This window comes from Carica papaya, chromosome 6 (genome assembly GCF_054855325.1).
Source record: "Carica papaya isolate Zhongbai chromosome 6, ASM5485532v1, whole genome shotgun sequence".
Classification (NCBI taxonomy): domain Eukaryota; kingdom Viridiplantae; phylum Streptophyta; class Magnoliopsida; order Brassicales; family Caricaceae; genus Carica; species Carica papaya.
This window is the reverse complement of record NC_142314.1, coordinates 7021952-7140473: the sequence shown is the minus strand read 5'-3', so window position 1 is coordinate 7140473 and position 118522 is coordinate 7021952. Positions and strand designations below refer to the sequence as shown.

The window sequence follows — 118522 nt, the reverse complement described above, 5'->3', positions numbered from 1 at the left end:
CATTAGGCCACGCACACACACAAGTATCATAATCTCACGTCACCAATATCGGCGAGTCACACTCTCTACTCCACCTCTTGACCTCATTAGGCCACGCACACATACAAGTACTATCATCACACGTTGCCAACATCGGTGACTTCTACTCTCTCATCTCCCTCTCAACCTTATTAGGCCACGCACACACCCAAATACCCTTGCGTGCATACGCCGGCAAGGATCCCTCGCCCACCTCCAAATTTACAGCACCTATACCACATATTTTCCTCCACACGCCCACACTACACCTCACTGACACGCCCCTACTCTCCCATCATAAACCACATGTTACCATCTACTCTTGTGCCATCCTAATCCCAAGCAACTGCACTCTCCACCCCCTCCAAACTTACCTCCCCCTACTGTTATGTTACACCTCCTCCCTCATCCGAACCTCATCACCCCCCGATTCCTATATCCTAGTCCCCTCCATCATACAATCCGGTACTCTTCTCTCACTCACTGCCCTCACGCCCCGCTTCCCTTATACTTCTGCCTCCTCCCGCTTCCTTTATACTTCTGCCTCCCTAGGGCGGTTTGAAGCCTCTCGACTCACTCCGTCTCAATCCCTACACTCACCCCTTCCACTGGATGCTCACCGAATACGTCCCCTTCCACTCGTGACTCCCTTCGCACCTCCACTCACGCACACAACTCTTCTTTTCATCTCATATTTCCCCCCACACTCACTAGATTTCTCACTCACTCTTCCTCTTAGTGGTGCTCCCTCTGTGCTCCTCGCACAACCTCCATTATCCCTCACGGGTTCCCCGTACGCCCCAAACATCGTCATCCTCTCGCCTCCCACGGCCTCTTCCGCGAACGTGCAGAATAATCCCACACTCTACCGCCTACCTCCACCTCTCAGCTCCATCGCACCCCCCTACGGACTCCGCAACCTGCTAACAGTTCACAACTCACACCACACCAAAGCAACTGAAATTTTAACCGTACCTCTCGTTTCCATATTCCTTCCTCCTACCGGTATCGTCGTCCATCCGCGACCTTCTTCCCTCTCCCTTCTCGCTCCCCTCTGCTCCGACTCTCTTCTCTCTCTTTCTGGAACCTTCCTTCCCCTCTTCTTTTCCTCTTTCCCGCTCTCTTCCTTCTCTCATTTTTTTTTCCTTTTCTCTTCTCCCTTTCCCGACCTCTATTTATACCCTACCAGCTTACTCAAAACGACATCATTTTCCTTCATCCCAAAACATCGTCGTTTTTCCACTTTCAAAACGACGTCGTTTTTCTCCCTCTTTAAAACGGCGTCGTTTCCTACCTATATTATTATTATTATTATTATTATTTTAGTCACTACACTAATAAGGTGAAACATCGTCGTTTCACTTCAGGAAGATTTGAGCTTGAAAGAAGAATGGATCAGTTTAGAAATAAATGTTTGAGATAGATTTTAACATGGAGAAATAAGGAAAGCAATAGAAATTTTTTTTTTTTTTTAACAAAAAAAAATTATTTATATTTTTACATGTATGTATATATATATATATATGTATATTTAATACGCATGCTTACATATAGTATATATACTGTATACACAGCGTATTTGCACAGTGTATATCTTGACATATTTTTCTCATCCACATGGTGTATATAGATACTGCATCTATGTATACACAATAACAAAAGTGTTTTTACGTTTATAAATTTAAAGATGTCATGGGACATCAACGCGCCCATGGCCTAATGGATAAGGCGTCTGACTTCTAATCAGGCGATTGTGGGTTCGAGTCCCACTGGGCGTGCTTTTTCCTTTTTTGTTTCAAATAGTATTATATATTTAAATAAACATAAATTAATACACACGTGTGTACTAAAAGTATTAGTTTATCTATAAAAAATTAATTTTTAATTTCACGAGAAAAATACAATAAAAAGCGTGAAAGGTAGATTCGCCCTATATTTAAATCCGATGGACGTGTACGTTGCCGAAGATATTTTCTTCTCTCTCATAACGCATGAAGATCTTTTTTACAATACACGCCTGTCCTCCCCATTCTTCTGCAATCCTCAGATCTACCGTTGCATTCTCCGTTTCCTTCATTTTTTATGCGCTGATTCTCTGCATTTCTTTCGCTCGATTATTTCATGGCTATAGATGTCTATGAGACCTTTCATGGCGGTCGCAGGCCTTTCACGTATACGAGCCTAATGTGATTTCAACTCTGTACTTTACATTTGCGATAGGCTTCGTTGGTTGATCATCCTGCCTGGAAATCTCCAAGATGTTGCACAATAGTCCTTTAGAAAAGTCCTTCTCTGGTTTGTCTCCTTTCGCCGAACTGCAATTACGCGTATTCTGTGCGGATGCGTTGTGTTAAGTACGTATAGACATCTACTGCACACGCACACGACACGCACACGCACACGCACAAAACGACCTCTATTTTTGCACTGAGTGCACACGTATGCATAATGCACATACATCTTTGCATTTATGTACTAAATTATCATTCCATTTTTGGTTGCGTTTCCATTTTTTTAATCAATTGTCATGTGCGTTTTGGTATTTCCTCCTTTTACTTCATCATTACTGTAAAAGCAAAACAGTACATGCATTGGAAAATTTATTTATTATTTGTGATTTTGTTTCTTTGTGTTTGCGTGTTTGTTTTCTCTTTTGTTGGTGGCTTATCTTTGCGATAGTGAATTTGAATTGTTAGGGAAAAAGGTTACTAAGTTTATTCGAAGCTACTATGTTGAGACATATCGTGGTCATACTCCTGGCATCAGGGCTCCTCTTATTTGGTAGAGGAGTCTTATCTTGTGAGGAATTAGAGCCATAAGTACAACAAATAAATGCCAATTTAGTTTTCTTGCTAGACACAATTTCCGTTTGCGTTGCCTTTTGTTTATAACAAGGGATCACTTGACTTAATTCACGCCCAACCGTGGTATCGTATAGCTTTTTCAATCATGGTAATGGGACATGGGATTCCAGCTTTGTGGAGTATTGGCTGATTTTGAGGTTAATTGCATCATATGATTTGTTTTCTTAAAATAGTTGATTCCTAAACCCCGATGTAGCTGCAATAATGATTACAGAACTTAATTTATGGTGCCTTCTTGCACTTGCAGATAAATGCTATATCTTAGTTGTAAATATATGGCTGTATGGCTTAGAACACAACAGTACTTATGTCATAGAGTTGGGCATGTGTTCTTGGCCTTTTATTTTTGCATAGGTGGTGTAGCTTGGTAATGCAGAAAAGAAAGGCCAGCAATGGAAGTATTCCAAGGGTAAATGCAATATCAAGAAGATACAAATGTACCTAGAATACAAAAATTAGTGGCAAATAACGTAATGCATTATGAAGAGATCGAAGACCTAGAATACAACTGGACCTATGTTATAGGGTAAGGCATTGTGTTATTTGCCATTTCTTTTTGCATTGGTGATTTAGCTTGGTAATGCAGAAAAGGAAGGCCTAGAATGGAAGCATTCTAATTTTAAGAGATACTTGTGTAATTTGATCCTTATGTCTATTAATGATATTTAATTTATTTAAAAATTATAAAAATATGTTTATTATTAGTTCGAGTTTAATTTCTTATTTATTTAGGACACTGTTCAGCATTCTAGACACAATAGGATATCTAGAAAGCCTTATATTTGAGAATTACTTTATAGTTAGGAGGCTACTGTGGTTGTTATTCAAATCTTATTGAGAAATTAAGTTGCATATTGAGATCCAGGATCTCTTGTTTTTTCTTCTCTTGCTTAATTTTTCCCGTAATCTTTCAAGCTTTTTGCCCCACATCAATTAGTATTAGAGGCTAACTTCGATTCATCGGCATGTCGTTCTTATCCAAGTTTTTAATTAAATGGTTTCACATTTAAAATTTAGTTGGCAGGATGAGGTAATCAAATTTTAAGGAGATCTTACTTCTTGAAAAGTTCACAAGGCTTAGATTTTGTCTAGAAAAATTGGATCTATAATTATGAAACACTAATTATACAGATATTCAAACAATTTTTCAAGTATATGGGCCCCCGTAAAAGGATTTTTTCTCATTATGGAAACAATTATGATTATTTACGGAAAGTGATTACATCTCTCTAGAGTTGCTCCCTCCACTTAAGTAGTGTTTTGGATGGTCAAGGAAAAATCTCGCCATTGCTCATAAGTAACTTGAAGGAATTGAACATTGTGCCATTAATCTTAAGCATTTGTGACGCAGGCAATAAAATTGTGCTGTTTATCTTAAGCATTTTCAAAGAGATATCTCATCTTACAAAGCTAGATGACATTATTAATACTATCTAAACAATGAGAGCAAAGTATTAAAGAAATTTGTAGATGGGATAACTAAAGAAAAGGAATTGTAAAAGATGCTAAAATTTTTAGTAAATAAATTGAGTCACCTAGTGGTGGACTCCTGATTCAGTAGTAAGTGATGATATCACCTTGGTTAAGGAAAATGATATTCTAGCTTATTCAAACATAGGAAGATGAAAGAGGCTCTAGTTGAAGAGATTAAACAAAAAAGTTATTGGATGTTAATATAGATAAGTCGCTGATATTCCTTTAATGGATTTTTTCTTGCTTACTTGTTCCATATTCTTTTGGAATTCATGATCTTAGCAATAAAATTTACATTTCACAATTCCCATTTACTTGGAAGGCATTTGGAAGTTTTGCCTTTCTTTTGTTTCAACATTTCAAAATTTGGGATTGGGATTATCATAAATAGGGAAGAATGATGGTGAACGATAATAACTCAGAATGGAAGTGTTCTAATATCAAAAATATTTCTATAATTATGATCTTATATATACACTTATGGATATTTAGGTGGTGTTTGACCTAACTTATTTTTTTCCTCAGCAAAAGCTTATAAGCTTCCTAAGGATGTTCTAATCTTTTCTTCGTAGATAAATAAGATTATAGAAGTTAGATAACTTACAAGTTTTGTCCTATAAGCTCTTGCAATAACATTTTTAGAGAACTGTTGGCCCCCAACTGTTACTAGAGCATTTAGAAGCTCCATAGGAAAACAATTCTGTTGACCAAACACAATTTATGAAATTCTACTTTACATCTCTTACAAATCAAAATATCCTATCATCTTTTTCTATATATTCTATCACTCTTCTGCATTGGAACAAGCTATCCTTTTAATTAATAAATAGTTGATATTTTTATAGTTTTATGTTGTCAAATAGTATATATTTCTTAGATTATTATTGACATAATAATTAAGTCAAATAAAATAAGTATTAGCATAAAATAAAAATTGATTTAAAAATTATTTTACTCATATTTTATATTAATTTGTCTAAAAAATATGACAATCGAATTTATGATAAAAAAACTGCTTTTCTGTTGTATTTGTTTAAAAGCAACCAAATTGTTTTTTTGTTTGTCATTTTGATAAAATTCATAGCAATGTTTACTAAACATCTGAATAAACTGGTATAACTTAAGCTTGTGTTTACCAAATACTTTTAACAGCCCATTTGAAAAAGATCACGCTAACTTGTAATTGTTAAGGTGCTTAGTAGAGGTGAGACAAACACCCTCAATTTATCTAGTGGAGCAATAAACCTTTGGTTGAGACTCATTTCTGGCAGGTATTGAGGCATTGGAGAAGGAGATTTCCAAGTTGGCTTATCTGAAGAAGAGAGGGAGAGAAGTCTTGCCAAACTAGACCTCTCTAATCCTTTAATTATAGAACAGATTTAGTTGATGCGTAAACTGAGAGCCAGATGGATTAAAGAAGAAGATTGCGATACAAGGTTTTTCATTGGCTTGCAAATTTTCATTGAAGTGCTAACTTATCTCTAGTGAAAGCTAGGTAATTTGTATTGACAGAGAAGTGAAAGAAAAAGTCAAGAGTTATTGCAAACACCTCAACTCATATGGTTGCCTGGCAGCTCAATCTAGATGGATTTCAAATTTTTTGAACTTTCTCAGGAGGAGAGGAGTTATGTAGAAAGAGAGTTCTGTGAGGATGAAATTTCACTGCCCTGTCTAAATGTTGTGATAGGAAAGCTTTCAAGGCTCTGATGATTTTATCTTCAGCAGTATTCGAATTTGAATAGAGGTGATAATATCAAACTGTTTGTGGAAAATTTTTCTCTTATCTAAATGGCGCCTTTTGACTGTCATCTCTAAGGTTCAAGACCCAAGCTATCTAAACCATAGGCCTATCTTTGATTGGCTCACTCTCATAGTGTCTACCTTCTCTAATCTCCCCATTTACTTCATACCTCTGTGTCCTGTGCCTAGCTGTGAGGATGATAGGCCTGAGCAGATCCAATGATGTTTCCTCAAAGGATATTTGGATGAGCACAGGAGCTTCTGTCTTGTCAACTAGAATTTGCTTCACAAACCCATATCAGCATGGGGGATGCTGAATAAGGTCTCCTTTCCTAGTCAACAAGGTTCTTCAGGCTAAATGGATTAGTAGAGACTGGCCAGATTTAGTTGACTTTATTAATTCCAATGTCGACAATGGGCGTAGGGTGAAGTTTTTGGAGGATATACATACGATGAAGGGAAGAACCATTAAGGGCCTCTTTTTCCTGCCATCTAAAATCTTGGAATTGACAAAAAGGCCAGAGTCAGGAACTATTGCTTGTTTGTGAAATCCTGGTACAAAAAATTGATGCAGCAAGATGAGTCAGCACAAATGACTGATGGTGAAAGTAATTTTTTCTGTTCAAACAGACCTGGAAGGCTAAGGTGCCTCCTTGGGTTTCTCTTTTCGCTTGGGAAGCTAGCAGGGAGTGTATATTAACAATTGATAAATTAAAAAGAAGGGGTCTCACTTTGGTTAATGCTTGCTACCTATGCAAACAGGCTGAAGAGCCTTGCTGCCACCTTCTGCTTCACTGTCCTGCTACTTATCCACTGTGGTGTGGGGTGTACAGATGCCTAGGGATCAGCTGGGTTATGTCGGGATCAGTAAGGGAGGAGATTCGGGCTTGAGAGAGTTTGAAAAGCTGCTGTTTTTTGGCAGACATTATTCCTCTTAGTATTTTGTGGGTTGTATGGAAAGTTAGGAATTGTAGAGCTTTTGAAGGAATAGAGGATACAAAGGGTTTTGTCGTACTGAAAAATAGATGGCTTAGGACCCTAGAATTTTTGCTTTCAGGTCATCCTCTGATTATGGTCCAAATGTTTAGGAACACTTTCTGTTTGGAGGATTAAGCTGTAAATAATTGTTCATAATCTGCACCATTTGGTGCTTATAGCAATACATATTATACTTTTATTTAAAAAAAAAAAAATTACTTGTTTGTGATGATTACTACTTGAAACATTGTTCCCTCTTGCAACCTCAATGATGGGTATACAAGAGATGGCCAATTTGCTCGCTGCTTTAGACTTATCCTTCCTTGTCCTTGTTAATGAGAATGAAGCTATATGGGATTTGTCTAAGAGTGGTTCCTTTACTGTTGAATCCTGTTACCATCCACTCCTTAATCATGGCGAACCACAGATAGTTGGAAACGAATATGAAAATTTAAGCATCTGCTCATGCTGCCTTCTTGCATGGGAAGCCGTTTTGGTGCCATATCCTCAGCATGCATATCTTGCAAAAAAAGAGGCTTTATCCTTTTCGAAAAGTGGCCTCTCTGAACATTAGGTAATGACTCCATAAACCATCTTCTTTTAGGGTGATGTGATGGGAGAAGTCTACAGGATTTGACTCTCGGTTTAACAGGGATCTTATGGGTAATGAGTGGATCTATTTAGACGGAACTATTGGCTTTGAGATGGGTTCTTTGCCCATAAAGGCAAGGATTGATTCCTTATCCTCATCTCCCATGTCGTTTTCTGGTCCATTTGGAAAGAAAGAAACAGTGGAGTGTTTGAGGCTATTGGACATAATTCAGCTACATTCAGGGATCATTAGGGATATCCTTGATATCTTAGCTTTCCTTGTATAAATTTTGTTTTCTTTTATGATGCATGTGAAGTGCACATTCTTGATATCTTAGCTTGCCTTGTATAAATTTTGTTTTCTTTTATGATGCATGTGAAGTGCACATTCTTGGTACCTTTGTTTATAATATATTCATTTTTACGCTAAAAAAATATTTAATTTACTTAGAACTACTAAGTATAAGCTTACCATTAGTATAAGTTTATTATTTCTTATTTGGTTATGATTCTAGCATTTTTCTATTTAGTTTCTAGACATAAAAGGATATCTTGAAATTGTTTTATTATCTGAGTGCTATTTTGTTGTTAATGAGCATAAGATTGTTATTCATCGGTTATTGAGAAATTGAATTGATTATTGAGACTTGAGATTGTCAGCAAAGCCGTTTGCCATGTCATGTTTCCCCACCAGGCCTTACCATTCCGACTTTTCCTACTGGGCCTATATAGTTCTGATATTTTGCTGCAGACTTTACTGTTTATAAGCTGCTTGCTTGTGAAATGTTTTCTTTCCTTTGACTTGAAAGTCCATTCCAGTGTAACAACAATTATTTCACTGTAAATACCTGTGAAGTGAGTTGGTTGGGGAAACAGCAAGAAGGGTTTTGTGGACATTGGTGGATCTTAAAGGTCAAATTTCTGTACCTTGAAAGTGGGATCTTAAGAAACTGGTTTGTTACTTTTGGCAGCTATTTGAGCATGACTGTTATTAATGTGCGTACAGATTCAGAATATCTAACCAAAGATTGTTTTAATCTTGTGAGTAGCAGATTCGTGTCAACATCTATAGTGTATTATTTGATGTTATATTTGTAGAGTTCCTGCTCATTTAGGAGAAATAATTCTTTTCCTGGTTTTTCCCCTTGCGTTCATACTAAATAGTGTGTGTGCTGAAGCTGATAATTAATTGTAAGATAATAATTTTTCACTATCTTTTTAAAAAATAATCAATTTAATAAATACAAGAAAACGAGCTTTTTATTTTAACCAACCTATACCAAAATATAAGCTATTTTATGATAAAGTAACAAAAAGTGTTTTTTTAATAGATTCTTGGATTATTATATGGTTCTTAACTTTTGTCTTAATTCTACAGTTACAATCTGAAGTATTTTCTTTGCAGATCTTTCTTATTTCACTTAGCACTACCCTCAGCAGAAAAAAAAAATTAAAATACAAGAGCAGTGAGCAGTATTGTGCATGTTAATTGAAGGTCTATCCAAGAAATATTACTTATATACCTTGTTGCATTGATTAGTGAGTTTGTTTGTGCTTTACACTTTACAATACTGCCAATCAAACAGGTCAGCTTCTGAAACAATGAAACTGGAGATCCTTTTCTGAAACAATGTTTTCTTTCCTATCTATTTCTTCTTCCTTTCATTAGATCGAAGAACTTATGCTTCCACTTCTAAAAGTTGATTATTTATTCCAAGATATCATTCCCCATAAAACACAACTAAATTGTGCAGTTGCACAAAATAATTCAATAGACTGATTGAACAAAATCGAAGAGCACCTAGACTAATACCCAGGGCATTAATGTCCATTATTTCAAATTTACACACTGAGATGATTGGTTCACCTCACAGGAATTCAAATAATCTCATACCAAATCTAATATGTTTTGCTATTGTATTTTATCTAGCAGCGGAAGTTTGAGAGCTCACTGGTAGAAGTTGATTGTTCTGAATGTGTCAAATTTGTTGCTGGCTGTAATTGCCTGATGCTCATCTATGCAGTTAATACAGTACTTGGCTAGTGCAGTTGTAGTCTGTTTCAGGAATTGAAAGTTGTTAGGATTGTCAAATAATGTGCTGGTTCCTTATAAACATTTTTATAACTTTTGAGCATTACAAAGTTGAAATTTACCCCAGCTTCATTGGTTGTGGTGGTGTTTCATTTTTATGGGGCTGGGGCTGACTTAATTGGAGATGAACAGGAGCATGCATGTCATATCTGTTGCCGAGAGTGTATGGAGAGTAGGCGCCTTTGTTTGCTTCGTTCACATTAGTTGTTGCATAAACCTGAGGCCCAAAGATTCAGTTAGGTATAACTCATAATATAAATCTGTGATCTAAACCTATAAGGCGAGTTCCACAGGACATGTTAGCTAGTATCATCTTATGTTTGGATTCTGGTGCATTACTTTTTGATGTATGAAAAAAATGTTGCCCTTGAGTTTCTTTAGCTGAGTACCTTTTTTTTTAGTTCAGTATTCTCTTGACGGATGAGAGCTACCTTCTTATACAGCTCTAGGTTCTCTTGATGAATGCGATATCCCTGCAATATATTAAACAAAGCTGGTTATTTTATGGATGTTATCCTCGAAAACAGAATCTATTTGCAGCAAGTAATGCTAGAAAACCTTCTGGTTTAGTTCTTTGATTTCCTCAGTTAGAATTTGGTCCTGCAGCAAAAAATAAACTGCATCAAGGAACCATTCGCATGCTGTATATCAGGATAATCTTGAACGACTTGAATTGCAAGGATGGGATTGTAAAGGTGTATGCTACCTTCTTCATGCGAACACCCTTCAAACTCATCTCCAATTGGTTTTCCAGATTTTGTAGATCTTTAATGCTCAGACCCGAAAGTTCTTCTCCCATCAATTGCCTTTGTACATTAAAATGAAAGTACTGATTATGCTATCAAGCATTTCATGTCTAACCATATTTTTCCTATATTAGGTCATGTTATATGCTTTTGCACTGGGAAAGGCATTGTTGATTTCATTTGTGTTTACCTGCTGATCTGTCAAGTTGGTAAAACTATTGGTTTATTTATCATATGACAGTGCAGCTCCTGCAATTAAGTACTCAGAGATAGCTAACAACAGGCCATTCATAACCTTGTACAGTATAAAAACTTTGTATAATTGGATGTAATATGTGAATTTTGCAGGTTAAATGGAAAATTTGGTATAATAAATTTAAGTTTTCTTATCATTGTTTGTAATCTATAAAGGGGAAGAAATGACAGAAGGGAGGGGATGCTATGGAGAACACTGTTAAGAAGATCTTTTTGTGGTTTAAAGCAAGTTTTTCATGTGAGTTTGTTACAAAGACTGTTGAGTAGCCAGAATTTGTGCTGATTTAATAGAAATGACAACAAATTGAGGTTGAGATAATACAAGAGGTAGCAGTCAGGTAGGAAGTGAAGAATTTCCGTGGATTAAGTTTTGATCATTGAGATTAATCTTCTTTTAATCTAGTTGGATAACATGCTAACATTAATGGATGCTACCTTGTGATGATTCCTATAATATGTAGTTAGGCAGCTTAGTAGGGTGTAATATATTGGAGTACCCTCTTATTTAAGAGGTGCTGCTGGGAGTATCCTCCTATCTCTTCTTTCTGGATCCTGTTATAGGAAAGGGTTTCAACATTTACAGGGTTGGAAATGGTTTTTTTTTTTTGAAATATAAAGTGGTAATCGGTTTTATTTTCTTCTTCTTCTTCTTCTTTTTTTGTTGGGGGGGGTGTTGTGGTGAGGGTGGTTCCACTAATATATTTGGGAAGATCATGAGAGACTTTTGGGCTATTGTAGGTGATGATGCTGGGGATCATCTACTTAAACAGGAAGTAAGTTGTCTTCCTAGTAAGTAGGGAGATTAGGTGTTGGGATCTAGTACCCAAGCACCTTTCGTTGATGATCCCTGTTGGAACTTGTTGGACTTGGTTCCTGTTGGAATTTGGTACAGTGTGCCCTAGATACTGAAGATTAAGTTTGGACTGCACCGAAACAATTGGGTTAACCAAGCTGGGAGATCTACTACCTAAAGGAGCCTTTGAAAATCTATTGCACAGGTATATGATTCTTTATGTCCTTTACTTAGGTTGAGGATTGGGGATGGAATTCATTTCCTTGGGAAGATCATAGATGGGGGAAGAACCCCTCATTTTGAGATTTCCTCGCCTTTATATGCTTTCCACAACACATAATGTCCCTATCACTGCCTTGAATCACCTTGATGAGCACATTTTTTGGAACCTTTTTCTTTTCGAAATCCCCACAGTTCTGAATCATTGGAATCGATGTCTTTGATTAGTTAGTTGGATTCTTTTCTTCCCAGTTCTGCTCCTAATACAAAGTATGGTCCATTGACTCTTTGGAAGGCTTATAGTTGGAAATAATTTTTTTGGAGCTTACTTCCCATAGTTCTGCCAGCGGAATTTGGACCTTTTGCTCTCTTATTGAGAATCAAAGTCCCCTCTGAAGTTAGATTCTTCTTGTGGTTATCACTACTTACAAAGGTCAACACTAATGACTTGTTTCTCCATTGTTGCATGGCCTGGAGGATCTAGACCAGATTCTTTACTTTTTTTTTTTTTTGTGTTTTTTGAGTATGTACTCCCAACTTGAGGGTCTATATCTCCAACTCAATATGTGGGTTTTGAATGGAATAAGAATTGAAAGATTATTTGAAGATGGATTATATTTACTGGGTCCTTTGGGTTGAGAGAAATGCAAGAACTTTTAAACAAAGAGAATTGTTGATCTTTGGGCTAAAGGTCAAGTTTTCTTTAGAAAGAGTTCTTTATCCACTTCAAAAATGGATCGGATAGCTATCATGTGTCTGCATTTACTTTGTACCTTCTGTTTCTTTAGTGTTTTTTCTTTAGGACAGCTTGTTTATCTTTAGTTTGTTTACTTTCCATCCCTTCCATCGATATTTTCATTTTCATTGGTAAATTATTCTATTATATGTTCCAGAACCACTCATATCAGTTTCAGCTGCTGGTGATTCTACCTGTGGCATTCTTGCAAGTATTGGAGTTGCTGCCGCAAGCTTGCTGCCTCCCTTTGCCAAAACTAGAAAGCACAAATCAGGTACCAAATGAGAAAGCATTACTACTGAGTCTGCAAATTTAAATGAGATAATGTGCTGTTATGGTAGTTTTCTTACAGAAAGAATATGCATGAAAAGAATAATGCTCTCAATGATCTTGAACTTGATTTCATGTGCAAAATGTTACAATCCTTCTGCGAATGCCATTGAGGATGCTACCGATATTATTTGAAGTACTATTGATAATATTTCATCGCATTTTTTAAGAATATTAATGCTTGTTAAAATTAAGTGTACAAGAAGTTTAATTTGAAAGTTCAGTTATCTTGATTTTCATCTAGATTTTAGTAAACATGGAATATCCTCTTCATTGTCAAAATGAAAGGTTTCGATCCTCCCTTTTTCCTTCTCTAGAAAGAAAGGACGAGTAAATGGACTTTTTTTTGAACCACATATTCTCCTAATTTCTTCCATTTTTGAGGTGTGGTATAAGGAGATGATAGAATTCCTTCCCACATAGGATATGCAGATTATGAGGTAAAAAACTAAAGATATAAGCCAGCGAATTTCATCATTTGCACCAATGCACTATAATAGAGTAGAGGTCTTTATAAACTAGGATAGAAATCTTCTACTGCAATTTGACTGGTAGCAATCCAGTCTGGCTCATTTCATGAATAAAATGTGATGGATTAACCTGCCAACAGAACCACATCTTTCCTACGAAGACCTTGTTCGGTGTGAGTACAAAAATTTGTCTACTTGGGGGATTTAGTTAACCTAGCTAGTACACCAGATATCACGCCTAAGGAAAAGTGTTTAGAGTTTAAGAATCAGAAAAGAATAAATAGGAGTCACACACAGGTGGAGAGTTTTGAAAACAATGAAAATTTACTAGGTATTGCACCTAGGATCTCTTAAGCATCAACACGAAGTGAGATTTTATGGAATCGCAAAATTACAAGTGTTGGGAAAATTCTCTGAATATTTTGGATTGACTAATGTATCTCAAAGAGAGATTAGAAAGGTGTTTATTGGGCTTTACTTTACTCCTAATCTAATGATGACTAGATATCTCTAAAAGAACTTAAGGCATAATCTAATAATTTTTTTTAAAAACAATTTATATTAAGGCTTCAATTTTTTTTTTCTATATTGACATAGGAGCTTAAATAGTTTAGCAAACAGTAGATAATGGTCGGGAACTGCATTCATCTTAGTATCAAGAAAAAAAAATTTCAGAAAGCAGGGAAACTGTCATGAGATTGTGAGTAGGGCTCAGAATAAAAAGGGGCTTAACACGAGAAATTGCAATGTAAAAAAGAAACAGTTGGGCTTAGAGTGAAACAAATTAAATATTTATAGAAACTTTGAAATAAAGAATTATACTCACTAGGGCAAAAAGGGCATATCTAAACCAAGAAATATACCTACCATGAAAGATGAAATAATGCTAAATTAATTAAGTAAAGTACTGGAGGTAATATTTAAAGAGAAGTCAGGATGACAATAAAATATTTCAAAATGACATTCACATGCTCAACTTAACAAGGTTTCTCCTAGAGTATTAGCGGAAGCTAAGAAAATAAATTTTAGAAAAACGAAATATCAAGTCGGCAAGCTACAGGGAATTCAATCAATATAAATTTAGTATAATATTTTGGGAAAAGAAAGCCTGAGCAAATACAAAAGGGAGTGATTTCTTACTTTATCGAATAGGTAAATCCCAAGTTTTTCAATCATAACATAATTGAAGGAATTTTAAGAGAACTGGATCAAATCAGAAGAAATATAAAAATATACTACACTAACGAGTCACGACACTTTGTAAAGATGTAATAAATTGTATAAACCGTAATTCTAAGAGAAAATTCCAATAATAACAAATTAGAAAACATAATAAGACAATCTGACCAAATCAAGGGATAGAATGAATGTTACTGCTTAACAGAGAACTATAACTAGTATTATTCCGCACAGTAAATAACGAACCAAGAAAAGGTAACATGAGTCTAAGAGGAAAAGGTCATGAGTCATATAAGCCTGTGGAATCTGTTTCACTACCTATCACGGAGGGAATTCAACAATCGTGTTGGGTGAATCCTATTGCATGGATGTATGTGATGTGTGCCCTTAAGTAAATTGAGGAGAATATTCTGTTAGTGGCCACCTTGGCGAATGTATTGCCGTGACATTTCGTTGTCAATTTTTGTTAGTGGCTACCTTGGCGAATGTATAGTCATGGCACACTGTACTTTCGTTTTCTGTGAAGCATCTATGTTAGCAGTGGGGATCCCTCTGTCCTCCCCGATAGTGTTTTGAAAGCAGTATCGTACAATGAATTGTCAGTGTCTATAATTTGTGTTCAATTCGTAAGTGTTCTGCAATTCTATAATTATTCAGTGATCCAATAAACATTCAGTAATTCCATAAGTGTTTAGTGATTTTCGTAAAGCGTGCAGTGGTTCCTTAAAGCATTTAGTGCCAGTCCAAAGTTTGGGTTATATGAAATTAAGAAATTCTGAAAACCCCTAAAAGAAATTGGGAAAGTAAATTTTGGAATTAAAAACAATTTTTAGATCACCGAGAACATAAACGGGAGGAAACTTTAAATAACTTAGAGAATACACCATGGAATTTAATGATTAGAAGATTAATTACGAAGTTAAATGAAAATTTGAGAGAATTTAGCTACAAAAAATTTTAGGAATAACATTTTGGAATAAACTAGATGATTAACAAAAGAATCATAACCGTAATGAACAAATAAAGTGGGTAGCTTTATATGAAAAATTTAGGACATGTCAATTCTAAAGTTTTTACTTGAGTAACTTAAGTATTTTCTCCTTCGAAAATTTTGTTTTCAGTAAACTTAATGTCTTCAGTTGAATGTTTCTTTTTACATCTATGGTTGAATTACTATTTCTTTCTTATGAGTCCGTGAAATTTACCCGATTCACACTTTCATTTCAAATCAGGATAATCTGGAGCAGTCCTAGGACCAGTAAGGGGTAATGAAAAAAATTATTATTTTGAGTATTTGTGGGAATAATACCGTGAGGTTAATTAAATTTTCGAACCTTAATTTAATATAAAATTTGTTTTGTAAAGTCAATGCCTCATATATTTTGTCTAACAATACTTTATATCATTTCAAGAGATGAAAAATGACGAATTAATCTGCTGCATCATTGTAATTAAACTATAAATTATCTATGGGATTATGTGTAATGATGTTTGTAGTTCTAATGGAGTACGGAATGTTATAGATGGTATCAGAATACACATTTCTAGGATCATCCTTTATACACGAAGCTCAGAAATCTAAATAAGTTAAAAATAAATTTTCAACTAACGAAAAGGGGGTTATTTTTGAAATGTAGGAAACCCGGAATGGGAAGAGGAAGCGGAAAAGGACACCATCCAGGGGGCTGCTCACCAGCACAACGGGGTCCCAACCAAGAAGATTTCAACAGACTCTTTAGGGTTATCAAAGGTCTGGTAGCCGCAGTACGAGAGAGGAGCATTCCGATCCTCTTGCCACCACCACGCCAACATTGTACACGTTGGTGTTAACGCCAACGACATAGAGAAGTTCAAAAGATTGGGTCCCCCAGCATTCGCAGGCGGGTCAGATCCAATGGTAGCCGAGCAGTGGATCAAGCAGATCAAGAAGTTCTTTGACATGATGGAGGTGACCACAGAGCAGAAGGTGCAGTTGGCTGCCTTAATGTTAAAGGGAGCAGCTGACTGTTGGTGGAGCCTGAAGAAAGGGGTTCTGACCCCTCCAATCACCTGGGACGTGTTTGTGAAAGCATTCAATGCGGAGTACTTTCCAGACTTCATCAGACAACAGAAGGAGATGAAATTTATAGAGCTTAAGCAGGGGAATCTCCCAGTGGCACAGTATGCTAGTCAATTCATAGAGTTGGGGCTGATTCGCGCCCAACATGATGATGAATGAAATGAGGAAGGCCCGGAGATTTGAAAGAGGCCTGAGACCTAATATTTACTATAAGGTGACCTTGTTTACTCTACCCGTATATCAAGTGGTTTTAGAAAAGGCCCAACTTATTGAAGCTCTATACAAAGAGCAGGACGAGAGTTCTAGGGCCTCCATGCCCAACAAGAGACCACTGCCAATGCCCAGCCAACAAGACAGGAAACAAAAGGCAGTACAACTTGCTCCTCCACGACTCCAGCTACAGCGCTAGCTCAGTCTTGCCAACATTGCATCAAGAATCATAGTGGCATGTCTTGCTACCATCTTACCCGCTGCTGTTTCAAATGCGGAAGTATCCAACAAATGATCCCTGACTCCCCAGAGGCCAAGGGGCAGTCTAGACCATTGGTGCAAGGCAGAGTGTTCGTCATCTCTACACAGGACGCAGAGACAACTCCAGATGTAATTCAAGGTATATTTTCTATCTCTAAATATTTTGCTAAAGGTTTAGTTGACTCTGGATCCATACATTCATTTTATCATACACATTTGCACCATATTTGAATGTTAGTCCCATCCCTTCGAGTTGTATTTTAGTAGTGTCCACTCATGCAAATAATGCCCTATATGCTGATGTGGTGTATAAATCTTGTGTGGTAGAGATAGATGTTACAATCCTACTTACCATCTTTTCTGCAGTTTGGAAAGAGAGAAATAAAAGAGTCTTTGGGGGGGGAGTAGATAATGATAATGATTTTGATATGGTTAGAAATAGATGATTCTAAACTCTTGAATTTTTATTGTTGGGTCACCCTCCTTATTTTGTGGAGGATTTTAGGGATTTTATTGATATTTTGATAGATATGTAAATATTTTATATACAGATTGACACCTCCTTGGTACCAGTTATCAATGATACTTTATACTTTTATTTAAAAAAAATGTGATCCCAAAAAGATTGACACCTCCTTGGTACTAGTTGTCCTTACCATTTTTATTTCAAAAGGACTGGTTGTCATCCCAAAAAACCAAAAAAAAAAAAGCAACAGAAACCAAAAAGAGAAAGACTGGCCAAACTCAAAAGAGTAACTCAATAGAGGATAGCTGGTTAATCTCTATGCAAAATAGATAAAGAAATATCCTTAAAGAGACAGTGCATTTAACTCGAGGAGATGCCAATAAGTCATCATATCCTAAAGGAATAGAAAAGGCGAGAAATGATGCTTAAAGTTCCTATCATTTCTCTCCAATTACAGCTCCTAGACCCCCACACATACCGCCCCTTGTATAAAGAATCTATCCTTTTTTTTTTCCCTTACTGAATGTGCAAAGGAATGAAGTAATAAATCCCTCTAGATTTGGGGGAGAAACCCATGGTACACCAAAAGTGTCAAATAAGCAAGTCTAAAGTCTTCAGGGGTAGAAAAAGATGATTGCGAGACTCAGCATCATGAAAACACATAAGATATGCCCTTAGGGCGAAAAGATAATTTGATGTGTGAACTTTGGAGCAAATAATTAGTATTAAGCCTATTAAGAATAACAGTTCAAACAGAAACCTTAATATTAGAGGGAGCAGAATCCTTCCAGAAACATTTAACAAAGGAGCTCATTCTGAATAATAGGATTATGAGTTAAGAAATCAAAGAAGGATTTACAAGTAAAAGTACTTGACAATTCCAAAGACCAAATTCTATTATTTGGACTTGAAGGAGAACATTAGAGATTTGAGAAGCTGAATAAAAAGAAATTATATCAACAACCTTCTGATCATTAAGGTTTTTATGCAAGACCAGTTTCAAAGAACCTTGACCATTAGTTTGGATAATGAAATGATGGGATTTTTTTGACAGACTATGGGTGGCCATAGGAACTGTTCCCATCAAGGATCCTCCCAAAACAAGATGTGTGAGCCATCCCCTACCATTGACACAGCTAAGGGCAGAAAATATTCATAAAGATCAGAAATAGCTACCCGAGGACCATTGTAAGAAGTAGAAACACTAGTTCTGGAATCCAACTAGTCTAATTCAATGTGAACTGCTTTAAATAAGTCTGTGCCGCAAGATTCTTTAAATAAGTAGTTCTGGAATCCAGCTGCAGACTTAGTTTATTTTATTCATAAAGTAGTTGGTGAACTGCTTGGAACAATTTAGGCAGTCTGTTGATTCTTGGCTGAAATTTATATTTAACTAGCTTGGAGCATGTATTTATGCTTTAGCCTTATTAGGCAGTATTGCAAGTTTAGAGTGCTGATTTTTATTGATTTCTCTAAGAGAAGTCTCACATCTAGAGAGTTCCTCTTGCCTAGGTAGCTTAGCCTTGCCCTGTACTCGAATTTACTTCATTCTAGTGACTAGTGCAATGTGTTGACCAGAATGGTTATTGCATTAATTTTAAGTTAGATGTTGCTTAGCATGTATCCTTAGTGTTGTGAAGAAACTCACCTAAAATACATAGGTTAAAGTAAAAACTCGTGTGAGATAGAAGACGAGTACTTTTACATGGTTCAGTGATGTGCATTCTATAAGGGGAACATGCACAGTTATTTACAATCAAAGAACCCTGTCTTGCAATTAGCTTTTTTTTTGTCTTTTAGGTTGAAGGAGAAAACCCTAAGTTACAAGAGTAATATAATTAAAATTTTGCTCTAAGCTCCATGCATAACCTTTTTATCAGACTTTTTAAACAGTTATTTATCTAATATGAGCAGCTTGACAAACAGGACCATCCAATGAGGAAAATTTAGCTTTGAGATGGGATGGGATTGAAACTTGAACTCCATTAATGAACTACAATAAGAGTGTTATACTATTTGAGGTATTTGTTCTTGATACCCAATAAAGATATTGAAATATTTTTTTTGAAATAGAAATACGGTATATGTCATTAAATACGAGCACTAAGAGAGTGTTAACCCGTATACAAAAATATTTACATGTCGATAAAAAACTCAACAAAGTCTCTGAGATCCTCCAAAGAAGATAAAGGATGACCCATAAATAAAACACCTAAGGTGTGGAACCATATGTTTCTAATTATATTTATATCCTCCTCCTCTCTTTAAAAGGCTTTCTTTTTCTCTTTTTCCATACAACCTGAGAAATAGAAAAGGAATGAGGTCACATTTTTTTCACCACACAAATGCCCTTTCAAGTTCAGATCTCATCCCTAACCAAACCAATCATAACCCAACTAATTCCCAGGAACTCATAAGCCATGGTCCAAAAATTGTATGCTATTAATTATCCAAGCAAAATATGATCATAAATGTCATCTGCACTCTTACATAGAAAACAACCGTTCACCATAATTTTACCAATTCTCATTAACTTATCCATATTGAGAATGCAACTTTGCCCAGCCTCCCAAGCAAAGAACACAACTTTGTAAGGTGTCTTTATCTTTTAGATTTTCTGATTATGAAACTTGATCTCAATGGAGTCATTTTTAGTCAGAAAATTATAGAAAGACATAACAGTGAAAGTCCCTGCAGAATTGAGGCTCCAACTGGTTGGTCATCACTCCCATTCAAGGAAATGAAGGCACATGAACTCAGGAGAGTTTCATATTCATCAATTTTCCGGTCGTTAAGATTTCTTATTATCTCCAACAGATATTCACTTATGCCCCATTGCCTTTGAAAGAACTATTGATTGAAATATCCTTATGCTGTGCATTTATAAAAATTTGGAGAAACCTATCTCTGAGCATTTCTTTCCCAAGCCAAGATTCCTTCTAAAAGCTTGTTCTCATCTCATTGCTAACATTCCACCTAATGCATCCCTGAAAATAATGTCTTCCCATGCTTATTCTTTTTCAAATTCGTTTCCTACGCGATCTTAACACCTCTATGAAGTACCAACCTCCATCTGTGGTACCAAATTTTGCCTCTTATCAACTTCTTCCGTAGAGTGCCATTTTTTATCATGAACTGTCAAATCCACTTTCCTTGGAGCATCTAGTTCATCTCTACAACAGATCTTAAGCCCAAACCGCACTGGCACAATGGTCTTTCAACTCTTCCCAAGGTATCAAATGGTACTTTTTTCACTTTTCAAAATTACCTCATAGAAATCTACATCAGATGGCTTCCAATCTCTTCGTAACACTCCTAGAGATAGTCATAAGGGACACATAGTAAACATCAAGAGTAGTCAAAGTGCTTTTAATGAGAGTTAGACGCCCAGATAATAAATTTCTCTTTCACCTTGCAAGTCTCATCTCAAATCTATCCACAGCTAGGTTCCACATCCTCACATCTTTCTAATTAGCTCCCAACAACATTCTGAGGTATTTGATCGGCAAGTCAACCCTTTTACATCTTAAGGGTCTAGTCAACCCAAAATCATATTTCTCATCTCCCAATCTGACCAATTTGAACATAGCAAGGTTAACATTAAGGCCGGAAACAACATGGAAACACAAAAGTATGCATATGAGGTTGAGGAATGCACCTACATCTGGTTTGCAAAACACTAAAGTATCATCTGCAAAAATAAATGAGCTCTAGTCCTCTGAACAAAACCAACTCCCAGGCCCTCAGCCACAATTTATTTACATCTTCAACGACAACTATAAATAGTGGTGGAGATGGTAAATCTCTTTGTCTTAGACCTCTAGAAGTTTTGGAAAAAAAAGATGGACCTCCATTCACCATATTCGCAAAAGATGCAATACTGATACAAGAGTTAATCCACTTAGATCATTTATCTCCAAAACCCAATCTTTTCAACATATAGTCGACGAATCCCTAATTAACACGATCATAGGTTTTCTCCATATTAAGCTTGTATAGGATCCCATCTCCTTTCTGGAAAACCAAATCATCAAGAAATTAAAGCATCTTTACTTTGCATTATTGGTTTTGTTGGCCATTTGAGTCTATTGATTTTGAATATATGTCATAATATCCTTTTGTATGAAAGCTGGTCATGAAGTCTGAGCAAAGATAGAGTTTGCTTGTCTTTTAGGCCTGAAGTTAGAGACTAATCCGGCCACCTCTTAGTTGTATGATTTTTAGCAAAGCTGGCTGCGGATTGTAATATGTAGGTGGATTAATGAAGAGACTTGTCCTTGTGTTGTGAAGGTATACATCAGTGTTGGTGGGTTTTATCCGAGTTTTTGTTTTCTGAACATTGATACGAGGATCTTTAGTATTTCTCTGGTGCTCATAGGATGAATTTAGCGTGCATGACATCAGACCCTATCTTTGTCAAGTTGGAGAACCTAGCAGACCTGACACGATAAGGAAAACAGAATTTTCTTTCAGCAAAATAATGTAGGGACTTGCTATTTCTTTCTCCATGAAATGAAATTGGAAAGTGCTCCTTGCTTCAGGAACTTCTATTTGTTTATGCGAGACTATACTCCTTAATATGCAAATGCAATACCCCGTTTGCATTAACCAAGGTTCTATCTGGGTAGTGTCTCTGCTAATATCATATATTTAAGCATAGTCCCTCAATAATTCTTATCTAGCAGTTAACCTCAATTTTGTGCAATTTTTTGTTTTTATAGTATGTTGCATTTCTGATATCTTTGACTGCTTTTTAATAGTCAGCATATGTTTTGACTGATTATAGTCTTTGGACTCTTTGTATTGTTTGGTCTTCCTGCGAAGATGTGTGAATTAGAATGCAGATGGACTATTCCTCTGGTAATTCAGGCTCACTTTATAATCACAGATTGAAGGTGGAGAAAGGCAGTCAGGATATTGATTCCCAAGAGTTTGTTACGCATGATCATATGGTTCCTGCTCATGTTCCATCATAAACATGAAGATATTTTATTTGTCTGGATTACACAATTCCATCTCTAGTACCACCTAAAGTAATTGATCATTTGCCTGCTACAAATATTCTAGCATATCTTACAAGGGTAACATTTGGTTTTATCCTGATTATACATGTATCAATTTACTTGGGTCTTTCTTGTTTTTGGTTGGCTTTTGTTGGTTGAACAGAACACAGTCTGGGATTCGGCCTCTCTGTAAGTTGAAACTTTTAACATGTCTTTTTTAATTGTATTCTATTGGCATTACCCCTTTTTTTCGGCTATGGAATCTGCCTTATTAGCATTATGATTTGGCATTAATGATTAGATAGATCTACAAAAAAAAAAAGTTGGTTTATTTTTATAGATTACAGAAGGTTTGGATTTTATTAATAAAAATCAAATACTAAAATTTTCCTAGATACAAATTCCATGTTCATGTGGTATCTGGTTTATTATTTAATGAATGACAGACAAATGATTCAGCAATTTAATATTGTTATTAAAATACTCGTCAATAATATTATTTTTATGCCTTTAATGAAGGACAAAAAATAGTTCAACACTTGTTTTACCTTCTCAGACAAACATTCGACCAACTTGGTAGAAATATATATCTCACACGAACACACTTAAGTCCAGAAATCAAGCAGAAAGGAAAACATATAATCTTTGAAGAAAGTGCATGAAACAAATTATTATAAGTAATGAGTGTACACTAATATGATATAATATTTGTACTATTAAATTAAAAAAATATAATTGATCGATGAGTTAATAAATTTTACTTTTATTGAACTATTAATGATAATGCAATATCAAAATATTATAATTCATAGCATTATACAAGATAATTTCTAGGGTGAATGGAAGTACCTTGACTTCAGATCCAGGATTCAAGAGCTGTTGATGTTCCTCTTTCAGTTTGTTGTAGCGCTCAATAACCGATTTCATGCTGATAAAATTAAAAATTTTATTATTAATATATATGTACTAAAATATTTTTCTAAAAATTTGGTAGAAAAACCAAATTATATCGTACCAGAAGACATACTTAGTCATGGAATTGATATATCTTCACAAGTAGTATACACATGTTGTGATCTTGCATGCGTGCATGCACGCATTTATTCATCAATCATATGCATTAAAAACCTGGCTAGCTACAGACTAAACATTATTTGCATTTACATACATGTGGAATTTTTATACCGACTACAATCCTTTTCTTTTTCTCATTTGTTAATAAATTAAGACTATGTACGAGACAAATGAATTCAGGTCAGTTTTTATTATTTTTTATTGAAGTTAGTATAGAGTTTAAGATGGACTAGACAAAAGTTACTCATTAATACTAATAATGTGCAACTTTAAGACATACTAGGAAAAGTCATCAATATTACAACATGAAAAAGTATTAGATACATCAAGCCGTTGTAAATAGCAATTTTAAGTAATTGGAAGAGTAAATACATTCTCATTTAAATGTAGGGCGGTTAAATGCTACATTTTTTTTAAAAAAAAAAGTAGATGCTTTATCGTCTAAACATTACTTCAATTTTATTAAATAAATTAATTATCTTTTTTCTAACAAAACCATCAGTACTAAAAGTTTTTGCATAAGCAATACAAAACTATTAATTATATCATTTTGCAATTAATGTACTTTAAAGCGACCAATTAAACGTTGTTGCATCTGTTTAATACAGTAAATGCATTTATTACGAAGAATGTTTTTTTCATGAACAATTTAAGCAACTTCAAAGGTATAATTGCTTAAGATACTTAATTGTTTTACTATTTTACTTTTATTATTTGAGTCATAATAAAATTTTATATGTTAGTAATGTTGTTTTTAGAGACAATAATTGACTAGGATATGCTAGTTTTGTCACAAAAATCGCATCTTCTTTGGATTAAAATCTTGTGCCATAAGTATAAGTGGAATCTCTAATATATGGCTCTCATCAATTTGAATACCTACTCTCATATGTGGAGGAAGTTGCATGGGCTATGGGAGGATTTAAGATAGGGTTTGCCTTGGTACGTCAGTGATGGCACTAGAGTGAGGTTCTGGGAGGATAACTAGCTGGGGGGACTGTGGTCTTCTCAAACTTCTTATCTTCCAATCTATTGATGATATCCATGGAGCCAAAAAAGTTAGGGATCTAGTGACACGGAATGGTCAGTGGAATTGGAACCATTTGCAGAGTAGGCTCCCGATTAGGATTCTCTTTCAATTAGCGGCTATCAAAGTCTTGCAGGATGGTATAGAGGTGGATCCCTCGTATTGAGGTCTCTCACTTGATGGTAAGTTTTCTGTTAAATTCGCTTACAATATGCTTACTAACATCTCTCATCCTTTTCCAGATAACAAGTGGACCTTAGTGTGAAAATGGCTGGACGCACAACGCATTTGATATTTTCTCTAGCTTGTTTTGTGAAAAAGTTTACTTACAAGCGAGGAGCGGGTCCGCAGGAATTTAACAGATGATCTAGTTTGCATTGTGTGTGGGCTTGACATTGAGGACATTAATCACATCTTGAGGGAATGTCACCATATAAAAGGTCTCTGGCAAAAGATCACTCCGCAAACAGCCGGTCATAGTTTCTTCAACATACATTTTGATGAATAGGTCTATGCTAACCTGCATAACAAACATAGTTGGTGTTTATCATTCTAAGATTGGAAGATTATGTTTGGCATCGCCTACTAGCTACTTTGAAAATAGAACAATGCATTCGTCTATGATGGGAAACCCTTAGTTTGGAGGAATTGAAGTATGAGGTTTTAGAAGGACTGAGTATACGCTCTAGACTTCTATCATTGAGTCCACTATCTCTAGCCATCACATTTTGAAGAAGGAGAAGTTCATCAGTTAGACACCGTTGTCCCATAATTGGATCAAGATCAATATGGACAGGGCTCTTTATGGTACCAGTGAGATTGTATGTATTGGTGCAGTTTATAGGAATAGTAATGGTCAGTGGCTTGGGGGCCACCTTAAAAATATTGGTGTTTGTTATGTCCTTCAAGTTGAGTTGTGGGGGACCCTACATGGCCTCGCGTTAGTGTGGAACCTGGGCTCGCATCATGTTATCCGAGAGATAAATAGTCCTATTGCCATTCAAGTCTTGAATAAAGTTCTTAACAATGAAGTGATCTCTGTTAACACTAATTCTAGTCTTATTCTGGCTATTAACATTTGACTTATGAAAGATTAGACCGTTAAGATATAACATATTTATCGTGAAAGATCGATGTGCTAACTATTTGACGAATTAGACCTTTCATTGGCCCCCTAGACTATATCACTTACAACACACTCCATGGAACTATTGAGCATCATTAGATAAGACATCATCGGGGTTTTTTGGCCAAGGATGTGTACTACCTATGCATGTCTTTTGTTCTGCCTTGTTATGTTTGTCTTCTTCCCTTGTATCTAAAAAAAATTACAACTAGGATTTCTTATGTATCCTATGACTCCCATTCATTATTTTTTAGGCATTAAAGAGTTTTATTAATTTAATAATATTATTCTCTCTCAGTAAACATATATTTTTGAACTCCTTTAATAACTTTATAGATTTCAATAACATCTTTTCCACTACTTTCTAAAACTAGTGGTCCGTCATTCTCCAGTCATGAATAATATCTCAATTAATTGAAGTACTTTATGAATATTCTATATTGACTTGTCTCCGATCACCTTCATTATGAATAAAAAGATCACATAAAGCTTCATAAAAACATTTTTCATTTTCTCAAGGGTATGACCATGGATAGATTATTCTTTTAAAAAAAATCTTTCTTTAGATCTTCAATATTTTCATGATAGTGATTATGGTTATGAATCTTACCAACAACATCATCTCTTCAAGTTATCTAATTAAACTAGACATTTACTAAAATTTTATGTATATAGTTTCTTTTCCCCTAAATGGAGCTTTCAACTCTTATATTGAAGACTACTTGGAAAGGCCTAATGTTTCTAAAGTTTGAAATGTTCACATAGTAGCTTCTTCAAGGAAAAATAATAGTTAAAACTCAACTTAATATACCAAAAAGATATCTAATGATTGAAGAATGATATGCATGTATTTTGTCATCATCACATAAAGAAGACAAAACATCTTTTATTTTTTTTTCAAATTACCAATTGTCTTACAAAATATTGATGGAAATGGAATGTTAGACGGAGAGAGGGGTATTACACAATGACCTAGTGCATTCTCTCAATTCATGGAATTCACTTGCACTTAAAATTTACAATAAGGAATGTGGAGTATATAATATGTTTTAATTTTATGGACGAGTTGGTTGAAAAGAAATATCAAGCTTTGAAGAAAAATCTTATGCTTGGTTGGAGCTTCGACATGATAATCAAAGGTGCTTAGAGGTAAGACAAAATAGAACATTTCTAATACACTTGAACAAAATAGAACCTTTCTAATACACTGTTCAATCTCTAATTTTAAACATTAATATGGTTTCAACTTCTAATAAGGAAAATCTCAAAAGACTCCATTTGGTGTAATCACTTACTAAAAAGATATGGTGTAAATTTACTATCAACACAAGGAGAAGTGGATATCCTCTATTAGTATTAGAGGAACTTTTTGTGATAAATATAAAAATTTATGAGCGATTTTCTTAAAAATTTGGGAAAGATGGAAATTAATGGGCAAAACTTCTAATAATATGTGAAGTACTAGTTCTAGTTGTAGTAATGCTAGAATCCCACTTCCAAAGACTTAAATTATTAAAATTAACCATACTTTAATTGTTTCCTATGAGCTTGAGTTACTTATATGCTTGTCGAAGTATTATTTTAATTCTAATAAGTAGTTAGAGATGGCATGATCTGTCTGCACTCACATGACTTGTCCTATCTAAAATTGACCATAAATAGTTTTTCAGTGAAACAATTGGTTTTGGGGCAGGGAAGTTCAGAATAGAAAAAAATTACGATCAAGACAGAGCGAGTTTGGGTTGGACATTTCTAAAGTCGTCTGAACCTAACCTGCCTTATATATATTGAATATCAAATTAAATAAAATATATATTTATATATATACCAATTACAAAGTAAAAACCCTAGTTGATAAATCTCTTCAATTCTTCACTTAACTTTTTCTTCCTTATTCTTTAATTTAGGGTTTTATTTTCAACATTGCTGAGAAAAACATATGAAATAAAAAGAGAGAATTGAAAATAGGAGGGTAGAGAAGTGTCAGCGCCTCGAGTAAAAGAGGGAACTCAGTGGGAATCTCGACAGGAACAGTCATAGCTAATGATGATGATTGATTGACGAAGGTGACAGAAGTGAGAAGTAGAAATAGAGGGGAAAGAGAAGAGGGAAAGCGATAATACCAAAAAAGAGGGGGGGGGGGGGGGGGGGGGAGGAGGAAGGAGAGGATGCTCTAACTCATGCTTAGAAGTGAGAAGCATAAAAGGAAGAGATATAGTCAATAGAGGTGATTAATAGGCACACATAAAAGAAGAAAGAGCATGTTGCCATAAAAGGGTATTCAATTTTTTTATAAAAAAAATAAAGAAGGAAACCTTTGCACCAGATTTGTGCAAAACACGTATGGGGCAGATAATTCATAAACCCAACACAGTTTGAAATAAATTCAACAAATTAAACTCGTCTTGGGTTTAGGATGGATTTTTTTAGTACATAAAAGAGCAAGATGGTTTCTAGTTCAGTGATATTCGCCCTGAACATACCCCGTTGTCATCTCTCTAACCAATATATATATACTTGTAACCAATCAAAGAATAAATCAAAAGAGTATTGAACCTCCGTACTACTGCTTTTAATTTGTTCTTAATTACACTAAGAAGATCAAACTTTAAATCAAGACATATTATAATAGTGTATGTATAGGTGTCTATTATTTAATTTGAATTGAAAATTGAACCAACGTGTTTAACTCATACTGAATCGAATAGAATAAAAATTAGTTTAGTTTTCAATAAAAAATATTTTGGATTGAAGAATCAATCCAAATTAATCTAATCCTAATTTAAAGAAATAAAAAAAACGGTGAAAATATGAGTCCTAAACGCAATTAGTTTTCACTTTCTAACTCATTTCTACTTTAAAACAAAACCTAAAACCTAAAAACTCAACTTAGCACTCCATCTCCACCATACCCCTAACTCTGGCACTGCTTCTATTTCTAGGCGATGTATGTACTTCTGATTGTCTCTGATCCATTCTCTTTAACTCTAGCATTGCCTTTAGTGATTGATGATTGATGATTTTTTCTTTTATTTCTATTTGAATGACGATTTTAATTGTGATGAATGAATTTATTTATGATTGTCGGTGCGTATAAATGTTATGTGGGTTGAGATTGATTGAATTTACACGCACAAAATTCATATATCTTACAATTTTGATGAAGTGATTAAAAGTAGAAATTAAGCAGAAATATTTATAAAATTGAATAAATATTAATATAAAATTATTCAGATGAATTTATCAATTTAGATAAGGACAAAATCATAATTTTATATTTCAGACCGGATAGAATTGAAAAAAGTCTAATTTTTTGTCCGGATTAGTTTACTCTAGTTTGGTTCTATACCAATGGATATCCCTATTTGAATTGATGAGAATGAGAAAGAAAAAAGAGCAAAGAAAAATTATCAAAGTGAGGGGGAAATTTACTGGAGGAGAATCAAATTAATTTATGAAGACAAATGGACCACTCAAATTACCTAAAAGCCATTGTCATTTTTCTTTAACGCAAGAAATTTACATTTTTTCTCTAATTCATTTTTTTTTTCTATCATATATGTTTTCAAGGTTCAAGCCAAATAAAGAGAAATTTCAATCAACGTTCTTTTATCCCTTCACCACACACGCATTCTTTTGTTCCCTTTGCATCTCCCAAAAATATTCTAAAAACTGCTTGTTAACTAAGTTGATTATACGCATCCTAGTAATATTCATATGCCTGTTCTTGAGGAACCTTATTCCAACAGATCATAAATATTTGTGTTATATACACGTATCAACACATGCATACACAAATATACGCACATCTTCACACGCATATGTATATATCCACCTATGTGTGTACATGAGGAAAATGTATTTGGTATTGGATATGCATATATATATTTATTATATAATGTCACCGTTATAATTATAAGTTGCATAAACATTAGTATCTATATATCTATATGTTGCAGATAGCAATATTTGTGGTAGCTCTCTCGTGCAACCTTGTTCTCTTTCCCGAATAGATTTATAAAGAATATATATAAGAGCATTTCTTTTTTGCAGGGTTTTATATGTTTTTTATACTACCAAAATCTTTTTATTTCGTCCTTCATGGCAAAGCCTTGTATCTGGTCATGTAATATTCACTCATGAACTCCTTTATAACTTTAAATATTATGACCCAATTAATCTACACACACAACATATACATAAATATATATATATATATACACATATGCATGTACAACGAAGGAGGCCGAAATTGAAAAACAGCAAGTTATTTAACACAAAAGGTAAGAACTCAATTTAAATGAAGACGTAAAAACACAATGCATACAGCTAGTAACAACCTAGTATATATGTATAGAACAAAAACCTAATAGAAAAATGGAAGAAGAAGAAAAGGAAAAAGAAGTAGAAGAAGAAGAAGAAGAAGAAGAAGAAGAAGAAACCTCATTTAGAAAAACTAAATATAGTAAATTAATTAAAGTACGCATATAATTATAAGTATAACTAATTTGAAAATGAAAATTATTTCATCTTTAAAAATTTATAGGCGATGTATATATATATATATATAAAGGGAGAGAAATTATAAATAGAATGGAAATTAAAGGAGAGATAAACATTTTAGTGAATAATCTGACCTAGAGTTTGAGTAGTCATAGAGCTTGCCGGTACTGGAGAAGATAATCAGACCAACCTCTGCATCGCACAGAATCGACAACTCCCTCGCCTTCTTCAGCAATCCATTTCTTCTCTTAGAAAACGTCACTTGTCTGCTCGTCGAGTTATCAATTCTCCTAATCACAATCTTCCCTCTCCCCATCTTCAATGTCCGATTTCAAATATCAACAAATCCATAAACATATAACCGAATTTGATTAATTCACCGCTAATTCATACGATCAAAACAACGACAAAATTAGTTTGATTAATTTTTAACAAAATCAACTCAAATTCAACTGTTGATTTTCTCCCCGATTTTCAATGAGAAAAATAGAAATAGAGAGAGAGAGAGAGAGAGAAAGTATTTTAAGAAGGAAGAAAGCAAAAGAAATAAAGAAGAAGAAGCTTACTTGTATTTAGCTTAACTGTTATTGCAGTAACCATAGAGAGAAAAAAGGAGAAGACGGCAAGCTTTCGGAGCTTTCTGTGAAGCTTAATCTTCTTTTTGCTTTATATGGAAAGCTGAGAGTGGTTTCCACGATAAGTAATAAAACCACCTTTCTTTTTGAAACTTGGTGCACACAAAACCGCCATGCGGTTTATCTGTGGACCCCACATTTAACAACCCATCTGGCTTTCTACTCGCTTCCTCCTGCCGACAATTGTCACGGGGAATCACACAAACTGTGTTGGCCACAGCTGCACAATCAGAAGAACTTTTAAACGCGCGCGAGAGATTTGGACGGACACGCGTCGGCTCTAAAGAGCGAGTAGAGTGGAGGAGTACTCGAGAGAATGGCGAAGACGATATCCTCGGAGTTTTAGAGTGCCCAGGATTCGTGGGGGGACGCAGATAATGAAATTTGTGCTCTGTACACCAGCGTATGGATTATTGACACGTTTGTTATCAAAACCGAGGGCGGTATTATTTTAGTTTTTATTTTTTTATTTGCTAATCTTTTATTTTAAAAAAGAAAATGTTGAACTTATTTTTTTATATTTAAAAACACAGATAATTCCTTTTTAATTAATCATAAGTAGATATCATTACAACATAAATTAATCTATCATTATTGAATAAATTTTCAAATCCGTATTTTTTAATATTATCCGCTTTTTATTTATTAAAATTTCAAAATCAAACGTACCTCAGTTATTTAACTATTGCTTGTTGACATTGTCATCCATTTAATAAATTGTGAGCTTGATATTTACATGTATTTTTATTAATAATTATCTTATGATTCAAGTTTATGTGTTAATTAATTTATACTAAAACAATATAATCTTAAACTAATATTTATTTAAAAAAAAAAATTAAAAATTGACATAAATTGTTGTATACATATATTTATCCTATTTATAAATATTATAAATAACGAACGAGCGACTTAAATTACTAATGGTGATTTTATTGTATCATTAATTAATGAGATAAATATTATTTTCTCTCTTTAATTACTCAAAAAAAATTTGATGTAAAACAAAGGTTTGTTGAAATTTTTTTAATGTGGGGATAAAAAAGTGACCTTATCTCTATTACCTTCTTGATAATGTGATACTTTGTTCTTAAAAGTGAAGTATATATAAATGAGTAGGTAATTTTAGTTTCACCTATACAAATGCTAGTGTTTAAACCGTTGTACTTGTCATAATACCTCTCCTTTAATGTTTCTTTTAAAATAATTTCTACGTATACATATATATATATAGGGAATTCATCTCTATGGTGCTTGTATAACTCAACTCAATTACTTAAAATTAATACTCTCATTTGAGATTTGATAATTTCAAAAAAAATATATATATATACATATATTTGTTAAATAAAAATTTTCATGTGGAATTCAATTTATTTTTATAAATTTATAAGACTAGGTACAATTTATTTAATCCTTTTAAGTTCAGTTTTAGACGATTGATTTGTTAATTAATTTTACCTGAAAAAAAATAAGACAACTTGACGAATTGTTAAAAAATATGGCTGATGATTTAGAGAAAAACTTATGACTTATGACTTATGACTTATGACTTATGTCATATCATATTCAAATGTTGACAGGTGTATATATATATATCTCTTTGGCGGCTTTTGTATTCACATGATTCACGACATTTTTCCTTGAATGCTTTCCAATTACCTCTTTCATTATTTTACTTAAAATGGTAATTTAATATATAATTAATTATTACCGAATGAGACCGCCAATAGTTATTAAAATTTTAAATTATATTAAATATATATATATACACACACCAACTTCGTGCTCTAACCGATAAAATTTTTGCATTATATTTAAAAATTATAAATTTGAATTTTATTGATAATATAAAATTCATCATTTTATTAATATATTGTGGCATTGAAGATTAGTTTTCTGTTTTATAAGTATATTATAAATTAATCATAATATATTTATAATTATTAATTCTATAATTAAGTTTTTTTAATAAAAATATATTATAAATTAATTATGATTGATTTATAATGTTTAATTTTATTCTTAAAAGAATATTCGGTACTTGCTCTATAGTTATGTTCTTTTAATTATGATAGTTATAATAAGTTAAAAAAAATTTATTTATTTTTTTAATAATTCACATCTAATCATAAAACTAATATTAAATCTTTAAAATTATGATGTAATATTTAAGTAAATTACTATATAATATATCTAAATTATTTTACGTTATATATTATTAAATTACGTTCTAAAATATTAAAAAAATTATTACAAAGACATACGAAATATCATATAAATTTTCAATAAATATGAGGATTAAAGAAATAAGTAATTGTGATTTATAATAACTAATCAAATTTTCCGCATTTGGTTCATCTATAAAAAATTAATTAAAAAAATTGGATCACGGGTATTAAAATATATAGTCCTATTAATAATTAATAATTAGTCAACCTTTAATAATAATAGTAATAATTTTTGAGTAATAATTACAGTAACTATGTAAATATCATTTTCAATCGCAACTTGCAGTTTGGTTTTGCAAGTTGGAGACTATAATGCACGAAAAATTTAATATTGGACGAATTAATTTAATGCCCAAATACGGAACAAGTACTAGGATTTATTATTTTGTTTCATTAAGGTTTCCAAAATTAGAAAACAATATATACATATATATATATATATGTACAACACACACACACACACACACACATATATAGTTGTATATATGGGCACGCAAATCACCAGTTAATTTCTCTTTCTTGCTTCTAAGTAGTTTGTAGATTGGAAGTTGCAACTATCAATCATCAAACTCAATATCTGAAATTCCAAGTTGCAATTAATTTTTAATAAATAAAAAAATCAAGGAGGAATTATTCTATTTATATAATATATATATATATACACACACACACACACACGTAAATATACCAGTACAAGATGTACCTCCCCTTTCTACGTATTACTTTACATATTAATCCCACTTGCATTTGTTTTATTTCATAAATAGTAATTAATTATATATGGGAACCATAATACTTTTTTTTTTTAAATTTAAAAAATAAAAAAACAAAACTCTATAATATTGAAATCAGAACATATTCTGCATGCATGTGTTCTTTCACTTTTTCCATGGGGTTTTCACTTTTATATTAATTCATATTCTCTTTGCATCCTGCATTATCAATTAAAACTTAATTTATGTACAACCCCATGATTATTTATTCAAAATTCTTCCTATATATATATATATAAACACACACACACACACACTCAGTCTTTGGGTGTCTGCAGTATATGCTCATTGGGGAAAAGGGAAAAGAACATAGAATATTATCCTCTTAAAACAGAGAGGAGACTTTTTCACAATAATTGCATATTATGACTGGATAATCTACTCTATCTTAATTATAATATATATATATATATATATATATCACCCATGCTAAGTTAATTCTCTACTCTATTTGTATCCATATAAGAATTAATAATAATTATAACAATGAATTTTGTTGATTATTAATTGGGTTAGGGTTAATAAAAAATAGTGTAACACTCGAAATTAATTTTAATATATTTAAAACTAATGAATAAATATAATTTTTAAATTTTTAAATTTTTATTTAATGTAAAAATGAAGAAAAATAGGTGGATGATGAAATTAAAAATAATTTTGAGAGAAATTGGTAAAAATTTGGGTTCTGCAGATTTTTTTTTTTAAAATAAAAAATTAAGGGGTTAAAACGTAATTTTAAAAAAAATGTACCACGTAGAACGCCCAGTTAGCAACCCCGACGAACTGGAGCACATCGCGTGGCAAGACACTCTGATGCAGTGCCATGCGGGAGGCCATGTTGGCAATCTGCGTGCTTGCGATCAGACGGTCCGGATTTGTTCCTGCGCATATGAGCGGTCTGAATCTATTCCTTATTTAAATGCGATCGTACAGTCCAGATCAAACCACGATGAACGATCCAGATTCACTTCCTATTTAAAGTGATCGGACAATCCAGATTAAATCGCGATGAACGATGCAGATTTACTTCCTATTTAAACACGATCAGACGGTCCAAATCAAATGCAATGGATGACGCAAAATAAAAGAAGACGGATATAAATATCTCACTTCACACCAAACCATAATCCTAGCCACCAGGCCCCCCCACCGAAGATGAAAAACCATTCACCAGAAGAGAGTCGCCCGCCACTATGCCGGAGCCATTTCTGACTGCCAAAAGAGGTAAACAAAAATTTATTTACTTGAAATTCGATTTTGAACACCCCCATGGCCAAATTGGAGCAAAAGCATCGGCAGATGAGTCAAAAATCGCAGGGTAAAGCCCGGTGGCGCCGCCACGGAAAAAATCAAAAACTGCCTCCGATGAGAACCCTCCTGATTCCCATACGTGTAATTTTTTTACTATTGTATTCACAATTTCTTTTCTCATAGGTTGATCGAAGAAAAATATCCAACCGCGAAGGTGAGCTGGCGGAGCTGCCGCACCGAAAAATTCCGTCGCCAGTAAGCTTATATTTTTTTAATTTTTTCGGCCAACTGAGACCCCTTTAACGTGTTTTCTCGCAGGGGTGAGCACAAAACCAGCCAAAATCGGCCGAAACTGACCGAAAATGGCCAACCCAAGGCAAACCGCCGCTGCGAGAAGTGGTGCCATCGCCGGAGCACGACGCTGTCGCCGTGCCGGAATCCTAAAATTGGCCGGAAAGGATTTCTAACACCGATTTTTGATTTTTTTTTTGTATTTGTAGGTACTTGAAGTGTGTTTTAATCTTCGAAGAAAAATTTAGGGAACCCGGAGACTGTCAGTAGGCGCAACTAAAAGTTTAATGTTCAAACACTGATTCGGGTAAGAATCCTTAACCCTATTCCTTATTATAAAATTGAAGTTTAATTATAAATAATGTGGTATTTTGTACAATTTAAAAAATCTCGATAATTAATCACATGTTACTAATGGAGCTAAAACTGGTTATTATTCACTGTTTATCCTATTTGATTGATTTTACAGTTTTAAATACATAATAATACACTGGAGTTGACATGATGATTTGTTGTGTTTCTTGGATGCATGTATTACTTATTCTACATGATTTACAGTTGAGTTGTAAAACTGAAAATTAAATGTAAACAGGGAATTATTTAATTAAATGATTGAATGAATGGTAACCTTACTGGATATCTTGGGAGATGGTGGACGGACCGGGGTACATAAGAAACCCTACCATGAACATTGTCTCATACTGGACGGGGTATCGAGAATTGGTATTTTGGCACTCATACCGAACAGGGTATGAGGACGACCTATTTCACTATCACATCCGAAGGGGCATTGATAGATGATATTTTTAGCGCTCATACCGAACGGGTGTGTGGGGACGGCCAGTTACTTGAAAATATTAAATAAGAGTTCACGCGTAGTGGGAACATCCCTATGGACCCCACGGATACCAGTAGGCAGGTAAAAGACGAAAGTTGTTATTCTTACTTAATTGGATATGAGATTGTGATATTATTGTGTTATTGCCTCTATAGGTCAGTTTTGAAAATTTTGTTACGGTAAGTGTACAATAAATGATTTTATTTATGATAAACGAATTTACTTAATTTAAGAACTCCAATAGTGGTTTTCACGATTTTTACCAACCTTCATTTCTGTATCGGTAAGTACCGTGATATTTTTACTGAGTTAGTGTAACTCACTCTTTCATTAATTATTTCAGATCAATATGACCAAGATCCAGATCCCGATCCATAAGAGGGTTGCGAATAGGATGTTCAGTTTGTTTACTTTTTATTTATTTAGTTTTATTATTAGTTGTTCTTTTAGAATAATCATTCTCGTAACCCTATTAGGTATCTGAATTATTGTGTAAGAAATGTAAACTCTAATACTATTGTTTCGCTTCTGTACTTAATTTATAATTTAGTTTATTTCAAGTTTCGGACCGTCACAAATAGTATTAAAATAGAATAAGTTGGATTTATCTTCTCAAAATCTAATCTAATATATATATATATATAAATATATAAATATATAATATAATTATATATAGATCTAGACATATTTTAGATATATATATGTGAAGATATTATAAAAACTATTATATTTATAGTAATAAATAAAATGATTGAATTAAGTACGAATTGAATAACTTTCAAATCTGATATCGTCAAATTTTTTTTTTCTTTTAAAAAAACCTCTAAACAAGCTCTTAGTTTAAGATAGATTATTGAATCGAGTTTGGGTACAATGAAACTCGTATAATATTCATTACGTTGTCATCCTAATTCATTATGTTTAAAATTTAAACAATGTTAATTCAGGACATATCGTTAAATTGAGTTTGAATATAATAAAATCTGTATGAAACCCACCCTGTTATCATTCTAATCTGGATACAAAATCTATTGTCTGTTTAATTTTCAGAATAAAACTAAAAACCTTCAGTCATATTATACTTTTCATTAAGTTAATAATTTAATTAAATATTTTTATGTTTAATTAATTTATTAATTTCGGATTTTAATTTATGATTAGCATGCAGGAGTAGCGCACATGCAGAGGCTGGTTTTTTGACCAACAGGCACGCGGTTTACACCGAGCATGCCCTTAAGCACGCTTTCATCGAGTTCCCGACGGGGAGCCGTCCGTACAATCGAGTCACCGCCGACTCAGTTTTAATAATTTATAAATTAATTAAATTATTTAATTCACAGTTAGTAATTAAAATATTACGTAAAATGGAAACAGTAATCATAGCATAACAGCCAATAGTTTCATGTCATGTTATACAAAATTAGTGGTTTGCACAATCCCAAATTAATTAATTAATTATTGATTAAGGTAATTAAATCGAGGATTAAGTTGCAAATAAACTCTTGTTCTGATTGGCCAAGCCCATGTGATAATCTGATGGATTCATCCAATGAAGATACGTTGATAATTTCATTAATTTAATAAATATTTTATTTTTAGCTTAGCTGGGAATAATTAAAATAATTAATGTATAAATTAAATTGTGGTCTAATGTAAATGGAGTTTTTCAATGACAAGAAATGAATATACTTTTGCTGAATAAATAAATGCGCATGATTCCAGAGAGGAGCTTTGCCAAGTGTCAACAATCAATCATCATCACCAAATTATAACTATACATTGACAAAAGTACAATAGCTTACTGTTCAGATACGTTACTTAATATTATATATATATATACATTTATTCGTTCGACTTCCAACGACAATATATAGTCTTCCTCCTTTTTTTTTTTCCCCCCAATAATATTTGATAATTTAATAATAATTTTTAGTGAAATATTTTAATAATTTTTAACACCAATAAAATTGTTGGTTTCAACATTTCATCCACCGCGTATTGAAATATTTATATTTAATTTGTAAAGAACATGTAATTTTGGTTATATTATTTTCTCCTTGTGGAGTTTCTTGGTTTAAATTTGATCTCTACTAAGATTTTATTTAAACAATTGAGTTTAGTATATTTGTATTTAATTAATGATTTTTTAAAAAATAAAAATATTTTATTTATTATTGTAAAAAAAAATAACTGCAAAAATTACAAATAATAAATTCACAAAACATAGCTACTTAAATAGTATGATATTGAGGCATAAGAGATTCACAAAATATAGAAATGACTATAAAGTATATTTTAAAAAATATAAGAATCACCATCTACAACGTAAATAATACAAAAAAAAAAGTAAATTGGGTGTCCTCCATTACCCAAGAAGTGGACTTTGTTGTTTGCTTCCAACCTAAAAAATAGAACAAACATACTAGCCGGACTTAACTATCACATATAGAATATCAATAAGTGCCCTAAATATTAAGAGAGAGTAATTATGATTATGGTTTGTGATCGGTCAGTTTGGCCAATAAATTGCACAATTTTTTTTTTGAAATGAAAAATATAATATTATTTATAGATACTTGTATTACTTTAGTATGTACCATAAGTTCTTAAGAAAATTACATAAGAGAACATCATAAGAGAACGACATATACAACCCATACGATTTATTAAAGGTCACAAAACCAAGTATGATTAATTACAAACCTTTCTTGAATAGGCACTCGTTATAGCAAGAGTCACAGCAAAGTGGAATAGTAATAACTAGTTGTTCAAGTCCTTTATAGCCACACAGAAATATTTTTTCCTATCCACACTGACCTAGTAAGGCCTTCTACAAGTGTATTCCTTTCTTTATTAGTGTATTTGAATGTGTAGGATCTCAACCTCCTTTTGACATTGTTAATGGTGTTTGTAATACTGTTAAACTTTCATGAAACCATATTATTTTGCCACTCAAGCCATTATAGTGGTGGAATCACTTTCAATGATTATCTCTTTTGATCTCGCCTCCTTATAGTTTGTCACAGTGACGATTTCTCTTTAGATAGCAATGAGGTCGGAGATGTCGGATACTTGAATACCAATGTTCTTTGAAAACAAATGCAAATTTATTCCATTGTGGTTTCTAAATAACCCTCCAATACCAACAAACCTAAGTTTGTTGTTATAGGAGGTAGTCACATTAAATTTAAGATTAGTTTGAGGGGATGGGGTGTGGTGGGTTAACCGCTAGCCAGTGAGTGAATTTAACAACTATATATTTTTAAAGATGACTCTCTACCACCAGTAAGGATTTGTTCAGGTCATTAATTAAAAATTAAGTTACAAAAAAAATATAGATCAATAATTATTTAATTTATGTCTTTATAGGTGCCTTATTAGGAGTTTCATTTACTTTTCTTCACTTGACCAAACATTTCTCTTATAGTGTAAGTGGTTAGTCAACTATTTGAGACTCCAAGCACCTTCATTTCTACAATCCACTGCATCATTTGGTATCTAAAAAGTACGAAAAATCGAGACTTATTTGTCTCTTTTGATTCATCTCTTTATATACATTTGTAAAATATAGACCATGCTAACCGTTTTAATACTAAACGCTTTATCTCAAGCTAGTATATCTTCTTGAAATCCTATTTGATTGCATAAAAATATTTTTTTTAAAAGGAATAAGTAGACAAATCATCTATTAAGGCAGAGTCTTGATCTATATCCTTTGTCAGCTTTAAGATTGTTTCATTTTGACACCTTATAGAACTAGGTGTGCCTTGCGAACAACCCACCTTATTTCATGGTGATAATACAAGTATCAATTTAATTGCCACTAATTCTATCCATTATATATGAACAAAGCACATAGAGATAAAATGTCATCCAAGAACTTTTGTACGACAAATTTTTCTCTTTTTTTATATGTTTCTCATGAGCATATATTGGGGATGTACTCACCAAATCTATGCCAACGTGGTAGACATGATTTTCTTATCTATAAATTGTTGTTTATTGATGACCCATATTAATTTAAGGGAGAATATAAGTAGAAAGTATATTTTGAGATATGATTATGATATAATTTTATGATATGATCGTAATATGATTTTTGAATCCGATTATAACATGATTTTGGGGGATATACCATAAATATTGACACAAAGAATCAGTAGAGAATACATTTCTTAATTTATATAATTCAAATATATCATGAACATCACTCCACTTCTTTTTTCAATAGCTTGTTTAACTAGGAATCCGAACAAAGCTAAAACAATTATTCTTCAATACTCTGATTTTCTTAGTAAAAAACTATCTTAAACTTTTTCGGAATCGTTGAAATATTCTTTCAATTGGAGTCTCGTTGTCGCCTGATTTATATTTTGAATGAAGATTAAGACCATAGTTTTTCTCCATTCTAAAATGACCTTGTTGATTATTTCTTAACTTGTTATCGCTTGAAATTTTTACCTTTGATACTATATTATTCTTCTATTCTTGCTGTCTGGTCAGTTGGATATTATAATTAATTTTTTGGGTGGATTTATCAATTTTAAAAAAGAGGACGAATGTTAGCACATCAATTTATATTACATTGTAAAAACTTTAACACGAGTATACAAGTATATAAGAGGTTAATTAAAATAGAGAGAGACTTTTTATGATTAACATATATACAAACAAAATTAACTATAAGTAGATGCAGACTTGGTATTCGATAAATAATATTGTTAAAGCTTTTTCTTTAGAACATTTTTTCGATTATGAGAAGGGCAGATTTTTATGCCAAGAACCTTGGCTTTCTTACCTCTAGCTACTTCAGTCTTCACATGTATTGTAATTTGTTCCTCGACATTTTCTCCCCATTAATTATAAATCACAAGATTAACTTTATAATAATAACAATAATTATCTAGTTTCAAGAGAGAGAAGAACAAGATTTGGAAGACAAGGAAAGGTGGAACTTTTTAATTACAATATAATCTTATTAAATTAATCAATTAAATATTATACGACGAAGATGATATTAGTTTAAATTGCATACTAAACCTGAAAGTGCAAAACTAAAATGCAAAATGATTAGTGTTGCTGGGGGTCCAAAGATTTGATTAATTATATTAATCCAAAAAAAATACCATTTATATAAAGATCTTCACAGCGCAATTTCTTATTAGCTTAATTTGTTGTCAGCTTTACTACTATTTAACTCTGATTTCTACTTCTTCAATCTCAATTTGCAAGCTGTAATCCTTTATAATTAACTTGTTGCTTTAATGGCCGCTAATTTTTTATTAATTACGATAGTAGATCACAATTTTACTACGTACGTTTTTTCAATCCATAAAATTTGATCTAGTTTAAACCTAGATAATTTTTTAAAAGAGAAATTTATATTTTTCCAAAGTTACAGCATTTTATATGATCCATTTAAACTTATATAGATATGTAATATTTTGATTTATATATATTGGGTTTATGATTAAACCAAGAATTAGGGTTAGGTTATAATTTTTTGCTAAACAACATTATATAAGATTAATTATTTAATCTCATCTAGATCTGTAATATGCCAATATTGGATCTGCAACTAAATCAAGAATTAGGGTTAGTTGTTTTTTTTTTTTTTAATTTTTTTGTTCAAGTTAATGAAATTGCCAACGCTATACACCCACATATATCGCAATACTATGGTAGTATACTCCATCACTAACTAGCTAGGTTTTGCTTAGATTCTTTTCTTTTGCTTAAGTCTCTTGTTAATTTCAGGGTTTTATGTTATATGTTCCTATACAGATTTTGTCAAATATATGTACTTAAATAATTGTATGTGTGTGTGTATACATACATGTGTATGTGTAAATTAAGAGATAATTAGAGTACTACATACTGTTCCTTAATTCCCTGCCATATGTATGTGTGTGTGTGTGTATAAAGTTTAAGATTATTATATATCATTCCATTCTTTCAAGTATCAAGATTTCTTGCTTAAAATCTAAGTGATCATGATCATATGGTTACACTTTAATTAATTAAAACGATGAGTTTAGTTGTGGATCAATGTGAAAAGCACATATACATATACATAGTTTGTTGATATTTAAAAAAACAGATCACAAAGAAAAGAAAGCTTATAGCTAAAGATTTCAATTGGCTGATTTCTCTCCATTTGCAATATATATTATTCATTACAGTCTGCAACTATAAATCCATACGCTGTTGCATCATCTGTCTTGGAGTTAAACATATGTACGATCTGCTGTGCATTCAACTCGATAGTCCCTTTACCTTACGATGCAGTGTAGAGCAGCTCGACAACCCAATAACTCTGCCAAAATAAGGGTCCTGACAGCCATAATTACGACCCAAGAATGTTATAATTACTCCCCATGAGGCATCCCGAACAACTGCACCATAGGTCGCCTCCTTTGATGAGCTGAAAACATCACCATCTACACTACATTTCCAAGTGCCCACTTCAGAGGATGTCCATTTAGCTGACAATGGTGAAGCACTGTTCTGGTGGTGACACACGTCCTTCCCCTCAATCTCCTTCGCTTTCTTCCGTTCAATTAAGAACTTCCGCGTTAAATAAATTGTAGTCGAATCCGCAAATACCCTTCCCGTCCACACTACGCGTGCAATATGTAGTTGGAATATGGTAGTTAAGTTCGACGAGAAATTCGTGGCACTCTTAACAAGCTAAATAAAGAATGGCCATATACATATTATATATCCTATATCACTTCTACGTATACGTACATTGAATGTGTGGGTATATATGTGTGTGTGTGTTTGTGTTTACAAATATATATAGATATGGTTTAGATTTCTTTTAACGTAATAAGATTAAACAAAATGAGGATATAATATTAATCTACAAAGAATAATTAACTCATATCTTTTAATTAATTTAAGTTTTGAGAATAATTAATCATTTAACTAATCCATACATAAATTTCATATTATATATATATATATATATATTACGCGAACAGATTAATAAAACAATGTAGACATATTCTTCAAATTAGTACAACGCACATAGGCATGTTTGGACATATATTATAGCAGTATAAAGAATTGTTCGAAAGAATTTTAAATTGTCCTCGTATAATATATTCATTTTAAGTAACCATTAATTTTCTTGTTTCTAATTAGATATATATATATATATATATATTATTTGTATCCCTAGTTTATCTCATTCAATCATTTACCTCCATTGTTGCAAATTTTTGAGGCAAATTTGAAAATTGAAAATTAATTTAATAGAATCACTTAAACTATTTTGTAAGATTGAAAAAATTATTTTTCCTAGCTTTATAAATATAATGATTAAATTAGAAAATATTTCATAGAAATATTGGAAGTAAATTCATTTTTTTATTAATTGGGCCACTTAAAAAAAAAAAAAAGTGTCCATATTCTCTCTCTTAAAAAATAATAATGAAATTAAAAAAACAAAACCAAACTTGAAAATGTTTCCGTTGGAAGGGAAGCCCACCATATGATTTTGAACCAAACCCATTTCTTCCCTTTTCTAAAACCCTAATCTCATTTACACCGCTCTTGATTGACGTCTCCTCCGTCGTTTTCCTTGCACCTCTTCTCTTTCACTACCTTGACTGCTCAAGTATTTCCACCTTCTCTGTTAATATTTCTCAAAACCTCCATCAAGCTTGAAACTCGTCTCCTCTCCTATCCTTCGAGGACCTTCCATTGTTCCAGAGCTACATTAGCCTCGACAACTCTTCTTCTGGCAGGTAATCCTATTAACTTTTTTGTATCTAGTTGTTTATTGTGAGGCAATTTGCGAATTGGTACTTGACCAAGTTTTCAACCACGTTGATCTGTGTGTATTTTTCTGTCCTTTTTAATGATCAGTTTTGTCATGATTCCTGCGTTTTCCTCTTTCCTTCTGTTCTGCAGTTTTCATGTCTATAATACGTTCTATTTTTTCCTGATTTTTAGAGGAATATACATGCAGTAGATAGTTTTCTCTCCCTTTAATGTCTTTTGGTAAATGAATGATGAAGTTTAAACCTGTTTTATCTTATGCTCTGTGTTCTATGTTTGGATTTTCATTTGTTTTCTACTTAATGATTGGGGGTTGGTCCAGGAAGGCTTAAATCTGTTACGGAGTTTGGATTTGATTCTTTATGATTTTTTTCTCTCTTTTTATTCTTGCCTAATCTGTCAGTTGCTTGTGTTATTGATCAGTATTGTAGTGTTTTGTCTCATGAATAAATTGCCTAAACTTGGACTGAGATCCCTGTTGATTGGTTTGTGCATGGTGTTTATTTGACATTGCTTTGTTGGTTATGCTTGGTGCATAAGAGGGTCCTCTTGGCTCATATATTTTCTGCTAGTTTGATTGAATTATTCAGGCCTCATGTGGAAATTAACTAGATTTTTAATGGGCATTGCTGGATTGATATATGGTTGTGGCTCTGCTTTGTGATGTTTGCCTCAACTTTTTTCTAGCAGGCCTTGTACTATCATTATAAGGTTGTACAAACTTCCAATAAATGATTACACTTAATACCATTTTTTTCCAAATAATTTATGGGTTTTTTAAAAATTTTCATGCATTGAGCTAGTTTTTCCTATGCTTTTTTTTTAAAAAAAAAAAATCAATTAATCGTGTTTTGTCAAGCTGGTTAGAATGAAATCATGGAGCTTCTTGTGTGGGATTATAGTGGTGGCTTCTTGTAATTTGTTTTATGTAATTGTATTTTGAATTTAAAGTGTGTTTGTTGCAACTCATGTCCTACATTGCAACAAAGAAGTGATCATAAACATACATGAGAATCTTTTCTATGATTCACCTTGTCTTGTCAAAGGCCTTGAGTGCAAGGCCCAATTACCCGAGCCAATGGGTAATGGAATAATGGGTTGCGTGACTCTGATAAGTGGCACATATGACGTGTGTATATGTGTATATATCGGTATATCAGGTTAAGATTAGTGTTGATTGTGTTTATGTGAGGTGCATGTGCACTGCTAATTTAGTGGAGGTATATGTACCTCACTTTAACCTATCAAACTACTTTTTTTTTAGATAAAAAAGTAAGGTGTATATATATAAACAAGGTACTAAGGGAGGAGGTACTGCTTATTTACAGAAGGTTTAACCTATCAAACTATTTTGGAATAAAAAACAAACAAGAGAACCCTAGTAGGTTTCTCTCCAAAGCTATCTTTCTCTCTTGAAAACTCTTCATTGTTGTTGCATATTCTTATTCTGGTTCTTTATTCTATCATAGATCCTTGTAAGTCGTGATACAGGAAAGCTTAAGGACAATTTTCTTACATTGTATCAGAGCACCGGATGGAGAGCGAGAACTCAGATCAAATGACTTGCCAACAAAGTCCATCTTCTTCAGGGGAAATCATCCTAGGCCCATTTAATCTGAGTAGTCCATACTACGTTGATGTGAATATGAAGTTAGACACACTCTTCGTCACTCTTGTTACTTGAAGCAAACAAGTATCACATATGGGTGAGATCTATGAAGCTTGCATTACGAATCGAAAACAAGATAGGATTTATAGATGGAAGACTGAAACAACCAACGGATCCGTCAGATCCTTTGATGAAACATTGGTTGCGATGCAATGACATTGTTTTCATATCACGCTATGACTGCGGACATAAAGTGTAACACATTTTATGTTGACACAGCACATCAACTGTGGCATAAGTTGGAGCAAAGATATGCGAAGCCGGATACACTGTAAGTATATATTTCTCAAGGTTAATGGCCTTGTTCGTCGAACTAATGAATTATGAGTCAATGCCGAACTGTAATTGTGGTTGTTTAAGAACGATAGTTGAATACCGTCAAAGAGATTGTGTGATGAAGTTTCTTATGGGTTTAAATTAGTCGTATGAACCTATCAAGACTTAGATATTGTTAAGAAAACCCTTTCCTAGTTTGGATGAAGTGTATTCGATCATTCAGCAACAAGAAAAATGTAGGGAGATCATTTCAGATACTATGACTAATAAGGCCTTAGCATTCAACGTTAAAGAAACAAATAAAAAAGATAGAGTTCCCAATCCAAATAGAGACAAATACTACTGCTCTTATTGCAAAATAACAGGACATTCCTTAAAGAGGTGTTTCAAAGCAAATCCCAATAGACCTGTGTGCTCTAATTGTAATATGCCTGGACATAATACAGAGGATTGCTACAATCCTTGATGATACTCAAAAGAACTGAAGTCCCATGGAAAAGCTCGGCAATCAAACATTAACTGAATATTCACTCTTGCTTCATCTGGGGCAACTAACACAGAGAAGCAACCTGTTTTGACAGGAGCAGTATACTCATATTGTGTAATTACTTCAACGAAGTCAACCCTGAGCACATATGGTACAATCAACCTTGGCCTCTTAACAGGAACCTTAAGTAGCTGGATTTTCTGGTATGTCTCTTTGTTTAAGTAGCTATGTAGTAAAAACAGATAAATGTTAAAATGTCTCATGGATCATTGACACTGGTGCATTAGATAATATCATAATTATACCACATCTCATACAAACATCTTAGCAAACACCACCTTGGAGGTTACTTTGCCGAATAAAAAGAGAGTGAATGTATTTAATGTGGGAAGAATTCAGATCACTGAGAACTTAATTCTGCACAATTTTTTTGTGTCATCATTTACCTTTAATTTAATATCTGCAAGGAAGTTGACACAAGATAATAAGTGTTATCTAATATTCTCACCATATTTTTGTGCAATACAGGACCTTATGACTTCGAAGATACTTGTAGTGGGTGGTGTGAATGATGAATTATACTACTCAGGCAAGATGGAGGTCCCAAGGATAGGTATCAACAAAGGATTTTTTGGTACAGTAGTCTCGGGCCTTAATCAAGGTGATCCTTTGATCTCTAGCACTATTGTCTTGGACATCCATCGCAGTCAATGTCAACTTTTTCTTTGTGCACCTTAAGAGACAAGAATTGTAAACCATGTAATGTTTGCTCTTTAGCTAAAACACAGACTTCAACTTAGTATTAGTGAAAATAGGGTAAAACAATGTTTTAATTTGATGCATTGTGATATTTAGGGACTCTGTAATGAAATTTCATATGATAAATATATATATCTTCTCTCATTTTTAGATGATTATAGTAGATGCGTATGGATATATTTGATGAAAATAAAAGTTGAAACTAGTCTTAATTTGCAAAGTTTTTATGCACTTGTTGAGACAATTTAGTAGAAAGATCAAAGTCATCCAAAGTGACAATGATAGAGAGTTTGAGATGAGATATTTTTATGTTGAGAAGAGAGTTATACACCAGAGAAGTTGTAGTCAGACCCCGGAACAGAATGACAGGGTAGAAAGGAATCTCCTATGGATACTCAACATAACTAGAGCTCTAAAATTCCAAAGCCAACTAGATATGAAATATTAGAGTGATTTTATCTCGTCTGCAGTGTACCTCACAAATAGAACCTTTTCTGTCATTGATAACAAGACCCTTTTTGAGATATTATTTGGGATCAAGCCTGAGTATCGTCACCTTAGAGTCTTTTGGTGTTTGGCATTTGCATCAATGTCGACTGTTGATGGGCATAAATTTGATCCAAGAGCCAGAATGTGTATTTTTCTCCGATATCCTTCGGTGTGAAGGGATATAAAGTGCTTGACTTAGAGACAAATAAATTATCACATCAAGAAATATGATTCTTCATGAGAGTGTACTTGCAAAATGTCGAGTGGTAACCCTAGAATACAAATGTTTATGTCCTCCCCAATAACTATCACTATAAGCGTATGACCTCAACTCTGATGCCTTCTCATTTGCAACTCAACAGCTTGCAGACAACACTCAACTCCATCAACATACCCTTGCAGAGAGAGAGAGAGAGAGAAACTTAGAGTGAGAGAGAGCTCGGACGAAGTCGCTCTCTTGACGTGATGTTTAGAAATATCACTCTAAATTTTGGAGAAATTTGTTTGAACATGTATATGATGTGATAGAATCTTTGCTCGGAACTTTTAGTAATTTGCAAAATTGTTCTCTGGATTTAAATATAATTATCTAAAATTATTATGTTATATATCTTTACTACAATGATTAATATTTAATTATTTTAATTACTTGTGAATATTATTTATTAGTAATTTATTAATTAAAGAATATATGCTCTTGAATTATGATCTAAAAAGTGAACTACTCTTATTTTAAACAATAATACTTGACATCATTAAGAAAAGTATTCCAAGAATGAACATTCATATTTTATAAGTTTCAACTTGGATCGACTATAAACTTTTTTCAAGGCATAAAGTGGAACCAATTTTTCAATCGTAGTAATAATTTCTGATTTCATGATCGTTCCTTGTGATAATTTCTCTGACTTCAACTATTTGACTTTGTTGAGATATATTTAACACAATAACATATTGCTTCATTTATCAAAGGTGTATATATATATATATATAATCATTAGTTTGCTATAATTAACTTCTACATATATAACATTCCTTCTTATCTTTTTCTTGTAGCATAACACACATATATACATTTGTATGATATTTTCTATTTGTTGATAAATTATTAAAGAAGATCACTTTATTCTTCAAGGTATATATACATGTATACGTATATAGTCCAATTTGTGTAAAAGGACAAATTTCAAAATGAAAACTCTCTTAATTTACACCCAAAAAAATTTATAATCTAATAAATTATCACAATTCTGGATACATAATAGTTTTTTAATAAAGGGAGTTTAAATAAATAACAAAATTCGATAAAGATTTAAAGGATAAAAAAAACATATACATATACTTACATGTTTATATAATCCCCCAAGTCTCAGCGTGTCTGTTTGTTCTTATGTCCATATGCAACCAAAATGGTTATATACATAAATACATATTGAATGATGAATATGTGTATATTTCACAATGTAAGTGATTATAGCCATGAATATTGAATGTAGTATACGAACACACGTAGCTCCAGGTCTATATATAGGTTTTGATCCCATTAGCTTCTATTTGATGATTTAAACTTCTTCATTTCCTTTTTCTTGTTCATATATGTAGCACAGTTAGTATATATACATCTCTTCTGTGGGTATATATATATATATATGTTTAATCTTTTTTTTTTCATATATATGTGCATATATATATGCTTCAGTTAAGTATATTAGTCACCCAAAAAAGTTATTGTATAAATTCCAGAAATAAAATAACTATTAATAGAGGGTTGAGGGTTATATACACATACATATATATATATATTATATTTATCCACAGAAAATTTTAAATTCATGAATAACATAAGTTTAAGGTACCTATTGGATATTGGAGATTCTCATGATCTAAGTCATGATCTTTATCCTGATCATCATGATCTTTTTATTAACTGAAAATATTTTCTGTTTTGAAAAGATATTTCTTATGTAGTTTTGATAGGTTTAGAAGTTTGCTTTATTTGAAAAGTCTTCAAGTATTTTTGCTCTATAATATTTAAAACATATTCAGTACCTAAGTTGCATGCAGCGTTGACCTCATGCATGCAATATATAGTTGGAACGTGGTAACCAAATTGGACGAAAAATTCATTGCACTCCTATACGCACGTACATTTAATCGTGCCTGTGTATATGTATATATATTGAACGTAAATTCATTTTTATTAATTGGGCCTGTAAACCATATGATTTTGAACCAAATCCATCTCTTCCCTTTTATAAACCCTAACTCTCTCGACTCAAGTCCCTCAAAACCTCCTTCAAGGTCAGCGCCTTGAAATTCGTCTCCTCTCCGATCCTTCAAGGACCTTCCATTGTTCTCCTGCAACAGGCTTGTCAACTCTTCTTCTGGAGGTAATCCTCTCAACTTTAGTGTTCAGTTTTGTTATGCTTCATGCGTTCTCTTTTCCTTCTTTTCTGCAGATTACATGTTTATATACGTTCTACTTTTCCTGATTTTTAGGGGAATATACATGCAATAGATAGTTTTATCTCCCTTTTATATCTTTTAGTAAATGAATGATGAAGTTTAAACCTGTTTTATTTAACAGTTGGTGTTCTGTGTTTGGGTTTTCATTTGTTTTTTTCTCAGTGATTGGGGGTTGGTCCGGGAAGGCTTAAATCTCTTGTGGAGTTTTGATTTGATTCTTTTTAAATGCACTTCAGTGTATGCTGGTTTTCTTCTCTCTTTTTTCATTCTTGCATAGTCTGTCAGTTGCCTGTGTTATGGTGAATATTGTACTATTTAGACTTATGAATAAATGGCCTAAACCTGGACTGAGATCTCCATTGATTGGTCTGTGCGTGGTGTTTATCTGACGTTGCTTTGTTGCTTATGATTGGTGCATAAGAGGGTTCTCTTGGCTCATAAGATTTATGCTAATTTGATTGAATTATTCAATCCTCAAGTGGAAATTAGTTAGATTTTTAATGGGGTTTTTTAAAAAACATTTTCATCCATTTAGCTAGTTTTTCTGTGCATAATTTCTATTTCAAAAATTGTTTTGTCAAGTGGGTTAGAATGAAATCATGGAGCTTCTTTGTAACATCCAAAATTAATTTTAATATATTTAAAATTAATGAATAAATATAATTTTTAAATCTTTTAAAATTTTATTTAATAAAAAAATGAAAAAAATAGGTGAATGATAAAATTGAAAATAATTTTGAGAATAAGTGGTAAAAATTTGAATTTTAGAGATATTTTTGAAAGAAAAATTGAAAACTGTGGATGAAAACGTAATTTAAGAAAAATATGCTACGTATGACACCCAGTCAACAGCCCCGACGAATCGGAGCGTGCCGCGTGGTAAAGCACTCTGACACGGTGCCATGTGGAGGTCACGCTGGCAATCTGCGTGCCCGCGATCAGACGGTCCGGATTTGTTCCTGCGCGTGTGGACGGTCCGGATCCATTTTCTTTTTAAACGCGATTGTACGGTGCAAATCAAATTACGATGAATGGTTCAGATTCACTTCCTATTTAAATGCGATCGGACAGTCCAGATCAAATCGCGATGAACGGTCCAGATTCACTTCCTATTTAAACGAGATCGGATGGTCCAGATCAAACGCGATGAACGGCCCATATTAAAAAGAGACGGATATAAATATCTCACCTTACACCAAACCTTAATCCTAGCCGCCAGACCCTCCCGCCGAAGAAAAAAAACTAGTTACTAAGAAGGGAGTCGACCGTCGCCCGCCGCCGTGCTAGAGCCACCTCTGACCACCAAAAGAGGTAAAAATTTCTCATTCGCTCGAAATTCGATTTTGAACACCTCCATGGCCAAATCAGAGTAAAATGACTAGCGGATGAGCCGGAAACTACAGGTAAAGCCCGGCAGCGTTACCGCGGAAAAAATAAAAAATCACTTCTGATGAGGCCCTTTCCGATTCTCGTTTCGTGCAATTTTTTCAAAATTATATTCACCTTTTTGTTTTCCACAGATTGACCGAAGAAAAACACTCAACTGCGAAGGTGAGGTGGCAAAATCACCACACCGAAAAATTCTGCCACCGGTAAGCTTCTATTTTTTGACTTTTTCCAGTCAACCGAGACTCCTTAACGTGTTTCTCGTACGATTGAGCACAGAGCTGACCGAAATCAGGTGAAACTGGCCGAAAACGGCCAACTCGAGGTAAACCACCACCGTGCTAGAATCCTGAAATTGGTCGAAAAGGGTTCTAATACCGATTTTGAATTTTTTGGAGTATTCCTAGGTACTTAGAGCGTGTTTTAATCTCTGAAGAAAAATTTAAGGAACCCCGGGAACGTCAGTAGGCACGACTGAAAGTTTAGCATTCAGATACTGATTCGAATAAGAATCTCTCACTCTATTCCTTGTTATGGAATTGAAGTTTAATTATAAATAATGTGGTATTTTATACAATTTAAAAAATCTTGATAATTAACCACATGTTACGGAGCTGGAACCGGTTATTATTATTGTTGTTTGTCCTATTTAACTATTAATTAATTTTACAGTTTTTAATGCATGATAATACGTTAGAGATGGTAAAAGGATCTAGTTGTGTTTCATTAATACATATATTACTTATTTTGCGTGATTTACAGTTTAATTGTGAAATCAAAAATTAAATGTAAACGAAAAATTGTTAGATTAAGTGAGTGAATGAATGGTAGCCTTACTGGATATCCTAGGAGATGGTGGACGAATTGGGTACATAGAAAATCCTACCGTGAAAGTCGCCTCATATCGGACGGAGTATGGAGGATTAGTACTTTGGCGCTCATACCGGATGGGGTATGGAAATGGTTCGTTTCACCCTCATACCAGACGGGATATTGAGGAATGATATTTTTGGCGCTTATACCGGATGAGATATGGGGATAGCCGGTTAATTAAAAATATTGAATAAGGGTTCACGCGTAGTGGGGATATCCCTATGAACCCCCACGGATACCATAGGTAGATAAAAAGGAAAAGTTATTATTGTGGTTAATTGTACATGAGATTGTTTGTGTCATTGCCTCTACAGGTCAGTTTTGAAATTTTTGATACGGTAAGTGTACAATAAATTATTTTACTCATGATAAATGAATTTACTTAAAATAAGAGCTCCATTAGTTATTTTAATGATTTTTACCAACCATCATTTCTGTATTGGTGAGTAGTGTGACATTCTTGTTGGGCTAGTGTAACTCATTCTTTCATTAATTATTTCAGATCAAGAAGACCAAGATCTAGATCCTGATCCATAAGAGGGTTGCAAATAGGATGTTCAATTTGTTTACTTTTTATTTATTTATTTAATTATTAGTTGTTCTTTTAAAATGATCATTCTCGTAGCCCTATTGTGTAATGAATATAAACCTTAACGCTATTATTTTGCTTCCGTACTTAATTTATAATCTACTTCCTTTTAAGTTTCGGGTCGCTACAGTTGGTATCAGAGTCGCGTTCCTCAGAACCGTTACTTACACAAAAACCCTAGAAAACACCAAAGAATGAATTATCACTCAATTTTTTTTTTGTGAAATGCAGGTACAGATAGATGATGAGAGGAAGACCTCCACTAAATCGAGTAGCCCGGGAAAGTTTACTTCGAGAGGATGTTAACCGATTATTTGAAATGCTGGAGAGACTCATCGCTGCCCAGCAAGCCCGGAAAGAAAGGAAAGAGCTACTTGACCCTCCCCAGCTACCACAGGTTGAGTTACCCCTGCAGCAGGAGGATCCTGAGCCACCCTAGTACGACCCTACTCCTCCATAGTACTATCCGATACCACCACAGTATGATCCGGTGCCCCAACCACAGTATCACCCAGCACCACCACAGTATAGCCCGGTGCCCCAACCGTATCACCCGGCACCACCACAGTACAATCTTGTGCCTCCACTGTATCATCTAGTACCACTAAAGGGTCATCCGGTCCATCCCCAGCACAATCTAGTCCCTCTTCTACGGGACCCAATACCTCCCATGATGGACCCATACTACATTGAGATGTATAAAAAACTAAACTCATCTACTTTTGCAGGGGGATCATCCTTTGAAGAGGCCGAATACTGGTTAGCTGAGACAGAAAAGACCTTCAAGACTCTTGGAGTAATTTTCAAACAGAGAGTAATACTTGCAACCTACATACTGGTGGGAGATGCAGGCCACTTGTGGAAACTTAAGCAGACCACTCTGCTCGTTCCAGTCACTTAAAAACAATTCTTGATGGCTTTTAATGCAAAATACCTCCCAGAGCATCTCCGACATCTGAAGAAAATGGAGTTTGCATACATGGTCCAGGGTGATATGACTGTATCAGAATATGCCCGAAAGTTTTTAGAGTTGTACCGGTATTCCCATGAGAGCATGATGGATGAAAGCAGAAAGGTAAGAAAGTTTTAGTGGGGTCTTCGTTCGGAGATCAGACAACAGCTGTATGTATTCGAGTTCAGTACTTACTTGACTGTTTTGGCCAAGGCGCAACTAGTGGAGATGAACTTTCGCATTTTTTCTCCAACAGTAGGGAACCTCAAGCCCCCGGTTTCACACCGTAGACCAGCACCTACTGCACATGTTCAGCAGAACAAGAGGCCTAGGCCAATGACTCAGGCTCCTCAAATTCCAACAATAGGACGCGGCAGGACTTGCCAACACTATGGTAAGGATCATGAGAATCAATCCTACTATCGCCTCAACAATACATGTCGTATATGTGGAAGTACCCAGCATTACGTGAGGGAGTGCCCGAGGAATCAGAAACAGACCAAACCTCCTATCCAGGGCAGGGCTTACAACCTCACTCAGCAAGATGCAGAGGCCAACCCAAACGTGATACAGGGTACGTACACTATCAGTAATAATCTTGCACATGTTTTGATTGATATTGGTGCCTCACATTCATTTGTTTCACATGCTTTTACATTAAATTTGAATGTATTATCTGAAAGACTTGATTTTATATTGTTTGTATATACTCCTGAGAGTATGACACTACTAGGAGAGGTTATATACAGAGTCTGTCATAAATATAGCAGATAGAAAATTGAATGTGGACTTAATAGAGATTGATACGGAAGAATTTGATGTAATCCTAAGAATGAACTAGTTAGCGGCGTATCAGACGACCGTAAATTATTTTCATAAGAACCTTGTATTCAACCCTTCTAATGAGAAGTCATTTACAAATTAATAAAATTATTTAACATTTGTTCCCTCGTGGTAAATTTTTCTATTTTCAAGTGCTTTAACCCGACTGTTTTCTCTAACTAAGCAAACCCAAAAAAGAAATTTATATTCAAGAGATTTTGGTAGTTCGAGACTTCCCGGATGTGTTTTTGGATGAATTACCTAGATTGCTAGTGGATAGAGAAGTTGAATTCACCATAGACATTCAGCCAGGCACCCAGCTTATTTCGGTTGCCCCTTACCGCATGAGTTATGTTGAGATGGAGGAGTTGAGGAAACAGATCAATGAATTGCAGGATAGTGGATTCATCTAACATAGTGTGTCCCTTTGGGGTACCGGAGTCACATTTGCAAGGAAGGGGGATGGGACATTAAGGTTATGTATTAACTACAGAGGACTGAACAAGGTCATGATCAAGAACAAACACCCTCTCCCTAGAATCAATGACCTTTTTTAATCAGCTGCAGGGTGCCAAAGTCTTCTCTAAAATAGACTTGTGTTTAAGTTACCACCAGATAAAGATCAAGGTAGAAGACATTTTCAAAACAGTTTTTTGGACCAGATACGGACACTATGAATTCTTAGTCATGTCATTTAAACTAACCAACGCACCAACTATTTTCATGGATTTTATGAATAGAATTTTCAGACAATTCCTAGATCAGTTCGTCATTATATTTATCGATGATATCATGTTCTATTCAAGAAGCAGAGAGAAGTATGCTCGCCATCTGACTCAGGTTTTGGAGGTTCTTAGAGAAAAGAAGTTGTATGTAAAACTGAGCAAGTGTGGGTTCTGACTCGAGCAAACTACCTTCATATGGCAGATCATATCAAGTGATGGAGTGTCAGTGAACCCCAAAAAGGTTGAGACAGTGCTCGGATGAAAAAAATTAGCATCGGTCAAGGAGATTCGTAGCTTTCTGGGAATGGTAGGTTATTACTGCAGGTTTGTGGAAGGATTTTCTAGTCTAGCTGCTCCTTTAACTCAGCTCACAAAGAAAAACGTTAAGTTCGAATGGAATGAGAACTGTGAAAGGAGTTTTTCGGAACTAAAGAAGCGGTTGACTATCGCACCTGTGTTGGTCTTGCCGAGCAGGACAGGTAGATATACAGTTTATAGTGATGCCTCATACTAAGGGTTGGGTTGTGTTCTGATGTAGTATAGAAATGTCATAGCCTATAGGTATAGGCAATTGAAGAGTTATGAGAAAAATTACCTCACCCATGACTTAGAACTTGCTGCGATTATCCACATTTAGAAGACTTTGTGCCATTATTTGTATGGGAAGACTTTTTAGATCTATACCGACCATAAGAGCTTGAAACACATATTCACTCAAAAGTATTTTAACATGCATTAGAGAAGATGAATAGAACTCCTCAAGGGCTACGATTACAACATTTTGTATCAACCAGATAATGATAATGTGGTAGGCAACGCACTCGGCAAAAAAAGTGCAGGCATATTAGCTCACCTAATGGTTTCAAAATGTAAGGCAATAAGGGCCACATAACAGGTACAACTTCAGAACCTGAAGAGAGTCACATGTTTGGCCCACCTGACTGTTCAACTTGAGTTGATTCAAAGGATAAAGGAAGCTCAATCCGTCGTTTCCACCCTACCAGCCCTCAAGAAAGATGCAGAACAGGGAGTTAATTTAGAATTTTGAGTTTTTGCCGATAGGTTACTTACATTTTAGGACAGGGTGTGTGTTCCGTGTGACAGTGAGCTGAAAAGGGACATCATGACAAAAGCCTATACCTTAAAATTTTTCATGCATCCCAGAAGCACTAAGATATATCAAAGTATGCGATCTCGATTTTGGTGGAACTGGATGAAAAGAGATGCGGCCGACTTTGTTTCTAAGTGTTTGGTATATCAGCAAGTCTAGGCAAAGCATCAATACCCAGGCAGACTACTTCAACCATTACCAATTCTAGAATGAAAGTGGGAACATATCATAATAGATTTCATGACATGATTGCCTAAGGCACGCTCAGAACATGATGTCATTTGGATAATTGTTGACTGGCTTACCAAATCTTCCCACTTCTTGGTTATCATGATGACTAACCCCTTGGACAAACTAGTAAGAATGTATAATATTCGCAAGATAGTTAGGTTACATAGAGTACCAGTAATAGTAATGTCCGACAAGGACCCCAGGTTCACTTTTCAGTTGTGGTCTAGTTTTCAGCAAGTCATGGAAACGAAACTATCCCTTAGTACTGCATTCTACTCTCAAACCGATGGACAATCAGAAAATCTGCACACTGGCGGATATGCTTTGAGCTTATATTCTTGATTTCAGGGACTATTGGGACGATCATTTACCCCTAATAGAGTTCGCCTACAATAATAGTTACCAAGAAAATATTGGTATAGCTCCGTACGAGGTGTTGTATGACCGCCCATGTAGATTACTGATCTGTCAGAAAGAGGTGGGTGATACAAAATTGTTTGGTATAGATCTTGTGGAGGAGACTTCAGCCAAAATAGTTAAGATCAAGAAGAACATCTAGACGACTCAAAGCAGACAGAAGAGTTATGCGGATACCCGGATGAGAGATTTAGAATTTGAGAAAGGTGATTGGGTGTTCTTAATATCACTCCGTTCAAGGGAATCAATAAGTTTGGCAAGAGTGAAAAACTAAATCTCCAGTTTATTGGGTCATTTGAAATCTTAAACAGAATTAGCAACGCCGCCTACAGATTAACACTGTCTCTAGAATTTTTTAGGGGTCATAATGTGTTCCATGTGTCCATGCTACGCAAGTACAACCTGGATCCCTCTCAAGTCTTGACCCACGAGCCTCTTTCGCTCCAGAAGGATCTGTCCTACGAGGAGGTAACAGTCAATATTGTGGACCAAAAGAGCATAATACTTCGCAATCGGGAAATTCCCTTCGCTAAGGTCGTATGGCAGAATCACATACAGGGGGAGACCACATGAGAGCTAAAATCAGACTTCAGAACTCAATATTTCCAACTGTTTGATTGAGTGAGAGAGAGACAAATTTGAGGGACTAAATTTCTTTTAAGGGGGGAGAGTTGTAACATTCGGAATTAATTTTAAAACATTTAAAATTAATGAATAAATATTTTTAAAATTTTTGAATTTTCAATTAGTGAAAAAAAAATAGGTGGAGAATGAAATTGAAAATAATTTTGGAAAAAAGATGGTAAAAATTTGGGTTGTGGGAGTATTTTTGAAAGAAAAATTAAAAATTAGGGGTCAAAATATAATTTTAAAAAAATGTGCCACGTAGGATGCCCAGTCAGCAGCGCCGACAAACCGTAGCACGTCACGTGGCAATACACTCTAACGCGGTGCCACGCGGGAGGCCACACTGGCAATTCGCATGCCCGCGATCGGACGGTCCGGATTTGTTCCGGTGTATGTGGACGGTATGGATCCGTTTCCTATTTAAATGCGATCGTACGGTCCAGATCAACTCGTGATGAACAGTCTATATTTACTTTCTATTTAAACGAGATTGGACGGTACAGATCAAATCGCGATGAATGGTCCAGATTTACTTCATATTTAAACACGTTTGGACAGTTCAAATCAAACACGATGGACGACCCAGATTAAAAAGAGATAAATATAAATACATAACCTCACTGGGGAGGGAAGAGATAAATCCTAACCCTAGTCGCCAGACCTCCTCACCAGAGAAGAAGAACCAGTCACCAGGAAGGGAGCCGACCGTCACCCGCCGCCGTGCCAGAGCCACCTCTGACTGCCAAAAGAGGTAAAGAAATTTTTATTGGCTCGAAATTAAATTTTAAACACTTCCATGGCTAAATCAGAGTAAAAAAACTAACCGATAAACCGAAAACTGTGGGTAAAGCTCGGCGGCACCGTCGTAGAAATAATCAAAAAGCATTTCCGATGAGGCCCTTCCCGATTTCCGTTTCGTGCAATTTTTCTACCATTGTATTTACTTTTTTGTTTTCCACAAGTTGACCAAAGAAAAACATTCAACCGCAAAGGTGAGCCAGTAGAGCCACCGCACCGAAAACCCTGCCGTTGATAAGCTTTTGTTTTTTGACTTTTTCCGGCCAACCAAGACCCCTTAACGTGTTTTCTTGCAGGATTGAGCACAAAATCGATCAAAATCGGGCAAAAGAGGCCGAGAACGGCCAACCTGAGGTAAACCACTGCCATGGGCAATGATACCGTCACCGAAGCACGGTGGTGTCACCGTGCCGGAGCTCCGAAATTGGCCAGAAAGGGTTTTTAACATTAATTTTGGATTTTTTGGGTATTTCTAGGTATTTAAAGTGTGTTTTAATCTCCAAAGAAAAATTCAAAAAACTTGGGGACCGTCCGTAGGCGCGATTAAAAGTTTAGCGTTAGGATACAGATTCGGGTAAGAATCCATCACCTTATTCCTTGTTATGGAATTGAAGTTTAATTATAAATAATGTAATATTTTCTATAATTTAGAAAATTTCGATAATTAATCACATGTTATTAATAAAGCTGGGACTCGTTATTATTATTATTGTTTGTTATGTTTAATCGAATGATTGATTTTACAGTTTTTAATGCATGATAATACGCTGGAGTTGGTAAGATGATATAGTTGTGTTTCCTTGATGCATGTATTGTTTGTTTTGCGTGATTTACAGTTAAATTGTGAAACCAAAAATTAAATATAAACGAAAAATTGCTTGATTATGTCAATAAATAAATGGTAGCCTTACTGGATATCTTGAAAGATAGTGGACGGATCGGGTACATAAGGAACTCTATCGCGAACGTTGCCTCATACCGGACAGGGTATGGAGGACTGGTACTATGGCACTTATACCGGACTGGATATGGGGACAGTTTGTTTCACCCTTATACCGGATGGGGTATTGAAGGATGATATTTTTGGCGCTCATACCGGACGGAGTATGAGGACAGCCGGTTGATTGAAAATATTGGATAAGAGTTCACGCGTAGTGAGAACATCTCTATTAACCTCCATAGATACCAGTAGGAAGATAAAAAGGAAAAGTTGTTGTTTTGATTAATTGTACATGAGATTATGAGATTGTTTGTGCAATTGTCTCTATATGTCAGTTTTAAAAATTTTGCTACGATAAATGTACAATAAATGATTTTACTAATGATAAATAAATTTACCTAAAATAAAAATTTTATTAGTTGTTTTCATGATTTTTACCAACTTTCATTTCTATATCGATGAGTGTAGTTTACTCTTTCATTAACCTTTTTTGCTGAGATAGTGTAGTTTACTCTTTCATTAACCATTTTAGATCAAGAGGACCAAGACTTAGATCCCGATCCACAAGAGGGTTACGAATAGAATGTTTAGTTTATTTACTTTTTATTTATTTTTTTAATTATTAGTTGTTATTTTAGAAGGATAATTCTTGTAGCCCTATTGGGTATTCTGAATTATTGTGTAAAGAATATAAACTCTAACGCTATTATTTCGTTTATGTATTTAATTTATAATTTACTTCCTTTCAAGTTCTGGGTCGCTACATTCTTGTTTAGGATTATAGTGGTGACTTCTTGTAATTTGTTATTTTATGCAATTCTATTTTGAATTTAAAGTGTGGACTTTGCAACTCATGCCCTACACTGCAACTAATAAGCGATCATAAACATACATGATAATCTTGTTTATGATTTCGTTTGTCTCGAACAAATGGGTTTTGTCTATGTTTTAGCTCGTCCCGAATCATCTACGGAATCCAATAGGCGTCGACAACGGACTTTGACACAACGTCCTCAAGCTGCTGCCTTCTCATCTGCACCTCAACAGCCTGCAAACAACAGAGAGGAGAAGCGAAGAGTGCTTGCTGCAGAAATAGCTACCCTTCATGACTGCATTGCTCGTTTCATTGAACAGTGTAAAAGTCTTCGTCGATACCTGGATTAATTTGTCTTTGCAGCTGTTAGTTTTTGTCTTGATATATGTTTAACATTTACGTTCGTATTCGTATTTTTCAGATAATCTTTATGAATGTTATTAATGTAAGTTATTAAATTATTTTTTTAGTAAAAATAGGTATATTTTGTTAATTATGATAATTAAATATTAATTATTACATAATTTTTTAACAAAAATACATAAAAATGTATAACCTAACTTACTTAAATTTATAATTTTTATAAAAGGGAAGAAAGCACCGGTCATCCAATTAAAGAATAATTAGTGCATTAAATACTTTTCTAATGAATGTGCATGTAGAGAGACCATGAGGGTCCTCTTTTTTCTTAGATCTCCTTATGGGTTGTTTTGCTTAATGACAAAATGGAGTGGACATGTAAAAGTGGATTATTAGGAATTTTAGTTTATTTTATGAATTTTAAAAGTACAATTAAAATAATTATATAAAATAGTGCTTTTTTTTAAAAAAAAAAAAGAAATTTTGTATTTAATGAAAATAAATTTTGAGATTTTAAATATAAATTTTTATAAAAATGAATTTTTAAAACATATAAATTATAATTTATATATTTAAATATACTAAAAATAAATTTTATAATGTTATAACGACCTGTTTTCTCTGTTGAGAAAGAAATACTATTCCACACACATAACCTGATAAATTTACGTAATGCTAAGCGAAAACTTAAGATTCAGTCATCTCTTATATAGAATTATAAGTCATAAGATTTACAAAAAATTTTACATTACATCGCTATAATATAATTAAACTAATTTTATAATACGAACTCTTATTGTCGCTAAAAGTTTTTCACAGTCTTCCTTCGACCTTGAACTTACTCTTCATTTAGACTAATCTACATTGGGGTGAGTGAATTGGTGTGAGTTTCACGGACTCAGTAAGGAAAAGGGGTAGTGCTCACAATAAAGGCATACAGATACTCAATCACTAAATTTTTTAAATCAGTTTATTCAGTAAATATTCACAATTCTTTAGTTGAGTATTATAACTCATAACATAAACAGTCTCGTAAATAGCATAATTCAGTATTCAGTATCACAATTTAAGTAGTAAGCAGTTCAGTATTTTAATATCGTAAACTTCACTCATAACTTTTTATTTTTTTCTATCAATTTATATTTTATTAAAAATAGTTTCACTGCGTGATGCTGTTTTCGCCGGCATCAACGAGGGCAGTAAGAATCTCCTCTACCACGTGAATACATTATAATCAGTTTATAGTTTGCAGTGCACAGTATACAGTTCATAATTCTTATCGATTCACTACATTTAGTGGAAGCTGTATCCATGGGTAAGGTTCACCACAGTCATGGACCGAAAAGTTACACAAACACTCATCCCTCAGTGATACAAGTTAAATAAATTTTATCGTCTTTTGAAGATTCTTATGTTATTTTTTTACTAATTATGTAACACCTGAACTCAAAAATTTAGTCCGGGATAATTTTACAATCAATAAAATAATATATTAAAATAATTTAATTTTTATTCTATTTTAATTTTGTAAAATTTTTGAGAACAAGAGATTTAGAGATGAAATTAAAAATAATTTTTTTTTAAAAAAGGAAAAATTGTGAATAAGGAGGGAGGGCTTTTGAAAGAAAAATTCAAAACATGGGGTAAAATCGTAAAAAAAATCTGGCCAAGTAGGACGGCCATGTCAGCAGCAATGGCGAGTCAGAATCTGTCGCGTGACGGACACGCTAACATCAGTTTTACGCGGGAAACCATGCAAGTGATCTGCGTGCCTGGACGATCCAACGATCCATATTGCATCTCGCGCGTACGAACGGCCTGGATCTGTTTCCTCTTCAGACACAATTAGACATATGGGATTAATTGTGATGGACAGTCCTAATTCGCACACGTGATTGGCCTAAACAGGTAACAATCATATGGTTCTCCCTGATCCACATCGACTTGAACGAACGATATGGATCGAATGGAGATGAGTATTTAAACTCATCTTCGCAGGGAACCAAAATCTTAACCAATAGAGGGGTGAGCAGAGAAGAAGAAGAAGGGTGGCTGGGAAGTGAACCAGATGCCAGAGAAGGAGATCGACCACCATCGTTGCCACACCAGAGCCACCGCCGATGCGAAAAAGGTTAGCCGAAGAAACACTCCGACCGCAAAGGAGGAAGGGCAAAGCCACCGCACCTGGAGACCTTTCCGCCAGTAGGGTTTTAGTTTTCGTATTTTTTAGCCAATAGAGGCCCCTTAACTTGGTTTTTCATAGGTTTCCATGTAAAATCGGCCAAAGTCAGTTGAAAACGACCTGACCGAGAGGAACTACCACTGCAGACGACAGAGCCAATGCCAAAGCACGGTGGTGCTGTCGTGCCGGAACCCTAAACTGGCTAAAAAAGTTTAAGAACACTTATTTTGACCTTTTGAGGTATTTTTGAATACGTGACGGATATTTTAATTTTTTCACACAAAAAAATTCAAGAACTGTTAGGAGGCGTAGTGAAAAATATGGTATTTTTAACACATATCGTGAATTTGAATCCTTCACCATTTTTCTTATAATGGTAGATTGAAGCTTAATAATCAACAATATTATATTTTGTGAATACTAGAAAAATTTTAAAATTATATATCACTAGTGGAGCCGGAATTAGTTAGTACGAAATTGTTTACTTTATATATATTGTTCATTAGTTGCTAGACTGTTATTGTTGCTTACCGCATGTACTTTAATTCACAGGTTTAATTGCTTCTCGTTTATTGATTGTTCAACCATTATTTTTATATGTTGACTATTTTGAAATAAATGTCCTAATTATATTTCTTAATTGTTAAACTATAAATTTTTATTGTCTACTTAAATGTCGTTTTATTAATTTGTAATTATGAAACAAGATCTTGGTATACAATTAGTGATTGGTTGATGATGTGAACCCATGTATGAAAGGCTTACTGGGTACCTTGGAAAAGAGTGGATGGACCCGATACATAGGGAGAATCCTACTGTTGACCTTATCTTAGTCGAACGGGGTTGAGAAGTCTCATACCGGAAGAGGTTGGGAGGTATAGAACACCCTCCTACCGGACGAGATATCAAGGCGGTGGTATGTATGACACCCATTACTAGATGGGGTATGGGAACGGTCGGTCAATTGACAAATTAGATATTGGATTCGCGCATAGGGGAACATCCATATAGACCCCCAAAAATACCGGTAAATAGGTAAAAAGATAAGTTTATTGTTTATTATTCATGTAAATATATAATAAAAATGATATTTAAATTATTGTTCTCATAGGTTGGTTTTAAAAACTCATTAGGGTAAGTATGAAATAACGGTTTTTATAAATTTATTTAAGAAAGAAAATTATTCCATTGGTTGTTTTATAAATTTTTTACTAACCTTTAATTTTCCGTAATCAGTGATAAGTGTGATATTTTTATCGGATTAGTGTAGCTCATTCTCCTATGTAACCATTTCATATAAAAAAGATCAAGATCCAGATCTTAAATAGCAGGAGGATTGCAAATAAAGGTTACCCCACGGACCTCATCAGAGTTGCCTAATAGAGGTTAACCCATAGGATTTTTTTTTTCGTTTTGTTTTAATCATTTATCCCATTACTATGAACTATTAGAAAGGAACACTCTCATAATCCTATTGAGCATCTTGATTTACTATATAAGGAATGTAAACCCTAAATTCTAAATTATTTTCCCTTATAGTTGATATAATTCAATATTTCTATTATCTTTAGCTTTGGGCTTTTACAAAATAGGTTCATCACTAAATGTCTTACTCATATATGCACCTACCTATATATCATATATATTATACCACAACATGCCTACACAATAAGCACAATATATATATTTTATATTTATAGTTATTGACTCAAATAAGTATATATAGACACACAACACATACAACATGAATATACTTGTATATTTACACAAGGCATATATGTATTCTATAAGCAGACACATACAAGTTGTTCATTTATACATACACATGTTACACAACCTACAAATATATATATATATATATATATATATATACACGTCACACATACCTATAACTCGATAACTAGCATGTATAAAATCTGCATATACCTACAAGTAACAATATGAATATATAATTATAATCATACACAACATCATGTAGGTTTTTAATCGTATGCAATTACACACATGCGAATATGATAAGTTCGTAGAACTCGTGGTAGAAAACTTAAACAGTTTATAAAACCTGTAAACAATTCATTTTAATAGAAAACATATTTTCATAAAAACATGGGGGCCTCTGAATGAGATTAACACAATTCCTTACCTACAGTCGAATTGAAAAGTATTAAAATCCTTATTGGTTCGAGTCTACAATCTTCTCTGAATCTCGATTATCATTTACATAACTCTCTCATTTACAAATAAAAATACGTAAGTTAAATAACGAATACTTGTGGAAATAATTAAAATACAAAAATGGAAAGAGATTATACCATAGACACGCGATCTCGGTCACCAAAATCGCCATGCGCCACCACACACTTGTCCCTAGTTCACAATGTGCTGTGTTGGAGTACCGCCGCTGAACCACCATCGAGTCGCCGCTCACCATCGCAGACCACAGTGAATCAACCAGAATTCCCTGCGAAATTTTTGACGCACACAGATTGGGCACGCACATGGCAAAATCGAGCCGGAAAGAGCCAAGAATATGCCAAATTGCGTGGCCAACCGCTGCTGTAACGCCCAAACAATTGGGCATTTTTGTTATTATATTATTAATTTTATTTATTAAGTTTAATTAAAAAAAAGAGCGCCACGTCAGCAGCCACGTCAGCGGCCCAATCAGCAGCCCTGGCCAACCAGGACCTGCCGCGTGGCAAGACCACGTCGACCCGGGGACGGGCCACGTTGGCGATTTGCGTGCGCGCGATCGGACGGCCCAGATGCGTCCCCGCGCGCACGGACGGCCCAGATCAAGCGTGCGCACGGACGACCCAGATGCAATCGCACGGACGGTCCAAATTCAATCAAAAATGGACGGCCCAGATCAAGCGTGCGCACGGACGGCCCAGATGCAATCGCACGGACGGCCCAGATGCACGCGCACAGACGGCCTAGATTCAATCAAAAACGGACGGCCCAGATTTAATCAAAATGGACGGCTGAGATCAAAAGGCAAAAGGGTATAAATAGAACCCCCACACCTGACCAGAAGCCGGTCGCCGCCACCCGCCGCCGCACCGGAGGGATTTCTGACCGCCGATCGAGGTAAATTTCATACTCCCGACTCATTTTTCCACGCTGATTTCCCCTGTGGCTAAATCGGAGCCAAAATCCCGGCCAAACGGCCGGAAAACACGGCCGAAGCCCAGCGGCGCCACTGCGCCCCTCCTCGGTTTTTGCCTCCGATGAGGCCTTCCCGGCCTCAGTTTAATGCAATTTTTATATCACCGTGATCACCATTCTTTTCTCTACAGGTTGATCGGAGCCGAATCACCAAAATACGAACTTCACCGGAGAGCCGCCGTACCCGAGAGCACCGCCACCGGTAAGCTTCAGTTTTTCGTAATTTTTTGGCCCCCCGAGGGCCCTAGAGTTGTTTAATCGCAAGGATCGATGCAAGTGTGGCCGAATTCGGCCAGAAACGGTCGAAAACGGCCAAACCGAGGCGAATCGCCGCCGCAAGCGGCGGCGCCGTCACCGGAAATGCAATATTGGCCGAAAGGGGCCCTGGACCTAATTTGGGATTTTTTGGAACACGTGCAGGTACCAGTAGTGCGTTTCAGTTCCCCGGAAAAAATTCAGGGAAAATTAGGGACAGCCTGTAGGCGCACTGTGAAGCCGTGTTCGGACCCCGAAACGTGTAAAGACCCCTCACCCTATTTTCTATCACGGTATTAAAGTTCAATAATGATAAAACGGCATTTCTTGAATCAACGAATGTGTGAAATTGCTTAAGGTTGCTAATGGAGCCCGAGTCTAGTGTGTTTGTCAGTTAACTGTTATTTGGCCTATTTTACAGTTTTAAATGCAGTATGAGGTCTGATGTTTTCATTTCATAGTTTCGTATGCATATTTTACTGTTTCATTGATTATGAACTGAATGACTGAGAACCCGATGTTGTGTGTTGTCTTGTTGGTGTGAATTACTGGTTGCTTGTTTGTGTGTGATTTGATGATGCTGACTGAGGAAAAGGGGAATGAAATGTTATGTAAATTGATAATTGTATAATGTGGTCAGCCTGACTAGATATCCTGGGAGATGGTGGACGGACCGGGTCCGTAGGGAACCCTACCGGGATTGTGGTCTCTCATACCGGACGGGGTATGGGGACGGCCCGTTTCACCCTTATACCGGATGGGGTATTGAGTTTTATAGTTTTGGCGTCCATACCGGACGGGGTATGAGGACGGCCCTGGAATCTGATTACAAGTGTTAAAGGTTCACGGGTAGCGGGACCCCTATGGATCCCCACGGATACTAGTAGGCTGGTAAAAGAGGAAAAATATGTTGTGTAATGATTGAATTACAAAAGGCGTGATAAGTATTATGTTATACAGTTTATATGATTTCATGATGATGATAATGTTATTGCTTTCATATACTGTTTTATGAATTTCACCGAGGTAAGTGGATGGTAAAGGTTTTATTATTGATAAAAAGATTTGTTGTAAATTATGCTCCATTGGTCTTTTTGTGTTTTCTACCCACCTTTACCTCCGTGACGGTGAGATATCGTGATGTCTTTACTGGGCTAGTGTAGCTCATTCCTTATTTAATCATTTCAGATCAGGAAGACATTGTTCCCGAGCCCGTTCCGCAGGAAGACGACGAAGGGGACGCCTAAAGATTCCATAGTCATATTCATAGCTTTTACTTTCGAGTTTCTCCTTTAGTTAGTTTGATCTTTTATATTTTGAGCACGTTTTTTGTTTTAGTGTAAGGGATGTTAATCGAAATTTTGACTTCGCTTCCGCATTTGACATTTTTAATACACATATTTCATTTTAAATTTCCGAAGCCGTTACAGCTGCGGATCTCCTTCTTCTTTGACCGCAAGTCATCGCATGATTCCTTTGGGTTTTCAATTGCATAAGTTGTAGGGTCATCTCGACTTTTCTACTTGCCGCGAGAAAAGTTGTACCTGTCTCGAACCGCCTCATGTAAATCGATAGCAGCTGCGACTTCCTTTTTTTCTCTCTCTCTATAAAGATCTCTTTCTCTCTCTTCACACCACTCTCTCTCTCTTCCATGCAGCTCCCCTTTTTGTAGGGAGAAACGAGAGGAGTCTTGCTCGTCTCTCTCCGTTTGATGTGATGGATTCCTCCCTTATTCTTTGTCCATCTCCTCTTCCCCAACCGAAGGTAAACACGCTTCTAGTCTTCCCTTTTTTTTTTTTAGATTCAAAATGGCATTTTGACTTTTTTTTTTCTTTTTCTGGATTGTTACATATAAATTATAATTTATATATTTAAATATACTAAAAAAAAAATAGTTTTAATTTTTATTAAAATTTTTTTTATTTGTCTCGTAGTATTTTCAAAATACAAAATTCAATACTAAAACCAGTCAATTTTTGGTTTTTTGTTTGTAGCTTTTGGAATGGATAAAAAGATATTTATTGACGTGATGTTTAGAAATATCGCTCTTATTTGTTTGAACATATATAGATTGATGTGATGGAACTTTTGCCGGGAATTTTTGAGGAATAAAAATAATTTGTGAAAAATTTATTCTCTGAATTTAAATGTAATTACAAAATTATTTTTATTCCAATAATAAATCTTTTACGTTTCTACTTTTGTTAATTTAATGTCAAATTTTGTGTATATAGAAAAGTACAAAATACTTTTACCTTTTGAAAAGACATTTTTTTTAATTGTTTAATAATATTTAAACTCATATAGTGTAAATTATATGTATTTACTACAATTACTGATACCTAATTTTTCTGATTACTTGTAAATATTATTTAGTTCTATAATATAATTAATTTTAAGTCAAGATTCAAGTTAAGTATTTTATGGTTTCTTTCTTAAAATGTTTGATACACAAATTTGTAGCTATGGAAATGTCAATATAAATAAAATTTTTACCACTAAAAAATCTAGAATTATTGTGGGATGCTTTGCATGTAATACACTTCCAATAAATACTTCATGATCTTTATTTAAGAAAACAATAGTTTTAGCATTTTATTTTGTCCTTTTACTTCCATTATTATGTTTAGAAACTATTGATATAATTCATGCCTTTTTTTTTTCCTTCTATAGAATTCGTGAATGTCCGTCTCATTTTTCAATTGATAGCATTCTCCTTTTAAATTTTACGGTAGAATAATAATTTTGTTAAGATCTTCTTTTGCAGGCGAATCTAATTGAGTTGACTACTTTATACACAAAAAATCTTAAATATTTATAAATATGTTTGATCTTGAGTTGTCAAAAAAGTAAAGTTTGTATATGCTACAAACTTAGATAGGTTAGTATTTTCTTTAGTTCCTCTCTTGAATGGTCCTCATTTTTCTTTTTCCCTCTTTTTCCTCTTCTTGGACTCTTTTTCTATCATTGTTTTTTTTTTTTTTTTATTGTATTCTTTTAGTTCACTAGTTATCTAATAATGTCTCCACCTATCTATCTATCTATCTATTATTATTATTAATATTATTGAGAATTGTAAATAAGAATATCTTGGTAAATCGGTAAATTAAATAGTAACGTTTAAAATAAAAAATTATGCATTTTTGGTGCCTCAACTTTAAATTGGTTGAGGTATTAAATTAAAATACCTCAACCCACTTAAAGTTATCATGTAACAAAATTTATTATTTTGTAGGTAACTTTTAAGGAAATATCTTACAATTTTTTATTGTTGCATATTGCCACATACAAAAGCCTTTTGTAGGATCATTTGGAAAAATATAAATATATATATAAACACACACACACACACACACACACACACACACACACATATTAATTTCGAGATTGATCATAGCTTTTATAAAAATGGATGAAAAATATCGACAAAAAGTGAAATCTTCGATCTCATATAACATCATGGAAGATTTGAAATTTGTTCCATTATATAATCAATGGTATGTTGTTCTTCCAAAATATGAAAATATGCTAATAATATTTCTATATTTTTTTTCTTTTGATTAGTTCGTGGATGGAGTTTATGGCCTAGGCAGAAAAGTATCTAAGTAAATCTTTTTTTTTAAATGAATTTTGATTTTTTTAAGAGCTATTATTTTATTTTTGGGAATGCACTTATTCAAATATGACTTGAGATGAGCTCTACTAAATTTCGAACAATGGCTGCCAATATTCCAAGCTAGTTAGTCGTGATTAAGATTGTTATTTACTTTTTTTTTATTTGGCTTAAAGGTTTTAGGAGTGAAAAATCTAGTTATTCAACCTTATTATTTTGGCTTTATGCGTTAAAGAGAGTACTGGAATTATGGCTCTCGAGGAGAATACCATAATTTTGAAGTCTCAGTGAAAAAAAATTAACTCACGATAGATATTCAAAAATATTGTGAGTAATTTTCACACAGAATGAAAAACTAACATAAAAGAATATACGTGAGAAACAAAAGCCTAGATTTCTTTAAAATTACGACTCTAGTGCTAGTTAAATAGGTAAAGTTGTGAGTGAATAAGTAGTAATGACTTTGATTTATTGTGTTTGTCTCATTGTGTAACGATGATTTTTAGATATCAAAGTATCCACTTGCCAAAGTTCTAGTAGTACTCAATATGTGTTCTTTTCATGTGATATTGTTAGTAGTTAGCATTTTTTTTTTAGTTATCATAATTAATTTGTTCACTCAAGTACAACTTATACATTTTAGGATTCAGAACCTCTTTTAGGTTATAATATTACATTTGTCTTATTATCTAGGTCGACACAAAGCTAAATGCTTTATTTCTATACGCTTAAAGTTTTCTTATTGAGTATTTTGTTTTCGTTCATTCTAGAAAGGTATGTGTCGAGGCTATTGGGTGAAAAGTAATAGATGGCTTGAATAAGTAAAATATGAATGGAACAATAATAAATAAGTTTTCATCATTCATGGATATTGTTTCATTGTAATAATTTATTTAGAAGTATTTTATTACAAGTTAGAGTAAATCATTAACGCGTAATTCATGGTTTCATTTATTTGAATACAATTTTATTTATCAATGATTATAACCTTTTGACTATAAAATTAAATAAGTAAAATATTGTCAATCAATGAAGTATTGTGAATTTCGAACTATTTATAGTATTATAATTTTGTTTTATTGTCTCAATTAAACGATGACTTATAATAATCTAAATAATTTAGTAAAAACTTAAATTTTGTTATGAAATATCTATATAAAATATAAAGAAAGAAATAGTTCATAAATTCCTTTACAGTAACGCGATCAATTAAAAAAATGTAGATGTAAAAGTATTATAAATTTTATTTTTTACGCATTTAAACAAACTATGTTGTTTTTTTACACAAGTATAAAATTTAGTACGCTAAAAAGATTCACCTCGTATTAGGTACTTCGACATTGAAGTTCTTCTTGCTCTTTTATCTTTGAATATGTACTTATATATATATATACATATTAAAATATATCTTTTCAAGTCAATGGATCCTAAACAATGTTAGAATTCAACAATAAACAACTTAAATTTTGATTTTTTTTTAAAGTTGTAAATCTTATATATATATATATATTATATATATGAATTTTTTTTCTTCTTGTAATTAGAATCTGTTAGTATAATTAATTGATAATAAAAATAATTAACCATAATAAGTCTCTATTCATTAGTTGTTTTATCAAATTCACACATAAATTATGAAAAATATAATAATTATAATGCCTACCTTCTGAAGTTATAATATTATGGTCATTATATTTGTCGTAGATACGTACATATGTAACAACTTTGAGTGTGCCGCTCCTTCCAAATAATAGGAGATAAGTGTGACACGTAAAAAACTAAGCTGGTTAATTACCATGTATAATTATATAATTAACAATAAATGGGAAACTCTTTGCTGGTTAATTACCAAAGAGAAAACGTAAAGTAAGCTGTATTTACCACTTAGATTATTGTTAATGTCAAATCTTATCTCTAATTAAGTTTGTTAATGCTGTGAATTACGAGCAATATATAGCTATTTAATTTCCATTTTCTTCTGTTTTTTTTTTTTAAATTTTTAAATTTTTAAATTTTTATCTTTTTTTTTTTTTTGTTTTTTCAAGATCCATTGAATGAAACTATACAGCTTATCATTATCCTTTTGAAATTAATTTGCACTCATCTTAGATTATTATTCTATATGAATATATAGTGTATTCGTTATTTGCTACTATTTAATTACTTTTAATATATATCTCTCTCTCTCTCTCTCTATATATATATATACATGTTTAATTTAGTACATTAGCTATCCCAATTTAATTAATTATTTATATGGTAAAATATGTATTATTTAAATTAAAATGCTTTCATTCATATTTATCATATATTCATTTATATAACCAATTATTTAAACAGTTATTTGGAAATTTATATTAATGGCTCTTTGAATCATTTATATATATATATATATATAATCATTAGTTTGCTATAATTAATTTCTACATATGTAACATTCCTCATCTTTTTCTTGTAGCTTTTGGTCTATATATCTATATTTATGTATATGTATATCACACACACACACACACATGAATGATCGATTCATTATTCAAGGTGTGTGTATATATATATACATATATGTATATGTAAGTGTATGTAGTCCAATTCGTATAAAAGAACAAATTTCAAAATGAAATCTCTCCTTAATTTACACCCAAAAAAATTGATGTAAATTTTATCTTGATTGCGTCATAAATTATAATATAATAAATCATCAAAATGGTAGATACGTAATAATTTTTTTAATAAAGGCAATTTATACAAATAATAAAATTAGATAAAGATTTAAAAGGATAAAAAAAATCATATACATATACATATATGTATATAGCCCCCGCCCCCCAAGTCCCACCGTATCTGTTTGTCCTCTTATTATCCCTCGTTTTCCTCGCCTCCTGATGAATTCCGAGAAGTCCCTATACTCTCACAGACAGCATACGGTCCTCTCTTCCTCTCCTCCTCTCCACTTTCAATTCGCTTCTGATCTTGTCTCTCCCTACTCTGCTTTCTGCTATAACCAATTTCACTGCCTATAAACTCTTACTCCTGCACGCTAGTCTGATATTTCCTTACGATTCGACGGCGACGACGACGACGCCATTGTTGTGCTTGATAAGTGATTGCTTTGCTGGCTTTTTACGAGCTTTATCTGTATTTTCCAGATTTGAATTGTTTAATTCTTATCGTAGTATAAACATGCATAATATCTGTCGAGTTTGTCTGTTGATTGTTGCGTGTTCCTTTCTCGAGTGGTACAAGCGATTGTTGCAGATTGTCTTGGGGTTGTTTGTGGTGGAGTTTGCTTCGTGTTTAAGGTTTTTCACTAATGGCGGGAACGGTGAATTCGGAGGTCCGTTTCTGGTGTTAGGCCAGTTCTCGAAATTTATTAACCTCGTAGGCCTGGTTTTCATGTTCATTTTGGGGTTTAAGATCTTGGAGTTCAATTTTCATGGAGGGAGTTTGGTGAAGAATGTATGGGCTTTTGATGAGAAAAAATCCGAGAGGATTAACATGTTTTTATCGAAAATTGAATTCGAGAATGTCTCCGAACGGAATTGCGGTGGTTCGTTGAAATCAGTGGAGATCAAGACAGGAGGAGTGAAAATGGAGAATACAATTAAAACGGAAGATCAGTCAGTCAAGTTTAAAATTGACAGCAAGGGAATTGCAGAGCAATTGGATGATGATGATGATGATGATGGAAATAATGATAATCGAGGATTGGTTTTTCAAGAGGATGAAGAAATTGATGTAGTTGCATTGAGGAGACTGGTGAAGAAGGAGAGGCGGAAAGCCAATGCGACTTATGCAGAGCTCGAGGAAGAAAGAATGGCGGCGGCATCGGCAGCGGAGGAGGCCATGGCTATGATTCTGAGGCTGCAAAGAGAGAAAAGCGCCGTAGAAATCGAAGCCAAACAGTTCAGGAGAATGGCAGAGCAGAAGCAAGAATTCGACAAGGAACTCATCCAGTCACTGCAATGGGTTGTAATGAAACATGAACCAGACTTCGATATATCAATCGATCGTGCTGTGAATTCAGAAACCGTAGATGTTTCCGAAGGATGGTGATCAACAACTCCATGGAATTTACAAAAGCTGATCATCAAGATGGTTGATTAGCATCTTTTGCCTTTAATTAGTCCTTTCGTTGTTTCATTCTTTTTGAGAGTCCGAACTGCAACAAAGCTCCATCTGTTGTGTGTTTGAAAATTTGAAAAAATGTTCTGTATTGACATTATCCTGTTCATAATCGGAGCACTGCAAATCGAACTTGAAACAGTGTTCATCAGGATGTGCGACTGTTATAATCTTCTCACTAGGAGAAGTATTATATGTGTTTGTGTGTATATATGTGTTTGTGTGAATGTTTGTATCGTCATGATGGTTCTCTTCTTTCTTTTGTTTTTTTCTGTTTTTTTTTTTTTTTTTTATGAAACATGATGGTTCTTTCTTGTATATATATGTATATGTAAATCTTTCTTTCATTATTGCCTTCTTCTCCCCGGTAGAAAGCATATGTATATGTATATGATACACTACTTTCAATCCTTCTATGCATTATATATAGGTTCAAAATATCAAAGCATGTAAAATTTTTCAAGCAATCACAGCTGATGCAGCCATTAATGAGGGGACATGGTTCTTCTTTCTTGAAGCAATAAGCATTCTAGATTTTTATTTTTTTTTAAAAAAAAAAAAAAAACTTTTTTTAAATGATATTTCAGTATCATGTTTTCTACGCTTTAAAATGAATATTTTGTGGTAATAAATGAAATTAATATATTACATATTGCACAATATACTACACTCTTTTAATAATAGATTACCAATAATTAGTTCTCTCTCTCTCTATGGGTAATATATAAAGTTGGAGAAAATATTTTTCATTATTTATTTTCACTTGACATGTTCCTCTTTTCCCTTTATCTTCCTTATCTCTTTTTTTTATGTTGTAATGTTATTTATACATTCTTGTTAATTTTTATTTAAAAATTATTTTAATTTTTTTAAAAAAATATATAATAAAAATATATTTTTATTCAAACTGTAATAATAATTACAAAATGAGTATAGAATAAATTCACATATTTAGATAATTAAAAAATATATATTTATTCAGATCAATTACGTATTTAAAATAGATATAAATTTAGTTAATAAACTTCACTCTACAAGTAATTTTTTATACCCGTAACCTAAATTATTTATCTATTTTTTCATTTAAAAAACTTTCAAAATAATTATTTTATACCGTCCAATAAACTTTAAATTAACAAAATAAAAGATAAGTTGATACTTAATATATTATTCATCAGTATAAACTGATCAAACTAAATTATTTAGCTTGTTTCACATAAAATAATGTACTAAATTATTTAACCTGTTTCATATAAAATAATATATTAAATGTAATCTTAAAATTCATAAATATGACGGAGCACATACAAATATGAAGCGGGTACTACACCCGATTTTCTTCTACCCATATGCACCCTGTGTTTCTTATTTTTTTACTTATTTAACCGCTCCTAACGAAGTGAGTTGGAGCGAGTTAATTCGTAACTCACCTTGTTGGCGATCCCTGCCAAACGCGCCTTACATCATGTTTGTTGGCTAACCCCACACTCGCTCTATAGGCCGTGTTTGCTTGCCTTTTCTTTAACGCATTATACAAAGGAAAAAAATAACTAAATTCTCGTCATGCCAAACAGGACCCTGGGTTTCGTCTACAAGCCCATCGCTGACCCCATTCCCACAACCAAAGTGGCAGTCTTCCTCTGCGGACAAACTACCATACAAACATCCCAACGAAAATCCATTGATCGTGCGGTCGATTCGCCGGCCGATCGCTATCGCAGGTAGTAATTATGGTTGTTAACTGAGAAACAGAGAGAGAGAAATGGATATGGAGTTTCATTTCTTAAGATGAACAAGGTATGCTTTTGACTTTACGTTGCTTAGTGTCAATCCAGTGATAGGGCTGGTTCTGAACTTCGAATTTTGAATTTTTGTTTTCATTGAGCTCTTTCTTTCGATTAGTTGCGAAGGAATGCTTAACTTGTGGTTGCATTTCGTATTTCGATTTAATGACTGGATAGTTAGTCTGTAATCAATGAGGAACAAGTTTCTTTTTGCTACTTCTAATGGAATATTGATAACTTCTGTTTACAAGTAAGAGAATTGGGATGGGCGTTCTTCAATTATGAAGGAGTCGGCTTTCTTTTTTAGCACATTTGAATGTTTTGAGTGTATTATGGGATTAAAGAAATTTTTTATATATACCTCTTTTCTGAAAAGAGTTAAAATAAGAATAGACTTTTTACATAAATGAATCTGCTGAACTACGTTGTATATGTGCATCTGGACTGAAGTAAGTCAAAAAATTTGCAGGACTTGTTATGATTATATGACCCGTTTAATTTCAATAGAAACACACCTCATAGGGTCATGATTAATTTGACTTTTCAAAAGGAAAAAAAAACTGTAAAGGTGATGAAGTAGCCCTAAGTAGCTTATGAACGTTTCACGGAAATATATGCATGCTTGTAACATCTGTTCCATGCAATTTGTCTTTGATTCTGTTCTTTAGCTCTTAACTAAAATTGGAAATTATAATAAATATGTTATTAATTCTTTTCAACTTATTTTCTGTTGTTTCCATGTTGATATTTCTTTGTCGATACTTCCTTTCATCATTCCACAAAATTCTATTATTCATGGCAAAGTAATGACTTATTAAAATCCAATTATACCTTAGCTCTGATGATTGAGAAGGAAAGAAAATGAAATGAAAAATACAAAGAAACGAAATTACTTAAACCATCTTTGACTATTTTATTCCAAGTTTTTTTTTTTTTTTTTTTTTTTTAAATTGCAGAGTGTGTTTAGTGAACTTCCAGTTCTTCCCAAAGAAGAACATCTGTTTCAATGATTTTTTCCAAAACATGAATTTCCTAACATAACATTGAATGAAGTAGACATTTACATTACTAGTCCAAGTTAGAGTGATTTTTAAAAATGGAAACAGTACACTTGAAGTCATATTGAGATCATATCTGGAAATAGGTTAGGCTTGGGTTCAGGTTGTTTCAGTTTCATCAAGCCAAGTTATTTTCTGGTTTCTGTCGTATTCTTATAATATAGTTTGGGTTAGGTCAGTTATCAGATTAGTTAGGCTGGGTAATTTCCTCAATTGTGCTTTCTAGCTTCTATTAAAGATATGAGCAGCAATGGACATGATATAGTTAAGATATCTAAAATGGTTCATAGTTTGTTTCCACGTAGGTTCTATATTTCATTCATCTTTGATGGATGTCCGGAGTGGCACCGAGTTAAGTGGTCCTCCAGGGATGCTCCCTCCTCCGCCTGGAACTTTTGTAGATCGAGAAGAACTTATCCAACATGTTGGTGAGTTTGCTGTATCTCAGGGATATGTTGTAACTATTAAACAATCTAAGAGGGATAAAGTTGTGATCCTTGGCTGTGATAGAGGGGGTGTTTATCGAAACAGGCGGAAACCTGTTGAGGAGTCCTCTAGTGAACCAATTCGCCGAAGAAAATCAGGATCCCGGCTTACTAATTGCCCATTTGAACTTGTGGGTAAGAAGGATGATGGGTTATGGGTACTCACCATTAAAAATGGAACTCACAATCATGAACCATTAAAAAACCTTTCAGAACATCCTTCTGCTCGTCGCTTCACAGAGAAAGAAGTTCTGTTAATTAAAGAGATGACAGAAGCTGGACTGAAACCTCGCCAAATTCTAAAAAGGTTGAGACAAAGCAATCCAGAGCTCTTGTCCACTCCAAAGCATGTTTACAACGTTAAAGCCAAGCTTCGGCAAGGAAATATGGCAGGTGGAAATTTCTCTTTTCCAGCTCTCTTTATTTGAGGGTTTTATTTGCTCCATGTTTCCTCTCATTTTAAAGTTCTTTGTGCTTACTTCCAAACCTAGATACTCTATGCCGTACGAGTCTTCTCTCTTCAGGATTTACCATTTTGGAGGGGTTTATATATCACTGTTTCTCATGAGTCTAGCTTCATCACTCTGTGGCATTGATTCATAATATTGATTGTAGTATGTACAATTAATATTTGTTGGACTTCTATCCAGCATTTCCTTGGATGATAAAATTCAGAGAATTCTATACTTGAATCCTTGAGTGATGATTAGCCGATGATTTTCGCAATGCCCCATGATTCTATAAGAAAATGTTACTGTTTTCTCAAGGATTTCTGCAGTTCTCTTTCCATCTCTGAAAGCCCTATAAGTATCAAAAAGTAAAGAATTAGTGGACGATATATTAGACTTGAAATAATGCTAAATTTTGAATTATTAATGGAGTTGTTTTGGAGAATATGGGTTTTTGAGGGCATATGTTTGCTAATGATCATGTGGATCATGAGTGTTAAAGACACTGTTATATTCTTCTTAGAGGCAATTAAATTCAAATAAAATGTTGGATTTCACTTTAAAAATATTACCAAAGAGTGGTGGTTACTGTCTGTATCAACATTTCTAGGGGAAGATATTGGAATCCTTATTTCCCTATATAGATGCTAATGTTTGTTATAACAGTGAGGACATTCAAGTCACTTAGACCTGAGAAATCTGCTGTGAGGAACAATTATGTCTCAGTTATGGAGTCTTCTTGGAGGCAGCGCTACCCTCTGGTAAGCTTAGATGTAATATGATGCCTCTTCAAGTTAGCAAATTTTATCCTCATTACTTGGTTTTGAAGGAAATAAGACCGAAGAGATCATGTTTGGATGTTTCTTTCCTCTTGATGAAAGAATAATAATTTTTAGGTTTACCTCTGAAGGTCCTAAAAATGTTTTTTCTTTTTTCCTTTTTCTTGATAATACTTCTTATATCTCTATCATATAATGATTTTCTCTTAAGCTGCTCTTGATTTTAACACTTCACTACTGTACCTCAGAGGGTCCCCAATCTCGTAGGAGGTAGATTTGTTGAATCACAGTCTTTTGCATCAATAGATGTTATAAATCCTGTAAGTTCAGGAAGTCATTTAAGATTTAATCTATATGTTATTTTCTCATTAGGAATTTATTTCCCTAATTAATTATCAAATCTTGGTAGGCTACCCAACAAGTGATTTCTCAGGTTCCTTTGACTACCATTGAGGAGTTCAGAGCTGCGGTCTTTGCAGCAAAACGGGCTTTTCCTACTTGGCGAAACACTCCAATTACCACCCGTCAGCGAATCATGTTCAAGTTTCAAGAGCTTATTCGGAGAGACCTTGTATTTTCTAAATTTGTTAATTTATTTCATTTAACGAATATATTATTTTTCCTCTAACATGAAACAAAGTTTTTTATTTTATTTCTTTTAGCACAATATTTTTCCTTTAACATGAATGTCTCCAATAATGGGAATGAGTGCGACTTTTCTTTCAGGATAAGCTTGCTATGAACATTACTGATGAGCATGGAAAATCATTGAAGGATGCATATGAGGATGTGTTACATGGATTAGGTCAGTATCTTATTTTCTCTTTCCATCTAAGAATTGTCGTAGGTTAGCTATGTGCCATAAGAGGTCCTGGCTTTGTCATACTAGAGGTGGTGGAACATGCTTGTGGTTTAGCAACCTTGCAAACTGGAGAGTTCGTGACGAATGTGTCTAATGGAGTTGATTCCTATAGCATTAGAGAGCCACTTGGTGTTTGTGCTGGAATCTGCCCCTTTGACTTTCCAGCTATGATTCCATTATGTGTAAGCTTATATTTCCATTTGTTTTTGCTTGCTTGCCTTTAGTTTCTGCCTCAAGTACAGCTTTCAGATGGCTATCACGCATTACACATTACAAACTGTGGATATAGGTTATATGTTATGCATACATGATATTAGGTCAAACATATTTTTTCCCAACATTAGTTTTTGAGGACTAAGGTAGAATGAATAGGATTTCGAGAGAGAAAAAGTAAGAAAATGTTTGGATTGCTTTACCAGTTTGAATGTTTAAAAAAAGAAGGAAGGGAGAGAAAGGAAACAAGAAAATATGTTTATCATTTTGCTTTCTTTAATTAATAGTTCTTGTAATTCAGTTAGGCATATAATTATCTTCACATTGGCACTTTGTTTGCATGAAATTAGTAAAGAGGGAGTGTGACGATATAGCTTATCTACTGCTAGCTTTATTGATTTTCTCTATGTTTGTTTCATGATTTTAAATCTTATGGTAAAGTAATTTTATTCTTACAGGAACAATTCTTTTGTTTATTTTAACCCTGTTAATCCGCAGATGTATCCTATTGCAGTCACATGCGGCAACACTTTTATCCTAAAGCCGTCAGAGAAGAATCCAGGTGATATTTTCTGTCCTAGTAACATCAATAAATCGAGTTACCATTTGGTGCAATGGGTATGATTAAGGTAGCAGAAAGTCCTTTTGGCTTACATGAAATACTTAGAAACTTTACTGCATGTTACCTGTTTGCTAATGTGGACTTCGTTTCTAAGCTCATTAAAGTTTGCTCATGCTGGTCTCACCTTCTCGTATATTTTGTTGAAGTTTCAATATCAGTTATTGTGATGTCATCAGCTGTTTACATAAGAAATGCATAATATTAGTATGGAAAAAGTTCATAATACTGGGAATTCGTATATAGGCAAAATGAAAATGTAAAATTCCTCAATGAAGAATCTTTTGATGGTTTTTCTTACCACTGACCAATTTGAGGGAAAATATAGTTGAAAGTCCTTGTCTCTAGTTTTCTTATTGTTGTTTGAGAAATGATTTTTTGGATGAAAATTTACATAATTGTACTGTAATTTTTTTTTTCAGATAACATAATTGTATTGTAATTAAAATTCAGAATACTGACGATGCTTAAAATAAGTTGGAGGTTTAATTATATGGGTTTTCTAGATATTTCTTTTATTAGAAAAAAAAAAGCTTTATTAAGATAGGAGAAAAGTACAAAGAGGAGAATAAGATATTATCCTAAAAATTGCAAACAAAAGAAAGAAAAATCCTTTAAAGAACATAAATGAACAAATTTGTATGGGCTATTAATGAACAAAGATGATAGTCTCATAAGTGGAGATTGGAAATAGCTATCTCAGAGAAATAACTGTGTGTCTTGATCCATTAAGTTTCCAAAAAGATTTTGTCCCATATCTCATGGAAAGTTTAGTTTTTTATATATTAGTAACTATATATCCTTCCAATTTAGCTTAAGTAATTATATCTTATGATTTTTTTACTATTTGTCATATTGGTGAGTCTACAATGTTAGAATTTTATGTAGGATTTAGGAGTTCTTTTTAGGATTCAAGTCCTATGGATTGACGTTAACTCTGAATACTTTGTAATCTTTTTGTAATGGAAACAACTATAACCAGATCAATTTTTTTAACAGTTTGCTCCGTGTGATTATATGAAGCAATCATGAATTTTTAATGTAATCAAATTTGAAGTGTATTGAGTAAGGAATCAAATTTAGAATCCACCAAATCCTAAATCCTTTTTTTTTTGTATGATATTTAAGAAACTTTAGGTCAGATATATTTGTTTGTAACTTTAATCCCCTAAAATTAAGTAGACAGATATCACAAATTATCCTACATAAGACGGATATGAATTTTTTGATATGGTATTTAAGAAACTTTAGGTCAGATATATTTGTTTAAACTTTAATCGCCTAAAATTAAGTAGACAGATATCCTAATTTATCCTACAGAAGAAGGATGAATTTTTTGACATGATATTTAAGAAATTTTGGGTCAGATATATTTGTTTAAGCTTTAATTTAAGTAGACAGATTTCCTAATTTATCCTGCATAAGAAGGATATGAATTTTTCTTTGCCTCTAATACATGGCTTAGCTCTTCCAAGTGAGCTGATGTGAAACAGGTCTTTGCCTGTTCATAATTTCTCTGCTGAGTATGTAGACATGGTGTTGGTTATGGCTCGTAAGGATTCTGTATTTTGCAATGTTTTATGGAGAAACTTCCTTAGTTTGAATCTTCCTAAAAATCCAATCATCCTTCCCCATTGCCCCAAAAGAGAAATGCCAAAGAAAGAGGTAGCAAGTATGAATCTAACTGCCTAGATAATCAAGAATGAGAATGTAAGATTCAGTGGTTGATCATTATTACATATACAGGACATCATGCTCAGTAAAAATATTATTTTGTTTGCCACTTTTCTCAGGAGCTGCAGTCATGCTTGCAGAGTTATCTGTTGAAGCCGGATTCCCGAATGGTGTGTTAAATATTGTTCATGGCACTAATGTAAGTTTTCTATGAAATCGATAGTCATAGAAAAAATGGGCCTTTCGCACATTGTTGTTTCCATTACCTTAACTTGAGAAAATGTACCAGATGATTTTCCTGTGCTATTTGTTTTTTTTTTTTTGAAAAAAAATTAATGCATAACACTGTTGTCATTGCCTTTGCCATACATGGTGCTTTATTTTTTACATCTCTTTCCTGCAATTTTAATCTCTTTAATGAAGAGAAAAAATAAAAAACTTTCCCTAATTCTTGGATATTTTTGTATCTGTCTGCTCTCTAAGAGGTATTTTATTTATCTCTAACTTTCGTTCTTGCAGGAAATTGTTAATGCCATCTGTGATGATGATGATATTAGAGCTGTATCATATTTTGGTCCAAATTCTGTAAGATATTCCTTTTTGGATCAATGAAATATTTCTGCTGACTGATACCACTTAGTATAAAATTGATGGGAATTTACAAATTTGTGTTATAACATGCTATATTCTGCACATCAAGAAATTTCTTTTTCTGTGATCCATTAGCAAGCTTTTGGAGTTGAATAAAGCATTAATAACAACTTTCTGTTGATGATTAATATAACTTCAGTGTGTTGTCCGATGATTTAAGAACCTGCATTATGCTGCTTGTCTCTTTTAACTCTGGAAGCTTGTTTAATTGCAAGGATTCATATCTGCATTACCTTTATCCGAGGATAGCCTAGTCTAGAATTAGATAAGAGCGCTGGGCAGTGGGGAGTTTTCTTAATTTTCTAATTGTAATCTTGTGTCTGGGTGTTTTAAAACTCTTAATGAAAACAAGAAATATATTTTATTCTGGTTATTTTGGTTGATGGTCACATGATCGACAAATGAAATGATCTTTTATGCTACATATTCACACCAAAACAGAAAATGTTGTAATCTTAGCCTGGTAAAAGATTTTATTTAGATTTTTTAGGTATGATAATGGCATCAGGGTTGTTGACGTTTATACAAGATTAGAAGGAACTTGTACTCATTATTTTGCTGGACAAAGTGCAGCAAGTAGCTCTGGGTCAATTTTTTTTTCCTCTCTCGGCTTAGTTTGTTATTCTTTTTTTGAGATAAAAATGAGTAAATATATAGAAATCACGCCAAGGGGGCGTAACCCATATACAAGATGTAGAGAAGAATTTACAGATCTTTGAGTATATCTATAATAGATCCAAAATCATCAAAAGAATCAAGATTGTGGCCAAGTACAATAAAACCAAAGATATGGAGCCACCTGTCTTTTGATAATGGCGAAGTTATTTTTTTTAGTTTGTTATATGACATGGTTGAGGCAGTTGAACCTACTGCCTAAATGAAGCTTTATTTATTCCTTCAATATATGACTTCTTAGCTATTCTTGGCATATGGTCTAGGGTGTGTGGACAATTTCTAATTAATTTCCAGTAATAGAAACGTCATTCTTTTTTAATTTTCTTCTTTCTTTATATATAAAAGAAGAAATTTTATTTAGGAAGAGAGGGAAAGGAATATAAAATTTGAGGATAAGATATCCTCTTCAAAAGTAGAAGAAAAAACAAGAAAAGATAATTGGTACAAGCACACAGTTGTAGCATCCTAAGAGCTATATATAATAGCTTCCAGTTCCAATGGAGTTGGGCAAGACAAATGTGAGGGTAATGTCTATGTGCCTTTGCTCATAATGTTGTCATGAAAGTAGTCCTTTCCGATATCTCATCTAAGGATGTAGTTCGGTAATGGAAAAGTCGATGGTTGCCATAGAGGCTTATCTTCTGTCCTCACCCTTACCCCATAGATATTAGAGCCAATAAAGCTCTCCGCTGTAGGAGGCATCACTTAGTTCAGTACAAATACCCAGATGGCTGAGCCATGCAGAAGGGCTGATTTTGGGCTTTAATTTCTTGAATTTCAATAGTTAGTTGAAATTCATTTCAACATATACTTATAGAGCTTTAAGACGTATATAACTTATTACTGTTGTTTTTAAATATTATAGGCCGGTTCTTACATATACACGAGAGCATCGGCTAAAGGAAAGCGTGTTCAGGTAATCTTGGGTAGCAAGCCTGCAGTTCCCTCAGCAATATGATTAATTTGGTATAAATTTTAAATGACTGTTGTCTTCAGTGCAACATTGGAGCCAAAACTCATGCGGTTGTCATGCCTGATGCAAGTGTGGATGCTACTCTGGATGTTCTAGTTGCTTCTGGTTTTGGTGGGGCAGGGCAAAAGTGCATGGTGATCAGCACAGTAATCTTTGTTGGAGGCTTAACTTCATGGTATCCTGTGTTGTCTCTTGTCTTATAATTTAATATGCGATTACTGTTCAAATTGAACATTTTAGAATGTGTAAAACCTTTTGCCTATCTGCGATTACTGTTCAAATTGAACGTTTTAGAACATGTAGAACCTTTTGCCTATCTTCTAAATGTATTCTTAAGAAATGGAGATTCTTGTTATGGTCCCGACTAATGGATCCAGTCAGGGGACGATTAACACATAAATCAGTAGGAAGAACAAAATCTTTTTTGATTTTCTACCTTTACCTATTTTTAGATTGAAATAAAAGACTACTTAGGAGAACCTCACGATGTCTAGAGTAAGAAAGTACTCTGCTTTAAAATTCTTCTTTGTACATAATCTGTCTTAAGGACAGCAAATCTGGTTTTAATACAATGACAGGATAGTCATCTGGAAATTATTTTCAGAATTTAGTAACTTGTGTACTCCCTTTAATTTTTTACTCTTAACTACCCATACTTTACCTAATATTCCTACAAAATAAATACAGAAAAATAAAACAGAAATATCTTGCAGAATATTCTTGCAATTTTTCAGAAATTCTTCTCCTTTCCTTATTACCTACATCTTAATTGCACCCTAATATTACTTCCCCCTTTGAAGACTGTGCTTGTTCTCAAGCGCAACAGCTGATGCCTAAGGAGGATCTTGTTGATCTTTTTTCATTGGGCGTGTCCGCTTGAACAGTTCTTCCACTTCGAGCCAGAAGAGCCGCTTGCATCCATGGCCTGGCGTGAACTGCTCATCACATGAAGTAATGGTTCTTGGCACGCTGACAGTCTAAACTACCTTTTAATGGTGGCTGGTTGGGACAGAAAGTTGCGCCCAGATTCATGGTCTGGTATTGTCAATAAAACGAGACCCAGTGGAGAAGAATCAGACGGAATGCCATTGCCACAAGACGGCACTGAAACACCCAACAGTGTTCAGCATCCATATTTGCAAGCCAAATTGATTATTGTTGTCAGATCTGTGGGACAATGTATTTCCACGTCTACAGCAATATAATCTCGCAGGGCTCTCAAGAAAATTTCTCCTTGTTCAGCCGTCAATTTACTCACCTGCATCAACAATAATTGAAATTTCTTTTGATACTCTGAAGCGGTCTCTGTTTGGCATAATATGCTAAGTTCGCCAAGTTTGTTGCGTCTAATAAGTGGCCCAAATCTGAGTTGACAAAAATACTTAAATTCTGGCACTAGAAATTAGACTGATCATGATCCAACATCTTGAACCAAAGTTGTGCCTCAGCTTCAAGATGAAAGGAGGCCAAGGAGATTTAACCATTGTCCGGTGTAAGTTGGTGTTGGAAAAAATGTTCAAATGACCCAACCATGGTAAGGGATCTCCAGAACCATCAAACAGGGAAAATATAATTTAGTGTAACGAGGCAGAAACTGGCAATAGTATGATTGTGGTACCTGTGCGTGAGAGCTGGATGCACAGAGGTGCCTGCACAGTATATGTTGTTGCACACAGAGGAGGTTTGGCCGCCCTGGGAATTTTCTTCTTCATGCATTTCGCGTGAGGCAGAATTTGCTGCAGCCAGATGGCTTGACTGGTGATGGTCCGCGTGACTACTTCTTCACCAGACTCCCTCGAAGTAATTCTGGCGACAACTCCAATATTTCCACTAAAATTTCAAACTTTAATTTGTCTTTCTCCCAGTCTTTTTGATCAGTCTACAGAAATTTCTCAAACATAGATTGTAATTCTCCCATAACCATTGGCTCTGATTCCAAATTATTGTGGTCCCAGCTAATGGATCTAGTTATTAGATGATTAAAACACAAATTAGTCGGAAGAACAAGTTCTTCTTTGATTTTCTGTCTTTACCTATTTTTAGATAGAAATTGAGGACGTGTGAGGAGGAGAGAACTCCATGATCTCTAGAGTAAGAAAGTACTATGCCTTTAAAATTCTTCTTAAACATCTAGTTCTAAATGGAATTATCACCTTATTCATATATCACCAAATATTTATCTTGAAGCATCTAGTTCTAAGTCGAATTATCAAAAGCTTTCTGCTAGACGTGTCAGTGTCTTTCTAGATATTTATCACTTATCTGTTGAAGGTTGCCAACTTTATTTTCAATGTCGAGGTAATTTTCACCCTGGCATCTTTGACATAATGAATTGTATCTTTGAAGGGTGTGTTTCCTGAAATGTGATTTACTTCCTAATCATTTCCTTCTCACTTAAAGAAATTTTAAGTCAACTATCTGACCTTGTACTATTAATTGCTTCTTCACATTTTCTTTACAACTACTTTTTTATGTTGTCTTCTTCCATAAATTTACTCAATATTTTCAGATTGCTGAAAACATCAAATGCGATTGGAAAAGGGAAATTAGGGCTTTGCATGTTTCGGAGTTATTTTTATTCAATTTCTAAAAATTATGGGAACTAATTGTGTATGCAATTTTGGCCTATGGTCAAGCAGATCTAACTTTCTAATTTTGTAAATCTAGCAAGACAGTAAGATGTAACTGTGATGTGCCAGCCATCAGTTCTGTCTATAGTCTCCTTGAGATGATAGTTTCTTTTCTCAAAGAAGGTCTCTTCCTTGGTGCCTAGGATCAATGCTACTTAGGGTGTAACGTCCATAATTAGCATCACCTAATTGAGGTTGTACAGCCTAGAATTTCAATGAAATTGCTGGAATCACATGATGCTTACCAGTGGGCAGAGCTAGATTACAACTTTCTGAAAAGAGGGGAATGATGCTTTAACTCGATAATCTTTGAAATTAAATTCTACCCTTCATTTCCATCTTGGTATATCAGAAAGAAGTAATGATATCTTCTTGAATTTTTTTCCAGTAATGAGCTTGATATATTTTAATGCAAGAAGTTCTTCTGATGACCTCAAGCAGGGAAGACAAGCTAGTGGATCGTGCCCTGGCACTTAAAGTGACTGCTGGAATGGAACCAGATGCAGATCTTGGTCCAGTTATAAGCAAGCAGGTAGAATTGTGATTCAAACATATTTATTAGCTAACCAGTTGTACTGGATCTTAGAAAAATAGCTTCAAGTACTTATCATTTTGTGATTGGATTGCATTAAGTTTGAAGATATATCTATCTGCTCAAGAAAAAGCACAGCAGTTTGCATTGCAGCTTTTTGACTAATCGACATTATAATTATCTGTAGTCATTGTTGTGTCACAATTTATTGACAGGCAAAGGAACGGATATGCCGATTGATCCAAACTGCTGTTGAAGGTGGTGCAAAGCTAGTGCTTGATGGCAGAAGCATTGTGGTATTTTCTTCATTTGTTTTAGCATTTCAACTTATAACCTGCTTAAATCATTACGGCATTTTGATTAACTTATATTTTGTGTCTGTGCATCACGTTTCTAATTTAACTTGAATGTCACAGTCTTCTTTTAGTTTCTGCTATGTCTCATTAATAATTATTTGAGGCTCCCTACTTTGTGATAACAATAAATATTTTGTAATTTCCTTCTTGTAAGTCTTTTATTTATTGTAGGGGCAAGAATTCTAGTCCTTACATTATGATAGCCTATGCTATACTGCTATGTAGAAATCATTATCGGTGAACCTTTAATGCCATATGGGTCTGAAAAAAACCTTGAAATAAGAAATTGAAGTCCTTATGTAGTCAATTTGAAATCTTAAATCTCCTTCCTTTCAATGCAGTTCATTTGGTAGGCATTAATTCCCCTGATTAACACACAGAGGTACACATTTTCCTGGGGTTGAAGCCGATCTAAATTGATTAGAATGATAGTTACCTTTCTTTACCAAGTGCTCAAAATTCTTTCCTTAATCTCTGCACTGGATGCCTTGGCCAGAGTACTTAACGTTGAAGTAGGATAATAATGGAGTAGAACCTGTTTCTTTTTCTTAAATGTTACATGTTTTCTATATGAAATTACCTCTCTTTAGAATGTGTATGTCTAGGATTTTGTTATTGGTATGGTGCAAGAGCTTAAAGTTTGGCCGATTGATTGAACATTGTGATTCCTTTATAATTTATGGAAGAAAAAATCATCTGATGAATTCAGATATTCAAGGGAGAGGAACATGGTTTTGGTTGAGTAAAAAATTTTCTTTTGCATCCTTCATTCTTTTTCAGCAATTTGGTAATCTTGTTAGAAAGTTGTAGGAATTTTATTCATTTTTGTTATCCTGCTTAGGGTTTTCGAAGTCTGACCTTTATGGTACTATGCTTATGAATCACTAATAGGTTCCAGGATATGAGCATGGGAACTTTATGGGTCCCACCATCTTAACTGATGTCACAACAGACATGGAGTGTTACAAGGTATATCTGTTGACCCTATATGAGAGATAATTCTAATTAATGATAGACTTCAATCTTATTTCTATATATAGATTTCATGACACCTTGTCTTGGTTTCCACAGGAAGAAATATTTGGTCCCGTTCTTCTTTGTATGCAGGTAATCGGTTAGCCTTCTTTGCATGCAGGTAATCTACTCCCCACATCAATTAGCAGGATATTCTGTATACTGATGTAAGTTACCTCTCTTGTCCCACAGGCGGACAGCATAGAAGAAGCCATAAAAATCATAAACAGAAATAAGTAATATCTACTTTTGTCTCCATGAGTCCCCTAGAAGATCATTATATTTCAAAGCATTTTTCCCTTTCTGTGACTAATTGGCTTGTCCTCTCATAGATGTAGGAATGGAGCTTCTATTTTTACAAAGTCTGGTGCAGCAGCTCGGAAATTTCAAACAGAGATTGAGGTTGGGCAGGTAATAATCATTTACAGTATCTCATGGGGCTTCTGATTATGTCAGAGTATCATAAATAAATAAAGCGTATGTGGTTCTTCATATGCCTCAAATTTTTAGTTTGGTCAATATCATAATGATTTAGAAAATGATTGTTCTTCGAGAAATTTTACCTTGTTTTATTTACAATTCTAGGGACAATTCTCAAAATTCAATTAGGGTTGTCTAATAAGATTCTTTGCTCTAATTGGCAGTAAAAAGCTACAGATATTATAGTTTTCTGACAAAAAACTGGATTTGATTCAGGTTGGTATTAACGTTCCTGTCTCAGTTCCATTGCCAGTTTCATCGTTTACCAGCTTGAAGCCATCTTTTGCAGGCAATCTTAATTTTGACAGTAAGCTACTCGCTCAAGCTATTAGATGACAAATCATAATATGGAATATGGACTACGGAGTGGAGTTGCTTCTGGTTGGTAAATTTTCCCTGGTTGAGAACTTTATTTCTGTGATTCGCAGGCAAGGCCAGCATTCAGTTCTACACACAGATTAAAACAGTTAGTCAACAGTGGAAGGATTTAGTAAGCAGTGATATAGCTTCTTCCCACTTGCCTGAATGACTTTCCTCTCTCCCCTTTTCGGTGCTTAACTCATAATTTTGGCGTTAAACTCGTAGATTGGTGAATGAGATCTCATTGTAGTAAAAGGGAAAAGCCAAAGGGTTGCATTTTATGGATACAATGGAAAATCACGGAGTAAAATGTATAAAGCAAACAGATTCTAGCGGGGTAGTTTTTTCTTTTTCCTGTTCTTTCATTCTTGACCTTATTGAGCAGAAATTTTTCAATGGCTCGGTTATGGTGGATTGGAAATCAGGTTTAAGTTTTTTGTAGATTTTCCTCTTGGGTGCCACGGGGAATCTTGAGCAGATTTCGATGTCAATTTCCAATCAGGCATCAGGCCTTTGGATAATGTTCCCAAGACGAATATAAACCCTAAAGACCTGGAAGTCAACTTGAATTTCTTATTTCAATAGAGATTGTTATCGAAGCATGTAATTTTATGAGAAAACATTTTGTACAGTAGAAATGTGATATGACATTATATTGTATGTTCATCAATAATTTGAAAGAAATGCACTGATACGATATTTCTTGTGACTGTTAGATTTTGAAAGATTTTGGATTGTCTAATTTTTTTGAAGTATCTTTAAATAATTTATGTTAATTTTTGTGTTTGATAACATAAAAATCAGACTGATTATCAGATTTTAAAGTGATTTTACAAAAGTGAAAAAATAAGTAGATTGGTCGTAATTTTTAGGCTTTTATTTTGTCTAACAATGTACCTATCTGCTCTGTAGACATGCATTTAAATTACTAATATATACAACAATATAAATTCTAAATATTTATAATAAATATATATTTTATCAATTTTCTTGATTATAATCAGTTGTTTCTGTTTATTTTTTAACAATTTATTTTTTAAAATAATTTAAAAATCTCTCCGCTTGTTCTTAAAAAGTAATGTATTGGAACAAATTGAAAATTGAAATCGGAACAACTTTATTTAAAAATTTATATTTAATTAATCAAGAAAAAATTGAAAGAAGTTACTACAGAGAAATGGTGGTGACGGGTAAAGAATGAAATAAAAAAATTTATTCTGACGTTACACAAAAAAAAAAAAAAAATGTTGAAGTGGCAAAGTTGAAGAAGAAAAAAGCCAGAAATTTTTTTTTGCTTAAAACAAAAGACAGATACGGAATCAGATCCACTGTCCTGTGACCTGCCGGACAATTAACAGTTTCCCGTAACTTGAAAAACTACCCGGAATCAGTTTCATGTTATGATTATTCGTGACCGACCAAGACCAACCAAATAATTTTCTCAACAATTATTCCCAAAAAATTGTAGAAAATGGAAAACCATTGAACAAATGGCCAAGGAAACCGCTTAGCCACCCTTACTTTATGAACAAATATAAAATTTGGAGCCGTATAATTTTAAGCAGCAACATAGGAGGGTGCGGGCAGAAAAGGAAATGGTGCAACAGATGCATATGCGACTGGTGGGCGCGATTGTGTGCCGTTCCGCCTCCCCTTGTTTTTTATATCGACATCTCCATTCTCTCGAGTCATAGTTTCTGCGGAAGAAGAAAGCTCAACAGTCCTCTCCTGAATCACTTGTGAGTGGGATTGTTGGTTATCAGAAAGTCGATGAAACAGCAAGCCAGACATGAACACGGGAAGATACAGAAGACTGGCATGAAACATCCACCTTGCTTTTTTTGTAGTCCTGTCCCGATAAAATGAAAATGCTGTAGCACCGATTGCAAGGGCAAGGAGGGTCGACTCAAGACAAAACCAACCAGAAGTTACACCCCCTGCCAACAAACTTCCGTAGTTAGAATGAGGTCTCTCCTACAGTCTGTATGAGCTGAAGTCCAACCAAAATTTCCATTAAAGCATCTTACAGTGCCAGGACACCAGGTTCTGACAATGGGATTCATATAATACTTCTAATTCAACAAAGAGATTAGCATAAAACGTATCAAAGAAAGGATATCTAGGTAGCTAAATATGAAAAAGAAAAAACATTCTTGCATCCTAATACTACATCCTATGAGGCCCATGAAAAGATCACCATCTTAAACTTCCTAAGAAATTTAAAAACTTATTTAAATCTCACTGATAACAATTGCCTTGGTCAGAGTCTCATCTTTCATATCTACAATTGCAAGCACACCCATGATGTGTGATGAATACTAAGCTTATTATTTTGAGCATGTCCCATCTATATCACATCAACAATTTGTTTTGGGAACATCATGAAATACAATACTTAAAGACACTCACAGCAATAGAAAAGAGACAACATATCCAGAGAAGCCCAACATAAATTATACGGTAAATAAATTAATAATCCGTGTAAATTAAATAAATATTCTTTTGTTCTTATACTGTATTATTAAAGTAATGTTACTTCACAAAAAATAGTGAAGAAACCAAACATTGACAGTCAATTACTTATGATAGAAAACTTAGAGAAGCCGCTTTTCCTGTATCATTGATAGTCAATTTACATTAGGTAAATGCTTGTTTGCTCCAAACCTTGAGTTCTTTTTAATGGTCGTCTTCTTAACTCTAGAGAAGATCTAAGAACATATTTTTCTTTTAGTTGTTACTTAGTAAACTCTATCTTGTATATAGATGGCACAGCCTTGGTGGCTTATTTATAATATTATTCTTTTTCCCTCATAAAAATTAGGTTTGTTTTTTCCTATACTTTTTTTTTTTCGAGTAACCCAACACTAAATTATTAAGGTAATAAAAAGAAAAAAACATATTAATACTTCTAAACATTCCTGCATTTCCAAAATTATTTTAAATTAGTAATATATTTTACAACTAAGAGTCTATGTCACTTCAAAAAGCAAAACTGAAATAGCAATTTGAGGAAGTAATCAGTAAACTGACTCACAATCATAAGCAAAGTATCCTAAAGGGACCAGATATAGGCAATTCCTCAGGGCCACTGCAGCAGTTCTTTGGCCAGAAGCATCAGTAAGTGAGAACATCCTGAACCTGAGAAGGCAATAATAAAAAATAAAAAATCAGAAAGGCAGTTTTTCTAAAAGGGGTAGTTAGCAGTAAAATTTTTCTTCTTGGAAGAAAGAGTTACCAGTGACAATTTTAAAAGTGAGGTAACTCGAATCTTAACATAGTTTTCATCGAAAGTAATAAAGTAAAGAAAATGTGATTCCATACTAAGTTAAATAACATATGGATCACATGACAAGGTGAAAGATTGATGAAAAGCACTGGTTATGTTTCTGTATGAATATTTGACAAAATAGACACTCCATGTATACACACCCTCCAGCAGCATAATCACTTCGGCACAAGTATGCAAGTGCCATAAAATGGGGAATTTGCCAAAAGTAAAGAGCAGCCGGAAGTATCATTCCATTTAGGGAAACCTGATCAGAAGCAGCAACCCACCTGAAAACCCAGAACAGATACACATGGGGAAGGATGAATCATGTGTTAGTTTTGAATCATATCCTACAAAATAACATAAATTTCATCCAAATTCCATAAGAATAATATGAAAAGGTTCATGCATTAAAATGCCAAACACTGAACATTCTTGCTAAGGCATCTTCTTCTGGTATCTGCAAGTATATTGACAATGGCTCAGCCTGAAATCGCTGAAGTGTATATTAATCTTTTCAAACTATATTAATAACTGCAATTTTCTCGCCATGATTCCTCCTAGTCCCCCAAAAGAAAAATTTATCTTCAAGGAAACTGTTGATAGGCTCATAAAAGAAGCCATAATGAAGAGACATGTAGTTATGTGAAAGATAAAATTACCCAAGCAGGGGTGGAATAGCACCAACAACAGCCCCAACCCATGTATTGATTGGGTGAATCTGCTTCAATGGAGTGTAGATAAAGGCATAAAGAATAAGATTAGATGCTCCAAGCCCAGCTGCCAACATATTAGCCTGTAACAACCTTGTCATTGAAACACTAACTTAGTTCCTCAACTCCAAGTAAATTAAAAACAAACAGATAAAAGGCCATAGTTGACAGCCCAAGTAACATAAAAAAAAGTAGGAATCACCTTGCTCGCCAGTAGAGCAGTTCCAGTACAACCAACAATAGATGCCCAAGTAACAGCGTGACGTACAGTAATCCGTCCTGAAGGTAAAGGTCTCCCCATTGTTCTCTTCATCTTGGCATCATTATTTACCTCAAACACCTAAAAAATGAAAACAAAATTCTATTAAAAATAGATATATGGTACGAGTAAACAGGAAAAAAGGTTATATACAATTTCGTGATGAGAAAGGAACGCTCAAGCACATCTGAATAGATACATATTCATATTCATATTGATTAGAATATGCATAAGCCGGAATTTACCTCTTTGGGGCCCTCTTGAATCAATAAATAAGTTTCATTGTCCATCATTTTTATAATAATTATTATTATACGAAGAACAAAGACATCCTCTGCTTTATTCAAATCAGAGCAATCTAGATATCCAACTTGCATATACATGATAACTGATCAATAGAAACACTATAGCGCTCAAACTTATGATGTTTTCCATACATCACATTATATAGATATCATATTCAAAGAATATGATTCACAGTTAAGATGCTTTGATGGTGAAGAGTGTGGAATTTTAAGTGTTCCTTGAGGTATAATATTGAAACACTTGCTGAATTAGAATGAGTTCCATGAAATAATATACCAGTAATCAACAACTTAAACGAGATCAACAGCTGGACAGGGGACAAGATTGGGAAAATCAATGAAAAAGAAGATAGAATCTCTATTCACAGTACCATAACTAAAAGGCTAGCCTGTGCCCTGTTGGATCGTGTCTCATTCATACAAATGGCCAGGAGTGTGCAGTATTTATCAGACTGGGGCATCTTGTTATATGGAGATATTCTCGTAAATCTGTGTAACTCTTTCTCCCTGAACTTCTACTTCAATCTCTGTGGATTGGTAACTTATTTTGAAACATAGCTCACTACTTCAATCACGTAGTGGCCAAGGACAAGCAAATCTTTTGAAGTCATTCCTAATTACGCTCCTATACAAAGTCCAGTTGTTCTTCCTATCTGGTAGTGTTTTATCCTCACATGGATACTGCCATTTACAGCCAAGAAGCTTCCTCAACAAACCATGTCTTCTTCATTTTAGCTTTACTAAGCGATTGGCACTCATATTCGCTGCAGCCAGAAACCATCACCTTATGGGAATAAAGATCTACAGAACAGGGCTCTCAAGATACAATACCCAAGTTTTCCCATTATAAATACGTCGAATAAATATTCAAAGAACATAAAGAAAGTAAGAGAAGTGCCAAAAGACATAAGAGAAAAAACTAGTAATTTACATATCAAATAAAAGAGAGGAAAACCTGGTTCATGGTGTTGGCAGAGGAAGCAACCATCATGGTACCAGCACATGTCCAGCAAAGTCCTGCAAAATCAACTGCATTCCCACTCCCAAGAACATATCCAGTCCCGGAAGTTGCAACAACTAGCATGCTGCGAAGAACCCAAAGAGAATTTCCAGTTAATTAGGTAAGAATGAACAACACATCCCTAAATTGAATTCAATAAAACAAAACCGAGAAAGAATAAACAAAAACACGAAGATCAAACAAAATAAAGCAAGAAATTAAAAGGGGGGGAGGGAATGGCGATAAGCACCTGAGGCGAGCTTTGGAGAGCTCCCAGTAACATCGAGCATAGTGACGAACCAGTTCTGCCGTAACCTTGGCTCTCGATGAAACGTCAACAGCAGAAGCAGCTGAAGAAGCAAAGGCACGAATACCATCGGATCTGACGAGCGCAAACTTTGATGCGGACTCAGATGATGACGATGATGAGGAATAGAAGGGATGAGACAAAAAGAGAGGAGACGAAACGACGCCGTTGGCGGCGAAGAAGGAAGAAGAAGACGAAGACGAAGACGAAGACGAAGACGAAGACAAAGAAGAAGAAATTGAGGAGGAGAAGGACGTGCAATTAGGGTTACTCCAGGAAGAGGGCGAGAAGATCCTCAAAGAGAAACTCGAATTCACAGACTTCCTCCACATCGCAGTAATATATAATCGATCACAGAGTAGTCGCTAATCGTTATTTACAGCTTCTGACAAACTTCATAGTAGCAGCTACTCCAATCTCATGGAAGACAATGGATGCTCGTCCCAGGATGCGTCAATCATCCCCCAAATATTAGCGCATGACTCTGGGAGTAAATTGATAAACTGGTAAGTCGAAACAGAGTAAGGTTCATCTTGTAAAATCAAAACCTATTCTGGTTCAGAGAGGATTTTAAAAAATTAATTTAACTAAACTCGATCCTAATTATATAGAGAAATATGTTTACATGTAAATTAAGCTAAAAAAAAAAAATTTATGTATTATGTATTTTATTAATATCTTATCACTGTTTAATTAAAATATAATATAATATATATATAAATGCATCAAAACAATATTTAAAGTAAAAATATATTAGTCAATATATAGATTTAAAAGAGTAAATCTAAAATGTTTAAAAATGAATGTAAATTATCTAAAAAATTAATATTACTAACAAAAGGTGTTACTACAGCATTTAAAATAGACATTATAAAACATACAAAACTTGATTGGCAATATTTTTCTCCATTATAATTTGAAATTTAATTTTTTTTTTAAAAAAAAACAAAATTATCGGTAAGCACGTGATGAAAACACCAGGATAAGGAAGAGCAGTTATGCATTAGTTTATTAATATTTTATTGCGTATGTAATTTAATTTTTGTTGCCAATATATATTCAAAAAAATATTATAAATAGTTTTATACAGCTAACCTTTTTTTTGTTACAATTTATTGCCCTTATATAACGTAGGGAGGTTGGCTGCCATCCACATCATGAAATCTCGACCGTTTATTTATTGCCTTAAACTTACGTTCTATATCCGACGGTTCTAATTCAAAGCAGCCTCGTTATCATGGAAGTAAAAACTGGTGATACAGTCACTACCTGTTCATCTATATAAGTTAAAAGCGCCGAGTCGAACAACATTTCTCGTCAAAAATCAGTGAAGAAGGACCAATAAGAAAGAAAATGATCTTGCGATTTTCGTTTCAGCGAGGTGACATGAAAGGAGTTGAAGAGATGTTTTTGTGAAATAATCTGCTGATCAATATTGATCGTGTTTTCAGATAAAATGGATTGAAAATTAGCTGACTTCTATTTTTAATTTTTTGTGTGATTTTTCTCACAGCAAGGAATCTGAAGGCCTTGAGGCCTCAGATTTTCGCTTTGGGAGACTTGAAGTTCTCCACGGCAGCTGAGCCGTCTTCTAGGAAGCATAATCCTCCGGTTAGTTGGTGTTGGTGTGTGTGGCGATTTGTATGCGTATTTCGTGTTTGTTTACCGAGAAAATGTGATAGAAAAGGATGTGATTTGCAAGTTTGCGTCCATGATTGAGTTTCCACTTGTCTGAGCCTTTATGTGACTATATTGGCCATGGGAAATCAAATCTTGTTGATGATATATAGTATTTTTTAAAAAAAGAAAGAAAACAATTGGAAACTTATGTTTCACTTACCATAGAATATGACGATTCAGAGGAAACACATGGAGGCAACAGGATTCATGGTGACTTTGTTAGGTAATGCCTGATTGCAGAGAAGTAGATAGGAGGGACGAATTAACTTTGTTTTTACATGCTGCTTTTGTTTAGTGATCAAGTACATCTGCAAAGAAAAAAAAGCCGCAGTCAGAACAGACTTGTATTTCCTGAATACACTGTGGACCAATTTTATTTTGTTGTAACCTAGAAACACTACTGTTGCATTGTCTTGAGTTAGGTTTTATTATTGTTAACAGATGGTATTTGATTGATTGTATCTTCATCCAGAGGGTTCCCAATCTCATTGGAGGTTCTTTTGTCAATTCACAATCATCAGCATTCATTGATGTTATAAACCCTGTAAGTGTGTAAACTGTCTCATTTTATCATGTTGTCTGTTTTAATTTTTTGTGATTTAGTGGTGTAACCTGTCTTTCTTTCGGTTTCAACATATTTTTAATTTTCTGTAGGCAACGCAACAAGTTGTTTCACAAGTTCCTTTGACTACTAATGAAGAGTTTAAAGCAGCAGTATCAGCAGCTAAGCAGGCTTTTCCATCATGGCGTAACACACCAGTTACCACACGACAACGGGTCATGTTCAAGCTCCAGGAGCTTATTCGCAGAAATACAGTAAGCAAGTCATAGATTTTGTTTTGACTCCCCTACTTTGTTTATTCATTTTGAGTAGACACTTTTGTGTTATATGTTCACTGGAAGTTTGCTACAGGATAGGCTTGCCATGAGCATTACAACTGAGCAGGGAAAGACTTTGAAGGATGCTCAGGGGGATGTTTTCCGTGGCTTAGGTCAGTATGTTTGTTCTCCTCATGTAGTTTTTACCAATCATGAGTCAGAGAGAAGATTGAGCTCCTTTCCTAATGGTGCATTTTTTCATTTTTTTTTCCTTGTCTAGAGGTGGTGGAACATGCTTGTGGCATGGCAACTCTGCAAATGGGAGAGTATGTCCCCAATGTATCAAGTGGAATTGACACATACAGTATGAGGGAGCCACTTGGTGTTTGTGCTGGAATTTGTCCCTTCAACTTTCCAGCAATGATTCCCTTATGGGTGAGCATGCCAAAGTTTTCTCCTTTTTATATGTTGTCTTTCCATGATCAACTATTTTTATGTATTAGATCTATATACTTACGTTAAATGCTTTATTTGGTCATTACACCTTAAGGTTTAAAATGTCTTTTTCTTACTGAACTTGAGGTTGAAAATGCTAATTCTGAGGACTACTTTGTTTTTTATTATCTTTCTACAGATGTTTCCCATAGCCATTACTTGTGGTAATACGTTTGTCTTAAAGCCATCAGAAAAGGATCCTGGTGAGCATTTTCATACTTCAAGGATTTTCATTTGTAATGTCTGAAAGCATTTCACCCTTTTGGTTGTAGTCACTATTGTATGAATCTTAGAGCTGTTTGCATTTATCTATTATGTTTGACTTGATTTGCATCAAAGCACTCGTTTCAAATATCTTAAATTCCACATTTTTTTAGCACTATTGTGAAAATGGTGTCTTTGAATCTGCAAATTCTACATCTGGAGCCTTACTGAGAAAATAGGGCCATACTGAGAAAATGTTGTGCTAAAATTTTTGCTAGTGTTGGTTCGGTAAGTACGTTTCTTTTCTTTTACTAGGTTTTCCTTGTATCTTGTTATATTTGTCACAAATATTTAACTGATCTTTGTTTTCCAGTTTCTTAGCTACCTTCACCAAAATTAAGATTTTGATTCTCAGAAATCTTGAGCAAAATATCCTCTTAACATTTCTGAGCTGACTATTGGTTTATCTTACGTGTGATGCTAGAGGACTCATGGGATTTAAAACTTCCATTCACCATCAAATGGCTAATTGTTTGATATTGTTAATCTTTTGGGTTTTCTTCTCTTGCTTGTTGGCTCTTTGTTTTGATTTTTAGCTGGCTATATTTTTGTTTGCTGCTACAGTTGAACTATCCTTTTTTTTTTTTGAGATAAAATGTGTAAAGAATAGCAATTGGACTATCTTTTGTGTTGCAGTTTGTTGCTTCATCTAATTATTAATGCTCAATTCATTATATACAGGTGCATCTATAATGCTTGCTGAGTTAGCCATGGAGGCTGGTTTACCTGATGGTGTTCTAAACATTGTACATGGCACCAGTGTATGCTCTTGATTCGAGAGCTTTTTATCTCTGGACCTTTATTTTCGAAAATGGTCCAATATGCTCTCAGTAATTAAATAAATTAGAAGCACTAAACTATGTAAGATTCTAATTGATCCTTGGTCGTTTAAGGTTTTCAAGCTTTCAGTTGAAGTTGTAAGTATACTGTAATGAAGGGGCTGTCATATCTGCCTTATGGAAAAGAATAAAGTCTTCTTTATTTAAATAATCTCAATATTGGAGTTGATTGATGGTGCTAAATTATCGCCAAATGAATTATTTTCCTAATGCTTTTATCTATTTCTTTATTTTATCTAATGCATTTTACTTTATGACAGGATATTGTGAATGCTATTTGCGATGATGATAATATCAGGGCTATATCATTTGTTGGCTCTAATACTGTAAGCATCCCTTAGTTTTGCTTTTCAGTTTTCAGTGTTCTATTAGCTCCTTAATATGATTACATGATTGAAAAGGATTATTTCCTATTTGTGATGCACAATTTTTTGGAATTTAGGGAGTGATTATGATCAATTGGAACTAGTGTGCATTTTTGTTGGCGATTCCCTGAAAAAAAACCTTATATCCTTTTACCACTACTTGTGAAGGATACTCAGTCCATCAGAAATATATCCTGTTCATGGACAGCCGAAGGTTGGGCTAATCCTTTTAACTTGAATTGATGAGAATTTGAGGAAAAAGCAAATGGCTTATTGCTTGAGTCTACCTATGGAATTATCTTGAAATAAACTAAAGAGAAAAGATTTTGCGAAAGGAACTGGAAAACTCTTGAAAAAATTTCTATAGCATAGCTTATTGGAAGTTTCTTCAAATTGCCAGTCAAATAGTCCTAAAAGAATCTTAGAATAGAACTGTTCAATTTTATTTTTGCGAGCATAGAGAACTATTTAGCATTGCTTGTTGGTCCCTTTTTATGGTACTTTATGGCGTTTTGTGATGCACGTGAATTTTTTTTATGTTTAATTTAATAGTAAAAAAAATTATATTTTAACAAAATAAGGAATCTTTCAGTTGATATTAAATGACGGTGAGTGCTAGAGAATATCATATATAAAGAAAATGGAAATGGATTTAATAGATTGAAGTTAAGTATAGAAAATATACAATGAAACAAAGAATTTGAATTTGAGAGAGAACTTCAAAATAGTGAGGGAAATAGGAGACAGATTAACTGATTTAAAAATTTTATAATTATCACTTTGAGGTAAAATAAGATTGTAACTCTCGAAAGTTCATGTCTGGAATTTTGTTTTGAGCTAATTTCTTCTAGCTTGATGGAAACCCACTCAGTAATAGCGATTATTGAGTTACCTTCCGAACAGGGGCAATGTCTCCATGGAACTTGAAAAAGTACAATCATTGCATGTAAAGCTCTTTATGTATAAGAATATCTATAGACAAATTTTTATTTTGACCCCATATTTTCTGTTATTTTGACTTCATTAATTGAAAAAAGTAAAGTTCATATGAGGTCTCTATGTGTTAGCAAGAATTGAGAATGCATAAACTTCTTGGAGAAGGAGTAGTTTTTAAAAAGATTAAAAAGAAAAGAATAAAAGAACTTCAATAATCTAAAACGTAATAATATTTTTATTGCATCCAGTTTCTAAATTTTTTAGTTCTGTCCATTCCATTATCATTTGGAGTTTACAAGTAATTCATACAATTTAAAAAGCAAAAAAACAAAAAACAAAAAGCAAAAAACAAAAAATCAGACGCATGCTTCCTCCTCCCTGGGAATGGTTTCCATTATGGGCATTTTTAACAATTGCAGATATTTTTAAATTTCTGGTTGAATTTTTTCATTTTAATTACGACTTGGCACTAACAATTTTTTCTAGGAATATCATAGAGGTTATGCTTGTTGGTAAACCCATCAACACTTTCTTCCTGTTGTTTATCTCAGCTATTTTCATCTATTAATTGTTATGTCTTGTAATTCTTACTTGATGCTATTGTTAAAGGCTGGCATGCATATATATGGAAGAGCATCAGCTAAAGGAAAACGTGTTCAGGTAGGTGCATGTGTAGAATATGTTGTATGTCTTTCTTATAATATGCTTGCTTCCTTAGCATTCCAATAAAAGCTGATTGAACTTGTTTTGGAGTTAAACAATACATATGAATATGATAACTCTTGTGCTCAGTCAAATATGGGGGCCAAAAATCATGGGGTTGTCTTACCTGATGCAAACCTGGATGCTACATTAAATGCTCTAGTGGCTGCTGGTTTTGGTGCTGCGGGACAAAGGTGCATGGCCCTCAGCACAGTGGTTTTTGTTGGTGGCTCAAAATCATGGTATTTTGTTTTGTGTGTTTATTTTTCAATTTACCTTGAAGACTGAAGCATGAGTTATCTCAAAAGATTCATGAACATGTATTGAAAAGTTGTAGTTCTGTAGAATTGCCAATCATAATTTTTCTCCCAAACTTTTTAGACTATCTCCTTAATAGTTCCTCGATCTACAAACTGCAAAAGTAGTGAAAGGGTCATTTCTGAATTGGAATCTAAAGCTCTTGAAGGTCTTGTAGAACATTATAGTAGTAGCAAAAACAAAGTACCATGTATACAATATTCTGAAATGCTATCATAGTATAGGACTTCAGAGTTTGATTAATGACAGCATTAAATGGAGATCACCTTTGTTCAGGGAAGATAAATTGGTTGACCGTGCTAAAGCTCTAAAAGTCACTGCTGGAACAGAACCAGAAGCAGACCTTGGTCCAGTGATTAGTAAACAGGTAACTCGTGGCTTTTCACTGCCAATAATTAGAAGTAGACTCTCTTTTTAAAAATATAAGTAAATAGAAGAGCTCTTGCTTTGAATTATTTGATATGCAGAAACCTCCACCCCTAGTTGCAGATAGAAAAAGTTAAACTTTCGGATCATTTAAATTTGCTTCCCCATATTCTGAAGTAGGTTTAAACTCATTTTTTTCATTTGTTCGCTAATCTTCATTTCAACAGGCTAAGGAACGAATATGCAGATTAATTCAAACTGGCGTTGAAAGTGGTGCTAGACTCCTGCTCGACGGGAGAAATATAATGGTATTGTATTATATTGTTTATGCTTTTACCATCTTTCATCGCTGCTCTACAAGATCCTCCATTGTACATTGATTTTTTTGAAATAGAAAATTACAAAGAATAGCATTTTAAAACTTCAAGTTCTGATACATGATTGCTGATTAGCATAAGGATCCTATGGATTCTGGGTTAACGTCGTTGCCCCTAAATAAAACAATTGCAACATAAATTGAAGTTCTTACACCATACTCAAAATAGCTTTATTCTGTCCCTATTGATTAACCTTTCAACCTTAAGTATAACATTTGCAATGTAAAATCTGGGACCTTAATTTATTTATTAAAAAAACCCTAAAGTCTAGAACTAAGTATTTTTATTTCTGTCAAAAGACCATTTTATGCTTCTAAAGGTTCGTGTATTTGTTTATTTCCAAATAGCTCATAAGTAGCCAAAGGGATAGGGCCTAAATCCTTGTTGTAGTGTTCATCCCTATAGATGCCTTTCCAAGCCTGTATCCCTTTTTTGACTGAACCTGCCACAGCATACTTCAATCCCATAAGACAATAAGTCAAGCACCAAAGCCGGTAAGAGAAAAGACACCAATGGCGAAGATGGTTGACAGGCTTTGCAGCTCTCTTACATAAGTAGCATCAATCACGATGACCTTCCCTCTTGATCAGATTCTTTATACTTAGCTCTTGCCTGCTTCCCAGGAAAAAAAGCTACTATAGGAGATGTATTGGCCTTTCTAATTAGTTTTCATGTGAAATCTTCATCGGTCCTTCCACTTCTGGCCAAATAGGAGTAATTAGAGACTGTCCTTTTCAAGCGAAGTCCCCAAACAGTTTCATCCAAGGGTTTAAAAGTCTTTCCCTTTGAGACAGACACTAGATTAAATTTGCATATTCATTCACCTCTTAGTCATTGAGATTCCTTATCAGGTCCACATCCAGACTCTATTACTCACTGAATTTGAGAAGCTTTTCTGCCACCTTTGCCTCTTTTTTATTACAAGCCAAAGAAAAAATCGGTGGCAAAACAATTCCCTAGAGTACCACCATCAATTCATTTGTCCAACCAGAATGTCACCTTTTCACCTGATCCAACCTTCCACAATATGTGTTCTTGAATCTCCTCTTTTCTCATTCTAATTCTTTCCATAACCCAATGCATATGGACTTCTTAAACTTTTGGAGTATCTCCCTATTCTGTTGAAGTCAAACCTGGTTCTGATCACCCTCCACGACAGGCATTCTCTTTCTCATGAATTTCCAGAGTCACTTTCCTTGTAAGGGTCTGTTGAACTCGACCATTGACCTTTGTGGTATGGATTTTTAACTAGTTTCAAGTGATATATTCAAGTGACCCCATAGGAGACAATATTGAGTAGCTTTTAATTTCTTGCCACACTTACTGGATTAAAAGTAAATTGGCAAGTTGACAAGTGTGCTTTTGATAGAGTCAGTTCCTTCAATAGAATTTGTTTTCCCTATCCCACTAGTCTGGCTTCAAATTTATTGGTGATGGGGTCATCCCAAATGGAAGTGTCTTTAAATTTAGCATTCAGGGGTAAACCCACGTACTTCAAAGGAAGATAGGTTACTCTGTACCCTAAAATTCTAGCAAAGTTGGCTCTCTGTCTCCAATCTGAACCAATACGGACATTGTCAGGTTGACCTTGAGACCAAAAACCTCTTGAAAGCATAGGAGCACACCTATTGTTCGGTACAAATTGCAGTTCAGGCTTGCAAAGTAGTAACATGTTGTCTGAGAATAGTAGACGGGTTACCTCCTCAGAGTCACTGTTTTCTCTCACAATCAGGTTCCTGAAGAATTGATTGTCTCTAGCTCTTTCATCAGGCTATTAGTGCCTGACTTACAATGATACAGAGAGTCGGGAGAGATTGTCTCCTGCCTTAGGCCCTTGCATGCTGTTGATTGTCTCTAGCTCTTTCATCAGGCTGTTAGTGCCTCAATTACAATGATATGGAGAAGTCGGGAGAGATTGTCTCCTGCCTCAGGACCTTGAATACCTTAAAGAAATCTGAATGACCACTTTTTGCCATAACAACAAACGAAAGAGTTTGGATGTAAACACTTTATCCATGAATGTCATTTGGTGCCAAAACCTATTCTGTACATCATAGACAGAAAGAAACTCCAAGACACGGTATTGTACTTCTCTGTATTTGGTTTACAAATCATCCCTTCAGCTCTTTTTTCATTAAGTGATCCACCCCTTCTTGTAGTCAAGGGCTGCATCTAGGATTTGCACTCCCTCTACAATAGCATGTTGACATTCCCCTCCAATCCTTTCCGCCACCATGCTCAATATTCTTGTCAGGACCTTTATCACAAGCTTATAAAGGCTATGTACAAGGTGATGGGTACTAAATTCTTTTATGTTTGAGGGCCCAACAACTGTTGGAATGAGGAGAAAAAATGTGGACTTGAAGCTGGACACAAAGGATTTGTTTTAACGGAACTCATAAACAACAAAGTCGTATCCTCATTCAACGAATTTGGAATTTGTTGAATCAAGCTCATGTTGAAACCATTAGGCCCAAGTGCCGTATCCCTTTTGCAACTCATAAGGGCTTCAAAAATCTCATCCTCAGAAAAAGGAGAGTCCGGCCCTGCTCTCATGATTCTCCGAAGTGTTGAATTTTTAACAATTCAAGGTTGGTGGCCATGATGCATCTTCAGAAATTAGCTACATAAAATAGACTGATTTTCTCTCTCAACTATTTATTCCCTTTAATATTTGGCCATTGATCTCCATCCCCTCCAGATAGGTGTATCTGTGAAAACAGACAATATCATGGGAGAACGTGGTGTTGCTACCTCAGGACAAATATTAGCTCCTTTCTTCATTTTCCTGCCACAATCTGTTTCGATTATGCATTGATATGAATGACAACTTATATCTTCTGTCCTCTGTGTTTCACTAGAAGTTTAAAATTTTCAATGGAAGTAATGGGATAATTTCAAAATTTGTAAACCATCTGATTTATCAGATATGAATAAATCAGGAAGGTATCTCACATATGGCTACTTGAAAACACATTTATAATTAGATATTTAAGTGGAAGAACAATGTTTTTCTTTCATGGTCCTTCTCTGTGTTCTTTCCCTTCACTAGAAAGACAAAGATGTTTTGAGAAAGACGGAAAAGAGGAATCTATTTGAGAAAAAGGATAGCTATCTAATTTAGAACAGGAAAAGAAGGTTTCAGCATTGACACATCTGTGTATTTGGTCCTTGATTATCTCTTGGTTTTATTGTTAGCTGATAAGGTTCCTTCTGGTTCTCTTGGTTTCCTTGTTAGCTGATAAGGTTCCTTCTAGTTTATACTTTCATGATGGACTTGGTTATTTTTTAGCAAAAAGAAAATAAAAAGCATGGACTTGTTATTCATTTATCATTCATGGGTAACAAACAGGTTCCTGGATACGAGCATGGCAATTTCATTGGTCCTACCATCTTATCTGGGGTTACAGCTGACATGGAGTGCTACAAGGTATTACTAAGTGTTGTATGATCCTTTTTTGCTGCCTCTATTTGGACTGGGATCTGCAGAACTGATACTTCCAGTTTTGTCTGGAAATTGGCCCTTGTATCAATATATACTATACAATTTATTAACGACTTGTAAAACCTTGAACCTTGGCAATGTGCAGGAGGAAATTTTTGGACCGGTTCTTATTTGCATGGAGGTTTGTTTTTCTTAATAACTCTCCTGCTTCTATGCTAATTTTATCCATGTTGGTTAGTTTGATTGTATTAACCTGTATCCTTTTTGGCTCCCTATGGATATTCAGGCTGACAGCTTGGAAGAAGCCATACAAATTGTTAACAAAAACAAGTATTTCCTTCATTATAATGACTGCATCTTTCTCTCATTAACTTTGTTCTTTGTTGTATATTTTGTACATGCGAGTTACTTTTCTGTTACAGGTATGGTAATGGAGCTTCAATCTTCACTTCATCTGGTGCGGCTGCAAGGAAATTCCAGACGGAGATTGAAGCAGGACAGGTGAATGAATCTACATAAGAAATGAACATAGCATAGTTTAGGGCTTGCAAACTGCAGAAGTTCAAATCATATCATTCACACCTGCAACGACGTCAAATTGCACTATAATTCCATATGAATCTCTAACATGAGTTATTCTTTCCTAGGTTGGGATCAATGTTCCTATTCCAGTTCCATTGCCCTTTTTCTCGTTTACCGGATCGAAGGCATCATTTGCTGGTGATCTTAACTTCTATGGTAAATATTCCTCAAAAACCTAGCCCTCCAACATTACCAAAATGAAGAATTTGTAAATGGCCAAGTAATCTTGAATTTGCAGGTAAAGCTGGAGTTAACTTTTACACTCAGATCAAGACGGTAACTCAACAATGGAAGGACTTACCGAGTGGCAGTGGAGTATCCCTTGCGATGCCAACTTCCCAGAAGTTAACATAAAAATAATCAATCTCTTATAATTAGAACCGACTCTCAGTAATAAATCAAGAAGGTTTTTCCTTTCCTTTGTAAATGTTCAGTTTAAGTCATAATTCAAGACGCTTGAATTTTCATAAAACAAACTATTAAGTATTTTGCAATCTTTATGTTTTTACATGCCAATCAAATTAAATTAAAAATAATTAAGTAGAATTCCAAGTTTCATTCAATTCAGATGATAGTAATCTCTCTTTTGGGTTTTACATAAATGTTATGTAGATCTAAATTCTCAAAAGCAATATTAATTTTTAAATAAAAAACAGTTAATTCTCTTTGGTTAATTCACTGAAGGCTATGAACTGATTTAGAGATGAGAGTTCAAGTCTACTGTAAAAGTTAATTCACTGTGAGTAATATTAAGTGTATGTTGCTGTTTTTATTAGTCGTTTAAAGATGTTGATTTTCTTTGAGGGAGAAATTGTAAAAGTTAATTAACCAAAAAAAAAAACTGTGAGAGTTACGTAAGAATACATGAACTCATAAATGAGAACACAAGAGGCAAACATTTACACATACATAACAGACATATACGTGGATCTGTATGTGTGTATATATATATATATATATATATATATATATATATATATGCCGGTGTATGTGAAGTGTATGATATATCAGCCGCCTTCAGAAAATTTTCTGGTTCCATTATTCCGATTTCCCACCTGCCATGCGACTCATCAGTTTCCTAAGTTGAGCCAAGTGCTTCTTTCCATTTACATGACAGTTTAAATCTACTGAACTAGTCAAGCTCACGTTGCAGATGGCACACCAATTTTCGGACTCCCTTTTTTTCTTCACCATCTCCTTCTCTTGTTGGAGTTTCCCATTTTTCTCTTTATTTTTACCCGCATCGCGTGCCATACACTTCTCTTTCTCCTTCCTGGACAGATTTTCAGAGTTCTTGGTTTGATTTTTATCTGAAGAACATTTCTCGGGTCCTGCCTTGGTTGGCTGATCAGATTTCTTTGTCAATGGAGTTGCAGAAGCTTTCCCTTTCGGTGCCTTGTTGTTTGCTTTCAATTGCTCGCGAGCAGCCTTATGTCGCTTCCCTTGAAGATGATCATTCAAGTTGCTCTCACTCGTGCATCTCGCTTGACATATGGCACATGTCCATTCTTTTTGCACTTGCTTTGGCTCAGGAATTTCTCTTCCGGCTGCTTCTGCCACCACTTTTGGTTCTTTAGTTTTAGAATGTAGAGATGTTTGAGCCTGATTGGACTGAATTGTGTTAGTCTCTTTTTGGGGAACCTGCAAATGCGATGAGGATGGAGATGAAGAGCCCATCTGGACTGACTGAGACACCGGTCTTTCCTGAACTTGTCTTGCCGGTAGCACTCCTGCTGCTTCTGGATCTTTTTGAGGAGACTGAGATTTTTCTTGTCTTGCGTGAGGTTCTCTAGCCAGTATCTTTCCTGCTGATGCTTCTTTGATCTCCACCTGTAAAAATTGTGAGGTTGAGCTGAGACTTGATGAACAAGGTACTTTTCTTTTCAATAAAAGGGCAGGAAAATAGTATAAATGTACTAATAAAATGCTCCATTTCCAACATTGTTCATAAAGTGCACAGTTGGGTTAATGCATGAAATCAAGAAAATTATGTTGGCATCTTTAATTAATCTTCTTAGTTTCAGATCTAATTACAGATCTTAATTTATGCTAGCTAGAATTAGAATCTGTTCGTTTCAGAACAAGAACTTTTAGGTGGGTATGAGCGGAATTAGTGTTCACAACTCATTTATTCTCGAATCGTTGGAGTCCTTAAACCCCATTGGTAAATAAAATTTATGAAAGTTAAAATTCTAAGTTACCAAGTATTAACAAGGAAATGAGTTTTTTTTAATATCTCTAACAAGTAATGCATAATTTAAGATTTAAATTTACATGTTAAAAATAGAAGAAAAAAATGTACTAACTATCTGATCACGGAGAGTTTGTTGAAAAATAAATGAGGTATTAAAATTTTATCTTAGTGAGATTATGAATCTAGTTAGTTTTGTAAATTTTCTCCAAATAGTTTCCTTTCATGTGTAGTCATAAAGTCTTCAATAAACTAAATCCATCTATATATATATATATATATATATATCGACTTCATCTTGTAAAATATCATTTCCTAAAGATCTGTTTTTCCTAATGAAATGCAGAGTAATATGATTCCCAAAGAAGCATGAAAATAGACCTTAACTGATGCCAATTCCTTCTTCTCAGTAACTTGCACAATCTTGATATCTTTCTGAGTCTCATTCTGCTTTGATCGCTGCCATAAAATAGCATAAGAGAAATTATGCACTGCAAGATCATAATTTCACAAACCGGGTATCCAGTGATAATCAAAATTACATCATAGTGAAATTTTTCACGCCTGCAACGAGAAGTCTATGACAAGGACTAATAAGAATTGCAATTAAATTATCCTATCAAAGTATGTCTTAATAAGGACTCAACAAATCGACTTATTTACCTTGTTAGAGATTATATTCTCTAAAGCTTCGTACCCGTTCTCTTCTACATATTTCTTTGCCTCAGCCAGAAAGTCATCTCTTTTGAGTAAGTCTTTCCTCTTTGCAAATAAATTTATCAGCACATTTGGTCCCATATGAAGACATGGATGCACAAAATGTTCATAGATATAAAGTGCACCATCAAATTGTGGTATCAACATATAGCAGATGATCCCTAGTTTGATGTATGGCCAGATAGACACCCTGATACATATACATATAGATATAAAGTGAAAGGTGTGAATGATAAGCAAATGCTAAAACTCTGTTGCACAATATGATGAATTAGCAAAAATATCGGAATGAAAACAAAAGAAATCAAGGTAATGTGGCTTAGTTTAGGTAACCTACTCTATAAGTGGGACGAATCCTGATCACTAGAAAGAAATTCTAATGTCCAAGATCCAAACCCCAATAGACCAGATCTCCGAAAATAGCAAAGATGTCCATTTTAAAAGTAATACTACATATACCTGGAAATATATACATGGAAGTTCCCTATTAGGATTTAGAAATGTTCAATCTTGTGAAATCAAGACAAGTTAGCATTTTGGAAGCAAAAGTATCCTGAAGAACAACGGTCGTGGAAGCCGGAACGGAGAGATTTCTCTTTTGTTTTTAGAAAGCTTAAAATGTCAACTATAATATTAACATATAAATAGATAGATAGATATAGCAGGAGAGATTACCACTGAAGTAGCTTCATCAAAGCATGTTCAGATAGTGAAATCGAGGAAAAGACAATCCAGTATGTGATCAATTTCATGATGTCCGAGTTTGAATTAGTCTCAATTGCCCAGATAGAAGCGTATCTAAAATCCAGCAAATAAACAATCATCATCAACATAAATATGCCTAAATCTCACCATTTTAACCAAAAACAAATGCAGATTGAGAATTGTAAACTTACAGAGGATAACCCAGTGCAATGAGAGGCCTGAAAACAAATCAAAACCAAAATAAATTAGACTGGACCATGATAGTAGAAAATGATAAAAAATGAAACTTTAAGAGGATATTGGGGGAGATCACCCCAGTCAAATGAACAGTGATTTTTTCCCTTTAGTGGGAAATTGAGAGGATTTTTTTTTTTTTTTTTTATGAAGAAATTAATTTCATCATCTTTATCTGGTAGATGGAATCATTCATTGCTTAGAATGTAAGGAAACTTAAGGGAGAATATATTGAAAATTTCTCAGACATAAACATGAAAAATAAAGAAAAATGCACCATGTTCCATGCAAGCAAATCCAAGCATTTCTTTGCAAATTAGACAAAAACCCATCTGGAATTCAATAATCCCAATGTAATAAACTGATAACCCATGTCTAAATTCAATTTCCGTATCTCATATCATATATATACAGTATCATCCAAACTGAAATTTCAATATTTCAACAGAGAAGAATGAACAATACAAATGCAAAGCAAAAAGAAAGAAAGATTTCTATCACTTTAAAAGCAAATATTCACGACTCTACTACAGAATATATACAGAGAGAGAGAGAGAGAGAGAGAGAGAGAGAGGAAGAAGAAAATGAAGAAGCATATATATGTATATATATTATAATGAAATCAAATACCATGCAAGAACATCAAGGCATGTGAGTGCAAAATTGAAGAACAGCAGAAAAGCCATGTTGATTTTCAAGCTCTTGACGCGATTATCTCAAAGTGAATGAACTGTAAGTGTTCTTCAAAAAAAAAAAGGAAACCGAAAGCGCACGCTGACCAAAAAGTAGAAGCCTGAAAGGCGGGTTCAGTGAGAAATAAGTGAGGAAAAACAACAGAAACAAATTCGTACTTATAGTTGAACTTTACTACCCAAAACGACGCGCTTTACTCCCCAAAACGACGCGCAAGTTTTCACATAACATATACCCCCATGTGGGATCCATCTTTACCGACTTGTGTATGGACACACGCGGCAGCTTTGCTTCTTCCTCGTTCTAGACGCGAGTAAGCTTTTTTTAGGATTGCAATTTGAAAGTCAATGGGTGCGAGTATAAAAATCAGTCATACTCGCTTCCCCTTAAGACAGATGAATTAGGTGATTTCCTCGTACGAACAAAACTCCACGTCATTGCTGTTCCGTGCTGATTGGATGACGTTGTTTAAGAAAAGGTTAAAAGTTGAATAATATATAAAAATGGGCCTTTAGCGAGAGGGATTTATTAGGTTAGGCCCATCTATGCAAATATTCTATATTTTAATTATATTTATGTAATACTCCTATCCGAAATTTAATTCATGATTAATTTTAAAATGTTCAAAAATATAAATTTTAAATCTATAAATTTTTATTTAATATAAAATTAAGAAAAAAATAGGTGGATGATAAAATTGAAAATAATTTTGAAAAAAATGGTTAAAATTTTGGATTCGGGAGATGTTTTTAAAAGAAAAATCAGAAACTATGGGTCAAAATACAATTTAAAAAAAATGTGACACGTAGGACCGTCCTGTCAGCAGCCCCGACGAACCGAAACGCATTGTGTGGCAAGGCACGCTGACTCGGTGCTGTGCGGGAGGCCACGCTGGCAATCCGCATGCCCGCGATTGGACAGTACGTATTTGTTCACGCTCGCGTGGACGGTCCAAATCCATTCCCTCCTTAGGCGCGATCAGACAATCGCAATTAAATGTGATAAATGGTTCAGATTTGTTCTCTCTTTAAATGCAATCGTACTGTTCATATCAAATCACGATAAACTGCCAAATTCATTTTTTCTTTAAATGAGATCAGACAGTTAAGATCAAACGCGATGAACGGTACAGATTTAAGGAAGATAAGTATAAATATTTCACTTCACACCGAACTCTAACCCTAATTGCTGGGCCCCTGCCGGAGAAGAAGAATCAGTTGCCGGAGAAGAGAGTCGGCCGCCATCCCCTGTTGTGCTGGAGCCACCTCCGACCGCTAAAAAATGTAAAAATTTTCTCATTCACTCAAAATTTGATTTTGAATACCCTCGTGGCCAAATCGGAGCAAAAGAACCGGCGGATGAGCCGAAAACCGCGGGTAAAGCCTGGCGGTGGCGCCACGAAAAAACTAAAAATTGCCTCCGATGAGCTCCTTTCTGATTTTCGTTTTGTGCAATTTTTTCACCATTTTATTCACCATTCTGTTTTCTACAGGTTGACCGAAGAAAAACACTCAATCGCAAAGGTGAGCCAGTGGAGCCGCTGCACCGAAAAATTCCACCGCTGGTAAGTTTTTATTTTTTGACTTTTTTCGGCCAACCAAGTTCCCCTAACGTATTTTCTAGCATATATGGGTATAAAACCGGTCGAAACTAGTCAAAACTGGCCGAAAACAGCCAGCTCGAGGTAAACTGTCACCCAAGCGGTGATGCCGCCGTATCAGAATTTCGAAATTGACCGAAAAAGAGTTTTAACACCAATTTTAGATTTTTTTAGAGTATTTTTAAGTACATGAAGCGTGTTTTAATTTCCGCAGGAAAATTTAGAAAATTAAGGGACTGTCAATTGGCACAACTGAAAGTTTAATGTTTCAAACATCGATTCGAATAACGATCCCTCGCCTTATTTTTTATTATGGAATTGAAGTTTAATTATCAATTCAGTATTTTGCATAATTTAGAAAACTTCGAGAATTAATTACAGGTTACTAATAGAAGAAGAACCGGTTATTTATTACTATTTGTTATGTTTTAACTGATTGCTTGATTTTACAGTTTTAAATGCATAATAATACACTGGAATTGGTAAGATGATTCAGTTGTGTTTTCTTGATGCATGTATTGCTTGTCTTGCATAATTTATAGTTAAATTGTGAAACTAAAAATTAAATGTAAACGAGAACTGCTTGATTAAGTGAATGAATAAATGGTAGCCTTACTGGATATCCTGGGAGATGGTGGATGGACTTGGTATATAGGGAACCTTATCGTAAACGTCGCTTCATGCCGAACGGGGTATCGAGAATTAGTATTTTGGCACCATACCGGACGGAGTATGGAGACGACCCATTTCACCTTTATATCGGATGAGGTATTGAGGGATGATATTTTTAGCGCTCATAACGCACCCGATATGGGGATGGCCGGTTAATTGACAATGTTGAATAATGACTCACGCGTAGTAGAGACATCCCTATGGACCCTCATGAATACCAGTAGGCAGATAAAAAATGAAAGTTGTTATTCTCACTTACTTGAATATGGGATTATGATGTTGTTGAGCTATTATCTCTATAGGTCAATTTTTAGAAATCTCGCTACGGTAAGTATGCAATAAATAATTTTATTTATAATAAATGAATTTATTTAAATTAAGAGCTCAATTAGTTATTTTTATGATTTTTACCAACCTTCATTTCTGTATTGGTGAGTAGTGTAATATTCTCACTAGATTAGTGTAGCTCACCCTTTCATTAATCATTTCAGATCAAGAGAACCAATATCCAGATTCTGATGACCAAGATCCAGATATCAATCAACAAGAGAGTTGCGAATAGTTTACCACCCGAATTCCCTTTAGAGGCTAGTGAAGGTCGTCCTAAGACACTTAATCGATTACATTTCATTTATTTCTTAATTTTTTGTTTGTTCTTTTAAGATGCTCATTCTCGTAATCTTATTATGTATTTTAAATTATTGTGTAAGAAATATAAACTCTAACTCTATTATTTCACTTCCGTATTTGATTTATAATTTTATTCTCTTTTAAGTCCCAGATCGTTACAATTTATTTTCATTCATGTGTCTTGGCTCTTTTGAGTTCATTAATAATTACTAATATATATATATATATATATATATATATATTTCAAAACACTCTTATTAGAAATTAATTTATTTTTCATTTATATATTTTTAATTAATTTATGAATTTTTTTTAAAAAATTAAGTAAAATAATTATTATTTATGTGTATCTTATGAGTAAACAGAAATATAATTAAACAGTACTTGTGTAATTATTTTTCAAAAATTTATAAACTCTATTTACAAGTTCAAAAAATAAAATAAAATAAAATGCACGCACTTGACCTCCTCTCTTTATTTTGACCCAAAATAACTTTTGGACAATTTTTTTTATATTAATTATTTATTTTCTTTATTACATAAATAATGAATAATTTATTACTTTTATTTAAAAAATAAAATATATTTTTGTTACTCATTTATTTTCCAAATACCCTAGTGTAATTTATCAATAGCATATCAACCAAAATTCAAATACTCAATATTAAAATATTGAATTTCCATAAAGTGCTAAGGATTCTTCTCTCTCTCTCTCTCTCTCTCTCTCTCTATATATAAATATATTTACACCGAATCTTTCACTTTCTAATATAGATATTGTTCTTTTTTTATTAAAAAAAAAAAATTTAAGCCATGTTATTTATTCATCGTTGTTTTCTCAATTAAAAAAATTTAATTCATACATAATATTTTTCTATAAAAAAATATAATAATTTTATTAAGAATTGACCCAATTTAATTATTATAATCTCAATAATATTAATATTTATTATTTGTGGCCTTATAAAAAATGCATTCTAAAATTGCCAATCAATACATGTCTATATATATATATATGTGTGTGTGTGTGTGTGTGTGCGCGTGCGTGTTTGTGTAGTTAATTTTAAGGGCATGGGGTGGGTATCCCATAAAACCTAACTAGGAGATACCCCACAAAGACTTTAGCAATTTATTACAATACCAATTCATTTTCTTCAACAAATTTATTTCTACAAAATTAGGCAGATTTTGTTATGGGAAATTAATTTTGAGGGTTTTATGACATCATTTATCTTTTTTCTTTCCATTATATACGTATATATATACATATGTCCAAAACATGCCTTAAGAGTAGGGCAAGCAATTTCTCTTCAAATAATTAAATCAATCAATTACCTTAAAATTTAATGGCTGCTTTTGAGGTCCACAAAATAAATTGACTTTATTGTCCCATCAAATCTTCACATTTATTTATTTGGCCAATACATATTTTTGCTCAAGTCTTCATTACTATCATTTTTTTCAGCTTACCAAATGTTGAATAACATTTCATTGTCAATCCAAACTTTAATTGAAATTTTCTGTAACATTTCATACACATCAATACCATATAAAAATAAAGTCTATTAATTTCATACACATCATTCGAGTTCATTCCAACTATATATGATATTCATAACATATGCTGATTTAAATAATCGGAGCCATAGAAATTTCTTGCGAACCAATTTTATCAAACGTGCATCTGATAACCATATTAGATTGTTTTATCATAATTATATCAAAAGCTGAAAATCTTATAGTAATTTATAAAAAAAATAACAGTGCCAAAAATATATATTATTTTGCTTTCAAATTTTTTTTTAAATATATATATAGTATAAAAGATTATAATTAACTAATATTATATATTAAATACTATTAGGCAAAGCACCATAAAGTCAGAAATATATGGCATTTGTCAAAATGAGTCATGCAGCAATAAGATGTTACTAGAAACAACCAACCCAAAAATATGTCATCACAATTAATATTCAAATAAATTCTTTTTCATTTCAAAATTATTTAAAGATAGTTCTTATTCCTTTACCATTTCTTCTTTTATTGTGGATCAAACCTATTATTTTTATAAATAAATAAAAAAACATTTAGAAGATCAAATTAATTGGGTATTATTATATTATCTTATGTAATGAAACACACCCGATTTCTATATATATATATATATATATATATATATATAATATGTAGAATATATTCATTAATTAGTTAATTAATGCAAATATGTCAATTTTAAATTATGAGAATACAATACAATCATTTAGGAGGAGCTACATTAAAGGTCCATAATAAATATAAAGGGTTACTCTATAAATTTATTGTACACATAATTCACATTTTTCTAAAGAATTAGCTTTAAAACATTTTTTTTTATAAAAAAATGTGAATTATGTAGCATATTTTTTATTTGCACTCAATAGATGTAGAAGAATTATATATGGTATATGTGCACATATGTCTATATAAAATAATCTTTTCATAGTTATACTCAGTGGCTTATACAACCTTTTTTAAAAATCTGAATTATGTAAACTACCTCTAAAAAAATTAATTTCACAATAATATTTAAAACTTATATTTAATAAAAAGAATTCGTGGAATTGTGTCTCAATTAAATATAATATGAAATTTATTAACATAAAAATAAAAAATATATATTGAAATTATGAATTTGGTTTTAAAATTTTTTTTTTTAATTTGAAGAAAATAAAAACTACAATAATTTAAGAGAAAAAAAAAAAAAAAAAAGGGATATGACCATTGTGTGTATAGCATTAATCAAAAATAGTTTCTTTTGCAAAATGCAATTCCACATCAAAAAGAAGAATGAATAAGAAGTTGATTGCAATGAAGTAGTCATTGGGAAAAGATATTTGACCAAATTGAGTGGAGCTTGCTTTGATGTAATTTGGAAATTTTGGAATTTTTATTAATAAAAATGTGTAATTTATTGAAAAATGCTTTCTCATTAATAAAATTATTATAGGGGTGAGAAACCTTAATAAGAATTTTAGCATATTAAATGGGTACTAAAAATTATGTCGGAGACATCTCCTTATGAAAAGATAAATGAGATTAAAATAAAGTATAATATCGTTAACTTTTAACATCTCTTATCTGTAATAAAACACACAAAACCGTCTCAATATCTTTATTACTGTTCTAAATAATTTTTAATTTATTAAAAATTTCTCCTTCAATTTAGTAGAGTTCTTATTACTCATGATAAAATAATCATCTAGAATAGTAAAGTATACTTATAGAGAAGTATAGATCAAGGACTCTCAAAAAACATAAAGCACATATAAGGTTAGGATCTATAAGAAGTGCTTCTTATCATGGTTTTATAATGTAAAACTCTAAAAGGGGACACCATGAATTTTCAAGATCTTATGTAACACCCCATAATAAAATTGTATGTAATTTAAAATTTATAAATATAATTTTTTTATTCATTTTTCATTTAATTTAAGGTAAAATTTGAAGGAGGATGAAATCGAAAACAATTTTGGGGAAGAGGGGGTAAAAATTTGGGTTCTGTAGGTATTTTTAAAAGAAAAATCAAAAATCGGGAGGTCAAACTGCAATTTAAAAAATTTCTGCCACGTGGGACGCCCAGTCAGCAGCTCTGATCAATCAGGACATGCCGCGTGACAGTGGACACTGGCGCGGTGCCACGCGGGAGGCCACGTGGGTGATCCGCGTGCCCGCGATCGAACGGCTCAGATTCGTTCCCGCGCGCACGGACAACTCAGATGCGTCCCCTCCCCAAACGCGATCGGACGGTCAAATTTGAACGCAATCGAACGATCCAGATTAGATCACGATGGATGGCCCATATTGGATCGCGATGAACGGTCCAGATTCACTCTCTATTTAATTGCGATCGGACGGTCCAAATCAAACACGATGGACGGTCCTGATCAAAAGTGGATAGATATAAATAATCCTCATTCGCACTAAGCCTTAACCCTAGTTGCCAGAACCTCTCGCCGGATAAGAAGACCCAGCCGCCGGGAAGGACACCACCGCCGCACCAGAGCTTTTTCCGACTGCCAAAAAAGGTAAAAACTTCTCTTTTGCTCGAAATTAAATTTTAAGCACACATATGACCAAATCAGAGTAAAAAGACTGGTCAATTGGCTGAAAAATACCAGCGAAGTACGACAGTACTGTCGCGGGGAATTTCACAAAACGCCTCCGATGAGGCCATTCCTGTTCTGTGTAATTTTTTCACCATTGTGATCACTGTATCCTTCTCTAAAGGTTGACCGGAGTAAAACACCCAACCGCAA

The 118522-nt window shown here is 33.9% G+C and overlaps 7 protein-coding genes, 2 long non-coding RNA genes and 1 other non-coding gene across 25 annotated transcripts; 7 read left to right on the top strand and 3 right to left on the bottom strand.

Annotated features, from left to right (window-relative positions):
- Nucleotides 1-1723: 1723 nt before the first annotated feature.
- On the top strand, nt 1724-1796 carry TRNAR-UCU (transfer RNA arginine (anticodon UCU)). The gene has a single exon. It is a non-coding gene; the product is annotated as a tRNA-Arg (tRNA).
- A 180-nt stretch (nt 1797-1976) lies between these two features.
- On the top strand, nt 1977-22763 carry LOC148253265 (uncharacterized). Its single transcript, XR_015812911.1, has 4 exons — nt 1977-2372; nt 12663-12779; nt 16122-17153; nt 22305-22763. It is a non-coding gene; the product is annotated as an uncharacterized LOC148253265 (long non-coding RNA).
- Nucleotides 9350-30927, bottom strand: LOC110814794 (MADS-box transcription factor 23-like). Of its 3 annotated transcripts, none has more exons than XM_088206670.1 (9): nt 30780-30927; nt 30348-30529; nt 23333-23411; nt 12700-12761; nt 10463-10562; nt 10315-10356; nt 10146-10229; nt 9819-9973; nt 9350-9720 (listed from the first exon to the last, which is right to left on the bottom strand). In XM_088206670.1, the coding sequence occupies exons 2-9, from the start codon at nt 30527-30529 to the stop codon at nt 9705-9707; spliced, it is 720 nt and encodes a 239-aa protein (XP_088062796.1). In that variant the 5' UTR covers nt 30780-30927; the 3' UTR covers nt 9350-9704. The 3 variants fall into 3 exon arrangements, with proteins under 3 accessions (XP_088062796.1, XP_088062797.1, XP_088062798.1); XM_088206671.1 differs by having other exon boundaries at nt 30348-30595; nt 30780-30901; XM_088206672.1 differs by lacking the exon at nt 9350-9720 and having other exon boundaries at nt 9815-9973.
- Nucleotides 30928-43711: 12784 nt separating this feature from the next.
- On the top strand, nt 43712-47355 carry LOC148253264 (uncharacterized). Of its 3 annotated transcripts, XR_015821803.1 has the most exons (3): nt 43729-43986; nt 45547-46655; nt 46981-47355. It is a non-coding gene; the product is annotated as an uncharacterized LOC148253264 (long non-coding RNA). The 3 variants fall into 3 exon arrangements; XR_015821802.1 differs by having other exon boundaries at nt 43712-43986; nt 45547-47355; XR_015821804.1 differs by having other exon boundaries at nt 43712-43986; nt 45490-47355.
- A 2295-nt stretch (nt 47356-49650) lies between these two features.
- On the top strand, nt 49651-60868 carry LOC148253263 (uncharacterized). 2 transcript variants are annotated; one of them, XM_088223171.1, is made up of 4 exons: nt 49651-50090; nt 53246-54089; nt 54223-54540; nt 60590-60868. In XM_088223171.1, the coding sequence occupies exons 3-4, from the start codon at nt 54303-54305 to the stop codon at nt 60799-60801; spliced, it is 450 nt and encodes a 149-aa protein (XP_088079297.1). In that variant the 5' UTR covers nt 49651-50090; nt 53246-54089; nt 54223-54302; the 3' UTR covers nt 60802-60868. The 2 variants fall into 2 exon arrangements, with proteins under 2 accessions (XP_088079297.1, XP_088079296.1); XM_088223170.1 differs by having other exon boundaries at nt 49652-50090; nt 53246-54540.
- Nucleotides 60869-72844: 11976 nt separating this feature from the next.
- Nucleotides 72845-74406, top strand: LOC110818916 (zein-binding protein (Protein of unknown function, DUF593)). The gene has a single exon (XM_022047957.2). It carries the CDS (start codon nt 73210-73212, stop codon nt 74080-74082), a length of 873 nt encoding a protein of 290 aa, XP_021903649.1. The 5' UTR covers nt 72845-73209; the 3' UTR covers nt 74083-74406.
- A 1172-nt stretch (nt 74407-75578) lies between these two features.
- LOC110818912 (methylmalonate-semialdehyde dehydrogenase [acylating], mitochondrial-like) lies at nt 75579-90460 on the top strand. 10 transcript variants are annotated; one of them, XR_015821346.1, is made up of 22 exons: nt 75582-75948; nt 77299-77871; nt 78594-78688; nt 78955-79026; nt 79116-79277; nt 79433-79511; nt 79596-79750; nt 80280-80343; nt 82194-82273; nt 82594-82659; nt 84266-84316; nt 84397-84548; nt 87445-87535; nt 87751-87831; nt 88783-88860; nt 88963-88998; nt 89098-89141; nt 89238-89316; nt 89550-89601; nt 89675-89692; nt 89814-89875; nt 89971-90460. XR_015821346.1 is itself a non-coding variant. In XM_088221939.1 (21 exons), coding segments are annotated over exons 2-21 (2016 nt in total). In that variant the 5' UTR covers nt 75579-75948; nt 77299-77321; the 3' UTR covers nt 89972-90460. The 10 variants fall into 10 exon arrangements, 7 of the variants coding, with proteins under 7 accessions (XP_088078065.1, XP_088078064.1, XP_088078063.1 ...); XM_088221939.1 differs by lacking the exon at nt 89550-89601 and having other exon boundaries at nt 75579-75948; XM_088221938.1 differs by lacking the exon at nt 89550-89601 and having other exon boundaries at nt 75585-75948; nt 89602-89692.
- Nucleotides 90461-91006: 546 nt separating this feature from the next.
- COX10 (cytochrome c oxidase 10) lies at nt 91007-96176 on the bottom strand. The gene is made up of 7 exons (XM_088223093.1): nt 95541-96176; nt 95246-95375; nt 93929-94066; nt 93676-93809; nt 93175-93300; nt 92780-92883; nt 91007-91682 (listed from the first exon to the last, which is right to left on the bottom strand). The coding sequence occupies exons 1-7, from the start codon at nt 95927-95929 to the stop codon at nt 91303-91305; spliced, it is 1401 nt and encodes a 466-aa protein (XP_088079219.1). The 5' UTR covers nt 95930-96176; the 3' UTR covers nt 91007-91302.
- A 643-nt stretch (nt 96177-96819) lies between these two features.
- On the top strand, nt 96820-107279 carry ALDH6B2 (aldehyde dehydrogenase 6B2). Its single transcript, XM_022047971.2, has 19 exons — nt 96820-96978; nt 97111-97208; nt 97750-97821; nt 97932-98093; nt 98191-98269; nt 98377-98531; nt 98731-98794; nt 99537-99616; nt 99955-100020; nt 101605-101655; nt 101788-101939; nt 102292-102382; nt 102609-102689; nt 106111-106188; nt 106349-106384; nt 106490-106533; nt 106626-106704; nt 106851-106941; nt 107024-107279. Exons 1-19 carry the CDS (start codon nt 96951-96953, stop codon nt 107137-107139), a joined length of 1623 nt encoding a protein of 540 aa, XP_021903663.1. The 5' UTR covers nt 96820-96950; the 3' UTR covers nt 107140-107279.
- Nucleotides 107280-107635: 356 nt separating this feature from the next.
- On the bottom strand, nt 107636-111452 carry LOC110819016 (uncharacterized). 2 transcript variants are annotated; one of them, XM_022048094.2, is made up of 6 exons: nt 111263-111452; nt 110590-110616; nt 110369-110491; nt 109640-109883; nt 109358-109435; nt 107636-108615 (listed from the first exon to the last, which is right to left on the bottom strand). In XM_022048094.2, exons 1-6 carry the CDS (start codon nt 111316-111318, stop codon nt 107824-107826), a joined length of 1320 nt encoding a protein of 439 aa, XP_021903786.1. In that variant the 5' UTR covers nt 111319-111452; the 3' UTR covers nt 107636-107823. The 2 variants fall into 2 exon arrangements, with proteins under 2 accessions (XP_021903786.1, XP_021903787.1); XM_022048095.2 differs by having other exon boundaries at nt 109364-109435.
- Nucleotides 111453-118522: the final 7070 nt, after the last annotated feature.

Excerpts from the sequence above, each read along its gene's own strand:
- ALDH6B2 (XM_022047971.2), top strand. The coding sequence starts at position 96,951 with ATGATCTTGCGATTTTCGTTTCAGCGAG. Across the intron at positions 96,979-97,110 it reads GCGATTTTCGTTTCAGCGAG|CAAGGAATCTGAAGGCCTTG; the intron begins GTGACATGAAAG and ends TTTTTCTCACAG. Across the intron at positions 97,209-97,749 it reads CTAGGAAGCATAATCCTCCG|AGGGTTCCCAATCTCATTGG; the intron begins GTTAGTTGGTGT and ends ATCTTCATCCAG.
- LOC148253263 (XM_088223170.1), top strand. The coding sequence starts at position 54,195 with ATGAACTTTCGCATTTTTTCTCCAACAGTAGGGAACCTCAAGCCCCCG. Across the intron at positions 54,541-60,589 it reads CAACCCAAACGTGATACAGG|CTCGTCCCGAATCATCTACG; the intron begins GTACGTACACTA and ends TCTATGTTTTAG.
- COX10 (XM_088223093.1), bottom strand. The coding sequence starts at position 95,929 with ATGTGGAGGAAGTCTGTGAATTCGAGTTTCTCTTTGAGGATCTTCTCG. Across the intron at positions 95,376-95,540 it reads CTCTCCAAAGCTCGCCTCAG|CATGCTAGTTGTTGCAACTT; the intron begins GTGCTTATCGCC and ends GGTTCTTCGCAG. Across the intron at positions 91,683-92,779 it reads AGGATACTTTGCTTATGATT|GGGGTGTAACTTCTGGTTGG; the intron begins GTGAGTCAGTTT and ends GTTTGTTGGCAG.
- LOC110814794 (XM_088206670.1), bottom strand. The coding sequence starts at position 30,529 with ATGGGGAGAGGGAAGATTGTGATTAGGAGAATTGATAACTCGACGAGC. Across the intron at positions 23,412-30,347 it reads TATGACTACTCAAACTCTAG|CATGAAATCGGTTATTGAGC; the intron begins GTCAGATTATTC and ends TAATTTTATCAG. Across the intron at positions 10,357-10,462 it reads AGGGTGTTCGCATGAAGAAG|GACCAAATTCTAACTGAGGA; the intron begins GTAGCATACACC and ends TTTTTGCTGCAG.
- LOC110818912 (XM_088221936.1), top strand. The coding sequence starts at position 77,322 with ATGGATGTCCGGAGTGGCACCGAGTTAAGTGGTCCTCCAGGGATGCTC. Across the intron at positions 79,027-79,115 it reads CAATAGATGTTATAAATCCT|GCTACCCAACAAGTGATTTC; the intron begins GTAAGTTCAGGA and ends AAATCTTGGTAG. Across the intron at positions 89,317-89,601 it reads CAGAGATTGAGGTTGGGCAG|GTTGGTATTAACGTTCCTGT; the intron begins GTAATAATCATT and ends GATTTGATTCAG.
- LOC110819016 (XM_022048094.2), bottom strand. The coding sequence starts at position 111,318 with ATGGCTTTTCTGCTGTTCTTCAATTTTGCACTCACATGCCTTGATGTT. Across the intron at positions 110,492-110,589 it reads ATTGCACTGGGTTATCCTCT|ATACGCTTCTATCTGGGCAA; the intron begins GTAAGTTTACAA and ends GCTGGATTTTAG. Across the intron at positions 109,884-110,368 it reads TTGATGAAGCTACTTCAGTG|GGTGTCTATCTGGCCATACA; the intron begins GTAATCTCTCCT and ends TATATGTATCAG.
- LOC110818916 (XM_022047957.2), top strand. The coding sequence starts at position 73,210 with ATGCATAATATCTGTCGAGTTTGTCTGTTGATTGTTGCGTGTTCCTTT.